The sequence below is a fragment of the Saccostrea cucullata genome, unplaced genomic scaffold (assembly GCF_032062105.1).
Source record: "Saccostrea cucullata isolate Sc308-1 unplaced genomic scaffold, CSIRO_AGI_Scuc_v1 ctg817, whole genome shotgun sequence".
Classification (NCBI taxonomy): Eukaryota; Metazoa; Mollusca; class Bivalvia; order Ostreida; family Ostreidae; genus Saccostrea; species Saccostrea cuccullata.
Window position 1 is genome coordinate 654 of NW_026918401.1, and position 144,179 is coordinate 144,832.

Here is a 144,179-nt window from a genome sequence, read left to right on the forward strand (position 1 = left end):
TGAGCCCTTAATTTGAGGGGTCAGCCCTTTTTTCATTATATCAAATGAAAGGTCTTATGATTTGGAAGATTTTTTGTTCAATACTTATTCAGAGATTTCTATTCGTTGTGGAGATATGCTAAATGGAAATATTTAGGGGTCACTCCTACAAGTCCTTAATGGGGCCGTTTTACAAAAATTCAAAGTATGCATATTGTTTAGAACATTATTCTGGCCATCTTTTGTTATATATTTCTTATCAAAATATTCTCCCTTTTCGATATATAAAGCGTCAAAGATTTGACATTTTGGCCCCTTGTGACCCCTAATTACGCAACATATGATCAAAATTGTATCATATATTGCTGCAAATCGTTAAGATAAATACTTTTGCTTCAGTAATGCATTACAAAATCTTGATCATTAGAGAGTTATAGATAAAAGATGTTTGGCCGCTCTGAGCCCTTAATTTGAGGGGTCAGCCCTTTTTTCTTGATATCAAATGAAAGGTCTTGTGATTTGGAAGATTTTTTGTTCAATACTTATTCAGAGATTTCTATTCGTTGTGGAGATATGCTAAATGGAAATATTTAGGGGTCACTCCTACAAGTCCTTAATGGGGCCGTTTTACAAAAATTCAAAGTATGCATATTGTTTAGAACATCATTCTGGCCATCTTTTGTTCAATATTGCTTATCAAAATATTCCCCCTTTTCGAGATATAAAGCGTCAAAGATTTGACATTTTGGCCCCTTCTGACCCCTACTTACGCAAGATATGCTTAAAAGTTTATAATATATTGTTCCAATTGGTTTAAAAGTTAAAAATATCGAAAAATCGAGCAGAAAAAATGATAAAATGTTTTGGTCACACGGGGGATCGAACCCGGGTCGCCCGCGTGACAATCCAACGCGCTAACCATTTAGCCATTGGGATCGCCGCTTCGCGTTTTCAAATGCAAATATCTCGAGATTGGCTTTTTCGATTTTCAAACAAATTACATATTTGGCTTCTACAAGAGGGTCTCTATTCACATCAAAAACAAAAATATTAAAAAATAAAAGTTGAAAAATTGCGTTTGTTAAATTCACTTCCAGTAGCGACCGGAAGTATTGATGACACACGGAAAGGTGATTCTGCAAAGCTAAAAGTCAAAAACTATCATCTCAAATAAGTCTCCAGTTCATATCTTAAGCAGTTTTCGCTACTAAGTTCAGACAAAATTGCATTTTAAAATCAGGAAATTGTAGATAACTCACGACCGGAAGTGACGTCATCAACAAAAAAATTTCCAATAAGGTTCAGATCAGTGCCTATCAGATGTGAAAGTCTCATGAGAATCGGCCCAGTAGTTTACGAGAAATCGCGTGCACAAAATTGGTAAGAATAATAATAATAATAATAGGTAAAAAGAAAAGAATAACAAGAAGGTCTTCCGTTGGAGACGGAAGACCTTAATAAAAGTGAAAAAGAAACAATACAATAATAGAAGTGTCTTCCGTTGGAGACGGAAGACCCTAATAATAATAAAGGTAAAAAAGAAACCGAAGAAATAATAGAAGGGTCTTCCGCTGAAGACCCTAAAAATAAGAAAAGTGAAAAAGAAACATAAGAATAGTAGAAGGGTCTTCCGCTGAAGCCGGAAGACCCTAATAACTAGATACGATCTCGTTGCGAGCAACGAGAGGTCTTCCGTCCGTTTTAGGAAAAGAAATCCACGTAAAATCGAGCTGAATTGATATTCAAAATTTTAGTCACAAGGAGGATTGAAACCATGTCGCCAACGTGAATGCCCTTTTTTTTTTTTTTTTTTTACTTTTATATCCCCCACGCGCTAACCCTTAAGCTATTTGGAGTACTGCTCTAAATATACTTGTGTATACCGGTACTTTTGCAACAGTTCACCTGTCTAAGAATTATAAAAAGCATTCATAATTTCGCGCCAAACGCCACGAGTAAATATTCGCGCCTTTTCTTGGGACTGATCTATTAAATAGGTATGATAGCTTCAGTTTAATTTTAAAATCAAAACATTCTTAGTGCCTTTATTTTATTTCTACGTTAAGAAAGTATATGTAACACATTATACACATTACATATCGTATCTAGCCCAGTTAACTAAAACAGTGAAATGGAAATTAAGTTTTAAGATTGACACTCAATTGCAACGTACTACTGTAACGTGTCGGACCTGAGCGGTCAGTAGGTCCGTGCTCGGATTACCTAGTTTTACAGGGGATATGATTGAATGCAATATATACAGATAATAATATGACACCTGCCTGGTGTCTTTAATCAAATGACCTATTAAGTGCTTTGTATAATTATATATCTTCAGTTAAAACCGGCACCTGCCTGGTGCCATATGATAATTGCCTCACTATACAATTGACTATATATGTCAACATTTACCTGCCTGGTGCCTCTTGATTTAGCCTTTAACACCTGCCTGGTGTCTTACTGCTTACCAAGTTGCCTATATAACTCTAGCTAAGTGGCTACAATATACTTACAAAGTATGATTTAACTTTGTAAGAGCTTCTCTGTCCTAATGACAAACCTAGAGCTAACGTCACTCACTACGGCAACTTTGCACAATCCGATTTGATCGATAAACCAATTGGTCTCTGTTCCAAAGTGAAGACACAAGCCAGTTGGCTGTACTGCCCCCTTGTATCTCATTTTAATCAATGATCATAAGTTATCAGATATCATATTGATAAAATACAACAGACTGCCTTTCTTTTGGCAACACTATTATCATTTTCTAACAGAACATCATTTATCTATATAATACTTGTATAATTCTTTTGTCAATTGACCAATTAATTACAATATTTACATTGATTATCTATTATAATATAAACAAGTAACGGGAGGTAACTCCTCCAACCATTTCACTACTACGTGAGAGTCGAAGTAGTTTTTAACATTTCATGTATCCTTATGTCAGAATCGTTTAATCAAACGCTCAGCTGCCTCCATAAACCCCTACTCGCGAAATGGAGGAGTCTACGGAGACAGCCGCCATTTTGGACCCGCTTCAGATTTTTGAATGTTAAAATCTAGACTTTGGATTTGTGAATAATCAGATTATATAGTAAGCATCACTGCAAAGGTCTCTATTATCCAAGCTTAAAATACTTCAAAAATATTGAAAAACAAAAAAGTTAGAAAAATCGATTTTTTAAATTCGCATCTGGTAACAACAGGAAGTACTGACGACGAACGAAAAGTTGCGTCCTAGATGGTAATTACGACGATCTATCATCCCTGAAAGTTTCATTTTGATATCTTTTGCCGTTCTTGAGAAAATCCGTGGACAAAATGTCATTTAAAAATCAGGAAATGTCCCGTAACTTGGCACCGGAAGCGTATCTTCAAAAAATCTCTCAGATAAAATAACTTCAGATAACAACACATTGTTTCCGTAAATTTCATGAAAATCCATCCAGTAGTCATTGAGAAATCGCGTGCACAAAATTAGATGGTCAGAAAAATAATAATAATAATAATAAGAAACAGTAGAATCACTATAAGGTCTTTAGTGAAGACGGAAGACCTTAATAATAAGAAAAGTGAAAAAGAAACATAAGAATAATAGAAGGGTCTTCCGCTGAAGACGGAAGACCCTAACTAGAAACGATCTCGTTGCGAGCAACGAGAGGTCTTCCGTCCGATTATGAAATAAAAAACGAAAAATCCAGCTGAAAAAGTCGTAAAAAAATATCGGTCACACAGGGGATCGAACCCGGGTCGCCCGCGTGAAAATCCAACGCATTCACCATTACGCCATCGGGAACGCCGCTTCAAATTTTTAAATTCGAATATCTCGAGAGTGGCTCTCTTAATTCTAAAACAAATTACACATTTCGAATTCAGTAAGGAGTCTCTATTAACCCTATGAAAATCACAGAAAAATAATGAAAAACAAAAAGTTGAAAATTTTGATTTTTTAATTCGCTTCCGGAAGCGACCGGAAGTACTGACAACACACGAAAAAGACATTCCGCATAGCTAGAAGTCATGCCCTATGCTCTCCAACAAGTCTCCAGTTAATATCTCTAGTAGTTCTTTAGATCTCGAACTCACAAAATTTCATTTTAAAATCAGAAAAATGGCCATAACTTGGCATCAGAAGCGACTTGTTCCAAAATTCTTCCAAATGTAACAATGGCATATAAGAGCACATCATCCCTGAAAGTTTGATGAAAAACCGATGAATAGTTCTCGAGATATCGCGTGCACAAGATTTGTCTAAAAAATAAGAATAATAATAAGAAACAGTAGAATCACTATAAGGTCTTCCGTTAAGACGGAAGACCTTAACTAGATGAGATCTCGTTGCGAGCAACGAGTAGGTCTTCCGTTGAATTTCTCGATAAGATGAGATGCGATTTTGACTGAGATATAATTTAAAAGAGAAAGACATTAAGTTTTTCTTCATCAAATTTAAAGTTTCTGATATTTATCACGATAGTCTGAACATCTTTTGTTCAATATGGCTCATAAAAATGTTTCCCACTTTTCGAGACGTAAAGCATAAAAAATATAGCATTTTGGCCCCTTGCAACCCTTATATCCATAAAATATGACCAAAATTTTTTAATATATTGTTGCAAATCATTAAGATGACTACTTTTGCTTCAGTGATGTATAACAAAATATTGATCATTAGAGAGTTATAGATTAAAGAGTTTTGGCCCTTCTGAGCCCCTTATTTAAGAGATATGCTAACAGAAATGTTATGAGGCCACCCCTACAAGTCCTTAAAGGGGTCGTTTTACAAAAATCCAAAGTATGTTTTGTTCGATATTGCTATTTAAAATATTCCCCCTGTTTGAGATATAAATAGTCAAAGATTTGACATTCTAGCCCCTTGCGACCCCTAATTACGTAACATATGATCAAATTGTTATCATATATTGTTGCAAATCGTAAAGATGAACACTTTTGCCAAAGTAATATATAACAAAATATTGATCATAAGAGAGTTATAGATAAAAGACTTTTGGCCCCTCTGAGCCCCTAATTTGAGGGGTCAGCCCCATTTTTTGGTAGCAAATGAAAGGTCTTGTGATTTTGAAGATTTCTTCTCGTTGTGGAGATAGGCTAAATGGAAATATTTAGGGGCCACCCCTACAAGTTTTTAATGGGGCCGTTTTACAAAAATTCAAAGTATGGATATTGTTTAGAACATTATTCTGACCATCTTTTGTTCGATATTGCTATTTAAAATATTCCCCCTGTTTGAGATATAAAATGTCAAAGATTTGACATTCTGGCCCCTTGTGACACTTAATTACGTAACATACGATCAAAATCTTATCATATATTGTTGCAAATTGTTAAGATGACTACTTTTGGTTCAGTAATATATAACAAAATATTGATGCAAATTGTTAAGATGACTACTTTTGCTTCAGTAATGTATAACAAAATATTGATCATTAGAGAGTTATAGATAAGACTTTTGGCCCCTCCGAGCCCCTAAATTGAGGGGTATGCCCCTTTCTTGGTATCAAATAAAAGGTCTTGTGATTTTAAAGATTTTTTATTCAGTATCTCTTCAGAGATTTCTTTTCGTTGTGGAGATATGCTAAATGGAAATATTTAGGGGCCACCCCTACAAGTCCTTAATGGGGCCGTTTTACAAAAATTCAAAGTATGCATATTGTTTAGAACATTATTCTGACCATCTTTTGTTCAATATTGCTTATTAAAATATTCCCCCTTTTTGAGATATAAAGCGTCAAAGATTTGACATTCTGGCCCCTTGTGACCCCTAATTAAGTAATATATGATCAAGATTTTGTCTTATATTGTTGCCAGCTGTTAAGATGACTACTTTTGCTTCAGTAATATATAACAAAATATCAATCATTAGAGGGTTATAGATTAAAGACTTTTGGCCCTCTGAGCCCCTAATTTCAGGGGTCAGGCCCATTTTATTGATATCAAATGAAAGGTCTTGTAATTTTGCACATTTTTTCTTCAATATGCTTTAACAAATTATAAACAGGTATGAAGATATGAAACAAAATGTGTCAAATTTTGTGAGATATTTCTGAGACATTTTTTCAGGCCCTATCGAGCTCCGGCGCCTTTGCGCTAGAAAAATTTGAAAACCCAATTACAACTTACGAAACCTTCCTTTATTTTCACTGAAAATCTTAAGTCGATATCTTAAGTCGTTTCGGAGGAGTTTCCTGGACAAGCCGACCCTCTGAAAATCAGAAAATCCTAACTATCTTAAGATAAGAAGTGACGTCATCAATCAAAAATTTTCCAATAAGGTTCAGATCAACACCTACCAGATCTAAAAGTTACGTGAAATTTGGACGAATCGTTTCTGAGAACATGCGTGCACAAAATCGGTTGGAATAATAAAAGGGAAAAAGAAACCGAACGAAAACAATAAGGTTTTCCGTTGGAGACGGAAGACCTTAATAACTAGAAAGTTTGCTATTGCAAGCAATAGCATATGTCGCCCCGTACTGGACGAGACTTTCATTTTTCATCATCACTAAAACAATGGTCCATTAGCTAAGCTTGGATCGAGTCGTATCAGTCCTTTCCGTTGGAAACGGAACACCTTAATTGGGTACATCCCACTAATTATTTTTAGAATCGGTAGGAGAAGAAAGAAGTTCAGGAAAAAATTACAAGTTCCTCAATTTGCAGACTTTCATAAAAGAAATTGGGCAGATGTACTGAACTGAGCCTCATACTTGTTAAATGGCAGTATCTTTCCTACCAAAAAAGCTTGGCAAATGTCATTTATTAAGAAGATCAGCCGAATTATTTTGTATATTATAACGCCAGTGAGAACTCTGAAATTTCCCTACTTTCACTTTCATTTTAAAGGTTCTGCCTGAAAACGAATCTGACATGCCACCTTCAATTCGAGCATTTTTGCATTGCACAGGGCTGATGTTTGTTATGAGATGATAAATCATGTGTAAACTTTCTCAGTTTAGCGGAATCATGAACATTTTCGGCGAGATGTATGTTTGTTTACAGTGATGATCAAGGCTTCGCGCACCTGCAGGAGTGGATCCAAGGATTTAAGAATGAATAATAACTATGGAAATGACGTACCAATTTTCTAATTGATACGTGCATTATCTAACGAAATTATTAATAAACAAGAAATGGAAATACAAGAAAACGCGAAATGCTAATAAATGCAGCTGACAATCGTTATTTTTTTTATAGATAAAATAAAATAATTATAAAATCTAGAGACAAGACAGAAGAAGAATGAATGTTGGCAAAATATCAAATCACATCAGGGGTACTGAATTTTATGAATGAAACTTTAAAAACGTTACTTGTAAGTTGTATATGTTATATCTGTGTATTCTACCTTTCTGTGCGCTTCCTTCGGGGGTGGGGGGTGGGGGTGGGTGGGGTGGGGGGTCGTCTTGAACATAGAACCTTAGCCATTACATTTGAACGGTAAGGGCTAGGGCTTTCCTATTTCAAATATGAATTCTTGTGAAAAGAACATTTATTGGATATGAAGAACTTTGATCTTGACCTTGAAGAACACGTGGACATCTAAACCTTTTTTTCTGTTTCGTTTCTATGGCAACTGTGAGCGACTCATTACAATTATTTTAAAAATAGAAATCACTTTGAAACATTGCAATGAATAAACATTGACAGTTTCAAAACGATTGCTTGAGTAGTTATTGAGAAAATTGAAATTAAAGAATTTTAACTTTCCCCCGGTTTCCATGGCAATAATTGATTATTTGAAAATTTTAAATGCAAATCGCAAAACTACAATTACTAATCACTAAAATAAAAAAAAGTTTCATCACGAATGTTCAAGGGACCAGAGAGAACACTCGCGGACAAAATTCGTCAAAATTCGTCGCTTTTTGCAGGTTTCCATGGCAACGGTAGCCATTTTGAAAGTGAATGACCACATGGCACAACAACAACCAGTGATCGTCCTTTGAGGAAAGTTTCAGGAAGATTGTCCAAGCCATCTCCAAGAAAACGCCTGGACAAAAAACATGCGTACAATAGCAATATGTCTCCCCGACTTCGTCTGGGGCGACATGAAAATAAGAAACAGAGTAAAGACAATATGTTCCCCAACTTCGTTTGGGGAACAAAATAATAAGAAACAGAGTAAAAACAATATGTTCCCCAACTTCGTTTGGGGAACATAATAAGTAATCCCTAGTACTTCCTGTTCAAAAGTTAATTGCTAAGGTTAATTTTTTTTAAGTGGTTCAAACTCTAGGGTCAAGGTTAAACATATTTATACCTGTTGATAGTTCACAATGACACATGTTAAGCATGAAAGCTCTAGCACCTACTAATCAAAATTTAGGCAAAGTTTAAAGTTTGGTATTTTTCTTGTAAAAATGTGTATCCTAGGTCAAGCGATCAGAGGTAAAAATTAATGGTACCCAAATAAAAGGTCTTAATTGTCACAAGAAATAAACCTATAAAATATGGAAGCCATTTGCATAGCCCTTCCCACTGAAAACTAATGGGCAAGGTTATAATTTCTGCAGACAAATAGACAGACATAATATAAACACAAGAAACAAAATACATGTATGTACATAATTAGTCAAATGGAAAAAAATATACTATTTAATTGGAATCACAAAATAGATTGTTATTTCAGGGACAGGGAGTGGGTAGGGAGATTGGACCCCCCCCCCCCTGGAATTTGCTTTGTTATTTAAACAAGACTATATACTGAAGCAAATAAAAAATGACTTTGGACATCCTCCCCCTAACTTAGAAAACATTGACCCCACTATCATTGTTTTTATTTTGTTTATTTGTTTTCAATTTATGAGTTTTTTTTCTCCTGCTTGTCAGGAAATTCTGGGCATGAATTTTTTGATTGAGATGTGAACCCCCCTCCCTACTTCCGAAAAAAAATTCTGGATACGCACCAGTGTTGGCAGTAACTGAATGTCACATCGACAACGGGAGATAACTTCACAATATGAAATTCGTCTAGTGTGGCATGCGATGATCTTTGACCCTTTTTTTGAATTTTAACCTAATCGTTTGGGTTTATTTTACCCCCCCCCCCCCCCACTATACTTAAACTTGTACTTACCGACCTCCATAGGTCTCGCAACTTCATGAAATATAAATCCAATTATAACACAAAAATTAATTAATCCAATGCACACCACACTGCAGCATTTTCTAATGCTATTCCATTCAAAAAACCTTCGTGCCGTCGATTCCGTCACCTTATCAGATGAAGTGGGAATCGCCGAGGTGTACCGAATGGAGTTTAATCTAAAAATATGATATGGGTGACGCAACGTGATGTGATGAAGAATTTACATGTCAAGAACAAATTTTAAATTAATTCATAACAAACAATGTTTTAACAAAACTGTTCCATCTAGCCTATTCCAAAAAGTATGTACTGTGTGATTGTGGTTGGGGGGGGGGGGCGGGGGGGATTAATAAATTTAAAAAGGTCCTATTATGAGCAAAACATTTATCAAAATCTAATTTACATCATTAATAGAATTCAAACTGGTATATAATGAATTAAGCATGTAAAATAAATATAAGAGGTTCTGAGTTATAGGTCACAGGGAGAATTTCATATTCAATTTGATGAATACATATTAATTACAGGCACGTAGCAACCGGGGGGGGCTGCCTGTACTATAAGAAAATGTCCATTGAAAAGATGGTTGCCCCCCCCCCCCCTTTTTACCACAGTATATACATAGCAAGGAAATATGGGGAAAAGAATTGGAAGTGAAAGTAATTTTGCCTTGAAAAAAAGGTGGCCACTACCCCACCCCCATTTCATTTTTTTTTTGCTTTTTACTTTTTTTAGGTAAGTAAAAAAAAATTTTCAGGATGCCCCCCCCCCCACTTTCAAAAACGATGCTACGTGCCTGAATTATATTTGACTTTTTCCTTGGTAAGCCGCCCGTAGGATTGTGTATTTAGAGGCAAACACCTTAGTGCGGGTATTACTGTCTCATGACAGCATCTAGTTTCTCTTGAATTTCTTGGAAAGCTTTCAAAACATCTCTCCAGAAATTATTTTGTACATTCTCTTGTAAATGTGACAAATATTCTGATCCTGTATTTAAAAGTTAATCAATCTCAACACTATTTTTCAATAATTTTCTCCACTTTGAGATATTGTTATAGATTATTTTTCTTATCCATGTAGATTTTAAAGCTGTTATGTAGGACACAATATTAACCATTTTTAATCCTCCCTGTGCATACTTTTGTGTAACAACTTTTCCTTTTATTTTGTCTACATTTAATTTCATAAAAAGTTAAAAATCTATTTGTATCTTTTCTACGTTTTTCTTTATCATGTTTTATAATAAACATAATTTCAATTTTATAATATACACATTACAATTTGAACGTATCTCCTAAACTATTTTAACATAGTTTACAAATTCAAAGCTACTTGTTTTATTTTTATGATTTTCCGAATCTTTTGTCTCAGAATTAGAGTATTGGACAAGTAAAATGATTGTCATTTGACATACTTGCAACTATAAAAATATAACACAATGTCTGAAGAGGGCGCTGATAATACCACTCCGCAAAATGATCTAGTGAAGAAGAAAAGAAAAATCTATATTGACCTTTTGATTATGGCCAGCTATTGAATATAATCGATAAAATAGTAATTATTGCAAATAATTTAATTTATGTGACATGTTCTTGTTTTATCATGTTATTATATAACAGTGTCTGTATTGTTCATAGCTTTATACTAGGCAGCTATTCGGTTCTTTTCATTGAACTAATTTTACCCGTTTTCCTACATCTAAATATGGGTTCAACCAATCAGCTTAGCTCTTATCCATCACGTGATCATTATTGATCCGTTTACCAAAAGAAAAAGCATGGTTTATTGAACTACTGAATTTTTCGAATTTATACCATATTTTCGGACGATGTAATCTGCTTGTTATTTACAGAAAAAAAAACGTCTGTAAAGTGAGTTTTTGTTACGAAATCGGCCTTGTAAAGTTTACATCCGGGCATTAAGCATGCTGAGGAGTTCACAACTCAGGACGACCAAAATAATTTACATGTGATTTTTACATGGATATTCTATTACTACGAGTCGTCTGGGGAATAATATGGTCAATTGAAGTAAATTTGGTAAACGATCGATAAACAGTGTCAGTGTATCTACAGTGGTGTAAAATATGTAGTAAATAATGTCGGGCTCGAGATCCCGAAAACTCTTACATGAACTATGTCAGCTGCAAACATAGACCATTCGCTGTAGGTCACTGCTGTAAACAATATTATTTAATTACATTATAGACCTGACAGTGTATAGACTTGTTCCTGGGGGGGGGGTTGCAACTGGCCGTCAGTGATTCACCTACATCGTTAATCCTATCACCAAGATCAAGCCTGGAAATTTTATCAAACACACCGGAAACTTCATTCCTTTAGGAACTTTTGCCTATTTACGATGATTTGCAATTTGCTGAGCTTTGAAAATGTGCATCTATGTGATAACATCATTTTTCTTAACTGTCCATCCAAAATATCACAAGACAGTTTTGCTTCTTACATTCACCTTGGCAGGTGTAACGTTGATTATTGACCCCAGTTGAAAATTGACCCGAGGTTCATTTTTCAACGGTGAATATTGAACCAGGGGTGATTTTTCAACGTTGAAAATTGAGACCAAAAGTCGTTGAATTTATACCCGGGGTCATTTTTCAACAGCTTGATATTTTTTTTCTTATCCCCGATGACTTCAACGAGTTGAAAATAGACCCTGTTGAATATTGACCCCACCTAAGAGTTTAAACATTTTTTGAACTTGGAAGTTGTTTTACGGGATGTATCAGTATCTCCATATTTATTTTTTGGTTTCATTTTTTTCCCTTTTCAAGAAAAATAGAAATAAACCTATCATTCGTGTATATATGTACATTTTGATACACGATTTCATTTATCTTCAAGCATGACAACTTTATTTTTGACAATATTTTTCAAAGTCCACATCCATAAATAATTACATGTACAAAACCATGAAAAGGGCATAAAACAAAAATCCTGTGAATCTGGTGTCTAGAAAGTGAGACGTATATAATATTAAAGTGATCAGGTGGGCAGAACATCCCATCTAGTCAAATTCAGTTTAAAAATTAACAAAATTAAAAGCCTAAAAATTAGAATGAAACACATCAGTCAGAATGAATCCAATGATAGGTTGGGTTTCTGATTGACAATATCTATGTGGTTTTTGGAGACCAAGTATTCCAACAATCTATTGGAATTCCCATGGGTACGAATTGCGCTCCGTTATTATAAACTTATTTTTATATTCATATGAAGCAGAATTTATGCAAAATCTTATGCGTGAAAAGAAGAAAACACTTGCTGTGGCCTTCAACTCGACATTTAGATATATCGACGACGTATTGTCAATTAATAATGATAATTTCCATTCCTACGTCGACACGATATATCCTGGTGAGCTTGAGATAAAAGATACCACAGAGTCCGACATTTCTGCTTCATACTTGGATATTTTACTTGAAAAAGACACTAATGGTAATCTAACAACCAAGCTATATGATAAACGTGATGACTTTAACTTTTCTATCGTCAACTTCCTTTACTTATGCAGCAATATACCTTCATCACCTGCATACGGAGTATATATATCTCAGTTGATTCGATACGCAAGAGGATGCTCTACGTATGAAATATTTCTTAAACGAGGTAAATTATTGACAAGCAAGTTGATGAAACAAGAATATCAACAGTCTCGTTTAAAGTCATCATTTCGTAAATTCTATGGTCGATACAATGTCCTTGTCAGCAAATACAATTTATCATTGAATGAAATGCTGACTGACGTTTTTCATACCAATTGTTAGTCCATTATTTATACACTGAATTGACGACGGATTTTTTCCGTTATTTCCTGATTATGACAACGAGCACACGGTGGGTGTGACCGGTCGGCAGGGGATGCTCACTCCTTTATGGCACCTGATCCCACCTCTGTTGTTTCGGAGGTCCGTGTTTGCTCTGCTCTTATTTTGTATATTGTTTAATGGACGTTGAGATTGAATACTATTCGTTATTTCCATACCCTTCTTGTGAAAAGATCAATATAGCGACCATAACATGTAAGTAATGCTGACTTTAAACAAGGTTGGTGAAATCCTTGTAACAAACTTATCTGTCAGTAGCCTGCCTCGGCATAAAAATATATCGTTTTCGGAGCATAACCTTGAGAATGAGAACTAGAGTTAGAATCTGGAATGGACTAGAAGCTGCACTTCCTACCATCTTTGATATCAACAATTAAAATAAACGCCGTCCCTGCAACTTCTTTTGATCTAAACAACTAAAAAGCGCATTCTTCTTCAAAGAAACAGAGAAAGAGAGAGAGAGACTAAAATTTTTCTCGGAGGCGGGGGTATAGTGTCAAACCCCCCTGAAATATTGTGACAAAAAAACATAAACAAAATATATAAATGAAATGCAATAAACAAACAAGCAAACAAAAAATGGAAAAGGAAACTAGCAAGTGTTGAAAACAAAACCATGTTTCTCTAATTGGACGGAAGGGCCGCTTCAAAAATTCCTCACAAACTATCCTGTACGTGTTTCCCCGATTTTTTTTTTTTTTGGGGGGGGGGGTTCAATATTTTATTTTGGCTACTTTATTACAAATATTAAATAACGATGAAAGTTAGAGTTGTGTATCTAAGGCAAAAATTTTTTTATTAAAAGAACTACAAAAATGAAGAAAATAGCCCAGGGTGGAATTAAAAATATCTTTGTTTCCCCTAACCCGACCCTATATTCTCAAGTTGGATCGGTAGGTAGGTAAACAATTTTATTTTTTGATAGCAGCTTTGAAAATTCATTCTAAAATTTACTGGAAAATTACGTTTATATATAAGAAAAGTACAAAATAAAGTGATTTGTGAAGAAAATGCTAAGTATCATACATATGCCGTTTAAAGGCAAAATTCATGATTAATTAATTCACAACTGTAATTAAGTTGAACTTGTGAAATATCTCACGCCAGAGTACATTTATATAAATCGAATTAAAAAAGACAAGATTCTCAAATATGCAAAGACTGGACGTCCGAGTATATTTTTACAAACCTTCAATCACCCTCCAGTGCTTATAGACAATCAATGAATTTTTTTCGAGAAATTTGCAGTGGTTCTAGAGCATTTTGCTTTGGAGTTAAGACGCAAGTGGCTAATTTAAAGTCGAACGTTGAAAACGGTCCTTCAAAGGGGACCATAAAAACTTGTGTCTAGTGTCGCAGAAGATGCTGGCTCAAAAAAGATCTCCACTGCTTAATGGCAAAAAAGTGCGCAGTACGTCTAAATTTCGAGCAATGGGAAAAGTTCAAATCTCGTCCCAACAAATCTCGAAGGGATTAAAAGCACAAAAAAAAAAAAAAAAAAAAAAATAACAACAAATCTCCAAGGGTCTAATTAAAGAAAACGACACTGGTCGTCTCAGGAAGCTGAATTATGATTTCAAAACTACATGTATTTGGAAAAAGTATTTCAACAATATTTAAATGAACTAAACCGAATCTACAAATGATAAAAATGATGTATATAACAATGTCATAATCACGAAGTTTAACCCGTAAATAAAGGCATAAAAAAGTTTAACTGAATTATATTTATCAGGATGAATATGCAGACATATTTACAACAACTCCTATGATTCCATAAGGGCATATAGTTAACATAGGAACATAGATGAATTGTTTATTAGATCAAAACTCAAAATAAAATGCAGTGAAATTGAATGATGTGTTCACTAGGTGGGCCCCTCATCTGCTCATGAACAATGTCTGCCGTTCTGATAAAAACTGATTTTGATGAAATTGTATTTTATAAAACTTGGTTGACAATAAAAAAAGATTTTTGAATCATCTTATTTAAAAAATCTTTTCAGTCGGCGCGTTTTAATTGGGTCGGTCGCGTTAGGGGAAACAAAGGTTTTTTTTTTTTTGGCCCCATTTACAAATACAAAAAAAAAAACAAAAAGAAAAGAAAAAAAACAAAAACAAACAAACAAACCAAATCTAAACAAAACAAACACATTCTATAAATATATAGTGGTATATGTACATATGCTGATCCCAAAAAGGGGAGATTACCCCCCCCCCCCTTTACATCCTCTACTTAAGGTATTCAATCCCTAATGGGATGAAATTGAATACATAACAGATATGTAGGCATTGAATACTCAGTTCATTTATACATTATTATTAGAAAATTAACATTTTTTGAAACATAAATTTCGAAAGTTGCCGATAAAAAAAATTGATAACAGACCTAGGTTTTCGACATTTTCAGTGCCGAAATATCATTTTTGTCCTCTGATCATTTAAATTACTTATGACATCCTTTTGGATACAATTTAAACTATCATATACCAATTTTTATGGTAATAGGCATAAGATTTATTATTTTAACAACTTTTTGATAAAGCACATGGACATTTTATGTAACGCTTAGACATCATAACAAGAGGCCCATGGGCCACATCGCTCATCTGAGCACTGTGGCTAGGAAAAAGGAGAAGTTTAAATCTAAAAGTACTCCCGTTACATGTACCAATCATGGATTTGCTATTCTTGAGATTAAGATTTCAAAAGAATTATCCTATATATTTCTATGTAGCCCCCCCCCCCCCCCCGGGAGTCATGATTTAAACAAACTTGAATTAACATTACCTGATGATGCTTCCATACGAGTTTCCTCTTTCTTAGACCAGAAGAAGTAGATTTTTTTTAAATACCATTCATTTCTCACTAATTCATAATTATTTCTCCTTGAAAGAGGGCGTGGCCCTACATTTGAACGAACTTGAATTCCCATCACCAAAGGATACTTTGTGCCAAGTTTGGTTGAAATTGGCCCATGCAATGGTTCATGAGAAGAAGACGAAAATGTGAAAAGTTTACAACGACAAGGACAACGACAGACATTGGACAAATTTTGATCAGAAATGCTTCGGCTTCGGCTCAGGTGAGCTAAAAATGACGATATCGCTATATACCTTGCTACATCTTTACGATTTAAAACGTCTATAATATATATTTTAAGTATGATATTGTCGTTATTCATATATTTTCCTTGCCATTGGTATATAATACTTGATATCTTTTAGAAAAACCATCTCTGTATAACAATACAAATGGATGTTCCAATGCTATGTGTGAAGTACATGTAACACCAATATCGTGCGCGACGTCATGTTTACATCGCGACGTCATGCCGTCAAGCACGACTTCTGCGAAATATCATGTCATTTTTAAGAGGCTCTTGACGAAAAAATAAAAATGGTATCGGAGAAATTTAAACTATTTTGGTCAATATGTATTGTAGACACCTTTTGAAAAATCCCTCAACAGATTCAATTACAGGGCCGATTTTAAACCATAACGACTCTTCTTCTTTTTGAATAATTAAGGATCTCGAGTCAAACTAATTAACACATTAACAAAGTTAAGTTAAGGTTAAGATCTAGTATATGTAAGGTGCCTACAGATTTTTCAAATTTAAAAAAAAATAATTCCTTTCATGATGCTTTATAATATAAGCTTGGTCAAAATATATGTTTCGGGGCATAATTTGTAGAAAAACAAGATGAAAAACCATATTTTAAACTGTCATTTTCAATGAAAAATTAGGAAAACCAGTATTGAAAATGGGAGTTTTTTCCATATCAGGCAAAGAAAATGTATCCAGATTGCCTACAGATTTTCAGAAAACGTTAATTTGTATGTTCTTAGTCTCTGCTTTAAAATAATGTCAAATTTAAGATAGGTATCGGGACTACTTTTCATGTGATTTCAAATTGAATTCCATGGAAATACTTTATTTTCTACATAATTCTATTAGAGCCGTAAAGTACGGGAAAAAGAAAGTTGAAAGTGATTATGACGTCATAATGGATTTAGCACTGAAAAGTTATTCTAAAGTCATTTACTAGACCTTACTTGACCTTAAATATGATTATCCAATTAGCTATTAAAATTTTTATGACTATTTAGAATATCATCTGATTTTATTTATTTTTTTCGTTTGCTTGATTAATAAAAGCTGGTTAAGTGTTGCGTGCATAAGAAATACATGTATATGTGAATACCTTTAATGAACGGGAAAATATTAAACGTATCAAAGCAGTATCAGGGTCTGTAAAAGATGCATCATCAAAATATAGTGCCAGTTGAACAGACACATGTAATTAGATAAATGTCTCAAGAAATTTGCTTTTCATATAATACTTAGACTAGTAAGTTATCATAAAAAAATAAATTCCTTCCACTAGAGCGAATGTAATAATCTCTTTGTTTCCCCCATAGCATCCGGTATGTTAAAGGCCACAGATGTTACACGAAAAGCTTTCAATTGTGTCTCTATCTAATTCAGACAATTTTTACAGACTTATATTAGATATAGTTTAAGTATTTTTATGTCATGGGTGAAGGACAACATTGAAAACATTTCGTCCCTTTCTTCAAGCACACTAACTACAATGGCAACATTATTTTCTCTGCTGTATGATTGCAAGGAAAATTAAACAGAATATGAATATGAGAGGATATGCCTATCATATAACTACAAATTTACTTCCAGTGGTAGAAATTGTATCTTTGTTAATCCAAATAATTCAAAATAATGTGAGCAAATTATGTTTTTAGATTTCCACCCTTTCATAAATTTTGATTTAAGCTTTAAAGAATATGCACAAAATTTATTCATATACAAAATCTTCAGTTAAGGCTGGAATTAAAAATATCTTTGTTTCCCCTAACCCGACCCCATATTCTCAAGTTGGATCGGTAGGTAGGTAAAAATTTTATTTTTTGATAGCAGCTTTGAAAATTCAATCTAAAATTTACTGGAAAATTACGTTTATATATAAGAAAAGTACAAAATAAAGTGATTTGTGAACAAAATGCTAAGTATCATACATATGCCGTTTAAAAGCAAAATTCATGATTAATTAATTCACAACTGAAATTTAGATGAACTTGTGATATATCTCACCAGAGTACATTTATATAAATCGAATAAAAAAAGACAAGATTCTCAAATACGCAAAGACTGGACGTCCGAGTATATTTTTTCAAACCTTCAATCACCCTCCAGTGCTTATAGACAATCAATGAATTTTTTTCGAGGGCCATGAAATTTGCAGTGGTTCTAGAGCATTTTGCTTTGGAGTTAAGACGCAAGTGGCTAATTTAAAGTCGAACGTTGAAAACGGTCCTTCAAAGGGGACCATAAAAACTTGTGTCTAGTGTCGCAGAAGATGCTGGCTCAAAAAAGATCTCCACTGCTTAATGGCAAAAAAGTGCGCAGTACGTCTAAATTTCGAGCAATTGGAAAAGTTCAAATGTCGTCCCAACAAATCTCGAAGGGATTAAAAGCAAAAAAAAAAATAACAACAAATCTCCAAGGGTCTAATTAAAGAAAACGACACTGATCGTCTCAGGAAGCTGAATTATGATTTCAAAACTACATGTATTTGGAAAAAGTATTTCAACAATATTTAAATGAACTAAACCGAATCTACAAATGATAAAAATGATGTATATAACAATGTCATAGTCACGAAGTTTAACCCGTAAATAAAGGCATAAAAAAGTACAACTGAATTATATTTATCAGGATGAATATGCAGACATAATTACAACAACTCCTATGATTCCATAAGGGCATATAGTTAACATAGGAACATAGATGAATTGTTTATTAGATCAAAACTCAAAATAAAATGCAGTGAAATTGAATGATGTGTTCACTAGGTGGGCCCCTCATCTGCTCATGAACAATGTCTGCCGTTCTGATAAAAGCTGGTTTTGATGAAATTGTATTTTATGAAACTTGGTTGACAATAAAAAAGATTTTTGAATCATCTTATTTAAAAAATCTTTTCAGTCGGCGCGTTTTAATTGGGTCGGTCGCGTTAGGGGAAACAAAGGTATTTTTTATTTTGGCTTAAGCTATATCCATTATAACAACCTTACAATTAGTATAATATTTTACGCACCTGCTTTAACTGCTTTCTGACGTCACATGCATCTCTGCGTGCTTGATAACTAGTAATTAATTATAAGCTTTTTAAGTGTCGAATGCATTTTAGATATATATAGACGCATGCAATTTATTATATTGAAATACAGTGAGTTCTGATAAATCAACTATACTTCAAAACATCATTAGGGTCTGTTAAAGCTGCTTTACCTAAAGTTTATCCCACTATGCATTTTGAATATGCCTTACAAAAGAAATGGATCATAAAGTTCCTGTAAATTGTCGTAGAAAAGTTCACTCCTTCTCAAAGTGTGTGCATAGAAGGGAAAGAATTATATTCTTCTTCTCACATCGTTTTGTATTTTAGAAGTTACTTACAACTTTACAGCTCTACACGAAAACCTTAGCGGTTGGGCTTGATGACTAATTAATTTACACAAATTTTACATACTTGTATAATATCTCATATTTTCTCATGCAAAACGTTGCAACCAACTACGAGAAAAGTTTACTACTGCTTGGTAATCATTGCCTTTCCAAACACATGCATATGACCTTCATAACTTTCATTGTTTTACAATACAATTTTTTTCTGGAGAGTAAACTTTATGAATACAAGTAAAAGAAAATTTTTGATGAATCACTGTGATGAAATTTAAATTAAAATTGATAAACGTAGATACATGTACGTTTTAAGTACATCAAGATAAAATTCAAAAAGCATTCATTTGAAAGTGTATTGAAACTATATTAAAACATCTTTCGTATACTAAATTGATAAGAAAATAACAATTTACAGAATTATCGTTTTTTTTCTCATGAATCTGTAATGACTTAGTTTGTAAAATCTCGATCAATAATTATCGCTCAGGTTACATAGATCTAGGAGGTGAAGTTCATTTAAAACCATGAAATACCTTCCTTCATTGACATTTCTCAAATACTTTTCTTTTATCTTATATGAAAATGGGAGTGTTAAAGCAACCATTTAAATTTTTATTTTAAGTCTATATTTCCTGAACTTACAAATAGTTAACAGATAAGTATTTCGTTTAAAGGTGTGTGATTTAAGGGGAAATAGAAAGGTTAGATATTTCATATCATTTATTGAGCTTAATTTCAATAAACAATTTTGTCGTATTTTCAAGCATTTAACATGATTGTACTTTATTTTTCACACGTTTGTATCTGTTTTTAACATACTAATTTAAAATTCAAGAGCAATTTCAACTAGGCATTGTAGTACTATAAAATATATTGAAATAACGAATAGTATTCAAACTCAAAAGTCCATAAACAATCTAAATGAGGAACAAAACAAACAGAAACCTCTAAAAGATCAGATGAAGGATCAGATGCCAAAGAGGAATTAACATCCCCTGCCTACTAATAATATTATAATATACGACGTGTGTTCCGTGTCTCAGTCTGGAACTATTTCCATTTCCATTTGTTTTCTCTGTGAACTCTTCAAAGGTTAGTGGATTCGATTTCTTGACCATTCTTTCTTCATGTAAATTTAGCCAAGCTATACCCCAGGAGCTAAGGAGGACTAATGTACAAGTAAATCTCGAGAGTCTGTCATTGTGATCCTCGATAAAACGGTCGACGTTGGACTGCCTTTTATACAAGTATAAATATAATAAGTTAATTATATTTAATAACAAGGCTTTTATAAATACCAGACAGTTTTTAAAATGCTGATTTAAAAGGAGCTTGTTGAAATCCTTGCAACATCAATTGATCGGATTCTTGCATGAATTGTTTTAAAAATTGATCATTCTCAGAGCGTTCTATTCTACAATGTAGCTAAAGTAGCGTGTTGTACATGGACTAAACTGTCGAAGCACCTATAAAAAGCGAATCATTTTTCCTTGCTTTACTAATGATTTTTTTTCATACTTGCCTTGACATCAAAGCCATTCTCAATAGTAAATAAATCTACCAAAGACATATATGTTGTTAAAGCTTAAGTAATAACTCTTTTTTTGATATTTTCAAGAGTCTCTCTGCACTATGATAATATGTTTTGTCGCCCGTGTGGTGCAGTAACGAAAAAATGTGCTAGATTCGTTGAGTAAGACGTGTCTCCTTGTCTCACAGGTTTGAATCTCAGTATGGGACGTGGAGATCTGTTCTTTTGATGAGACCGTATAAACCAAGGCCCCTTTTCGCAATTGATGCTGGGACGAAAAAGATCCCTCACTGCACAATGGCTGTAAATACCGAGTTTAAGAACAGTTTGCAGCTCTCTAGCGGCAAGTGATGGTGCCTCGAAAAAAGTGAAAAATTCTGTAGATGGATGTTAAACTTCATACAATCAATCAATAATTGTGTTTTGTACTCTGACTCTTAAGCTTAAGTACTGCTTATTTCTCACGTTTCACTGTCGCATTCTTTTGCTCTCTATATATCAAATATTGGAATATTATAGAAAAGGTATCAATAATTGTATTTATGTGCAACATAAAGTAATTTATACCATCTCTGTTAGTCTATTGTTATGAGAGAATTTTTCCGGAATTTTCAATGCCGCGATGAATTCTTGATCCAGACCACGCTTTCTGATGGAAATAATTTTTGATTTCTTCACTCGTGTGAGTATCTGAATTGATTCACATCTTCTTTCATCGCCCATGGCACACTCTCATAAGTTGTTACATGCCTTCTTCATTTTCAGGGCAGAAAAGGTTACATGTATATATAGAATTAGTCTAAAGCAACGGTATATTTTTTACCAACACAACAAGAAACACACAAAACACTTGATGCATGACAAGTTTTCAGAATTCTTTCAATATTTAAAAAAGTACACAAAAATAGGGAGTTTAGGGACCTATACTCGCTAGAGTTTTTTTTTGTATTCCTATTATCTGTTTAAAAATAACTAGTTAGAATAATCTTACTGTGTCTCGGTACAATCGTTAAACCGGGTCCGTAGGACAATATCATTTTAACGATATTACATTCTAGCTAAAAAATAACAAGGTTAGTAAAACAAATCTTAAAATTTTATATACTTACAATAGTACATGAGATATTTCACACGCGGAATCAAGACGAAGACAATAATGTTTCAAATCAAAATTCTTCTACAGAAAACACACAATGACACATGTACTGATTCAAATCTTGGTTGTTGTAATTATGGTATAACAAACCCGATCTATCATAATGTAATTTTGAACCCAACATAAATGTAGCGTGGGAAAATTTTCTAACAAGTCGGAGTGTTCAACTGGTGGTCAAATCTGGTTCTACATTAAATTTCAAAGTATTAGCATTCAACTAATGGTCAACTGGCCGTTTTATGCAAATCAGTTGATCGCTTTTTCCTAATATTTATTCATTTTTTTTTAAATATTATTTAGTTGACGGTCAACTACACAATTTCGTATGGGGGGTTACAGTTTTTTTTTTTATTTTACAATTTAATGTTTCTAATGTAAAGCTTAATGAAAGAGCAAGTACGAGATTTTAATCATGTTGTAAATTTTTTGTGACACATTCTTATTTTTTTTTTCTGTCTGATCCTCATATTTATTCATTTTTTTTAAATATTAATTTTCATTTCATAACCGCGTGTAAAATTGTTTAACACTTTTATTTTCTGTGAGCAGCTGTTATGATTATGTGCTTAAGGGTTTCCAAAATGACAAATTATTAATTATGAATATATTTTTACATAATTGTTCTATTACTTTTCGGTCTTGTTTGACATCTGTAGTTGAAAGTTGATTGTTTTTATTTGATGTTTAGGAAAGGCATTTTTGCACATGTTAGCAATTTCTAATTCTTGACATCTCTTTGCTGTCTCACAATATCAAATGAATGTCATTTACTCATACTTGTTATCAACTGTATGGTTAGATCTTAGGATTGTGTACTTTGAAATTTTATGCTAAGCTCTACCTAATTTCAGTGTTGTAAATTAATGACATACGGATTCCACCTGTTCATGCAATTTTCTATCCTTAATTTAATTGGCTGGTCAGTACGAAAGTGGGCAGAGTTGTCAAAGATTAGATGTGAGTTGGTTTCTAAGTGGGTCAATGAAGAAATATTCTTTGTTAAAGAAGTCGATTTACTTTATGCATAAAATGGCCCTATAGCTATACCAATTGATTGATTAACACTTAATTGTTCATTTGAAGCATTAAAATAAAATAGAGACTTCATGTTTTCATATCCTATTAAAAAATTTCTCCTAAACGTCCAGGTCTCGGAGAACTGACTTTATGAAATATCAATGTTCTTGAAAGTTTAGGAAAACAAGTGTAAAGGAGTACTTTCAGTTTAGAAAAATAATATGAGCGCACTCTCTGATCTAAAAAATAAAACATGTCTTTTAATCCTCAGAAACAGTTCTATCATTTACTAGTTGCATATTTTAGATCAGAGGTTGTGCTCTATATTAAATATCGAAAAATAGCTTGAAAAATTGGCCGATTTTGTAGAATTTTTAAGATATGAGGAAATTGACGCACTTCGTGACGTCATAATGCATTTACTAGGCAGAAAATTACGTCATTTTTGATAGATACGCAATCACCAAAGATCTAAGTGATATTCAATGCATTGTTAACAGAAACTATGTAGTTTCAGTTTTTCAGAAATTCACAGGGTCAAATAAAGCACAAGTGAACCTTGTTCTTTACGGAACTTCTGTGAAAAATTCAGTTTGTTCCATCCACGAAATTTATTCTAAATTTTATTTTGTGAAATTTAATTTTTGGATTAAAATTAAAAAAATAAACTTTAAAACTGAGTGATCAATTGACAATATTACAAGGTATGTTGCACTTTGTAACTAATGTGACTTGAATTATAGTCAATACTTGTAATAGTTATGTACAATGTAATAATTGGTCAAGGAATCTATAAAATTATCAATTGATTACTAATTTTCTGTATAATAAATGTACAACAGAATGAAATCGAATTATGAATATCGCTAATATGTACACATTGGTTACATTATATGTAACGTAATTGATTACATAATATCTAAAACCTTTGTGTGGTTTGAAACTGCCGCGTAATTGATTAAATTTATAAAATTATTTAAAATAAATGTAATCAGGTTCAGATCCTCAGAAAAGGGAATTCGAAGCAAAAAGGGGCAAAGTGCAGTTATACCTAAAATAAACATTGAATTGAGGTTTAGATTTTGTTCTTAAGAATGTTAAAACTAACAAAACCAGGAGGAATATAAACAAAATCACTTAAAAAAGTATTCTATATTGAAAAAATTAAATTTACAGATCAAAGACAGAAAGAAATATCCCAATCTTGTTTCAGTTTGTAATCATGCAATTTTAAAAGGGAAACAGCTAAATTTAACAACTAAAAATGAGAGGACAAGGAGAATTAGAAGAAAAATTCCATGCACATGTATTTGATTTTGTGTCTTCTAAGTTTACAGACAATCTTCCTAATAAATCTAAGGAATGTTTAAAAGTCTCAAGTGTATTTTGTCTCAAGATATGTACATGTACAAATTAATATTACAACTAAAGGGTGTTAAGAATTTTTTCTCCTAAGAATATGAAAAAAAGGCCAGGGAAATATAAGTAATATTTTAATAAAATTACAAATATGGACAAAACACACTCAGTAAAGATTCACAGGGAAAAACAAATTTCAGATGATGTTACCTGGTTCTTAAGGTGTAAAGGAAACTTTAGAAAAATATACCAAGCCAGGTGAATTTCATGATCAAGAAAAAATGACAAAAAATCAGCAATACATGTCACATAGGCTGATTTTTACCATTTTTGCTTGTCTTAACAAAATTAACCTGGCCTGGTATATTTTTCCAAAGTTTATATTACACTTTTAGCACAAAGGTAACATATTCTGAAATTTGTTTTCACCTGTTAGTTTTTACTGAGTGTAATTTTTTTTATTTTTGATTTTTATTGAAATATTTTCAAAAGTCTATTTCATTTCCCAGTTCTTAGGAGAAAAAATTCTAAGAATTATCCATTTTTCTAAACCAGTGACATGATTTTAAGTCTCCTCCTGAGATAAAAATATGTTCTATCATCTGTCTTTTAAGTTAAATAATTCTGCGTACATAATAGAGCTAATTTTACTTGTATTTTGACGGCTTGCACGGCCATCGTAAGAGGGAGATTATGTAGAAAACATTTAAGGATGGAATTTACTCAGGTTTCAGAAAACAGAGAGGATCTTTTATAAAGTATAATATGCTAAATCAAAAATTGTTCTAAATGGATAAAAAAAATACAAATTCTTCAATCAATATCAATTTAAAAATTTAATATTCTATTAATTAAAGAAAATATAAAGGAACAAAAGTCAATGTATGGTAATTTTTAATATTTCATTTTTGTCAATCTTTTTACTCCTTGCAATATTATTCACAAAGTAAAGATTACACGTATTTTAAACATAATTTTGCAAATATGATGTGTTAAAGCTCTTACATTATTTCAAATAATTGAATGCTGTGAAATTAAAAAGTTAAAAAAAAATACGTTCAAAAACCATTCAATGTCTCAAACATGTCTCAATAATTTGATCATTGACCCCATATAATATTAATACCATGAAAATAAGGGCAACAAAAGTAACCTGAGGCTATAAATAATTTAAGAGTTCTTATCAGTAAGATTTTTGTAATATTCGATTAAAAATGGGTAAACAAATAAATCTGAAAGAGGAAATTCGAACTGTTATAATTATCATATTTATGGCGCAAACTCTAATCATCTCTTTGTACACAGCAACGCTGTCCCATTCCTTTAATATTTCATTATTTATCAATATTTATGAGTTTTATTGTTTGTTATATTTTGTGAGTGAAAAAAAAATGGTCATAGTGTGAAACAATTTTTGAGAAATAATCAGTATTAGTAATATGGTAACTATGAAAAATTTTAATCATCATAGTGATTGCTATGAAAATTGTGATTTATTATGGTAAAAAGTTTTATACTCAATAGTGATAACTCTGAAAACTTTTATTTACTACAGTGAAAACAATGACGCTAAAATTTTCACTTAAAAAACTTTAATTTACTATAGCGATCATTAATGATTAAGTATATACTACAATAAACTATATTTACTAAAAGCATTTTTATTAAGGGTTGCTACAAGCGTAGGTCAGTGTAAAAATATATTAAAAGTAGATAAGTAATTATTTTGTCATCCCCATCTTTCAGATTTGCTCAAACTCTTTAAGGTAAGTACATATCTCATAGATAAAACATTTGTATTATGATACATAAAACTTATACTAGAACTTTACGCACACGCAACTTCTTCCTCACACACAGACACACACACCCTCACACACCCTAAGGCCCTCACACACATTAGAAATCAGATTTTTTTTGTTGTTTGCCATCATTTAAGCTAAAATGCAAATGCAACTGGGTGACAAAAATGTACCATTTTGTTTCATCATCTTTGTTCAACATATTCACAAGCGGCATCCAGGATATTTTTTATTACTTTTAGAGCCAGTATGTCGTGTGGAATCCTCTGAACAGACTCTTGAACGTAGTTTGAAATTGGAAATACCTGATTGGGCTGCATATTAAATGCTTTGGTGGCCATATCACCCCTTTCTTCTGCTTGTCTGCTTTTAAAAATCCAACGCAAATCTGGTTTGCACAAGTGAAGACGATCCATTTTTGTTAAAATCAGCCTTTGTGGGATTCCTACAATGATACATTGAAAAGATATCATGAAGAAAAGCAACGAATCCCAATGCAATACATGCAATATTATTATCAATATTCGATATAAAAAAATATTTTTAATAACAACAATCTGAATGTACAACATATGTATACATGCAACAAATACTGTTAAAGAATTAAAATCGAATGCTTTCAAACCACGCAGTACAGTTAAGATTACCGTAACAAATTGAAATATCGGTGATGTTTTAATACTGTAAAGCAAGACAATTTGGCGCATGCGTATTTTAGCGCAAACGCAAGTGGGAATGCATTTTAGCGCTAGCACTTGTCATTAAAATAAATTAAAGTGAATTTTTTTTTTTACTTTTTATCCACTTTTATCCACTTTTTATCCACTTTTTATCCATAATTATTTGACTTTTTGTTTAGTCAAGTACGAGAATTCCCACAGCATTCGGCAACTTTACAGTGGTGTTGGAATGACATGGACGTCGTTACACAATCTCGATGTTTTTTTCTTTTTTTTTTAATGCGCCCGAATTTTTTCGGGGCCATATTGTTTTTGTCCTGTCTGTTTGTCTGTTTTTCTGTTTTTCTGTTTATCTGTTTGTCTGTTGTCAACTTTAACCTTCGCCAAAACTTTTGAACCGTAAGAGATAGAGACTTCATATTTGGTATGCATACTCCTCTAATAAAGTTCTTTCAAATGACACCAAGGTCAATGAACTTATGACCTTTATTGTGACCTATATACTAAAAATAGCTTTTTCAAACTTTTGCCATAATTTTGAACCATAAGAGATAGAGACTTCATATTTGGTATGCATACACCACTAATAAGGTTCCTTCAAATGACATCAAGGTCAATGACCTTGTGACCTTGACTGTGACCTTTATGCTAAAAATAGCTTTTTCCACTTTTTGCCATAACTTTTGAACCATAGGAGATAGGGACTTCATATTTAGTATGCATACCCCACTAATTAAGTTCTTACAAACAACACCAAGGTCAATGACCTTGACTGTGACCTATATACAAAAAATAGCTTTTTAGAACTTTGTTGACGCCGGGCGCATAGTGTTTCACAAACACATCTTGTTTTTTAATAAAAGAAAACGTGGAGTATTTATGCATTTCATTCATATTAAAACAATGGATGCATCGAAAGAAAGTAACTTTTATAAACGATAATCATAATCAGGTATCGTCTGCAAGCTCGATCACCATGCTCGTTAACCTCGAGCCAAAAGATGACTTACATGGCAAGAAGCCAAACTTTGGAGGTGCAAATGATAAGTATTCTGTAATAACTACAAAAGTTTGATGCGATTATAGTTTGTGAGAACTTTCTCAATCGATCCTAGTGTGTATATAAAATCCGATGAAGCTTCAACATAACATAAACATGTATACAAAATACATATAAAATAGTAAAATAGTAATCGCATTCGAGTTAACACCATGTTATATAACTGCAAACAATATTTGAGAACAAAAGACATTTTTCATTGTACAAAATGTGACTTGATCAGCCTCTTACTCTCAAACTGCGTCAACTTTTGCGAGATGACGTCACATTGACAGGTGCAATGCGATCAATGCATCGTTAATATGATGTTGTATGGGATTTCGCAAAAAACAAAACTGCATGTATTAGTAAGTTTTTGTAATCTACAGCTATCCAGTAGTTCGAATAAGCAAATGATTTCCTTTTGTGGTATATTGAAAACTTTATTTTTGAGCGACGTCATAGTAAAGATGTGTTGTACGGAATAGGCCCCACCTCTTTACTGTACCTTAACTGTGCTGCATATTTTATTAGGAATTATATGGACAGGTTTATATTAAAAAAAGCATAGAATAGGGTGTTCCTGGTTAAAAACTTTTTTTGATAAAGATAGTTCATGCCATGTTTATGGTCCCTGCTCATCTTTAAAGTCACTTTGATCTGTGATATATTATTGATTGTTTTCAGAATCATTTGATCGTTGTTGAGCCCCCCCCCCCCCTTAGTTTTATACAATAAAATGTAAAGATAAAAAGAGTGATCAAAAATCTATCGAAACTTCTGGATTAGGTGCCTTGGACTAAACAACCACTGTACTGTCACGCCTACCGCTAGTATTGCATCGATACTCTGGTCTTAATTGATAAAGCACCTGTGGACATAATAGCAGGTTACATTTTCTATGAAGGGCAATATATATTAAGAAAGAAAATGAGGCGATTAATATAAGTAATACTTTATAAATCATAAAAGAGTCTAATCTTGTGTTCCACAACACTACATGTTGAAGACTACCTCTTGTATTTCCCATAAATATACATCGACTATTGCTTCAGGACTGTTTAATTACAAGAAAACATTACTGAACATAGATTCAGAATATCTGCTGAAACATTATCCTCTTTCCTCTCCAGGTACTCCCTTGCCTTATAAATAGTCCAGCTGGACTCGTTATTTCTGGTTAAGTAACATTATAGTTAATAATGAGGACCTCAAATCATGAAATTTAAAAGGGCCCATATTTATTTAACCCCGATCATTTAACTAGCGTCTTAAATACATAATTGGCCTCTGTAGAAGATCTTACCAGGCGATGAGTCAAACCGGAACAAGAAAATCTTGACATGTTTTTAGAATGAATAAAATTGATCAGATGCATAAAAAATGCATAACATTGATCAGATTCATGTAAAAATCTCGTATTTAGTGATTGAGGGTAGTAGACGTATTCTTCCATGTTTAATTATTTAGAAGTGAAAAAAGAATTATATATATATTATGCACTCGCTATGCACTGGTCCCTGCTGACAAAGCAGGTAACAACATTGACTTTCTTTGTTAGGCTCATTATTAGTCCCCTACCAGTGAAACTGTAGGAGACTATGGGTTTCTTCTAAATCTGTATGTCTATCTGTTCATCTAGCAGGCCCTCCCTCTGTCTGTCTGTCAGTCTGTTTCATTTGGTTTTTTCGCATTTTCTTTTTAAACTCTTGCAGATGACAGGCTGATTAACCGCACTTTTACGAATCTTGATAAGTTAAATATCAAATCAAAATTCCGTTTCGCTTCAATGATTTTAAAGGAAATATGGCCTTATATTTTTTAAATGGTTTTTATACTTTATTTCCTAACAGTTTACAGATACTGTAAACCAAGTGTTATTCAGGAGCGAGAAATATCCGCGAGTTTCGCTACCTTTTCTAACTCAGAAATATTAATCATCGCGAACCCTTCATTTTCCTTAAGTATTTGTAGATATAGCGTTTCCTCAGCCGCAAAAATTAATCGTCGCGGATTGCTTTCAACTTGACGTTTCGTGAATAAAAGATGACGCAAATAAAAGTTTGTTAACTGTATTGAGCTGATTTTTGGCTTGTGAATGTATCTTGATAAGTTACAGATTAATTATGTTGAATTTTACTCCTGATCAGTTATTGTTTAAGGGAATACGACCTTTTTGATCTTTATTGGGAGCCAGATTACACTTTACGGCCGGGAACTGGTATTGATAATGAGAAACTCTCAGAATACTTGATTTAATTGTATTTTTTTTAGAGGAAATTGGATTTAAGTCAACCACTGGTAGTCAACCTTGTACTCCTAGCCCTCTTTATGAGAAGAAAATTCTTCTAAATCATATGCCAGTTTTGAATATTTTGAATATTTTGATAGGCCAATCTATCAAGATGAATTTGAAGTACAATATTTATTCTGGATTCCGAAACTTTATAAAAATCTTTACGAACAATAAAACATAGCGTGTTCAAGTAAATCCTCTACCAAGCCATTTTTTACTCCTCACTGGAACATCACCATTAGCAAATGTAAACCTATAGGGGTTGAGGCAAAGATTTTTAGTAGTAAATTAAACGTCATCAATGGTTTGCAATGCACTTATTATAGAGTGCATTGACCTCTAATTCAAGAAGGATATGGAAGTGTAAGACTTTTCCGTAAAAATAGCAAAACTGTTAATCGGATTAAGGACTGTTACCTACTGGATGTTTATCTATCTTCGGACATCGATACAATAACACTAATTGAACATTATTTAAAATTATGTTAATATTATACTAACGTTTGCCTAATACACTGATTACCACTTTACAAAAACTTTATGTTTAGACTACATTTTTTTAATTCCAGGAGTTAGACCCAATTTATCGAATAACTTGTTTACTTTAAAAATCAAGACTTGTTTATTGTATATGCAAATTTTTATATTTGAGAATTTATATAAATCAGAACCTCTAGAAAATTTGATGTCACAAACTTTTACCAAAATATTCAACAACACAAAAACTTACGACTATTTTTCTGTATACATAACCATTCCCCAAAATAAATTAAGGTCTTTTCGATATCAAATACAGTTCTTTTTCCAAAAAAGATGAAAATCGTAAATTTACTTTCCTTGTCATTGGTCAATTGTAATTTGTTTTGTAAGAAAATAACAAAACATGCTGAAAGTTCACACAAGTACTCTCCAATTGATATTAAAATTTTTTTTGAGTTCTTGTGGTTTTGAATACAAGTATGAGGCCTTCCAACAATCTATTTGAATTCTCGCAGACCTTTTTTGTATTCATATGAAGCAGAATTTCCTAAAATATTTTACGTGAAAAGAAGATGAAAAGAACACTTGAATCACCCTCATCTCGACATTTAAATATATCTACGATGTATTATCGATTACTGTTGGTTTCCATTCTTCTGTAGTTAATATATGTCCCGGAGAGCTTGAAATAAAAGACAACATAAAGTCTGACACATATGTTTTGCATTTGAATATATTATGTTAATGGTAATTATATTTAACCACCACGCTTTACGATTACTTTGATTACTTTGACTTTCAAAGGAAAGAACAAGGCCTTTTAGCTAAAACTGAAAGTCGGCATTCAGTGACTTTTTAGTGGTCATTCAGTCACTTATATTAATGGCTGATTAACTTCAGTGATCTTTCAGCTGAATTTCAGGTACCTCTCAGGAAATTTTAAGCGGGCACATAAGTCATCTTTCAATGACCTTTCCTACATCTTTCAGTGACCTTTCCGTCACTTTAAGTGACATTGTAGTCTCAATTCAGCGATTTTTTTACAGGCTTATTCGTTTTTAATCAGCCTGTGAAAAAAATCGCCGAGTTGAGACTACAATGTACTGTTCAATATTTTGAATACATTTCTAATCCAATCTTAACTGTGTTTTTTACTTGTCGAGATATATAATTCAGGCACCCCAAACCGGTAATCACGGTTAGATGTTCATTAAATTTTCTTTAAAAGTGTTTACTAAATGGTTAAACTGTGATTATAGACTAAAGAAAGATGTCTAGATAATTATTTTATTTTTTGAAATAAATTATATTAATTTAATTGATTTTTAATTTTCTAATTAGATTCAGAAAACAAAATATTCTTCAATTATAAAAAATGATAATGATCCGATACTCAAATCAAAATTTGATTAAATGTAGTATAATTTTGTCTTTTTTATTTCTGTCAACCTCTAAATTGGTGATAAATATTTATATTACTGAGCTATATTTAAGCATACAGTCAATCAAAAAAGAATCGAGGATATCGGTCACCACATTCTTAATATAAACAAAAAAAAAAAAAAAAAAAAAATAGTATCTTACTTTATTAAATCTATGATATATATTTCATTATTCTCATATCAACATATTCTTTACTTATAATTTTTTTTATGGGAATATGAAGTGTTGAACGATGAGATAGAATTACTTTTATTCATACCATTTGTAGAAAATGTTTAATATTAGAAATACTGTTTCTTAATTGTCAAAAGAGCTGGATATTTTAGCTTTTGAAAGACATCATCTTAAAATAGTTTCAAATGAAAAGAATAAATTATTTAGGTATACCTCTTGTAGAAGAAACTTCATATTGTAGATTTTAGCTTTTTAAAAATCTGTTTAGTAATTTTCTAGATAGAGAATTTACAACGATCTCAGAGAAGATTTTTAGAACAAGCGCCTATTGCTGATAATTGGCATCATCCTGATAAGCGTTGTGTAATTAATCCGTCTGTCTCCAATATCTGCACGCCTAATATTGAATATACAAAATATGTACAAGATGTATACAAATCGCAGACTGAGACTTCCGGTTTAGTTTTTGAGAGAGTGAGCACGATGAAATTTCTCTTGCGGAAAATTACCTTTAGTGTTATCTGTATGTAGTAAATCCCTGCCATTCCAAGGTGGAGTGTATATATGCTCATGTTTAGTTTCTTCATGTATATACTTTGCAATTTCATTAATTGTTTTAACAATTTGAATTAACAAGTAAAGGATGGCCGCCGCATCCAGTGATTGGCCATATCTAACAATAAACTAATGTGGATCTAACAATATCTCTGTATCAAGAAAGTACATTTGTGAACATTTTTGGATTGTAAATGTCAAGGATAATTCGCAAATCAGATCAAATACGTTATCATAAAACAAGGTATGGTTTCTATTCAAATCTTGCCCTGTTAAAAAAAATGAAACTGGTGTAAAAGATGAATAATAATGCTCTCTGAATAAATGAAATTCTATGCAGTAAAATCATACAAATCATTTTTCTCACATTTGTTTTAAATGCTAATTGTGACGTCATAAACAGGTGCATTTTCCCGTATTTTCTTCAAAAGTTACAGAAAACAACTATTTTCAATGGAATTTTCGTTCAGAAAACGTTGTCCACGGGCATCGTCCACAAATATTTTTATATATATGTGATTTATTATTGTTTTTTCACAACATATCGAAAAATGAAAGTGGGTGACGGCTGTGGACAACGTTTTCTAAAGGAAAATTATCCTTGAAATTGGCTAATTTGAGGCTTTTTCTGTTAAAACTACAGAAATGCATCACATTAATGACATCATAATGACATATTTCCAGAATGGTAATCCTTTGTGCCATATTCTTTCCTGATTTATCACAGTCATATACTTGACTTATATCTTAGACAGTTTCAAGACTTTTTGAAGGCTTTACATTTTTAGGGCACAATAAAGCTAAAACTATACCTTTTTCTTTGTACATGACAATTGTGGAATATTGGAACTTGTTTGTTTCTTTACCCAAATCTGGAAATCGCTACAAAATCACAATAGATGGGTATGTGCCAACACAGTACCTCCTTTAAGGTGTCAAGGTGGGCGACAAACATTTGAATATTATTAGTTTGTTCAAAGTTTATTCTTGGTCAGTTTCATGCACATTTCAGCATTTATTGATGATGAAGAAATCGAACAAACATTGAAGTAAATGGACATTAATGAAATGTTATAATCAATTTATCGTATATATTTTCCAGGTAAAACAATAGCAAACTGAACATGTTATAAACGAATTAAATTGCCGCCACATATGACCTCATGGTCTCAAATAAGGCCCTTGAATGACCTTCTCGTCCGAAAATAAATTTCTATCTGCGTATCTTTTTTGTCCAGGTATGAAATTCTTGATAACCAATCTGTGAGGTTGCCCATTTATAAATCAAATTACGATCAATTAATGACTCTCGTATTGCCTAGTAATCATCCTTTTCCTTAATGTCCAGACCAAATCCATTTAACTTCCAGTTGACCTAGTTTTTCAATTTTCGCAATTTTTCAACTTAAAATATATGCTGCTAACGTAGTGACATGGCTATCTATTGTAAACATTTTATGTTTGTTAATCTATTTGCGACAAGTCTTCATGAGTGGAATTCATAACCTTTTTATTGTTTTTAATTTTATTTTTTACATATTTCTCTAAAGGAACCTCCTACAATCGGATATTTTAAGGAAGTATAAAAATCATATAAACCGTGCGATTATTCAATAAAAAAAAGATTTGACTGAATGATAACTGAAACGTCACTGAGATGTATCTGTCATTAAGTCGACTAAATGGTAACTGAATGATCACTGAAAATTCACTAGAAAGAATATCTTTGACAGTGACCTTTCAGTGACTATTCCGTGGGTATTCAGTTGCCATTTTGTCGATTGAATGGTGCAATTTTATCCTGTGTTTTTATCAACTTCCTTTTCTTACGTGGCAATTTATCTTCATCACCTGCATACGGAAGTTTTATATCTCAGTTGATTTGATATGCAAGAGCATGCTCTGTATAAGAACAATTTCTAAAACGAGGTAAGCTATTGACAAAAAAGCTTATGAAACAAGAAAATCAATACTCTCGTTTAGAGTCATAATTTCGTAAGTGAATCGGACATATCAGCAAATCTAATCTATCAATAAGATAAATGTTTACTTATTTTTTTCATACTTACTGCTAGGTCTTTATAGACACACTGAATTGTTGACTGATTTTCCAGTTTTTTTTCCGCTCACGACAAAGGACAATGCTGGTATGATCGGTTAGCAGTTGGTGCCTACTACTACATGACACCTTATCTCACATTCGATATTTTTGAGGTCTGTGTTTGCTCTACTTAAATTATCTATTGTTAAAAGAACTTTTGAGGTTGAATAAAAGTCAATATCTCCATACACTTCATGAAGATATGTCACCCCAGAGGAAGAGGATTATGATGATTAGGGCTCAACGAAGTGTTAAGTTTTGTTATCAACAATAAATAATACATGTACAAGGTATGTTGTCAGTACTAATACTAGAACATAAACATTTTATACACATGTTTCGGTGATTTTTTTTCCCAAAGTCATCCAATATGAGCAAGACATTACAGGTGCAATGGAATACCATCCTTCGATATAAAATATATATTTGAAAGGATGCAGTGTTGTGCTGGACTTTGGAATCTTTGTTTTCAAGAATTACAGAGGAAAGCCTGATAAGCATAAATCACGCTTACACAGCAGATGTTTAGGATGTAACGGACCGACAAGTCTTAATAACTTTAAGCGTCCTTCAATTATCATTCTGGGAGTTGAATTTTCCTAAATAGTTATTTATGATATAGTACATATCTGAACTATAATTTGTACATTATATATTATATACATTTCGTAAAAAGACGGTTGATAGAACTAAATATCCTATTCCATTAAAGCCAGTTTAATTGGAATGTTAGTCTTGTGTCTAAGACATCACACGTACCTTTTTCTATGAGAAACTGTCTTAGATCACGAAAAATTGCTATGTCTGCATTTTCAATTTCTTTGAACTTCTCAGCGTCAGCTACGAAAAGGACGCCGTGCATTTCATCCTCCAGGACTGGATTTTGTCTATATGATTCGTCGTTTTCGTCGATTTCGTTTTCTGGATTATACTGAAATAAGTTTATTACAAATTAATACACCTTTTTTCGACTTGATTGTCGGATATTGTCGAAAGTTTTTGTTTAAGTTCTTCACAAATAAGAAAATAAAACAGTGAAAAAGAATAAATTAATAATCATTGATAAATTATTTCAGACCCTGTAGTCATTTCTGACAAAACCATTTATTGTTTTTTCCAAGTCATGAGATTGAATGCCCCTGTCAGCACGAATTCCTCGGCAATCATAAATGCGAAGTCTTTTCCCGTCTTGAAATTCTTTTAAGACTACTTCATGGAGCTTTTGAAAAAGAATGCTACAATTTAATGTTGTTTATGCAAGGAAATGATAAAATGATTGAGAGAAGAAAAAAATAAAACAGAAAAAATTGAATAGATAAAAAGTAATTTTGGAACCCTTCTAATCATCGCTAAGAAAAAGACCTTCAAATTCATCGTTTACTATACATATTTTTTTCTTTGTACCAAATAGACTTTTGAATATATACTGAAAGGAAAAAGAAAAGCTTAAGAACATAATATGGGAAAATTTTTTGACTATGTGGCCGAAAAAAATGAAAATTGGTCATATGTGTATTTTGGTTACTTTGCACTAAAATCGCTAGTCAAAACTACTCAACCATCAAATGTATGGCGTCACGTAGGGGAAATGATTAAAAGTCAAAAACACGTGCATGTTGATGATGATAATTTTGTGATAAAATTTTTTAGTGCCATAGGATGCATTACAGTTATCGAAATCGTTTTTGCATATTTGCAGTCAGTATAAATTTCTTGCAATCGTGGTATGGCTGACGAAAGCTACAGTGGGTTTAGTAATTGAATTCAATATTGCATAAGTGAATAAAAAGGCAAAAAATGTGCTGCTTTACAGATTGTTTTCAACTTTTTAACCAAATAAAAGTTATTTTGGTTGTCAGAGAGTTAACTTTTAAAAAATGTTTCCAGCCAACCATGACGGCGACGTTGGCACGTAACAACGTCACAACAAGGGCTTTTCACCATGCCACCTCGGTTATTGTCAAGGCATTATCACTGAAACTGATATTTATACAGCAGACAATCATACTCATTTTTTTCATCCTAAATTGACAGAAACTCTCTTCTCTAATTTGGGCCGCGAGCTTGGGCACTTTACATCGATTTTACTCTCAAACGCACACGTACGCGTCGTTTGCGTGATTTTTTTTTGCATGTTTACACTTAAAAAATTTAGCTAGTGTTTGTCAATACTATTTTCTTTTTTACAAATATCCACGTGTACCAAACCTGCTGGCTTCTGTACATTTTATCCTAAATAGAAAATTCGTATTCGATTGGGCGGGGAGATGTGTTAGCTTCGCCATAATACAGGTTATCTCAGACACTAAGACTACTGTCGGAAGGGTTGAATAATAATGTTCTGAAAAAGATAACTGTTCTAGTGAACTCAATGCACAGGAAAATCAAGCTCATCACTGATGCGAAAGGGAGATTATGAGAATTTTTAGTTTTATCTTTGGGGGGTGTCGACATATTGATATCAATATCTCAGAAATTATCACTCAAAGTCAGACAAAATTTCTGTAACTTGTTGATTAAAGATGGATTAAAATGTATGATAACAATGGTGGAAAACATATTTGAAATAATTGTTTTAATTAACTCAAAAGTTTAATATGAGTTTCTTAATCCTTTCAGTATATGTAGAGTATTGAGAGTGAACATGTACTTGTATGTTAGATCGAGGAAGTCACGCCTTTACAAAATTTAATGAAATTGGCGTTAGAAGATTGCCAAACCAACTGGCTATCCGTGTGTTTGATTGTTTGTTGTTTAACATTACTTTCGAGGTTTTTTTTACACAAACAAGGGGTGATCAAAAAGTTCCTGAACTAATTGAATGACTTCCATAAAAGAAACAATATTTGGTTTCAGTGTTGATTATATTTTAAATAAGTTCTCTCTGATTTTAATGCACGTCTGTCATCATTCTGCTCATGCGAGAATCATGTGATATAGGCGGTCACGTGACCTCTTTCGAAGCGTTCTGTCATAAAAGCTGAAAGATTTTCCTAAGTTTCATATTTCTTTCCATGTGAGTTAATCTTTATAACAAGAATTGTTCATTTCAATTCTCGGCAACAGAATGTGTGGATAAGAATATCCTTTCCAAAAATAAGCATGACGACCATTAAAACACAATCCTTCTGTCTCAGGAGAGACGTTTATTCGAGGTGTATAGATAATGAGTGCCTCCTTTTTATCAAATCTATTATGTTTAAAATCTAAAATAAACAATATATTCGGAATTTAATAATTATACTTTTGTTGAAATGTAATATATTAAACAATTTTTTCAAAGTCTTTGATAGCAAATTGCTTAATAAAAAAAACATATCTTTTCAAAATTGCTTTCAGTGAGAAAACCATTTTACGTCTCAAGTGCCTATATAGTGACGTCATTTTCACATTGTGACCTCAAAAACAAGGAGCAAAACTTTATTCAGCATACACTGTTTACAGAACTAAATTATGATTACATATTATTCAATTTTTTAAATTGGAATTGTGGTTTTGTAGGTAGAGAGATAAATCGCAAACATTTAATCACCCGTCGTATGTGTACGTCACCATTTAATTGTTTCTGCTATGACAGAATTGTGCATTTAGACTTATAAGAGAGAGAGAGAGAGAGAGAGAGAGAGAGAGAGAGAGAGAGAGAGAGAGAGAGAGAGTTACAAAATGTCCATTTGTTCGACTGAGTTTTCTTCCTTTTCACCATTTTATATGTAAATAAGATGTAGTGTTTGGTAAAACTGATTGGTATGTGAGTGTGATATGCAGATTTTGACTTTTTTCTCGTCGCTTCGGGCGGCAATTGCGCAGTTGGGGATCTTTTCCCCTTGCCTGTTTCATTTCGTAGTCCTTTTTTCTAGCTTAAAATTAATGTCCATTGCCCTTCTATACACACTTAGATAATAAAGAAAATCATTTATTGAAATTTATTATTATACTTTTATTTGGAAATGATATTTCTAATACTCTTATTGCATTTCCATCAAGGATACAAGCAGTGAATATGCATAGTTAGGCAATTGTTTTTCCTTTCGGTAAAAATAGCTTTTGGAATAAATTTAACTTTTCCTCACCCCAAGTTTCACATCATCCTTCTTTAAATCGTTTATACCATAAGATTGATCTTGATACTTTTGACCAATCCCCGCATTCATCTAGCAATGATTTTGTTTCGAAAGGGGTCTTTCCTGCTACCATACGAAATTTTATCACTGCGCGCTGCTCTGTGACATCAAAGTCTGACGCCGTTTTCAACCGTGAATTGAGACTGTCCCCTTTCATTATAAATTGATACGTTGAGAAGCACTTGCTCAAAATAACTGAAACTTCTCCAATATGACGATTGCCTTTCATTGTGACATAATATTTAATATCGAGGATTTTCGAGCTCAAAATTAAAAAAAATTCTGTAATGCTAATATCGACTTAAAATATTCAAATTCACAGAAAACGATTATGCTCCACGAGCCATTGCTAAGGAAATTAGAACGGCTGTAAAAAAAAATTTTTAATGGACCAAAAAAATGAAAAGTTGTATTTTAACTGGAAACATGGTATTAAAAAGGTTTGGAAAGTTTCACTTCAAACATACAAATACAGCGGTCAGTACCGAAACCGTCCACGAACTTTTCGAACAACCCTCGTATTAGTACGGAGTACAAATTGAATTTCGGTTCTATGCTCTCGGGAATATACACATTTTATGGATCATATTTTTTTAAGGAAAAACTACTTAAAAGAGTTTTTTTTTAAATATAAAAATAAATTTATAACTTGTTGTTACCAATTATTTACAATTATTTCATAGACAATTCACACAAAAGCTTTCTTTTTTTAAAAGCAGCTATAACCAACTTTTTTTTTAAAAGATCAACAAGTCGTAAAAAGACATACACCATTTTCGAATTTTCATTTACTATTTACGACGGGGTAGATCCTTTATTCCGTAATTACGGTTTATAAACCCGACTGCTTTATTGTTAACACATTCCATACTAGTGGATTGATTGATAGGTACATGAAATTGTCAAAAAATTAAAACTTATGCATACCTTTAATTAAATCATTACAAACCAGAATAATTTCTAATTGACTTGTAAGATGTGTTTTAAATAAGGTAACATCAGTTTGAAAATTGACCAACTAATGCGAATTTATGAGTTATTGTTTATAGGAAAGACATATAGACTGCTTCAGTTGGTATTACATACACAGAAGGGTTTATGACATTTTTTGTACACAACCAGAAGTCTCTGTCGAGACTGAAGCTCTTCTGGTTTGTACTTATAGCAAAGGAAGGGAAAATACTTTAAAAAGCAGTTAGGAATTAAAACTTTACAACAGTAATAAATAGAATAATGATCTTTAATTGAGCCTCTTTATGTTCAAGTAATATTTAAATCAGACCAAAACTGTAGGTGGAGTAGCATTTTGAAAGAATTTCACAGAAATTTCTATTTTTAGTAACCACGGCAACACCGCTCATCGAAATCAAAAACCGATACACAGAATTATGTATCTTAGTGTAGTGTACTTGTGTGCCGAGTTATATTGAAATCAGACCAAAACTGTAGAGGAGTAGCATTTTGAAAGCATTTCACAGAAATTTCTATTTTTAGTAACCACGGTAACACTGTTCATTGAAATCAAAAACCGAAAATTGGAATTATGTGTCTTAATGTAGTCTACTTGTGTGCTAAGTTATATTGAAATCAGACCAAAACTGTAGAAGGAGTAGCATTTTGAAAGAATTTCACAGAAATTTTTATTTTTAGTAAACAGGGCAACACCGTTCATCGTAATAAAAAACCGATACACAGAATTATGTATCTTAGTGTAGTCTACTTGTGTGCCAAGTTATATTGAATTCAGACCAAAACTGTAGGAGGAGTAGCATTTTGAAAAATTGTTTACAAACAGACAGACGGACGGACGCCGGACGCATAACTATCGCATAAGCTCTTCTGGTCTCTGACCAGTAGAACTAAAAATGTGGACAAAAGAAGGAGAAATGTTTCATTCTTCTGAAATAACAGGATCAAATGAATGGGAAATGGACTACTGTCAAATCATTAATTTTTTTCAAGGATTGAATAAACCCTCCATTTTATGTCCACCATGAAATGCATTAATTTTGTTTTTTACATATATCATTACTGATCAATTCTTAAACTACGAAATCAAATACCCATAAACCAATTTATTTTTCTCTCACCACGAAAATTTGACCTCTCGAAAACATGTGATTTGACGGTATATTTAATTAGAAAATTTAATTGTATCTAATTTAACTCTCTAGATCTGCAACTACATGATAAATAGATTTACCATTAGTAATGCTAAATTTTGAAATCAAGGGATTCTACTGACAGCTAAGAAAAACTTGGGAAAAGGTAAAAACAGACTTGCTTAAATACAATTAAATAAATCTGACCTGCAGCACTATGCATGTTCTGAAAATGAGTTATTGTTCTTATCATGGAACACTAAAGGCAGCTGAAAGGCCTTTTGAGTATCCTTTACACAGATACCGTGAACAGTATAGCATACATCCGTCTAAACCACTGACGACTGCTTACATCGAAGTAACTATGTGAGTGGCTATAGCCAGAGACAAATAAAAAATGGCAGACAAAGTCTTTTTTTTTACGAATGCTATTTAACTATACCATGCCCTCCATTTAAAGAAAAAAAGCAAATTCCTTTAATTTCTTTGATTTAATTAACTGAAACTGTATTTACATTGTATGATACATAAACAAAGACATCTTATTTAATCTTGAAATGTTATTCCTACACTGAATAGTTTTTCCTCGTTACAATCAGTCAAATAATATTGATATTACCTGCTTATCTAATTAATATCATTTAGTAGGAAGAGGGGTAGAATAGGCTTAGCCTGCTACTCAATCCCACTTTTTTAAAAAAATAAATTATTGTATGAAGAAAAAAAAATCCTTCTTACGAAAATTAACACTTTCTGTCTTTTCAAAATATTAGCTACTATTTTCAGATGGTCAATAGAAAAAAAAACTCTAAAAATGTGGGAGATATGTGAATTTTTTTCCCTTAGCTGAGTTATTCCTGTTTTCCGAATTGCACAGGGACATTTACCATGAGGTCTTATCAACACTAGAGTTCAAATTATAACCAAAAGTAATTTTGTTTTACTGATATAATACAACATTTATGTTGCTGTGGCGTTCAACACGGCATTTAGATATACAGTGGATCCTGATTTATACGGACAAATTTGGTTCTCAGTTAGTTTGTCCTGATATGTGAAGCCTCCGGATACCTGAATTACAATATAATAACGTTGAAAATGAAAAAAAGTCTGTTCCAATGACAAGTCGTCTGGATACTCAAGCATCCGGATATCTGGCGTCCGGATATCTGATGGTACACTGCATCGACGACGTATTGTCATTTGACAATGTTATTTAATTTCAATTCTCGCGTCGATACGATATATCCTGGTGAGCTTGGTATCCTTGAGATAAAAGACACCAAAGAGTCTGACAAATCTGTTTCATACTTTGATATTTTACTTGAAAAAGACGTTAATGGTAATCTAACAACCAAGCTGATGACTTTAACTTTTCTATCGTCAATTTCCCGTACGTATGCAGCAATATTACCTGCATACGGAATGTAAATATCTCATTTGATTCAATGTGCAAGTTCTACGTATGAACAATTTCTAAAAGGAGATAAATTATTGACAAACAAGAATATTAGCAGTCTCGTTTTAACTCATCATTTCGTGAGTTCTATTGTCGATACAATGACGTTGTCAGCAAATGCAATTTATCATTGAGTCGAATGCTGACTGACGTTTTTCATACTAAATGTTAGTCCAACATTTACACACTAAATTGATGATGGATTTTCCCGTTATTTTCCGATCTTGACAAGGAACACATGGTGGGTGTGACGGTCAACTGGGGATGCTCATTTCTCAATGCCACCTGATCCCACCTCTGAAGTTTCGGAGGTCCGTGTTTGATCTGCTCCTATTTTGTATTGTTTTACGGAATTTGATATTGAATACTGTTCGTTATCTCCATACCCTTCCTTACATTCCATTGAGCAAATACATTACTGTGGACAGTTGCAGTTCACCTTTTCTCAAATAAAATCAAAATAATTGATACCATTGCAGGATACATGGACATGAATAATGTTGATATTTGTGAATATTTACTATTTGGTACAAATAATATTATGGAAGAATGCATCATTTCAATTTTTTTTCATTAAAACTAAAGAACTATTTAACCGTATTTTACATAAAAAGATAGGACTAAGCTGTACAGAGTAACGGTTATATAGCACATATCTGCTGTTTCTCTCATGCCTATTATAAAAAAAAAAAATAGATGAGCATAATGTGGGAAATGGGGATAGTGCATGGGCATCTGCTTGTTTTTGAAGATGTTTACTTTCACCACCCAAAAGTACCCAAAAAGCGCGTACATTAGCAAAAAAATTCGTCTTCGTTTAAATTTTGTTCTAAATAAATATAATGCAATGCAGACCAGAATCAACTTCCCGCGCTTTTCTAACTTTACACTATGTAAGCAGTTATTATTCCATATTTCAGCCCAAACAAACTGATCTATTCCCTTGTACTTTTGCTTATTTCTCTAAGGATACGTTATCCATTTCTTGTCCACGTGCAGCTTTATAACTGATAGATGAATTCAAATTTCATATAAACATGTAAGATAATTATATATATATTTTTTCAAGCATTTTGGTAATTATCAAACTAGTGTATCTAGTTTTCTAGATCACTAGCTTGTACTGCGTCACGTATTAGATGGGAGAAGTTCGTTCTTCAGTTATATCTGTGCTTGACATTATTGTTACATGTATCATGTAGTGTGATTATACAACATTTTGCAAATAATATATTAAATGAAGATACATTACGTTGTATATCATGTTTGATCTTTATTAAAAGTGAAATGAAACGTGTAGCAGCAAGTCAGATACTGAAGGGAGAATGTTTTCGTTTCTTTACGGCTTTTTGTGCACCCCTTTTTGGTTTTTATTGTTTTTTTTACCATTTATGCTAATGGCTTGTTTATTTTTGTCACACGATAAGAAGAAATTAAGTTATGTTCTTGTAGGTAATCAGCACATGTGTATGTTGGACTAGTAAATTTGTCATTTACTATCAACTTTGTTTGTGTTAACAAAGGCGCCTCATGTAATTAATATGCCTACGTGACAAGTTTGTGCAGTTTACACACCAGTAACTCCAACAGAACTTAAAAACACTCCTTGAATAATACTTGTTTATGTAATGAGAGATTTCGGTCATATTCTTACGTCCTGGTGTTGGGTGTCTTTTAGAATTATGCAACAATTTATCAATAGAAAACGTGTTGTCATCCTGTCACGAAAATGATTTGTATTTCTACCTTCTGTGGTTCATGTATATAGAGGACATATCAAGGTCAAAAATAATTCCATGTCCGATTTCTATCATTTTTATGCAAATATTCATAGATGTTTAGGTGCATTTTGCTATAGGAAACATGAAGCATATTTTCGTATGTACCAAAAATATGTATTCCATTCTGTGGATTCAAATGTAATTGTGTTCAGAAATTTCAGGTCAACACGTATGTGATCTATGATTTACGAAATTCCACCAGAATGAACGAAATTTGTGAAAATGCCCCTCTTCTGCACACTGTAAGGGCCTCAGTATCAGCTTTAAAATTAAATGAGTTAAGGATTGAAATAGGAATGAAATTATTCATCACAAACTAAACAATTTAAACTGTGTTTTGTATATAATATATGGAGATAACAAACAGTTTTCAAGATCAAAGATTAAGAAAAATAATACAAAATAGGATCAGAGCAAACACGGATCTCCGAAACATCAGAAGTGGGATCAGGTGCCACAGGGGAGTCAGCATCAGCTGCCGACTGGCTGGCCACACCCACCGTGAACTCCATGCTTTGATCGGAAAAAACGGAAAAATCCGTCGTCAATTCAGTGTATAAATAATGGACTAACAATTAGTATGAAAAAAGTCAGTCAGCATTAGTCAAGAATAAATTGTATTTGCTGACAACGTCATTGTATCGACCATAGAACATTACAAAATTATGACTTAAACGAGATTACTGAATTTTTTGTTCCATTAACTTGCTTGTCAAAAATTTATCTCCTTTTAGAAAGTGTCCATACGTAGAGCATACTCTTCAGTATTGAATCAACTGGGATATATACATGTACACTACATATTCAGATGGCAAAAGTATATTGCTGGATTAGTAAGGGAAGTTGACGATAGAAAAGTTAAAGTCATCACGTTCATCATAATGTCTGGCTTTTAGATTACCATTAATGTCTTTTTCAAGTAAAAGATCCAGGTATTAAAAATATGTATCAGACTCTGTGGTATCTTTTTTCTCAGCCTCACTAGGATATAACGTATCGACATAGAAATAGAGATTACCATTCTTAATTGAGAGTACATCGTCAATATATCTAAATGTTTGTTTTTCTTTTTACGCATACGATTTTGCACAAATTCTGGTTCATGAGAATACAAAAATAGGTCTGCTAATAAAAAAGCCCGATAAGTAACTCTGGGAATTTTTCTTTTTTATAAAACTTACATTCATTGTCACATACACAACGGTAACATTTTCCAGTATTTTTGCATAATGAATCTTTATTATAATCATGCCTATTATTTTCTTTCACCACACCACGATAGAATTTTAGACAAATTTTACGAACTTTTGGGTGAAACTTTGTATACTCTCTTAGAACTTTACACAATTCCACCTTCAAATAATTATGAATTACATTTAAACACGCTTATAACGAAGAGCCACGGACAAACTGGCTGACTTAGAGGCGGAACTCGTTTAATCCGTTAAGTTTTTTTAAAAATATTTTCTGAAGCCACGGAAAAGAAAATCACTTCATTGTGACGAGGTTCGCTCCTGAGCTTTTGATCAGATTTTTATCTTTCCCTTACTTCAAGAAATCTGCACAATGTTTTATTTCTTACAATAAAGGATGACTGCACTAAAGGATCTGCGAGATTTGCATGAAAATAAACTTTCAAAACAGAAATTTTTCTTTTAATTGCAGAAATGATCAACACCTAATCTACAACTTAACTTAATTACAATGAATAAAAGTATTTATTAATGATGTACGAATCTGTTTACTAAGGCAGGGGTCATTACAAGTTCTTCAATTTCCGTACGATAATGAGGACGCCAGCTTTTCTGCTTACTTAATACATAGTAAGCGCATGTTTGTCTATTGTTCTTCTTTCAACTGTACTTGTATATTTGTATCAATTATGTTGTGTTCAAAGGAGATTTATAGACAAACATGCGCTCATGGTTAAAAAGAGGAAAAAAAAAAACTTCATCTTACACTCGTTTTATCTGTTGTAACAAAGGCCTGTGACTTGTTGAATATTATAATTCACCACGTAATATTTTTCGTCAAGTAATTTTGTGAATACAATATTCCGTCACGTGACTTACAGGTAGCATGTTTTTACCGAGCTCGAACACGTTAAATAGTTTTCCATCGATTTAAAATATTCTTTACTTACATGGATTGGCTCATAAGTTTTAAACCTTTGTATATACTATACCTGTGCCGTATAGAACAAACAGGAAGATGAAAAATAGAGATCTCGTATTTTTTAATACATGACATTGTTATTCACCCATTCTTATTTTTGATTCATTCTTATCATATGTTAGCTCCGTCTCTCATACATACATAATGTTCAGTCAAAGGCAGGTAAGTGATATTTAAGTAATTTACATCAGCAGTATACAAGATATATTTCGTACAATGCGATTGGATATTGAAAGGTCATATCAAAGTTCATTATCCGACAATGCTTGACTCGCATTTGTCAATATTTTAATAAGCGACGAGAAATTCTCTTCTCATTCAATTAGGGCCAGAATGGGAGGGGATCGTACATTTTGGCCGTGATTTGCATCGATGATGATTTTTCTGCTTTTTTTTTTTTTTAATTCAAGAAGAATTAAACTACTTTGAGTGAAAAAAGTAAAAACATTAAACAAGTTTTTTTGTAATTTTGAATTTTTTTCATTGTCACATTGTCATTTCAATGTCCACTTAAAATGAAATAAGACTCTGTTTATTCCCATAATTTATTTGAACTAAAATATTGGAGGAAAAACTTTAAAAAATTGACTGATGTGAAAGACGTATTAACAGTGACAAAAGGTCATACATAATGCTCTGAGGCACCAGAAAGAAGCGCATTGACCCAAGTTTTGTTTTGATTTAAAAAAAAGGCTATGTGTGTAAATCCTAAAAATATACTCGGTAAAAAATTTGTTATACTTTTGATTTCAGAATCAAACCTTCTTAATCGTGGTCGCTATCACCGCGTTTTACTTATTTTGAAAGTTTGATTACAAAAAGTATGAATTGAAATCAAAGGGACAGGATAATGTTAAATTTTACAATTGGTCATAACCAGAGAATATTTGTAATAAGGTTGAGGTTGTTCTTGTGAGAGACTCAAAATAAAAATCAATCAAGATTAAATCAGGTTTTGGTTCAATTTGAGAAAAGAGAGAAATAAGGAAAAAACTGAACGAATCTTACTCAATTACAGCGCTCATTGAAATATATGATATATAATAATTTGAACCTGGTTGGATAGTTTTTCGATGATGACGTGACTTTAGCTGGTTCTGAGTTATAGACTTTTATGAAAATTACAGTGACTGTCTTCGCATTTAGGATAAGGCTGTCCAAAAATATGAAACGGTTCAAACTGTATAGTATCTTCTCTTAACTATCTACATATGAATTCAGACTCGTAATAGCATACATGTATGACGTCATGTCACTGAATACCGTATAAGTGGAAATTTTAGCGAGACGCAAATTTAGCGATTTTTTTCTTAAAACCTGGTAATTTAATTTTAGCGAGACGTTATTTTAGCGATTTTAAAATGCACATTCAAGGAGCTATTACAAATAAAACGCAATTAATTTTTAGCGATAATCAATTTTAGCGATCTCGGCAACCTCGCTAATCGGGAGGTCGTGAGTTCGTATCTCGGCCACGACTGACCTAGTCGTTAAAATTGGTAGCAACTGTTCCTTCGCCATACGCTCGGCACTTTGAAGTGAAAGTTGCGGGTCCTTCGGATGAGACCTTAAAAACCGAGGCCCCGTGTCAGCGGAAGGCGTTAGCACGATAAAGATCCCTCACTACTCAATGGCCCTGAGTGCCAAGTAAAGGTCAAAATTTGAAGCCCTTCACCGGCATACGGTGACGTCTCCATATGAGTGAAAAATTCTCGAGAGGGACGTTAAAAAAATATACAATTAATCAATCAATCCCATGGCATATCGATTTTTTTACGTTGTTGTTGAATTCTAGTTTTGGGAATGTTATAAAGTCTAATGTGCTGTTATGATTTTGAAGATTTGAAATCTAAATATTCCTATTCCTTTCTCTTTCCAATATGCACAAATCCATACAATAGCAAAAGATTGAATTTCAAACACTCCTCTCACACGTCCGTAAACAGGGTTATAATTAATGTATCGTTTTAATATTTGACTAGCACAGGTGATTGAGTAATCGAAGATATTCTGTGTGAATCTACAGTATGTCCTCTCACTGAATTTTGCTGGGGATTGTATGTAGTTTATCCATATTGTATAAATAGCGATGAAGAGTGGAACATATCCCTTCTAATGTTGGTAAGTTGAATTTCTCGTAAAATATTTTTCAAATAATTAAAAATCAGACTTGCCCCAGCACTTATGCACAAGAGATAATGATGAATTGATCTATATAACAAACCTTTAACAAAAATGTTGTTTTGCACTTGCAGATGCAGTTTTGTGCAACAGTCAGGAAAAGCATAAATGTCCGTGACGTGATCAACAAAGTCATGAGATATCACAAAAATGCTTTGTTGTATAATGTAATACCTATTTAACGTTCTTATCACAAGTTGGCTGCAAATTCAGGCAAGGATAAAATATTTAGGTTAAAAACTAGCTCAAAACAAAATGCATACTTCTAATACATTTTAAGCCTTCGGACAGCCTTATAACTGCCTTGTTCCAAATAGGTATTGCAAAATGTTATAAAAAGTAAAGTATTTTATTAGAAATAAAAAAAAGAACTATAGATGAATACCAAATATGTTTTACTTTTAAATTTTTTTAAGTCCCTAAAATGTACGTTTGATGTAGGGGTTGAAATATAGCCTATGAATGCCTTTTAAAAAATTATTTGATAAGTAGTAAGAAGTATTAAAAGTTCTTGAAAACGAACTATTACTCTGCTTGTAATTTTAAAAAGTTATTTTATTTGAATTAAAATGTATATATTTAAAAAAAAAAAATACATTTTCATTTTTTTTGTTGTATTGCACGCGTACGGTATGTGATATTGTATAGCTACGTTGGTCAAAGCATTAAAATCAATTTGCTACTTTTGCATAGATCAGCCAATGACCCTGAGTCTCTCATCTTTAGAAAAAGTTTGCGCGATTTTTGACCTACAAAAAACTTATTTCAATTCATTTTTTTTTTTTCATCTATATAACAATAACTCAAAGTTATTGAGAGAAAGTATAACTCCTTCTTACCAGTCATGTTAAAACATGTCCATAGATTGGTTTATGACAAAGCTGCCCGAAAACTTAAAATTCCCTAAAAATACTCGTTTTCTTGTGAGCTAGATTATTATTTCAATATGTGATTCTTGATTGAAATTGCAGTGAACATGAGATAATAATAACATCAGATATTAAAATAAAGCAGTTTTGTAATGCCACATGACTTTGTTCCGACACAAGTGTAAAACAAACTTATTGTGCAAGGTTTGTTGCATGGATCAATTCATCGTGATCTTTGGTGGCAGGTTTAATTTTTACTTCTTAAGAAAATAGTTTATAAGAAATTCAAATTTCAAACATAAGAATGGGTATTTTCCAATCTTTATGGCAATTCATACAAAACTTAATAAATTAAATACAATCCCCAAGCAAAATCCAGCTAAAGGGCATACTTTGTTTAAAGTCTCTCTCGAGAATTTCCACTCATATGCAGACACCATGACTTGCCGATGGAGTGCAGTAAATTTTGTTCTTTACTCGGCACTGAGGGCCATTAAGCAGGGAGGGATCTTTGTATTGCCAGCACCTACGTATACTATGATATGGGACCTCAGTTATACGGTCTCATCCCACATACCTGTCTAAACGTCCAAGAGTGGGATTCGAACCTGCCACGTGAGGATCAACTCCTAAAATGCTGTCTGTTACTAAAACATGAGTCCAGATTTTTTTTTATTTCTTCATTTTTTTCAAAATGCATTAAGTCTAATAATAGTAAAAATTGTTGATCTTCACTAATCCCGCACTTTAAAATAAATTAAATTAGTGCATTTTGATGTTGTTCTAGTTTAAACGCACTTTGAAATTGTTTTTAAGTGTGCGTACTTTGTTCTAAAAGCTTTGTCACAGTGCCTTCCTGTGCATATTATGTACATATCATCATTATACTTCTGATGACTTTTCCAATGCAAAATAAGGTAGAAAAATGTGTACATTTCCCTAGAAATCTTTGCTTTGTGAATAGACGAATCCCCGTGTGTAAGTCAAATGAAATAATCCCTGCTTCGGAAACTAATTCCCGTGTTATCCGTACATTTAATTCTCTAGATTTAACATATGATTCGGTCTAATATGTTAATTGACTTACACCCGTGCGATTGTCTGGGAGCTAATTCTCTGTCATTCGTAATCCTCTACTTTTTTAACTCTTGTATTGGTATACTGAAGCAGTTAAAAAGTATATCATTGAGGGATTAGCAAGATTCCAGTTTCCTTCCCCAAGACCATGACTTTTCCTCTCTGCTGAGCCTCAGGAAATATTCCTGGCCTTTGGGAACTAGAATCTTGATAATTCCCTCAATCATAGACTTTAACGGTGTATTAACTTGGTTTAGAATAATATATATTTCCTTATTCCAAAAGTTATGGCAAAATTATATAGCAACACAGTTTTCGACAGAAAAGAAGTAAAATACAGAATTGTATCTTATATTTAATCTTTAAAATTGAATACAAAAAGAAAGTAATACCTTTTCGGTTAATGGATCAAAATATTCACCATACACCGCAGCGATTGTTGATATTTCACCAGAATTTCTAAGGACAGTTTTTGCCGTGTTAATAAAAGAAGACTTTCCAGATCCAAATAGTCCAACTACCAGCAGATTGATGTAACGGCAGTTTGCTGGAAACTGTGTCGAATCTATGTTTCCCAATATTCCGTCTTTTGTCTTAAAAAATGTTAAAATGAAGTTTATATTTATACAGGAACAAACAATATAGTCTTAATTCTTTATATGCAACATAAAATTTTACCAGATTAATTCAGCTCTTATTAAAATACAGAACCAGAGTTAAAGATAAAACTTGTGAAAAACATTAGCTAAAGGAGTAAAAATCACATATAAAACATTAGAGTTCAAAATGAATCTAACCTAAAAGTTTTAGAGCATAACTTCAAAAACCATACATGAGGATATACACTCTCCCTTATATCTAAACATTGTCACAGAAAGATAAATTAATATTTAAGGTTAATTGATACTCTGATCAGAGAAATAACTCTTAATGACACAAATCCCTATAATTCCTTTATAAATTTGTCAAGTTGAAGTGCCTTTTTTTGCAAAATTTTGACCCGCAAGCCATGATGAGATTGTTTGTATTTTATTTAGCATAAACTTTACTTTTGGTAAATTATAAAAGTTAAAGAAACATTTTCTATGAGTAAGCAGAGGGTTTATGAACTTTGAGTTTTAACAGCTTGTACCTTAAAACTTTAAGGTTCAAAAATGTGTTTCATTGAGGAGTTTGTTTTAAATTAAATGAAAAGTAGATACGCTGATACGTTTTTGAAGTGGTGAAATATTCAAGACATACTATACCAAATACATGTAAACTCATTTTCCGCCAATCATGAAAAAATATTTGGGATTAAATCATCTGTGCATGCCAATCGAAGTTGGTATTGACTATATGATTCAAGAGAAATACTTCAAAGCACATTAATTTACCTTAAAAGACGTATAGTTATATGTACTTGTAAGTACAATAATCGTCTAATAAGATAATAACAGATATGTAAGTTTGGTCTTGCAAAAGATAAAAACAAATCAACTTTTGGAAGGTATCATGTCATTGATATAATTTAAATGTATCAAAATTTACACTTAAGTATTTTAAATTTAACAAGGATTTTACTTCAATTCATTGAGTAGTTCTCCTTAATTTTTTGGTATGGAATAAATGCATGAGGGATATTTACATATTCAGTTATATTTCAAAATAGATATTGATTGACGCATTGATATGACTCAGCATTTTCTATTTAAATGATTAAATGTTTTGATATATTATGAAAACTGATTTTGTTTAAAACTTTTTTTAAGTTCTGATCTTAATTGACAGTTACGTAAAATACAAGATAAAAAAAGAAAAAGAAAAAAAAACAATTTTTTTTTATAAACCTAGCCTACATCGACATCAACAATCTATAAAAATTTCTAGAAAGCTCAATAAAGTGCGAATAAAATCCATTTAGTAACTATATACTTACATCTTGAGAGAATAAATCATCTTCATGATTTTCATATTCATCATACCTCCAAGGTTTCTCCAGAGGTGCTAAAAAGTAGAGCATAACTGATTTATTTTCTTATCATTTTTTTTATTTTCTACTTCTTAAATTTGAAAATAAAAAACAGCAAATCAAACTTGATAAGGTATGATGAAAACTTACTTTCTTCCAGAAGCCACTTAAATTGATCTAAAATTACAAAAAACAAAAAGAAGTATGAAAAAGACTTTCATTGAAGGACGCATAATACTAAATGATAGTTAGATTGTAAATACACCGAGAGGAGGGTTTTCTTACATTTTTTTTCCAGATTTGGTGAAAGTAAAAAATATACATATTTCGCAGCACTATTAAGGCCTACTATGAGAAATCAACGGAAAATAAACGTGCAAAAAGGATTTTTTTTAAAACCGAAATTATTTAAACAAGCAGTTTTATTATCACAGTTCTTAAATACTTACGGAAATAGCATAGTATAACTCACTTTGTACTATTTCATGTTTGGTCCTATCGATGGACAGTCACGTGATGAATGCATAGTACATACACTGAATGTAGGTCATTAACAAATTTCAATATAACAAGGGCATATCCTAGTTGAAATTCAAAAATCAAGCTATTTATTGTTTCTGCATATTTTGAACTTTCTGAAAAGTGCTGCTATTTATATAGAATTCGCGTTTTAATAGTTAAAATTTCAAGTAAATAGGCTCATGTCGAAATATGTTTGACTTTTACCAATTTGAAATATTTTGTGTGCTTATAAAGTCACGCTCAAGTTAAGGAAAATATCCTTTATCTATCTTCAAAATATGGTTAAGATCTTTATAGTGTATACCCTTGCCAAAAAAAAAAAAAAAAAAAAACATTAAGGACCGATGATACAAATTAAATACATTCTGTCGATAGTTAAGTTATAATTGCACTAAACAAATTATAAACACTGGTATTTATAGCCTATTTAAAACCTGTAAATAATATTCTGTTTAATAATAAAACGATTTCCATTGTTAAATACCAGGGTTGATCCAAAAGTAATGTCACAGTGTCCATACCTTTTATATTTGGCGTCATATTATCAAATATAATATACCAAAAGATGCACAAATATAAATCTAATTAAAATTGAAATTTTAATTTAATAATGTTTATTTGAATTTATTTTATAAATGTTTAAAACATAGAACATAGGTGGTGTCACTGCGTCACAACGGAACGTCGCGTTTTAAAGTGTATATTTTTTATAATGAAAAAGACAAACGCATTAAAAGATTCTAAAAAAGCACCTAATCTCCTTTTTTTTTATAAGACACACTTCTCGCCATTTTCTAGTCTTTAATTGAAAATTAAATGACGGCATTGGTTATAACAAATATTGTTGTTTTACTCTGTTGAATTGAACAAAAAGATTGTCGAAAAGGGAAAAAATGGCTCGACGAGTTGTTATGCAATTTTGCTTCAAAATCATAAGCGACAGTAAAGTTAATTAATCAGACTTACAGTTAATACATGGTTTCAGCAATTTTGGGCGGGTAATTAGTCACTGCATGATCAGCAGAGGACAAAAATACCGAATGATAGGAGATCGGACGGAAACGTTCAATGGTGTCTGACGTCAAAAAAGACACATGTATAAAGTAACATGCATATGTGAATTTCTATGTTTGTTGTGCTACTGTTTGAAAAATGACAGAGGGGTTAATTATGAAACGAGTGAGTGAATAATTGTACCAATAACTCTTTAAAAAGTGGAACTGGTGAAAGCGTTTGCGAATCACAAACATCTTTTTAATGAAATAAAGGGGAAATGCATAAAAATATGACGGTGCGTATCCGTCATATGGCGTTATATTTAGGTGCAGCGACTACACTAAACGCACATTGTTTAAAATTCGATATTTTGGAAAGCATACATTATATTTCTTTGATTTTTTCAGGTCTGATTTGAAATAAATAAAACTTTTATCATGTGTAATTTTGTCACTTTAAGTTGATTTATAGCAATTTTATCAAAGTTGTGACCTTACTTTTGGATCAACCCTCATAATTCCTCGATCTGCCTCTCACAGCACATGAATTGCGCCATTTTTACCAAATTCTGGAATATAAGTTCTTAGCGATCGGTGATTTGTTTATAACCAGGCTGTATGGGATTTAACTAACAATTGTTTTTAATGCATTGATAAGTTTTATTGTTGTTTATTATGCTAATACGGTTTAAAGTTGCATTTTATTTCTTCATTTTCTGGTATAATGAGGAATACTTAAAAGTCATATTTTTGTGTGATATTAGGCCCCGCCCCCTTTTTCTAGCCTTAACAATGCTGCTTTATGTTTCTCTGTTATATATGCAAGACGAAGCCAAGTCAACTAAGCTTGTTTTTTGATGGATTAATAAGAAAATAACAACAGTAGTGAAAGTGAAAAAATGCCATTTATTGAAGGAAATGACGCAAAACAAAATTATAAAATTATAAGGGGGTCAGACAAGCCTAGAAAAAAACTTCGAAAGAATACAAAAATCTTTGCTATCTTATTTGCAATCTGACCTCCTAAAATTAAGTATAGCAAAAAGCAGGCGCTGATATGCCTTCCACACAAAAAAGGGTGGGATATAAGAATATAAACGCAAAACAAATAAGTATGAACACTAATACATGTACATATATAACAAATATGATATAAAACGGTGGAAGAAAGGGGAAAAGATTTTTTCGACAAAAATATCCCTTGCAAATTTGCGTGGCTTTCTCCTTTAGTAAATAAAAACAATGATCACATGATTGGGAGAAGCCACGCTGATTGGCTGTAAATTAAGACAATTGTGTAACAAATTATAAATAGGCAATTCACGACGATCTAAATAGTTTTTAAACACCAAACAACTTCACAACAATTACCAAACAAAAACATGTCAAATCAGAAATAAATTACACAAGTTTAAAGTCATCATTTCGTAAATTCTAAGTTCGATACAATGACCTTGTCAGCAAATACAATGTATCATTGAGTCAAATGCTGACTGACTTTTTTCATTCCAATTGTTAGTCCATTATTTATACACTGAATTGACGACGGATTTTTTTCGTTATTTCCTGATCAATACATCCAGCACACGGCGGAGTCTGCAGGTGATGCTCACTCCTCCATGGCACCTGATCCCACTTCTGATGTTTCGGAGGTCCGTGTTTGCTCTCCTTTTATTTTGTATATTGTTTAATGGACGGCGAGATCGAATACTGTTCATCATCTCCATATCCTTCTCATAAATCAATTACAGTTCCTTTGACTCTGTCACATAAAGGATATTATTATTGTTAATAATTATAACAACTTATTTATGTTCCAGTGTTATAAATGGAAGCCAAGTCAACTGAGCTAGTTTTTGATGGATTAAAAAGAAAATATTACATTTGCTATCTTTTTCTAGTAAGCCAACTGTGAAATTGATTTTAAAACCATTTTCGTTTATACTCACGCGTAGAAATAGGCCTATACATGGAAAAACATGCGTTAACGTGACTGACCTCACAATGAGGCTGCTGCGACGTTAGTAAAATGCAATGATATAGGGCAGCGAGAAATTCAAATATTGAGTATATTTTAGTTGCTTCCAAACATGTAAAATGTAAATATAAGGAATGTTTTAAGTTCAGTGTGAATCATTGGTGTGTGAATCACACAGACTTGCACGTAGGCATATTTTTCATGAAGCGCTATTCATGAAATATGCCTACGTGAAAAGTCTGGGTGGTTCACATACCAATAACCTACAAAAAACTTAAAAACATTACTTAAATAACAGAGAATTGAAAGTGAAAAAAAAATGTCATTTATAAAAGAAATGACGCAAAACAAAAATATAAACATATTATAAGGGGGGAGGAGGTGGGCGTAGACAAAACCTGAAAAAAAAAAAACTTCGAAAGAATACAAAAATCTTAGGTATCATATAATGCAATCTAACCCTCTAAAATTAAATATAACATAAAGCAGGCAATGATATGCCTGTCATAAAAAGGATGGGATACATATTTATAATATAAAATCAGCATGCAACACAAATTACCTATCAGGTTTCACGAGCTTTCTGAAAATGTAAAAGCCTGGGAAGGCTTCGACGTAGCGTCAAGTTAAGTATGGTACATACATGTTACAGGTGCGTCTCACCTTCACGTCCAATTCGACTAAGTAATCCTACAGAATCCTGCCTTTTCGCAATTTTAAAGAAAAGACAGTTTTTCTCGAACTGACATATTTTCATATCATTACACTTATATTTAAAAAAATACTCATAATGACAATATCTTTCAATATTGTGTTTCCACTTCAGAAGCACGCTCAATTTGTCTACGTAGGAAAAAAATGGTTCTCCAAAAAGCGGCCACACCTTTTATCACCCTCATAAAAGTTCTATTTGTCCTTATTTTTTCCACACCATTTGCTTAAAACATTTTTCTCCAGACTCTATAAGATGGATTCACGTTTAAGTCAGAGTGTTCCCAAAATTTTAACAAAACTTATAACTTTACCGAAACTTGACGATTTCTAATTAAAAATGTAAGGATAAACAATACATTATGAACTAAAAAATAAATTAATACACTTAAATCAGTAAAACTCTCACACAAAGGCTTATGAAAGGTCAATCAATTGTAATACTTGAATGTGAACTGTCATGGCTGCTGAGTAGAACAATTGCGAAACATGCAGAGATATCTTACATGTTGTTGACAGTGAATAAACATTTCGACTTATTAGAGGTAAGTTGAATGTAAAAACAATTTATTTTGCCTGCAGTCGCCCCTATTTAATTAAGGAATTTATCAATTCTTCAAAGATGCAGTCTCATAACTGCAATGGTGAGTGCAAACAAATTGAGTAACCCGCATTAGCGCGATACATGTATGGAAATTTGTTTGCACTCACCATTGCAGTTATGCGGCTGTATCTTTGAAAAAAAAAATATAATTCAATGATTATATTTTCATTTTTTTATCCCCAGTATTTTCCGCAACTTTGATTTTTCTGTTAAAAATTCCCGCCTTATCCTTCATGATAGAACAGCCTTTGGAACAGCTTGATCCGGAAACGAAAATTGTGCACGGTAAAACAGATTACAATAATTAAAATTTTATTTAATTTTTCATTCTATAATGATAGACTATATTTTTGTAACAAAGAAATACAAATGCATCGTACAACACATGAATTGTTTGCTTTGTTTAAACTGTAACGGCGTAGTCCCTGTATTCATACGCCAGACAGACTTTGGTGATTTGGTCTTGTGTGTTATATGTATTTATCACTCGTTTTTTTATTATTCTTTTCGTTAGGGTCAAAAAAAGTAAATGTAAATATAAAAAAAATAGATGCTACAGAATTGTAGCCCTCTAAATAAAACATAAAATAAGAAAAAATGGTGAGTGCTACAATATTGCAGCTAGTGTTTAATATTCTCATTTGTAATGTGCAATCCCTTCCATCAATAAATAAATAAAATATGAAGAATTTCCACGGATTTTAGATCAACCTTGTATTGTGAATATAAAAAAAAGTTTCTTTTGTACCATTAGATCTAAATGTATATAAATTGACTCAAAAATACATAATATCAAATGACAATAGCAGCAGTGGGTCGAGAAGAATTGTAGAATTTTTTTTTAGTATTTAAATACCTCTTTCTTGTGTCACGTTCTCCAGCTCGTCTGAAATATTTGTATAAAAATAATTAAATTATATAATTATCATGACAGTATAAAATACAGATTTTCATTTTGTTAACCTATAAATTAGGCCCCGAAACACCTTATTTGACCATGCTAAAGTTGTAAAGCATCAATAAAGGAATTTATTTCTCAAGATTGATAAATCTGTAGGCACCTTTCATTTACTAGATCTTGACCTTAATGCTTTCAGAGTAAGAGTATCTTGAAATAATTTATATACATGTAGAACATTGCAATTATTTTTTAAAGAACACGTGAACAATTTATTAATTTTTTTTTATTATTAAATCTGCGTGATATTTTGATCAAAAAGTAGTCAATGTTTCTTTTGCTTTTTGTTTTAACTTTACCCTTTTCAAAGTAAAAACAGTAAAATGCAAAATATGTGGAACAAAATATTATCCTTGCAAACTTTGCAATTAAGACTATTAAAAGATGGTCTGTGAAAAAATTAAAATTATCGTAAACATATCTCAATAAAACCAGTTCCTAAGAGGTATAATACAGGTGAACATTTGTTTTCTTTATCTCGATATTTATGTGGCTGTTTCTACCATGTATATCGTTTTTAATACGCAATAAAGAAAGAAAAATAAAACTGTGGAAATGACAACTTCCTTCAGATTTCGAATATTTTTTGGCAAGTGAATATTTTTGATTTGAAGTTTTATCATGCATTTGATGTGAATTGGTGCATAAATAAATAAAATATGATATCACACTTCTTTTTGTTTTATTTTTGCTATTGAATTTTTAGAAGTATGTACAATGTGACATGTTGTATAAATATTAACCTGCAAATGTATGTCTTTTATGGGCTTTTTACAATGTACATGTAGCTAGTTAATAACTTATTCCAGGTATTCAAATTTAAAATAAATATTAGTTTAAGAACAAAACTAAATTGCATCGGAAAATACAATTTAAGTTAATCAAGCTTTTTTTGATATTATTGCTGATTTTCCAATTAAATTAGTCTTGATTTTGTCAAAAATAGCATGAAAAAGGACAATGGATGCATAAAGAAATCATACCAAGATGGATTAAGAAAGGAAGTGTCGTATTATGTAGTACTTAAATAAGTTAATTTTTACTAATGAAAGGAACATATTTATATTTTATTTACAGTTTGAACTTTAAATCATGCAGTTCCAATTTCAGATGCTTTATTTCAGAAAGTACAAGCATTTAACACAGAAAGGAGTTGAACTGGTGAGAAATACTGATATCATTAGTTGTGTATTTAATGTACAGTAAATACAGTAGTTACAATGTTTCTGTGTTTTGTCAAGAAAAAAGACTTTTTTAAAAAGAATGGATGCAAAGACAGATAAATGTACATTTGAGAAGAAACAATAAAAACGTGTTGGAACTGTCAAAAGCTTTCAGCTACAAGCATATCAAAGAATTACCAATTGTTATGTATAAATTATGTTTTGAGATTTTGAGTTGAAATTAAATTTAGTTACACAATCAGTTTTCAAATATATATTGTTGCATCCTTAAGCAACGATGTATTGATACAAAGTGACATTGTGCGAGGACTACATGAGCTAATATGTGCATGGAACTGTATCGATAAATGAATACTAGTATATCTAGCAAGATTAACAGTGCAAATAATTTATATTTATATAGATGTTTAAAAATACCTAGTACTAATAACTACTGTCGAAAAAAAACTATACAATATATAAAATACAATGTTTATGTAAAATAATTTAGAAAAATAGTAAGTAATTACAACAACTTCAAAAACAGAAAAAATAAATTATACACAGTGAAATCAAATACAAAGCTTGTGGGGATTTAATTTCTTCTTGAAACCACGAAAATTTTACCTTTTGAAAATATTTGATTTCTGATGTAGATCTAAATTATATACAAATTGTGTAGTATATATATGGTTTGATAAGAAAGGAAATTAGATTAAAAAAAACATTAAAAAACATTAACGTTTAAAAAATCTACTAACCATCTAGGCGTGAAATCTTGTCTTTGAGTTCCTTTATTTGACCTTCTGGTTCGTCTGTATTGAGTCAAAATTATACAACATTATATTTGAAGCAAAGTATTTAACAATAAGATGTGTGTATTGTAATTTATTGTAAAGATCGGATACAATCTAATAAAAATAAAAACAAGGAATAACATAGCTCCAAACAGTGTTAGGCTATCTTAGTCCAGTTTTACCTTTCTTTCCAAATAAGCTCCTCAACCAATCCCAAAAGCCCATAATTCAAATATATTCACTTATATGCTAAGGAGGAAAAAATAAGTTGAAAGTATATAAAATAAATGCAAAAGGCAATATTTTACTTGAGTTACTATAATATAATGATAATAATAGTTAACTATTTAAAATACTAGTACTACACATACAAGGTGAGGTATATGTGAGAGATGATTTTAAAGCATATGTAAATATATATCTATAAAACAAATAACTCAGTATTACACAAATGTGTAAATAAAAATCATCTATTGTGTGTACGCCTGCATGGAAATGAGCAGCCATGGACTCATTTGTTTCTTTCCTTATTAAAGATAAATTAAAGACATGTCTTTGAAATATATTCCAGCCAGTTTCTCAGACATACACTATTTTTTCACACTTAAGCCAAAAAAAAACTACCATACACGACACGCATAGATTTAAAAATAATATTTTTTTTACTCGAAACTTGTTAATTTCCGTTGTTTGCCCCACAGAGAAAAACTATCAAAACCAAAGCGACAAAGTAAAAAGTAAACTTGAGAAAACACAGCCATAGAATGAAACATATTGAAATAAGGAATAAATTAAAAGATCAAAAGTTCATAAAACAATACAGAATAGGAGTAGAGGCCCTCCAAAATATATCAGAGATAGAACAAGTGCGATTGGTGAGTAAGTATCCCTCAACGACCGGTCGTACCCGCCGCATGCTCTCTGTCATGATCAGGAAATAAAGGACAATCCGCCGTCAATTCAGTTAATAAATAATGAACTAACATATAGTATCAAAAACGTCTGTCAGCATTATAAAAACAACTTATAAAAGTGTGGATATAACGGTTTATAGATTATTTTTGAAGCAGATAGTTGTAATGCGAATTTATTTTTTTTATGTCTGTGCCATTTCATTTCAAAAATATATATTCAACCGTATCTTCGAATGTTAATAAATCATATCTTATATGATTGCCACCACGACAAAAGGTCCTTATGGCAATTTTTCTAGAACAGAGAAATAACGTCATAAAGATATGACGTTGCAGACGGTGAGCGTCGTCGCAGATTTTTTTTTATATACACGTGTTTACGCTTTGACACGTCAGTTTTTTTTGTGGTTCTTGACCATTGTATATAACATGTATAACAAAAAAATAGTTTTTTTATTTTTAATTCTGAATTTTATACTCTATTCCGGGCCACTGGTATTAATTTAAATGAAGGCCTATTTACAATTTGAGACCCGTTTCTCTACATCGATCTTGCTATATCGCTATATATACATATATTTACATTTGCAAATGTTTTCCTTTATATAACACTACTGAAAGCAATGCGTATCTATAACTGTATAAATACAGGTAGGGGGTCAAGAGGTCATAGATGTGCGTATAGATAATCGTTCGACGTAATTTCTCAGTGACGTCATAAAGGGTCGATGCGCGTTCAGTGGATAACATACATGCCGTTGGGTTTGAAAAATAATGCATTTCACACGTTACAAGTCACAATCAGGTAAATATAAAATACGAATAAGTCACAAATGTAAATATTTAAGAAATAAGGTATCATTTTAAAACATCTATCGGGCTATAATACGGGTCGGTCACGAGATCAAATTCATCATAAAGCCCTTCAGGCTTTATGGAATTTAATCTCGTACACCCGTATTTATATCCCGATAGATGTTTAAAAATGATACCTTATTTCTGAAGTAAATGTCTCTGATTTATTGATTTCCTATGCATGCATGTATAGACGGCGCTTATATAGACAAGTTATTTTCTAAAAAAATTAATATGGGTAAAAAAATGCAAATATTTGATTTACTGGTATAGACAAAATTGAAGTAATGTATAAGGCACGGGTATTCTATCAAAATATTGGAAAGGAAATCGTTTCTGTATATGAGATCAGCCCTAGCATTCTCAGTATTTACATCAATCATGTAAACATTGAATAATCGGTGCATGTTCTCCCATATTTTTGTTGTAAAATACTTTAATGCTAAAAGAATTTGAAACCTAAACACATTTCCTCCTAGAGAGACGAAAAGTATCCTTATAAGTTTCCCAAATCTTGCAAAATAATGGAATTACAGAGGCGAAAATTTGTTAATAAAAACAGGAGCGGTAACTCTGACAATCGATCGAAATACTAAAGGGGTACCAGAGAGGGTCATTCATTTAAATTTAATTTTTTTTAGTTTTCAACTCACAATCTTAATTGAAATTTGCTCCCATAGTATAAAAAATATTTTTTAAACATGTTATTTATTAGCAGTTCAAACGTTTTACCATGTATTTGAAAAAAAAAAGTGTTTCACAATACGGAAACTACATACATGTATTTTAAAACAATATAGAACAGAAATAGATGCAAAATTGAATCAAACTTTCAATTTACGAAATATGTTATATTCATGCTTATCTACTTATTTTGACATGAATTTATCTGAATTTAATTTTAATTATTTTTTTCAATAATGATGCTCATAAATTAGATGAAAAAAGTTGAAAAATGTTGTTCAACCTTATTTTTGTTGTTGTTTCTTTCAATTAATATTAACAAGCAAAAACTACCTTTGGAAATAAAATTGTTTTAAACGAAAGATAGATCATTCTTATATTCATGTAGTTATTTGATAAGAGAGAGAGAGAGAGAGAGAGAGAGAGAGAGAGAGAGAGAGAGAGAGAGAGAGAGAGAGAGAGAGAGAGAGAGATTATATTTAATCGATTTTTTGGATAATGAAATGAAATTTCAATGAAAAATCGAATTTTCAAAGCAAGAGAATATCGGAAAATGAAAAAAAAAATCTCTATTGGTTTGACTATATATATTTATTTTAAGGAATGTTAAAAACTTTTGTTCAAAAAGTTTGGCTTAATCTGCAGATTTGCAAATACTTCTGACGGCAAATAATTATTATTTGGTCCAGCATACTTATTTAACCTATTTCGAGTATGCTGAATCCGAAAAAATATGCTGGCCTTCATGAAAATGGCGTAAAGAGGTCAAAATGGCAATTCAAAATGGCGGACATCCAATTTTTCTAATTTTCTCTTAATATCGTTCAAAAAGGAGAAATAATGTGTGAATATCTCACTGAGTGTAATACAAATTAAAAATGATAATAGAATGCTAACATTATTAGTTTAACTCAGAAAATTTAGTCGTTTCTACACTTAATTCGAATTTTCTCTGATTTTTTTGTCTATTGTTCTTTATTCTGCTTTGTTCAGGATATTACATTTGAAAATATCCATACACTGCAGATTTGTATTTTTTCTCTACATCTCACTATTCTACTAATGAATGATGGCGCACCTGTAAGTTAAAAGTCAAAATGGCGATTCAAAATGGCGGATATTTATCTTTTTAAAAAATTATTTCTAAATGCCGTTTACATAGGAGAAAGGATTTGTGATCATCTTACTGAGCGTAGTACAACTATGTAAAATGCCAACAGAACACTAATTTGATCACTTTAAATCGGAAAATTTAGTCACGTCTGATACACTTGAATTTCGTAGAAACTGCTTAATTCTGGTTCGTTTTGCAGAAAATAAATTACAGTTTGTTTTTTATATATATAGAATATATAGTATATTGTTAAGTCCATTAAGTATGAACAAAAAATACTTGAAACGATTCAATTTTTTCTGGAAATAGTTAAAACAAACTCGACCTAAGAGTTTTCAAATTTCCCCCCTTCGTATTTGACCGTGCGTGTTCCAAAGCCTTTGAGCCCCCGTCCACCTAAAATCACTCCCGAATCCTATCATTATCAACTCGCACTTCTACCTCAACATCCCTCGGGACACCATCAAATACAAATGAAGAAATTCTTGTCGATTTCATTGAACACTTTGTTCTAGCTTTTTAGCACCTATAAGAACTGTATACTATCCCCTAACATCTTCTATTCCAGCTTTATTTGGTATATGTTTCAGCCTGTCTTCGGTATTTTGGTATTTTCAACACTCAAGTAAAATGGTGACCCGTGTCAAGGATGACAACCCCCTTGGCATGTTAAAGATCGTTTCTCTGGAGTTCGAAAGAGAGTTAGCTCACTGGGGGCCGCCAGAGAAACCAAAATCCTTCAAAAACCGATTAATTAAACTGATAGTCCGCCGAAACATGGCCAAAAAATTGCCGACTCGGCATTAAACAATATACAATCAATCAACCAACACTCAAGGAACAACACATTTATGTTCAAATGTTAAAAGTCTATTTTTTTATTCAAAATCTTATGCAAAATGAACTAGAGGTACTGTGAGCAATTAGCTCACTAAATGATACCCCGGTCTCCCATGTGACCTCGTATAGATTTGTTGTCATTTAGGGTAAAAAGATTATTCTATTAGCAAGAAAATTCTAAAACTTGATCATCTGAAATCGCATTCTGTGCATATTTTGGTGAGAAAAGTTGTAACATTATGCAATTTAAGAGCGCCTGCAGATTCCTCGTGATTCCTATCACTTACAAGCTTTCGTACCAATAGGCCTAAGCCATTTCTGATTTCGATCTAGTCAACACTTCTCTTGAGAACAAAATTTTCTTGAACACTTCAAGAAGTTTACAAGGAAACTTGATCCACACTTCTTTGATAGTATAGTGTAAGGTTGTATCAAGAATCGGGGGGGGGGGGGGGAGAGATTGAACACAAACAATTTCTTCTTTCAGATTTTGTAAATTTCAAAATTTTTAAATTTACATACACTGTTCAGTACAAAATTATCCGTTCACAGCATGAAATGCAGTTGAATTTTTGACTGAGAATAACAAAACGCAAATGTAGGGACACAGAATCAGAGCTGGACAATCAGGAAAATTTATGGTTTATGTATATTTACTATATTATACTGATAATTCTTAATAAAAATATTTATATTTGGATATTATGGTATATTCAGATTTATATGATGTAACAATTACCAGCCCTATAATTGGTCGTGGTCAATCATTTTAAAAATCATACCAATTTATGTTACACTAGACCTTCCACATGAAAATAAAGATTTTTTTTCTACACTGGACTTAAAATATATCAAAAATTCCCAACAACTCGCCTTAATGCTCGGGGGATACTGCTCTTGGGGTAGCTTTATTTACATATTGTCCTCAAAACAGCAATTATTGTATGATATTATTAACTTTTTATATGAAGAATCATGGTGAGACAGGTAAAAGGTAAAATGTCTTCGGAATTGTCGTCAAAAATTTATCTTAACAATAGAAGTAATTAAACAAAAATCCGTATTATAAAAATCAATAGTCATTAGCAAAAATATCCTCCAACTTTCTTTGCATATTTGAACATTATTTCATGAACAGAAAAACAAACTGTAATTTATTCTCTGCAAAACGAACCAGAATTAAGCAGTTTGGGTATTTTACGAAATTCGAAAGTATAAGACGTCATTTTAATAGCCATTTTGAGCTATTTAACACATTTCAAATTCAAACTAAATTTTCCGATTTAAAGTGATCAAAATAGTGTTCTATTGTCATTTTTACATAGTAATACTACGCTCAGTAAGATATTAACAAATCTTTTCTCATATATAAACGACATTAAGAATTAAATAATTTGAAGATAAAGATGAGTATCCGCCATTTTAAATCGTCATTTAGACTTTTAACTTACAGCTGCACTATCATTCAATTGTAGAATAGTGAAATGTAGAGGGAAAAATACAAATCTGCAGTGTATGGATATTTGCAAATGTAAAATCCTGAACAAAGGATAATATAGAAACAACAGACAAAAAAAAAAAAAATCAGAAAAAAATCGAATTGAGTGTAGAAACGACTAAATTTTCTGAGTTAAACTAATAATGTTAGCATCCTATTATACTTTTTATAGTTTTATTACACTCAGTGAGATATTCATTTATTACTTCTCCATTTTGAACGACATTAAGAGAAAATTAGAAAAATTGGATATCCGCCATTTTGAATCGCCATTTTGACCTCTTTAACGCCATTTTTATGAAAGCCAGCATATTTTTTCGGATTCAGCATACTCGAAATAGGTTAAAAAAACTATGCTGGACCAAATAATAATTATTTGCCGTTAGAAGTTATTTCTAGCCTTCTTTTTAAAAATCAGGACCAGACTATAACTCGTTTTATTTTTGAAACTATATTCATCAGTTATTGGTTTGTATAATATAATTACCCAAATTGCCGTGAAAAAATGTAAGCGAAATAATATTTTATGAATTTAAATATAGGTAAAAAAAATCCTGTGATAAACATTACATTAGAAAACAATAACAATGGTTAGAATTCTACACACGCCATCACATAACACCATCTCGTAAAAAAAAAATCCAACTAGTAATTTCTTGACAAGCAAAAATAAAATTAAACGGATAAAGGAATAAATAAAATAAAAAAAATAAACTCATTTCGAAAAGAAAAAAACTAAATAGTATGTGTAAGGGTGGGTGTGTGCGTGTGTGTGGAGGGGGTGGGGTTAGTCGTCGGCTTCTTTTTACTTCATATCGGCCAGTGACTTTTTATACCAATATCACATAGATCCGTGCTTTCGAAGAGAGCTAAGCCTATTCTAATTAAGGGAGATTTTTATTTGGTTAAGTAAAAAAAAAATAATTCTGCACAATCTGTGCGCAGAAGCGCAGACCCCCCCCAAATCCCTCTAGATCCACGCATGGATGGTATGAATATCAAATTTCCAATTAATTTTTTGACCCCTCCCGGAAAAATTCTTTTAATTGACCTATATGATCTAGAACAACAAGGAATTCATAATTATTATACTCCCGCTTGAAAAAATGGAGGGTATATAGTGATCTGTCTTTTACGCTTCGGAATACCCTTCTTTTATCCGCAACTCCTCTTATACCAAGGTTTGAATTTTATTGAAACTTATAGTTCACAGATTCTTCGTTATATAGTGCCCTTATGCACCTCCTATTTTACTTTTTGAACGGTCATATATTTCGGATTTCGCATAACAAAAAAATGAACAATGCCATTCTTTCTAAAATATTGAAGGGTACCCCTCTCTCATCCGCAAGAAAAAATTAATGGTACTTTCACTGATTCTTTAATATACATAATGTCACTGTGCACCTCCTATTTTATTTTGTATTATGATACTGAAGCTTATTTCGTGTTTCCAAGAGATAAAAAAAACATGGATTTTGCCATTATAAAGGTATGGGAGGCGGGGGTTAATAAGCTCAGTGCTTACAGTATCCCTTGTTTATGATTTAATATTTACATTTTCAATGTCTTTGTTCGAGATAAAATTACAAATAGTAAAAATAATTCATTTCTACATAAATCCACTGGTTCATTGATAGGTGCGGTTTAAAAGAATATGTACGGAGTGGGACAAATAGTGACAGAAGCGGGACTTGTAGCACCTATCACGCAAACCACTCGATTGATCATATCATGAAAAAAAACAACAAAAATAATTAGACAGTTTTTCCTTAATTTAATGGAATACTGTTACATGTGTATTCTATTTGATATTACAATTAAAAAAAGTACAAATGGATTTCATTTTATATTAGGATAAAATGGTTTTATTAAATGAAATTATATAGGCAAAAATTGTTTTAAGAAATAATTAGATACTGAGTATTTGTATATGTACAATGTGTATATAGATTTGGAATATGTGTTCTTCTAAAACTATTGAGTCTTAAAAAATTAAAAAAAACTTAAATTGGTGTACAGTGTATACAATAATAAATTACATTTCACATTTTTTCCGTCTTTATATTTAGAGAAAAAAAAAACACACGAATAAACAAATTTTTACAACCCAGAAGCATCTTGTTCATTGTTGTTCCCGAGGACTTTTTTGAAATTTTTGTTTAACTTTCACATATTTAAAAAGCTTTATCTCGTTATACTGTATTCAAATAAAAAGTTGACACCTTGACCTGTCGAGGGTCATGATTTTCGAATGAATTCTGTAAGCTTCTCAAACAATTCTTTACATAAAATGAATATTTCAGTATTGTGAAAGTAAACAAAAGTTCTTTGCTTCTCACAGCACAGCGAAATGTAAAACAAACAGTTACTTTCATTGATGGATGATACATACATCTATTACTATTAAATTATTATTGGTATTATACAATTATTAAAATAGAAAATTTATCAAGTAAAAAAAAAAATTCTGGAAATACTCATTAATATACATCCTTATCATAGTAACGTTACCATGAAAATTCAAAATCGTGTTCACTCTGAAAACTTGACGTTTGACGTTGGGCGAAAGTAAAATGACGTCATTATTTATCTGTTAAAGTATCAACAATATAAATGAAGAAAAAACATTTTTAGAGTTGTCGTAGGGCCACAAAAATTCATATTCAGTAACTTCTAACCTTGCTTTATTAGAATCCATAAAAACCTCAAAACATGTAAAAATTGCAATAAGGACCTTTTCTCATGGGGCCAATCATATCTCTTTTTATACTGTAGAATCATAAATCGAATTTCTAACTTACCAATGCTATGGTTTATATCCTTAATTTAACTAATAAATCAACATCTATACTGAAAACAAAATTGTCCTAGAGACTGCGCAGAAAAAAAATCAAGGTTATTCTAATACTTGTCACTCATGTTAGTATTAGTGAACCATAGATTTAAACCGAAAGTTAAACCTGGTTTGGGTTTTTTTCTGATGAAAGAAGTTTCTTTCCTAAATTTGTACAGTCCTTCCTCTTAAGCTTTAAAGGGCAGTTTGGTGAGATGTATATATCTACCCATTCGTTTTTATTCCTAGTATGGCATTGGGACTGTATTTGTAGTGACTTATTACAAGAAAATCGTATCATGAGGTAAGTAGCTATATTCAATGCTCTAAAATTATGCCTATTTTGGAAAACATGTCTGAAAACAAAATTAAAACGTGTTACTTAAGGTAGGACAAAACACCTATGGATTCTATTTTAACCCATTTCTTTAAAAGTACTGAAGAAAAAAAGATTAATATTACTAGACTGACATTAAGGACTGATCCCTGGAATAAAAAAAATAAGTTTTGGTATGTTTGTGTCATATTTTGTGAAAAAATCAGAGAATCCTATATATTGGTCACTTGGGAGCTTACATTTTGGAATGTGTTTACGCTTTCTATGTGCAATAAACAAGCATATCATGTAACAGTCTGTTATAAAATGCAGTGTAACTTTTGTTTTATAAACTGTGGAGGGTTGATATATGTAATGAACATTTTCGGAATCACGTACACCTGACAGCGTACTACGGACTACGGACTTTACAGGGGAGGGAACGTGTCAAAAGCGTAATTAAACGAATATACCTCTACGTATTGCATATCTTTTTTAAAATTGATAATTGTAATTCTACTATTCCAGTAGAATATTATTATTAATTTTTTTCATGAAGATACAATCAACCTCTTGCAAACCTACATGTACAAAATTCTAAACTATTTAAGCCTTCTTAACAATATTACTTAGATAAACATGCATACTGCTTATTGTTTATCTAATCCAGAATATGTTGTTTATTTTCCAAACTTCTCAATAATTTAACTAAATAATTTGATTAATACTAATAAGTGATTTTACTCATTAAGTGTATTAAAGTAGACATTGAATATCTATCACTTGAGTAGGGTGTGTGTGCATGTGTGTTTTTTTTTTTTTTTTTTTTTTGAGGGGGGGGGGGGGGGGTTGTTAGACTAAGATGAATTTATAGATATTTATTTCAAGGAAAAACACGTATTAAAAAAATGCACCCTCTTTTATCTAACCAGTTGGACTTAAATGAATAAAAAGACGCATTTTAGAAAACGATTCGTATTTATCCAAAACTAACCAAGGGATCTTATTTTTATAAAAAGGTTCTATTTCTGTGCGTGTTCTAGGGTTTTATAAATATTTCCAATTCATAATCATTCAATTTTATGCTTTTAACTTAAACAAAAGTTTGAAAATTTGCGTACAGAAGTTGATATCAAGTGAATTTACCCCCCCCCCCCCCTTAATGTTTAATGCTTGATTTTTAGAGTTACGGGCCTTTTTATTTACGAAATCAGTAACTGAATTCGACATCATTTGGGAAATACTAAAATTATTCACTAGTTTACAAGGTTTGTGAAATATTTGACGGCGATTCTAGACTTTCATATTTCCTTATTCCACAAACGGTTTTTAACTTTGTCTGCCCATTGTTCTTGTGTTCCATACTATACAGTTATGGAATGGGTACGAGGGAAATAGCAAATTTGTGGTTCCCTTAGAAAGGAAACTATTTCCCGAGGCGGCGAAGCCGCAAAGGGAAATAGTTTCCTACCGAGGGAAACCATAAATTTGCTGTTTTTCGAGTTCACATTCCATAACTGTTTTATTATACCAAAATAATCATAGGTGATTTAATTTTTTTTACCAGATGTTCCGACATTTTAAAAAATAAACACTACAGAGGCATAATTACGAATGCAAGAGGTTAAACAGATTGTATGATAAATAATACATCGTGTCCTAAAACACTTGAATTATCTTTTAAAAGTAATTTCACTGACATTTCGAAGAATTAACGTTTTCTTTATTTTGCTAGAAATCAAGTATGATTTTGACATCACATATCGAATTGTTTTAAAGTCATAGTTACTGTACCTTGCTAATAACATCAAAGACTCGAGATTATTTGAACGCTCCTCAGATGAGGGATATTGTCTCTTCACGGGGAAATAGAGAGTTTGGTGATATTAGTTATATATAGTGTAATTACAGTAGAGGTATAACAAATATATTTATGTATATAAAATTATATATATTCCCCCCCCCCCCAAAAAAAAAAAAATAGGCTTAAGTTTAGAACTATAGAGTGCGAATAATTTAACAGTGCGAGTAACAGTAATTTATACGATCATTTAAATGATAATAAAACATTCGGTTTTAAGCAATGTTTTCTGCGATGTATTATCAATTATCAAAAGATGCCCTTACCTTGGGCCTTAATACTTAAGATAACAAAATACTTTTATTTAATTATTTATATCTATTTGGCGATATAGGCAACGGCTGCATTAAACAAATAAGGGAGCCAGGCATCAATTCTTGCCTTGATTTGGCATCCCCACTTATAAACAAATAAGGGAGCCAGGCATCAATTCTTGCCTTGATTTGGCATCTCCACAAATAAACAAGCATGAATGGTGAGCCCTGGGAACAGATGCTCGCCTGCTTAGACAATAATTGCAAAATGCAATCAATTGTGCGCCAGGTCATATATTAAGTATATAGTTAGGCACTACTGGTGAAACAAATATCCGCTTGGGCAATATGTTCCTCCAGGTAGGATGTGATTTCAGCGATGGCGATTTGGACAAGTCCTTGCTGTGGGTATGGATTAAGACTTTATATTATCTGAAAAAGAAAACAGAACAAATCACGACAAAGCAGCAGATAATTTTCGTTCACATATTACTTTTATTAAGGGGCTTGGTTAGGGGTTGGGGTTGAAATTTTGCAGAAATTTGATTTTTGCGCTCGACGTCACTGATTTTGGTGCCTGGGTTCTTCTAATAGCCCTAAATCACCGAGAAAAGGATGGCACTAATGCAAGGTCAGGACCGGAATGATACCTCAAAAGCTGAAGTACTAGAAAGCTTAAAGACACTTTGATAATCGAATTTAACCTTGAGTGGTTAAATCACATTATCAAAAGATGCCCTTACATTGGGCCTTTATACTAAAGATAACAAAATACTTTTATTTAATTATTTATATTTATTTGGCGATATAGGCCACTGCTGCATTAAACAAATAAAAGGCATCAACTCTTGCCTTGATTTGGCATCTCCACTAATAAACAAATAAGGGAGCCATGCCTCAATTCTTGCCTTGATTTGTCATCCCCACAAATAAACAAGCATGAACGGTGAGCCCTGGGAACATATGCTCGCCTGCTTGGACAATAATCACAAAATTCAATCAATTGTGCACCAAGTCATATAGTAAGTATATAGATAGGCACTACTGGTGAAACAAATATCCGCCACGAGCCTATGCTTTTAGCATTGGCTGCGCCGCCAGTAGGGCAGTCGGGAGGAAAAAAAAAGGATCGATATTAAAATTTATAATTACCTAACTCAAGTTAATGTCCTCCAATAGTGTAATTTATGACAATAATCGATACTTGGAAAAATGATATGATCAAGAACATAAAGACTTTATGTAAATGCAAGTACATAGACCATCGATAGTCTATGGGCAAAAAGGGGATCGATATCAAAATTGATAATTACCTAACTCACGTTTATGTCTTCCAATAGTGTAATTTTTGATAATAATAAATACTTTGTAAAATGAAATGACAAAGAAAATAAAGACTTTATGTCAATGCAAATTCATAGACCTTAACAGTCTATGGACAGAAAAGGGGGTCGATATTGAAATTGATAATTACCTATCTCATGTTTATGTCCCCCAATAGTGTAATTTATGACAATAATCAATACTTGGTAAAGTAAAATGACCAAGAAAATAAAGACTTTATGTCAATACAAATACATAGACCCTCAACAGTCTATGGGAAAGAGTAAAATTGACTTGGTGCACGTTGATCGATACAAATACATATGGTCTATGGACAGTAAATGAAATAGTAACCATGACTAAAATCTTAGTTATGGCGCAGCTATGGTCCATTATTCCCATCTCTTGGTGACACGTGAACTGAGTTGTTAATCAAGAAGACTTGCAAAGCCTATTACAATCGATACAAAAACAAGTTATTACCCATCTCAGAAAGGTGAACGTTATCTTTAGAAAATATGCCAGTGTTGACCCTATGTAAATCTGGATAACTGATGTACTTACCCCAAGACCTTAAAAAGTGGATAGCCACATGGCTATATTTCCTCTTACTCTTATTCTCCCCATAGCAGACCGGTTAATACCCCCTCCAATAAAAACGTGGCAGTATTTGTGACCATATTAATCACGTTGATGGTAGAAATTAACTAATTTTTTGTAATACTTCTTTTATTCTGAAAAGTAAATCAGTAGACTTACCTCTTACTATACTATGTTATTTCCCCCGCGATGAGTAACTAATATGTGAGGAGCATTTTCTACCTTGAGTTATGTTCTAATTTTGTTCTAATGTTCTAAGCTAGAATATGGCAGCATTGCGCCGGTTTAATTCTAAGTTGGTGCCAAATACTGATTTTCTGGCATAATATAATGCATGTTAAACAGTGGAAGACCCGATGATCCATATTCTCTTTACATCTACAAAGATTTGACAAGGGAAAAATAGGGAGATGTATGATGCTAGAGTTATTAACATGTTAACTCCTAATGTACTTGAACAAACACTGAGATTTCCCTCTACCCTTAATGGCAATGTCTTTATAGATGGCCGCATTGGCCCAGGCAGTTGAAGCTAAGCCTATGCGGAAGGTGTGAGTTTTGCAAGTTTGCTTGCTTAACCCCAAATTTTTCTGAGGCCAAATTGAAAACATATGACACCTGATACCTTGTCACTGGACTACCTGAGATGTGGCCAAAAAATGCTGAATAGATGCTAGGTCTTTAGTGCATAAATGGTAAATCTAGACGCACTGGGAATACTGCCTGAAAGGTGGCTGTTAGTGAAATTATTGCCCCCCTCGCCTCTTGATCAGTTTTGGAGTGTTTAAGGACAATGTTGACTTGATTGTTCTGTTTGTGATAAGTTACATCCCCGTCTTGAATAGCGTGACCAGGGTCATGTGCTGAATTTTGAACCAACTCCCCCATTCTAAAATTACCAGCAAATGCCCCCTTCCTTTTGTTCCATGCCCACTGCAGTCAACCTAAGGTTCGGTAGAGGGGGCTGATCAAATTGACCTGCAACTCTGCCTAAAATGATTTCATTAACGACTAATTTAATAGCTTAATACTGTAGTCCAGATATGGATTTAAAATTATTACAGTCACGCAGGGGTAATAAGGAAGCATACAAAATATTCTACCTTGGCTAAATCAGTGCTGCATTGTGACGTCACTGTAGGCAAGATGACGTCAATTTTAGAACACGGATTTTCGTAATATTTGTATTTAGGGATGTAATTTAACTCTAGGAAATGAATAAAAATGTGTGTAAACATTAAAAAAAATAAATGTTTTTATTTTATTATGCTGTAACTATCATTATGATTGAAATCTACCACCGATGACATCATATGTGTACATCAAGTAACATGGAAATTGATCATGTTGTGTAAGGAGAATTTGGCTAAGACGGCATGTTCAAAGATACTTAAAATGGAGCTTAAAAGGAAATATCGGAAATATTGTGATAAATTCATAAAGAGTTCAATTAATTAAACAAGTATGCTAATTTATTTTCATCGATTATATTCTCTTTCGAAGACAGTTACCTATATACGTATCCCGGTCGGCCTATCGTCTGTCATTATTGACCAAAACAGAACAACAATAAGCTTGATATTTCAAAACATACGATTTGTACAGATTGAAAGTTTGCGTTTTGACAAATTAGGAAAGTGCTGCTAGGATCCCGAGTTAAGCATGGTTGTACGAAATATTTCGATTCACATGTATAAAATTCAAAACATAGGGTGAGGTTTCGTGCGAATGTGTGGAATAAATATTTTATTGAAAAGATAATGGGATTCTAGCAGCACTTTTTTTTTTAGACAAATTAGATGTTTTTCAGCTATATTATATACTCAAAGAATTTATCAAACTCTGGGGTATTGTTGTTCTGTAAGCCTTTTTATTAAGGAAAATTTTGCTATTAATAGAAGTCACGTGATGCCATGGCGGTGATGCACGTCTTTGTGTTAGACACGCTTTTATCTGTATGCACTAGTAAATAACAGGTTACGTTTATCAGTGGTTTTGATAATTTATAAAACTAAATTTTCTTCAAAAAGTCTAAATTTCCAGAGAAATTACTGATATGCTTTTTTAACATACCCGCGCAGTGGCCACTCGAGGACCTTCGTAACACAACCTAAAACCATTTGTAAAACCCTGCAAAAGTTCTAAGGCTACCAAGATAAGTTGGCAATATGCTAATAATTTGCCTAATCTAGGTACAATGATAGGTCTTGTTGCAATATTACTGAGGTATTGCTGATTGGGTAAGAGGTGCTCAAATAGCTTAGCTCGGTGTTGTGGGTCTCCCGGGTACCTGAGGCCGCCATGATGCTTGCAGACCAGTTGACCTAAAATGTAAACTAGAGTCTGAAGGTGTCTTGTGTTTAATGTAGGGATGTTATGTGAACATACCATACTTTCATGCTTGTATTTACACATTTACACATATGTCATTGTAATTGAATTCACAACACTTAAGAAGGGAAAGGGGTTTTGAGGAAATCCGAGTGCTAAGGGAACTTTATATATACAAGAGCCAAAGCTCCTGATCGACAACAGCAAATGAGAGAGATGGCTTAGCCTCCTTTTTGAGCCTTAACTCATTGTCATTGTTGCTCCGCCCGAGTGTCTTTCCTCTACTTGCCCCTAACCTAATAGTATGAATAAATTTGAACAACTGAACTCTGCTCTCGGGATGGGCTGAGGCATATACTAGTATATGGATGCGTTTATAATGAGAAAAAACATCCGTCCATACTTGAATGTTGTCAATAACCTTTGCTTGTTTTTTGTTTACCTCTATTTGGAAAAATATCTTACCTCATTATCTGGATCGACCCCATGTTAATTTTCGGCTAACAAGTTCAAAAAAGTGTACTCGCCATTAAAAATTTTAAGTTTTAAAACATTTTACACTTCATGGCCTTAATCATTATCGTAGCTAGGTGTTAATGCAGGGTAACTGTCATTTATCAAAATGGGTTCTGTACCTTGACTCTGTTCCCATGTGGCCAATGGGGTTTCCAGTGGCTCTATGGCCATTAGGGGGTTAGTCTCACTCTGCTTGCTTAGGTTATTTGCTATAGCCTCTGAAATCTGTTGCAACTGCTCATTAGATAAACTAAAAGATGGTTGGCTCCTGCTTTCCCTGGTTCCAGGTTGACCTTGACTGGCCAGAGAGAGAGGGGGGGGGGGAGCCATTGTTGCGCTTGGCGAGCCTTCTTGGTAAAGACGTCGAATCACGCTTTCTTTTTGGCATTGTCGTTGACGCTAGGATACTCTTTGAAATTTTGCAGGAACTTGATTTTTTGCGCTCGACATCACTGGTTTTGGTGTTTGGGTTCCACTAATAACCCTAAATCCCCGAGAACAGGATGGCACTTATTCAAGGCCAGGACCGGAATGATACCTCCAAAAGCCGAAGTACTAAAAAGCTTAAAGGCACTTTGATAAACGGATTTCACCTTGAGTGGTTAAATCACATAAATTATGGGAAGGGAAATGTTGCTGAAAAATTTAGTGAGGCAGTTGCCTCATTGCCACAATGGAAGCTACGCGGCCTACGCCCCTGAGGATTCCAACACAATCACAATGTGATTTATTTACATTAATACTAAAAAGTATTGCAGATACTTGTACAATACCTACACGTTTGTGCATATAATCAAAATGCATATAGATACATTTTTTAAGTTACTCAATAAACACAGATTACGCTTGTAATTATGCTGATTCTTTTATCCGTTTCCATGTTTAAATTGTTTCACATACACTAAAGCTATTCTAATCGCGAAAAAATATATTCGTTTTTCTCCTTGAAAAATAATTGTCCATAAATTGTTTCAACTTTTGTCAAATTATATCTCCAAGGTCTTTTTCTTTTAAAAGATATCAAAATTCAAAAGTTAAAAAAATAATTTTTGTTATCGCGTGAAACCACCTTTGAAAAATTAAATCTATCGCTTATATCTCATGAAAAACAAATCTGAGCATTTTTTTCCACAACAAAGTACTTATACCTGTACACGGACAACATTTTACCCTTTGTTACTAAACTTCCATGAAAAAATATCTGATTTTCCTTAAATTAGGCTTAGTTCTTGAAATATGCATATTAATATAAAAATTACTATAGATTATATTCGAATACTTCCTTCAGTTTTAAAAAATATATTATGACTTCTATGGCTTCTACTAAAGGAAGAAAATACTCGTGTTTGAATTATCTTCATAATTAGATAAAATTTAATTTAATTTAATTTAATTTTTTTTTTCAAAGGTGACTTCACAACAGATCTTAACTTCCCGTCAGGAAGTTTTACATCTTTGTAAGGTGCAGTCATGCCACTCAGAATATCACTTGCTTCTATTCTGTAGTAAGAGACTGTCCTTTGCTTATTAGCCTCTTCTAAAAGCACTTAGATTAACATTATCTAAAGTACTGTCACGGAATCCACTGAACTCTAATCTTTGCTTTTTGACAGCTTTAAATATTTTTTTCCCATTATTCCTAAAATAATAATTACAATATACATGTACATGTATTTATCATTCATCAATTTAGAACTCTTTAGTTTAAGCTACATTATTATCAAGGTACTAAATGGTTTCGTTATAAGCGGCTTTAAGAAAGACCGAAGACGTATTTCTATACATTCCCTGAAAGTGTTCTTTTGTTCGAAAGTCCGCAGTCCGTAGTACGGTGTCAGGTGTATGAGATTCCGAAAATGTTCATTAGGTCACATTCATAAGGAGTTTCCATTCATTGTGTACTACAAAGATCAAAGTTATATCAAGAGGTCAAAGGTCAAATATTGTGACGTAATCTACTAAATCGTTTAGTGTTTTGCCATTGATTTTTTTTTAATTGCAAAGACATCTGAAACCACTGGTCAATTTTCTTTATTTTTACACATTTTATTCTAAGACCCATTTGATTTATTCTTTTTTTTTGTAAAAATTTAATAATACATTTTCCCCTAAGAAAACTTAAACTGTCGGATATTTTTTACATGTGAACTTTCCATTCCGATACTATGTGAGTTCTATTTTTACTTAATATTTTACTAAAATTTTCCAGTAGTAATATGACTTTCTGATTTAAAGTAACAAGAAGGTCATCTTTATTAAAAGTAATACACTAAATTGCAATAGATCAATACGTAATATCGCGACTACCAATGAGTACCTCGCAGTTATCTAACTTACTACCGCTCTTTTGCGGGGGAGTCGAGAATAGTGTACATTTCTGGGGGCAAATGACATTGTTTACAGTAGTTACAATCGAATGATTCGAACAATTTAATGCCGAAATCACGATGTTTTGCCAGATATTGAACTTCAAATAGTAGATCGTCAAGTAAGGCAAGCTAAGAATATTTTATCTGCTTAAAAATGTGACGATTTTCAATGAAAATTTAGGAGAAGAGTCCGCTTAATTAAAGATATCGTTAAAAATGTGACAATTTAGAATTGGCTCCTCTCAAAAATATATTAGGCTGGTTCAGGGATTGTTTAGCGAGGTATTCTACCAGGATTTTTTACTTATCTGTCCTTATGAATGCTACAATGATCGATCTTGCATTGTATTGAATAGCACATTGCCCCCACCCAACAGACGATTCCTACCTCCTTCGCGAAAGAGTTCCGCTAAGTTAAGTAATCGCGATATCAAGTATTGATAATTCTACAATAAAATCATTCTCAAGTTGAATGTCTGATTTTCTTCTTATATGGGTTTGATAGGCTATCTCAGACTATCGGGGCAAAAAATGTGTGGTTGATTTTTTTTTCATATCTTATATAAAGAGAGATATTGTATCCACGAACAAAATATCAGTTTTAGAAAAATTAAATTTGAGAAAAAAGAATGGGTGGACTTAACTGGCCAGGAAAAATCCCGTAAATTTAAGTTCCATAAAATGTTAATTTTTTTCCATCGTATAAACCTCCGGTATCTTAACTGTGTAGTTATGCGAATTTAAAAGGCTCTTTTCAAGGTAAACTAAATAAATATCGAAGGCATGGTGCCTGAAGATTTCTTGAATATCAATTGATAATCAGGGTCATGCATTTTTCATCGTCTGAATACATAGTCAGCGCATGTTTGTTGGCTGTTCTTAAGAAAAATGTAGTTGTATTTTGAACAAAATAATGTGATATTAAAAGGAGAAGAGCCGACAAACGTGCGCTCACACTTAATTTAACAAAAAAAAAAAATCTTCAAAACAAACTTCTCGCTTCCATTGTTACGACTTCGATTGACCTGTTAAATATAACAATTCATAACGTGATATCCACCTGCGAGGGTACTCGTGGAAACAGTTACATTGTATTCTTCAACCTGACCTAGATGTAAATCACTATGTCTGGTGCTGTTTACAGAATTTAACACATTAAATGTTGTTTAATTTTGCGTGTCCTCACGTTGTTTTTTAATAATCATAATGACATCGCTGTGCAATATGCCAAACACGTATTCGAATTTCTAGAGAGAGAGAGATGGAGAGAGAGAAATGTTAACAATGACACCGATCGATAGCCCCGCCTCCTATTAATATTGATAGCGTGACCTAAAAGCCACCCCGGGTACATGTCATATTCCGGAAGACGACACTAATGTATCGTTGTTTCAATTTTGATTCATGGCAACAAGGCATTGCTTTTGTACATATGGTCTAGTTAATATAACCAAGAATATGTCGTTCTTTCTAGTGTTTGTAATATATTTTGGATTCACTTTATTTTAAACTTGTTAGAGTAGTCGCAGAAAGATCCAAAAATAGGGCGTTAAGTCCACCCGTTCTTTGTCCTTTCGATCTATCTATTGTGTTCTACCTTATCTAAAATTAAGTAAAGTCTACAAATTTCTCCGAATCTTTCCATTAATCCATGGTATAAAATCAATTGCATCTAATTTTTAGGAATCAACCAATTTTCAAGTAATAACATTAAATAAGATGACAAGATATATTTTAACTACTTTAAACCGAAAAAAATAGTTGTGACAAAAATCATTGAGGGGAGGTATCTGTTCTGAAAAACTTCCTTTTTCATTTAAAACATTTCTGCCCCCATCCCTTCTTCCTAACAGAATTTATATTCATATACGCATGACAAAAACCGATATACCTAAAAGTCTACCGTAAAGCTGAAAATACCTGCCGTACGCACGTATATAAATCATTATAGCGTACTTACTGACGTACCTTAAGTTTATTGAAAATTTATTCAATTGTGCCCGTTCATTTTGTTGTTTTAGATTAATTTATTGATTGTATGAGATAGAAATAACATTAAATGCATGCAATCAAACTTGTCAGTTTACACTCCGCGTTCTCAGAATAACCCGCGACTGAAAAAAGTACATTTATAGTTCTTTCGAAATTTAACATCATGAATAAGTATTTTAGTAAGTCGAATAAAGTACAGAGAAAATTGAAATTTTTGATTTCAAAAAAATCAATAGTTACAATGTAACTGCTAAAATGACAAGATGAGTTATTTTCTTTCACTGAAAAATGTTACAGTAGATTCTAAAATAAAATAATAATGTGGGATATTCTATACAAGATACATTCAAACAAACAACTTTATATCTGTACGGTTCTCCTTGCACTTATTTCTTTCTGTCTTGTTTAATTATCAAATTCTTTTCAAGATTTGAAATTTTAACTTAATTTTATCCTTTTAATTTCACTTTTTATCGAAATTGGATGATATACTAAGGGTAAGAGCCATCTTTTGCATAAAATGGCCCTGTACTTATTTCAAATAATTAACTTTCACCCTCTTTCCCATTTTATGTGTAAAAATAAAGTAGACACTTGTTGCTTTCATTTTCTGTAATAACATTTCGTTTTGAGAATCCAGATAATGGAAAACAGGTTTGAGAAATTGCAATGTTCTTAAGATTTGCAAAAAACCTCCGTTTTTGACCTTCAGCAAAGAATTAAAATATGAGCACAGCCCACGATCCAAAAAATAAAGCATGTTTTTTTGATTTTCAGAAAGATCGTTTTCATTATGTATTTGCATATATTGGATCAGAGGTTGTGCTCTATATAAAATATTGAAAAATATGCTGCAACTTTAGGTCATTTTAAAGGAATTTACACGATAAGAGAAAAATGACGCATTTTATGACGTCATAATGCATTGACTAGATGGAAATTACGTCACGATTATTAGATACTTGGACACCAACACTCCAAGTGATAAATACTGCATTTGCAACCTAAACTGATCGGTTTTGATTTTTCGGAAATTCTCAGGGCCAAAAAAGACCCAACGTGGCTTTTGCTCTTTATGGGATTCTTGTTTGTTTTAACTTGATAAATTGTATCATTGAAATGATTCAGTAACCATTTAGACATTCTAGAACCACCGAAGAGTCATTGATTCTGAATACATGCCTTGATCCGTTACAGATTGCTTAACCGATACGCCTTTAAAAATTAAATGACTCATTTTGTTTACTGTGTTGTTGAATATGCATTTATTATGGAAAAACATGTGTTTTCAAAGGCAAACGGAAGAAATGGATCTGTTACTTCCAAACCTGAAACAAATTTTGACGGGAATACTTGTTACAGCCATTGCAGGAGGACTATGTAATTATATGCTTCTCTTCCCTACTCTCTAAAAGAAATTGTTTATATCTGAACATTCATAATGAGAAAATTATATGCAAGATAGTTAAGATTTGAATTCAGTTGCTCAAATATAGAATGTCTTTCTTGGTTTTTTTTTCTTTTTTGGTATAAGTATTTATATTACATTTTTTTGTATTTTGCAGTTTATATGTTATGTAGGAAATGCAAAACTGGATCCAAAGAAGGTACTTATGACAAATACAGTGAAATACTCTGTAATACTCTAGATAGACTCTAGACTCTAGACCACTCGAATTACAAATAGAAAAATGGATATCAAATCATTAAATTCATATAAATTTATTTTCAAATGCAGTTTATTGAGGGGTCGTTTGAGGTCTTTCATTTATAACACAGTATCACACAATTATAATAGACTACTATTTTCACACTGGATTGTCTACAAACTTTTTTATAATTACAATGAGGCCAAAAGGAACATAATAGGGACATGTAGTACCGTAATTTAAACAAAAGACTTTTCAGATTTAAACACAACAATTCATCACGATAAATTAAAATCCAGACTTTTTGATATTGACAGCTGCTTTTTTCCATAAAAATGATACTCGTAAATTAACCATTTTGTCATGTGACATTTATAAAAATTATTTGTTAAAAACATGCTGATTTTACACAAAAGTACCATGAAAATGACTTCAAAAAGATGCTTGATGTTCTGATTGACAATATCTGTGTGGTTTTTGGAGACCAGGTCCTCCAATGATCTATTTGAATTTCCATGGGTACAAATTGTCTCCCGTTGATAAGCAGAACTATTTTTGTACATGTATTTTATGAAGCAAAATTTCTTCAAAATTTATATGTGAGAAGAAAAAAAACTCATACAATGTATTGCTGCCTTTAACTCGACATTTACATATATCAGCGACGTATTTTCATTTAAAAGTGGTAATTCTTACGTCGATACAATATATATTAGGCTTGAGTTTAAAGATACGTCAGAGTCTGACTCATTTGTCTCATATTTGGATATTGTACTTGAAAAAATGTTAATATTAATCTTTCAACCAAGCTATATGAAAAAAAAATGATGACTATAGCTTCATAATTATCAACTTCCCGTTATTTTGCAGCAATATACCAATTTACCTGCCGAAGGAATTTGTATATCTTATTTGATTCGATACACGAAAGTATGTTCTACGTATGATCAATTTCCAAAACGACGTAAATTATTGACAAACTAGTTGATGTTAAAGAATATAAGCAGTCTCGTTTAATGTCTTTGAGTGAGTTTTATGGTCGATACAATGACATTGTCAGCAAATAAAATTAATCATTAAGTCAAATGCTGACTGACGTTTTTCATACGTATTTTTAGTCCATTATGACGGACTTTCTGATATTTCTGTATGATGAAAGGGAGCACAGGGCAGATTTGATCGGACTTTTTAGACTAAATAATGTTTATTATCTCCATATGTTTTACTCTCAGACTTGAATGACACAAAATCCGTTTGTTCGTTTGTTTTTCATTATTATTTGCTCTTTTTTGAGAATAAAATTGCTAACAGATTTTATTCATGTGTACGTTTTGTAACAGTTCTATTATGAGAAAAAAATTAATATATTAAGTAAAACTCAGTTATATAACTAATATAATGAAATTTGTTTTTCCTTAATTACTTGATAGAATAAAATGTTTCCTTTTGTAGTCAAAATATTGAGTATTCATGATGATGCAGACAAACTACCCGATCATCTGGAATGCCTTAAATCTCTTATCAAACGTGAAATAAAACGCAAAGTCGAATGGGAGAAAAAAATAAAAAAAGGACGGAAATACTTGCTACCTTGCAACATTTCAAGTCGGGTATCTCATGATGTTCACCATGCATTTAAACAACTAAATTTACAAGGTAAATCACAAATTATCCACTTTATTATATATACATCATAACAAACCTCACAAAAAAGTGAAGCCCAAGTTCACTTCCCGGGTTCGTGTTCAGAAATTGTATGAATGCATTGAGTGCGCTCCGGGTGGAACTTTGCCCCGTGTTCGCTCGGGATCAGCTCTGAGTCCGCTTGAGCTACATATAACCTGGCGTTTACTTTCGGGATGGCTAAACGAACTCAAGCATGAAGTGGATTCTGTTTTTCTTTGCTTTCTTTTACATTGTGTCCAGTCTGTACTGTACTCTGTAGATTAGTTGTGTGAAGGAGATTAAAGAAACTATATCTTAATTAAGTTTTTATGCTTTAATTTCTTTTATATATTTGTTTTATACCCATGCATTCTCGTACTCACTATTTTTGTCCCGAAATAATACATTAAATTTTTAATTACAAATTATCAGAAATATGTTACAAATTTACAAACGTTTTTTTTTTTCTTGTCGTCAATATCCAATCTATAAATTAAAGCTAGTTTTGTAAAATGAAATATTTAGTTACCATAATAGTGAAATAAACATATTTTGTACCAGATAAAAATAAACAAAGATGTCTGTGGTACCTTGAGAACTATTATATCTTACACAATACTGGTAACTATATAATTGTAACTTCAGTGAGGATAACTATAAAAGTATACAAAAACTACAAGGTCTTCAGTCTTTGTATTCAGGGTTAAGTCTCCTTGATTCGGTCCACTTAATTACAGTTAATTCTCGATAAACCGCCACGTTTTGTGATTTAGAAATCATGGCGGTATAACGAATTTGGCGATGAATTGAATTTCCCATCTTTTAGGAAACAAGAAGTAGAGTTACCGTTCTTAGAAATACCATAAAGCGTTTCTATTCTTATAATTGCATGTACATGTATATAAAATATATTTCTAAATTTTAAAATACTTCAAGTATTTTTTTATGTACATTTTTTTGAAAACAAAATGTGCAGTTATGAAATAAAGGCAAGTACATGTGTATCTATGTACATGTAAATCGGCACGTCTTATATTGAAAAAAAAAACGCTGGGTCGATCGTCGTGATATATTGCTGACAGTATGTAAAATGGTTTCTTGAAGAAATTTACTGTTTTTGACATCATTGTTAGTGAAACTTTCACAATTTATACCGTATAATTATTTTTAGGCAAACTTTGCATTGTTTAAAGCAGAGATCATCAAAATAATATTGTATTTGGCGTACTTTCACAACTACCCCTTTAGTGGCGAAGCCGTGACTAAATGATTTTTTAAACAAAACAACAGAACAACATCATTGTAACAGTTCATATTAAAATCATTTGTTCATTGAATTCTATCTAATTATTTAATTGCGTATACCTTGTCTGGCTTTGCATGCTTTACAACAGGGATAGCGTCAACCAATTAGCCGCGCTTCACTGACCGCATGCACCTGTGGCGGTATATCGAGATAATTGACACTTAAAAATGGACGTTTGTTTTGAAAACAGGGTGGCGGATGGCGGTATGCGAATTTGGCGTTACAAAGAGAATTTTATATAGCAGGAAAAACGTTCTTGGGAAATCATGGCGGTATTGCGAAAATGGCGATGAATCGAATGGCGATAATTCGTGAATTGACTGTACTTGTTCCTTATAGAGCAAACAAAGTACTAGTGTTATTTCTAAAGGATGAGAAAATGTACATTGAATTGACAAATGATACCAAAATTCGTAATTATATACATGTAGTACGAGTACAAAGATTAAGTTTGACCAGATAATTCTTAAGCGTTTATTATTCTTTCATAATAAAGTCCTAAATAGTAATAAAAAGTTGTGTAGATTTATAAAGTTTGCTTCATAAAAATTTGAGTTAAATTAAGAGAAACTCAAACATTCTTGGTATTTCAAAAATGTCTTTCTTTTTCACTTGGTGTCATTTGCATTGCTTAGAACCAATACAATCCCAAACTGTATATCAATCCTGGAATCTTTTTGCACATCCTATCAATTTATGTAGTTTTTGGTTTCCTTGTCTAGCTATGATATGTGTAGCAAAGATTAGATTTTTTTAATTTATAGGAGTTGCATATCTTTTAAAATTTTTCTTTTTTATCACATGGGAGTACTCAATAAATGGATATTCTAAATATCAAATACTGTTGAATCACCATTGTTCTTTTAAAACCGATGTTCGCGGTCTCATGGGTCACCCTTACTCACCAATGTTTATTTGTTAACATATTAATTCACGTAAGGACAGACAATACAAGCATTTTTTTTTCTTTGGAGGTGACTTGATATCATGTCATAAGTTTAAAAGAATGGATAATTCGTATTTTTCTCTTCTCCTGAGAACTGGAAAATGGAAATAGCCTTGGATAATATTAGAAATATTTCCTGATTATTACAAGGAGCACACGGCGGGTGTGACCGGTTGGCAGGGGATGCTCACTCCTCAATGGCACCTGATTCCACCTCTGATGTTTCGGGGGTCCGTGTTTGCTCTGCTCTTATTTTGTATTATTTTATGGACTTTGAGATTGTATACTGTTCGTTATCTCCATATCCATCTTCAATAAAATTACAAATATGGACAAAACATACTGGGTAAACGTTTACAGGTGAAAAGAAATTTCAGAATATGTTATCTTTGTGCTAGAAGTGTTATATAAACTTTAGAAAAAATATATGAAGTCAGGTAAATTTTATTAGGAAAAGCAAAATGGTAAAAATCAGCCCATATGATATTGCTGATTTTTGTCATTTTGCTTTTCCTTAAAAATTTGTTTGTCCTTAATCATCGGTATTTACGAGTAACTCTCGAAATACGTCCAAACGAACAGATAGAATGTTGCTTACCAACAAACACCCCCCCCCCCCGAATTAAAATGATTCCACAGTAATAGTTTAATTGTACCCCTGAGGTCATGATGTAAGAGGAAAGAACATTTCAAGCTCTAACAACTGAAGTTGTTCAAGTACTGAATATTTGTTTGACTGTTCAATGCTCTTTTTTTCTCTAAAGATACCGCATAAGTGGTAATTTTACCAAGACGCAAATTGAGCTAGAAGCAAACTTATCGACTGTTCTTTTAAAATGGATGTAATACACTGTATATTTAGCAAAATGCAATTTAAGCGTTTTTAAAATACTGAAAAAGCTATTACAAATTAAACACGATTAATTTTTTATTATTTTTGTGGTCGAGAATCAAGAACTTTTACCGTCAAAATATACTTTTAGATACTTTTAATAAAACTACCTCTGGTTCTCTTGCAAGAAGATTTAAGACTTATTTGGATAAACTTATCATTCCTGATCAAACAGGTTTTATTTCTAACATATATATGGGAAAAACACACGGCTAATCTATTATATAATGCAGTATACTGAAGAAAAAGGAATTCATGTTCTATTACTACGTATTAATTTTGAAAACACATTCGATACTGTTTATAAATTAAAGGCATTTTGATTTAATTGAAGGTGACCGATAAAGGTAGCATGTATAGTTGTACAAATAAAAGCAAAATAAAAAGTAAAATTATATTAATATTTTTATTTTAAGGGGGCATTTGAGACACTTATCATATGTTGTTCTTTGTAAAAAACCTTAACTTATTTTCAGTTTGGATCTGATATACACAAATAGATAGGATTATTCTTATTATTTATTTATAAAGAAAGAAAATCCTAATTGAAAAAAAAAGGGAACTGAAAATGCCCCTTTGTCAAGGATGCAATACAATATACATTTTTATAGAAAAAGAATAATAAGTAGAGCAAAGTTTGTTGCAAAGCAACGATTAGGTCTTCCGTCCTGTTTGACCGGAGGTAACGAAGTAACGTTTCCTATTTAAAAAAAAAGAGTAATGACGTCTCCTATGATTTCAATTTTCCATTTTTATCCATGTATATCCATGTTTATTTTTGAAGAAGTAAGCTATTTTCTGCTACTTCCGGAAGTGCTATATACATTTTTTACTACTTCCGGTTTGACCGGAAGTGACGTATTTTGACGATTTTAATAGATTTTACTTAACATTTTGAACAACTTTGTTTTTTTGATGTATTACACATCCTCAATACTTTTTAAGGATTCAAGAAAAGGAAATTTTGGCCCCTCTAGATTCCTTATTTTGAGGGTCAGTCCTTCTTTGGAGATTTCATTTTAAATTTCTCAAAATTCCTTACAATTTTTGTTCTATATGTTTTTACAAAATAATTCTAAATAAAAAGATATCGTAGAAAAGGTGTTAGAAATTTTAAAATTCACATTAGAACTATTTTCGGGCCATAGCGAGCGTCGGTGCTTCGTATTTTCGGTGACAATGATATACTCAATTCACTTTTCCAAAGGTTTCTCTGTCATCACTGAAAATTTTATACTTCTACAGTACCGACCAGACCAAACCTGACACCAAAATAGTCCCAGAAAGCAATCCCCGGGCCTGCTTTGGGACCGCTGTGGGACTGCTCTGGGACCGCTATGGGACTGCTATAGAAAGCAGACTCAGCAGTCCAAGCTGTCCCTGTGACTGCTTTCAGGGACTGTTTTGTTTACTCATGTGTAAAGAGGATCTGAGTGACATGATAGCTCCGCTCCCTTGTGTATTCTGAATATGCAGGCTCCCTGTTATTATGTTTACTTGCAGCAGAGAGGAGTTTAAACTACTATTGTATTAAAAAAAGCAGAGATCGCTTACAATATTTTTATAATTTGAGATTACATGTATTATAGTTATTTAATGATTTTAAGGACTGCTTATATTCAAAATGTATAGAATATTTAAAAAAAAAATAAAGTTGTTAAAGAAGGAAGTCAGGAAAAGATTTTTTTTCTAAAATAAACTACATGCTCATGAAAAAAAAAATCTACATGTAGGTTTATTTTGTTATTTAATCTAAAATTAAATGCTCAAAATTTGCAGATGAATTAGATTTTAATTTATAAACAAGTTATTAAAAGAGAATATTTATTTAAGGAAAAAATAGATAAATAAATAAATAAACTGTTACAGTTGAAAATATCGGGAATTGTAATTTATTTCTTTTTTTGCTTTGCTTGTGTTTACCTGGCCGATAAAGTGTACAAAAAATAATACAATGTATAAACATCTGCGGTTTCAATCGCCTTTTGGCAGAAAATAAATCATGCAATTTTTTTTTGCATTAGTTACACGTATCAGTGTTACAAATCATTGAGTATGCTGCTCAATTAACTTAATTTCAATCTGTAAAATAAAATGTAATTCAAAAAATAGAAAAAAAGATAAATGAAATGTGTATTAAATTTTTTTCAAGATAAATCAATTTTAAACATCCAAGAATTCTATCCTGGTCACTAATACAATTTACAAATTAAACACATAAAACTGACAATAATTTTAATTAAAACATGTCAGTAAAATAATCATGACTGAAAAATATTACTTGGCAAAATTAACAACAAATTTTTCAAAACCTAAATACTTAAGAAAATGCCTTTTCAAATGCCTTGATCTATAATGATAAGATATATTCAAAACTATATTCCGGTGGAATATAATCTTTTTAATTTTAATTTTCTGTATGAAAAATAAATATGGGAACCAGTATCAATCACCCCCCCCCAAGATAATTGTGATTAAATATTCATGTTTAGTGTAATTTATTTATGTAGGTGTGTAAGCTTTCTTCCTTCAATAAATATTATTTCGAATTGTTTTTATGCGCGTACTGCTCATGCATGTAAATGACCTTCGCATAGTAGGGAATCCTGGCATACTGCTCAGAAGAAATTCAGCTGCATTTTATAGTTCCATTGTTTATTGGAAATCTCATTTCTGACTGAGCTCCACACATTAAATTAATAAACCCTGCCCACTGGGACTGCTAGGACTGCTTTCTGAGACCGCTGGGACTGCTGGGACCGCTCTGGGACTGCTGTGGAACCGCTGAAGGACTGCTCTGGGACCGCCTCGGGACTGCTTTAGCAGTCCCAGAAAGCAGTCCCCGGGACTGCTCTGGGACTGCTTTGTGTTAGGTTGGGTCCGGTCGCTACTGTATATTCAAAGGATTTTGAGAACATTGCCGGACTAAAAATGACGCTCTAAAAATGTCAAAATCGCGAAAATATGCGAACCAGAAATGACGTCATAAAAAAACATGTTCTATCAGACCTGAAAGTTCCATGAAAATCCATCGAGCCGTTTCCGATTACTTGCATGATCAAAAACGGTAAGGAAAAAATAAGAAGAAAAATAGTAGAAAAGAAACCTAAGAAAAACAATAAGGTCTCCCACTGATGACGAAAGACCTTAATCACTTGTTTTACAATAGTGTTTTTTATTATCTTTTATTCGAATAAAAAATAATGAAAACACCATAGAAATCAAAGGTATATGTTGTTTGACGTGACATCAAGGTGTGCATAATTTTTCTGTAAACTGTTGTATATTATACGCATTATTAATTTTTAATAATCTGTCGCATTCTCTCAAGTTTTGTTAACTGAAATTCAAGTTAAATATATGTTGAAAGTAACCCCACGAAAACAAGATACTACACTTGTCTCATTTGATTAAACTAAGTACATGAATACGTGTCTTTGTAACCTCTTTGTTATACAATGTATTCTTTGAATGTGCCAATAATAAAATAAAATCATCATATAGTTACAGAAAAAGGATTGGAGAAGCAGATTTTACTTGTTCCCATGCACAGAACTGAAAGCGAGAAGCCCCATATCACGGAAACAAAAATTGGCGCTGATGATTCAGATCTGAATAAGTTTAAACGTGTTGATATAATGTATAAGGGACGCTATACTGTTGTTAATGGTACCAGACTTGTTGGAGAAGGCATTAAAAACTTCTTAGCTAACAGATAACTTTGTGGTGTTGCTGGTTAAGCCTATAATGCAGCTTGCATTTTTTGATGGAACCATAATATACTACAGACTTGAACAATAACATGGTGCAAAAAATGAGCTCTGTGAAGTATATATCCATAAATCATTAACAAATTATGAACGTATTTTTACATCATTGTTGCTTGATTTCATATACTCAATGTGTTAAAAAGTATTGTTTAACATATAAAAATATTTTTTATAGTGATCGTATATTTTGCTTGCAGTCATTTTTCATCTGTTCAGACTGTAGAAATTCTAATTATCATAATTAGAATAGAATATAATGAAGAAGGTACGGTTTGGGCTTATTTTTGCCCTTAAAAAACAATGCTCTTAAAAAGCTATAAAAATGCTTGTAACATAAGTTGAATAAATCTTAAAATGACTCATTTCTTTGCTTATTCTCTTTTAGATTACCACAGCCCTAGTCCATTTCATTTTTACATATATTTTTCAAAATGCGTTGGACATCACATGTCGTATTTTTTAAATACGTTAAATAATGACCAATCATCAGATGTGTTGAATACTATTTTAAGTTCTATATTGAAAGTTTTATACTTAAATGGGAAAAAAGTTTTGAATTTAATTTCGATCGTTTTAATTTATTTCAAATCATTGGATCCGCATTCCAAGCTGTACAAAATCTGCGATATTTTATCACTTAAATTTTACGTAAGTAAACAAAAGGGCCGCCTTGCCGTAATTTTCAATTTAATTTTAGTTGTTACACGTCATTTGATTGGATAAAATATTTGTTAGACTCCAAAGTGCGATGCGCAGCACAGTTAAATTACAAATGAAAATATCGTCGATTTTTTAAGATAAAAAATACATACTTCACTGGATGGGCGATTCTTTTTAGGACTTCACTGATATAAAAATTATGTAATGTGGTTTAAATGTACATGTCGAGGACATTTAGTTTTTTTTATTTAGACTTGTCACTTGATGTCGACGTCACATTATTTAATCAATTATACTTGCAGTTTAAAGGTCATCTATAAATTCCAATATTGTAAGGGCATAATCAAATTAAAAATCTCAGTTTAATTTATTTTCCTTTTCAAGACTATATGTAGTTTGTTAAAAGTGCTGCGAACCTAATATACGAGGGGCATTTCAAAAGTCCTGAGAACTGTTTAATACAAAATTAACCGTTTTACGGAAATTATTGAGTTTGATATCATTGGAAAGATATGAAAAATAAACACATATTGTGACGTCACTTTTTGATTTTTATGACGTAATATCTCCGAAAATGACGTCAGAATATAGAATGTTTAGCATACTGAAAACTCGCGCTTTTATGTACATGGCACAATTTTAAAAGTGCTGCCAAAATCTTATTTGAAAATATATTTCACAGAAAATTTTTATTTGCAAAGAAGTAGAGTAGGACTATGGTACTGTTTATCAACAATACAATATTTCATTGTTTGGTTTGTTTCCTAGCGCGGTTTCTGTCCGGTTGTGCTATCATCGACATTCATCCAAGATTTTAAGTTACATAATACGACTGGATTTTCGGTCTTTTATACACGTCTCTATTGTATGAAATAAAACAATTTCTGTATAAAACTAAAGTATATTAATGCAGTTTTCAACAAATATATTTTGAGTAACAGTACTCTTACCGTTTACAAATAAAATGCACAAAAGTCTTGCCCTTGACTTTTTTCTGTGCGTAATTGTTCTCATTAATTCAACTTCGGCGCCCCAAAACTCAGTACTGCTTTTGACTTTTGACTCCAAAAAAGGTTTATCAGTTACATAGACATAAAAAAAATCTTATTTAATTTCCATGAATTAATTTTTGCGAATATGTGGAGGTACGGCGGGGTTACAACCTCGCCCATGCTGAAGTATGACGTCATTTTCGGAGTTATTACGCCATAAAAATTATAAAGTAACGTCACAGTATGTGTGTATTTTTCTGTTCTTTCCAATGATATCAAACTCAAAAATTTCCGTTAAACGGTTAATTTTTTATTAAACAGTTCTCAGGACTTCAGAAATGCCCCTCGTATAGATTCCCTTTTTAATTGCTAAAATTTAATTTATTGGACGGCAGGTTAAATATTTTGCTGGTCAACTACATTAATTTATTAGTTTGATTTATTTATTCAATTTATTCATTTAAAATTATTTGCAAGATTTCATTTACATTGAGAGTATGCCCTTGCAATAAATCGATTTATTAGGGTTCTTCCTTTACTTTTTAGATGAATCTGTATACAAACACACAACAGTATCACTTGTCTGGAGAATGTACGGGAAATTTATTAATAAAATACCTTTTCATTGTAAAAGATGTGACTTGGTCAGCCCCTCATTGTGTACAAAATGCGTCATTGTTTGCGAGATGACGTCACATTGACAAGTGCATTGCGATCGACGCATCATTTATATACTGTTGTGTGGGATTTAACAAACGACAAACCTGCATATAATAGTAAAATTGTATATAGTGCACAGCTATCCAGCTGTTCGAATTAGCAAATAATTTCCTTTTGTGGTATTTTGAAGACCTTACACTGTAAAAAAATGTACTTAGGAAATAAACACTACCATTACATGTGTATATCTAAACATGTTAAATATTATGTTTAATATCTAAACAATTCGGTCTAAATATTTGATGCTTAAACACGTTTAGAATTAAACACGTGTTTCATTCTTCATCAATGAAATACGGAGTTGTCTTCCCGAAATGATCGAGATATACATGAAGTCAAACATGAATTAGCGCGGTTGTCGAACAAAGAAAATCACAACATTAAGAGAAAACAGTTTTTCCTATAAAAATGATAGAAATTCAAGATACAACTATTGCAGAAAAAGTGAAATACACGAGGGATGCCTCTTGAAAACTGTGATTAAGAAGGTTTGTATGCTTTTATTTACACAAATTGAGCTTGATGAAAGAGGTAAACAATGTCAGAAGTACTTGTTTATCGTACACGTAGGATCTTGCATTCTTTACTGAATTACTGAAAAGATTCAATATTCATGTACACCATTATTAAATATTTGCATATCCACTGCTCTCTCCCACTATGAATATGTAGTCATCAACTGCGTTCATAAGACTATAGACGCAACTGCTTCTACTGTGAGTGCAATTGCCCTATCAAATTCGTGTAGAACAAGCTCTTCTACACTGATAATACGTGTTGAGAAGTACATATATGAAATGTTTCATACAAGGAATAAATATAAGTGTTTAATAATATTCTTAAAAAAAAGAAATTCAGATATTTAAATTTCTGATTTATATATTCAAAAATTCAATTTTAGTCAATATCTTTAATTGTATACTAAAACTTTTTAAAATTATAGAGAACTGCCATATTTCTATTTTTTCGTATCATGCATATTTGTACAAAGAACGATAACTCTTCATACTTGGGTAATAAAACTCAAAACGAGAAAATTTCTTTAACTAGTATATCTACTTCAAGAATGATTTCAACTATTAAAAATAAATATAGAAAAACAAAAAAAATCATAGAAAAGCATTTTAGAGTAATAATCATTATAAAAGCATTCTCATTTTTCATGATAGTTTTAAATTATTGATTTTTGTCAGGGGGTTTCAATAACGTAGATCGATGACGTCACAACTGCATCAAAATGAAAATTAAGAGAATGTGATGACGGTGCTGCTTTTATCCAGATAACTGTGTTTGAGAGGGAAATACTTTATAAATTGTTTGTAATTTATTAGAGAAAAGGATCATTGATCAGGTGTACTGATTTTAAAGCCACATGTTTTTCATTACTAAAGACAAGAAGCCGCGTCCTTATGTTAGTCAGGATTTTCTCTGATATTCTTGAAAAAATCAAAGAATGCAAATATAAGTAATAAACAACGATTACTCAGTGAACATGGCATTATGAATAGCAATAGCTCTGCTGGCATATTTTCCATGATGCGCTAGGGCGCATCATGGAATATGCCAGCAGAGCAATTGCTATTCATAACGCCATGTTCACTGAAGAACGTTGTTTATTTCTTAATTGATACAGTTTTACTATTCATAATAAGGTTATAAACTAATGGATGTTATTGGACGATAAATTTTAACAAACAGCACATAATTGAACACGTATATCTTATATCATATTTGAGATAAAAGTAGTGTGTTGTACAATCAAATAAAGTACAAGTTACATTTTACCTTGTACCAATGATCAAACCCAGTGACTCTTTGGCCCCTAGCCTTTCTGCTTGAAGTTTATGTTTTCTCTGTGTGGTTAAAAGTCTTTTTTTCAACTTCTCCATCATTTTCTCTATCATAAATAAAAAAAAACTATTATTAACTGGGTTTCATGTAAAAGCATACTATCTATTGTATCCAAGCTTTCTTTGTGTGTTGAAGACACATACAACACGCTACTTGTATCTAAATAATAATATAAAAATATATGTACATATATATTACTGCTCCCATTAAGAAAGAGGATTTCCTATTCGTGTCCTCCGTTTTGAATTCAAAATGAAAAATGAAGACAATGTCAGAAATCAGCATTTTTTTTTTTATTCATTGTCTTTATTGACTACCCTATCAATTGGTGAGATCACCAATTTTTAGGTTAAAACAGACCAATTATGTATCGGTTTTGTAGATTAATAGTCAAAGAATTGTTGAATGCACCAATAATAATTATTTAATATTGATCTTGGTGGTTCCACCGAGAAAACAAGAGAGACTTTTACACACATGTAATATATTGAATAATTATATTTTTTAAAAAATTTATGCTAAAACTGTGAGACATTTGTCAAATCAATATGGAAACATTTCATTAAAGTGTATATTGATGCAGATTAAGCGGCATCAAAGTGACCTTAAAGTGGTCGCCAGCTGGTTCCTTATTAAACAAATTTTGTCGTTATTGCAATTTTAAGCGGCCAGGAATTTTTTTAGGCGGCAACTAAACAACTTATATGAAACAAAATTTAGAGACATGGTCACTGGTGACTCTAATTCTCTGCCTCTCAATAAAAAATGTTGAAATGTTTAGAGTCCAGTTATTAGATGATCACCGAGTCAACTTAAAAAAATCGGTCGCCAATTTTGCGACTCAAAAAGAAATTCCGTAGGAGCCTATCAGTTTTTCAAGGCCCCTTGTCAACTAAATCAGTCTTTTTTTCTTAAGGTACAACACTAGGATTCATCTAAAATTTCGTAAAATTATTCATATTTTTTTAAAATTTATTAGTGAAAATGTTTGAAAATTACAAATGGGAATAAAGACACTTGATGAAGTTTAAAAAAAATAGTTTAAATATCTATGTTAGAAACTTTATGACAGTTATCATAGATAGAAACTGATTTGAAATAAATTACGGATATTTGAAAATGCAGGGGAGACGTTTACTCGGTAATTATAATTTTAATTCTTAATACATGAAATAAGAAAAAAATGGGGCATATAATATATTAAACCAAAAGTATGTCATTTTTACGGTTGCTTGACCTCCAGGGTCCTCCATCATTTCAAATTTAACTGTGGCGTTAAAATTGCTAGAAATACTAATATCCGCAGTCATTTCGCGACCAATTCACGAAGCTTTAAGGAATCCCGAATGGAATGAAAAGCATATAACACCAGCTGTTAATCAATATTGAAATACAAATAGTAATATTTTTTTGGCAAAATGTTTGATAAATTTAAGATTAATAACAAAAAATCATATCGATTTTACATAGTGTATTATAAGAATTAAATTATTTCCATAATATACACTTTGAAAAAGACCCCCCTCCCCCCTTTTCTAAACACAAATAAGAACTAAATAAACAGATGTTTGCTTATAGAATCTGAAAAAAAGTATCAGTAATTTAACAGATTTTGAACATTTAACCCTAATCAAATAAAAGATTGTTTTCTCAAAAGGTAAAATATACGCATGCCGTGCCTGTAGTGTTCATTAAAGATCGTCAGAGGAAATTCTGGAAGGTCACATAAGACATGCAGCACTGTTAAGGCTTACTATGACTAAATCAACAGATTATACACGTGCAAAAAAATATAACTTTTAAAAACAGAATTCATTTTTCAAAAGTTATTTTTTTATTATCATATATAATTAAATACTTATTACATAACATAGTTTAACCTAATTTGTAATGAATTAAGTTTGGCCCCATCAATGGACAGTCACGTGATAAATGCATAGTACATGTATGTGTACTGAATGTAGGTCATAAACAAATTTCAATATCACAAGGGCATACCCTAGTTTAAATAAGAAATTAAAGTTATTAACTGTTTTTGTATACTTTGACTTCTCTGGAAAGTGCTGCTACTTAAATTCGATTTTGCATTTTATTAGTTGAAATTTCATGTAAATGTGCTCATGTCGAAATATGCTTGACCTTCACCAATTATTTAATGTCCTTATTAAGTTACGCTCTCGATTTAAAAAAAGCAGCAGCACTTTTCAGGTTAAGGAACATATCCTTTATTCATATTAAAAAAGGGATAAAATCTGCTAAGTGTATGCCCTTGCGAAAAAGCGTTTTAATTAAGCACTTCGATGTTAACTACATTATATGCCAAACATGTATACAAAAGCACGGTATAATTAACTAAATACTCTCTCTTGATAACTATCGAATAATCGTATTAAACAAAGGTATTACATTTGTATTGATAGACTATCTAAAATCTGTAAGTAACATTCTGTATTTTAATAAAACACATTTTTCACTGTAAAAAATTACTTGATCTGCCTGTAACTGCACATAAAATACGTCATTTTTACCAAGATGACGTCATGTTGACAATTTCGTTGCAATCAGTGATTTGTTTATAACCTGCTGTGTGGAATTTAACTCGCAACTATTTTTAATGCATTGAGAAGTTTATTTGTTTTTTATTATCATTTATGTTAATTTAGGAATGACTCTAATTCTTGGCCAAATTATTCGATTATAATCTGGTTTGGGTCAGTTTACGCTTTATAATCAGCGAAGCCGATTATAAAAAAGCGTAGACTGACCGAAACCAGGTTATAATCGAATAATTTGGCCAAAAATTAGAGTCATTCCTTATAATTTAATTTTTAAATAGTTAAACAACTGTGGGTGTAAAATTGTGCTGCTTTTTATGAGTTCAAATTTGCCGCTCAATAATACATCCCTAGTAACGGAAGTGATTTGAAACAAGGGGACGTAATATTAGTTACATAGTCTTTTAGTGACAGGGTATGGGGTGATACCTGTTTAGTAAATTTCATACCTGGGGAGGCGGAGCCGAGTCAGGTATGAAATTTACTAACCAGGTATCATCCCATACCCTGTCACTAAAAGACTATGTAACAAATTTACCCCACCGATGAAACATTTATGTTTTATCTGTAGTTTATAAATGGTTTTCTCTGCTAAATGCTGTATCGTGCTGATACTGTGCCTATTATGACGTCACGTTTGTGTTTGTGACGTTATACATCGACCGGGTATAGATCTACTGACCGGGTATGGATTAACAACTGACCGGGTATAAGTAATCCACCGCCTTCACGTGACAGACTTCAACCAATCGTAAGCCAGGATTTCACGGAAGAATCAACAGAGGTGGGGTAATAACTGATACAGAGATCTAGCAGCCATGGTGTTTGTTTACATGAGGTAAGATCGAGCTACTCTTTGAAGTTAAAGGTACATTTATTACATCTGGATTTTTTTATGAATCCCATGGACTGGAAATGAGAGAATTACATATTCAGCTGGATGTCAAGGGGGTGTGTCCCCATACCAAACCAGGTTATTAAGAATTAGCTTGCGTTCCTTTTTGGAAATCATCCAATGAGAGACTAGAATATAAGCAAAATTAAATTATTACAGTTTAAAGGTGCAAATTATTTAATTTTCTGGTATTACGAGGAAAAACTACATGTGTATTTTTGTGCGATGTCATAGTAGTCTTTTCCCATATAAATTAGGCCCCGCCTCCTTATTTCAGCCTTAACAATACTGCGCACATACGATGATTCGACTCGCAGTGCATGTGCAATATTAGAGAAATGGTTAACTGTCGAACTATAAAAGCATGGACTAATTGATATTCAAAATTTCTTTTTTTAATAATCGTGAAGTGTGAAAAAACGACTTTATGTGTTTAGCGAGATCTAGAAGATAATTGATTGTGCAAGCCAAACAATTGGCCATGATTAGAATAAAGTAACAGTTTAGCATTAGAAACTGAAAACGATACATAATTTTAAAGCAATATGAGCTGTATGTTTGACATCGGAAAAAAAAATGTTGCAAATTTGTAATAAACTATTTCAATGACAGAAAAAATAGAACATTTATAAACTTCTGTTGATCATATTTGTTATGAAAGAACTTTTTATACGCGTTGATTAAAGGAAAATTGAATTATTGTCGTCCTATACAATAATGATTTCTTATATAATACTGTTTGTACAAAAAAAATTTCTTCTGAAACATTTTAAAACTTTATTTTGGTTTTATTGATCAAAAGGGTTTAGATTACATACAGATTAATTATATTAACACATTTTACCAGCAAAATAAAATTCTCAAAAATGCAGTTCATATTGCTTTAAGGTTTAGAAGTTTATTCTTTTTTTTTAAATAATATTTATCGTACTGACAACAACGATCTAACTCTGCTGTGGCGCTAATATTTTAACTGTGGTGAAACTATGGCGCTGATTTTTTTTAAATGTGGCACTAAGGATTTAACTGTGGCGGGGCAGCCATGTTAAACGGCCTATGGAGAACCCTGAGCTCTCATAAATTTTAATGGGAGACTTTTACTGATTTAAACGGATGCTAAGTTTACTTAATTGCTGATTTATTGTTTATTTTTGTATTGTAAGATAACGTAAAATTTCAGTTGTTATAAGTTTGTGAAAACATAGGGAACACTCTCACTTAAACATTTGATAGACGCTGGAGAAAATACATTAAAACAGTCCGACCCTCATGTTTATAAAATAAGCAGTTAAAAAAATAAATCAAAAATACTCATAAAAGTATCTCTGAATCTACAAAGTAATGTACTAAATTTATCCACAAAATTTCTTTAAAGTTAAACAGGTCGAGACCACTACCTTATATGGAAGGCAATTTTCAACACGTGACGATGTCTTCGTCACACCCGTTCTCCAATCAAGTGAGTGAGTCCCAAAGCATGACATTCTACTACGTGTTTACGATTCAATGGCGACACGTGGTTATCGTCGGTTTAATGCACATTATTTTACTCGTCACCGGAAAAAATGTAGAGATTCTTTATCACTTTATAAGACCAAAATTAAAAGAGTACTATATTCTAAAGACATTGCTTCATGTTCACATTTAATATTGGAGTTGTTTTAGATGATGGATAGTTGCTTCGAATACCGTACAAACGCTTTGCCGTTTGCATGTACACAAAACATTTTCTGATATTATTAAGAGGTTAAATAATAATTGCACACCTTCTCCTGCTGTCTAAAACCAAGGACCTTTATACTACCTGCTAAAACGTATATCATGTGAAAAAACTCAATGTTATACCGACACGATACACAGGTTTACGTTTCTTTGAACAATGGTTTAGGCCGATGTATTATAAGTTGATATAGGGCTTCATAAAGCAAATTTTGTAAATGTGAGCATAGAAATGAAAGATTATATATCATTTCAAATATTATTTTCACAAGTCTCAAAACAGAATTGAAAATAAGTTTCCAAATGACAATTCGAATTTTCGACACAGCTGGGTAATTGTAGTAGCCCGCAATGCATTGCGTCTCATTCAGCAGTATGTAAAGTAAACGATAGCTAATTTACATGCAAATTTAATGCTGATGTCAGAAAATCTAGTGGTCTCGACTTAAAGTAAATCATATTATATAGGGAACATTGTCAAATCTCCAATATCCTTGCAGAAAATAGCAAATTGGAATATCAGCAATGCATTTCTGATTGCAAATTGATCAACAAATATATTTTATGTTAAAAACAATAGGTATCCAGGCATTTAGAGACATTGTCATGATTTTCATACTTATTTGGTATTTTTGTCTTCTATTTCCGCCATATATTCTATAAAACTAAGTGTAATAGACTTTTGCTTTCACTGAAAGACACCGTAATTCACTTCTTAATATTTAAGAGAGAATGTCACGAATCATCAAGCTTCATATGGAAACTTAAAATTTTAGCCTCCTGTTTTCTTATATTGGTTGTAAAAAGTGTTCATTGTACACAACTTTCACATATATGAAAATGATGTTTGACTAACAAAACTATTATTTATCTACCTTCTTATGTGTTGCCATGGAAACCACCGTAAGGAAAAAAAGCTTAAATTTTAACTTTTTGGAAGAATATTTTTACAGAAAGAATACTGATTTCACCAACAACAAACTTTATGCAAACTATTAAAGATATATAATGTGCAAAAAAGTTTCAAAGTAAATCTAAATACACATGCATCTGTTGCCATGGCAACACAAATACTATATAGCTTAACAATGTGAAAATTTAAATATTTACCTGTCAAGTTAAAAATAATATATATAAAATCTACAACACGTTAAGCATTCAAATGAATTTTATTCTTGCACAATACATGTTGATCTTCAAGACTGACATAAAAAATTGAGAAGCATTTTTACTACTTTTGTGGGAAAACTGTTCAATTTCATGTTTGAATTCTTTAAAGAATGCTTAAAATTCACCTCCAATATTTTAGGAAAACTTTCAATTTCTTCCAAATTGATACAATTGCATGTATAAAAGCTAGCATACTCTTGCATTATTAATAAATATAATGAAATTTTGGGATAAAAATCATGTAATGTGCCCATAGCAACCAAATTTACTGCATAGCAACAAAGACATTTTCGAAATATAATGTCAAAAAAAAATAAAGAAGAACATGTATTATAAGTATGAAAAATCTCTTTTTCTTAAAAAAAAAAAATATATATATACTGTAATTTATGCATTGATCATAATCTGTGCATAGCAACCAAATGAGGTCCATAGCAACAGAGCCTAATAGACATTTTATTATTCATGAATTATCAATGAAAACTATTGATGACACTCAAAAGGAATAGTTATGGGAATTGAAACGAATAATCTAATAGTGTGCATCCTTAGATGCAATATTTATGTAATTTTGGTCTGAGATTTTGATCTACCATAGTTATAAATAAAAATTAAGAAGCAAATTTAAAGACATTGTTCCACTAACTTTATGGAAAGGAATATGGATGGTGAAAGGTGGTGTAACAAATTAGTGAAATCTCTCTCTCTAATATTTTGCTAAAATTTAATTATTAGGAGAGTGGTTATCTTTAAAATTGATAGGTATCCAATAAAAAGAATTTGAAAACAAAAACAATACAGCATAAACAAATTGAAAGTGGTCTAGCAACCTTAATCAGATCATAGCAACAGTATAGTGTTAAGACAAAAATTGATCTATTTTTTCATTTAATAAACTTCATACTCTTTTAAAAATTGTTTATACAAATTTTCAATAGATAATTTGATTACATTTTACACCAATTTAATATTTTAAAAAAAAATTAACTTTTTCCTTAGCAATATATATCTGACCAAGGCAACACTGAGTATGAATGAGGTAATTTTTAAGTTTAAATTGTTTTGTTCATAATAAACTTAATTAAGTGTGCTTAAAAAGAATAAAGCAGGAATCGTAAATTAGATCAATGTATGTAGACACCAAAATCTACAAGAATTAAAAACATACCATAGCAACAGTTTCCTAATGTAGTAACATAACATTAAAAGTCAGGAATTTATGATTATCAAATTTAAACAAAATAGTGTTTAAAAAGTTTGGAAATTTTCTTGCTGCTGTATATCTGTATTTGGTAAGAGTTGGAATTCGAATGAAGGCAATCAACTGATTGTAAGTATAGGCATGAGCAAATAATGACAAAATTTGTCTCTGCGTTCCCCAGTCAGTAGATAGGTTATAGGCTTTTGAAAGAAATTGCAGAATGTTGGTGTCAGCAGAATCTGAAGCAGTTTTCAATAAAGCATCCAGCAGAAGAGAGCCTTGACCTGGTGCAAGGAGATTCACAACCTCTTGAAAAATTGATTTAGCTGATGATATATAATCACTTTTTGTACGGTCAGATGCTTCATTCCAATCTGTTCTGAGTTGCCCCTTTACTGGACTTAGGCCACAACTTTGCAGGAAAGTGTCTGGAGCTTTCCTCTTGTTATTCATGCTTTCTAGGTGATCACCTCCCTCCTCTTCTTCATATGTATCTTGACAGCTTGGCTGCCTTGTGAATTAATGGACACTTGCGCACTTGTCTACAAAGAAAATTTCCTTGTAAGACACCAACTTAACCAAAATCGAAAATTTTATACCCTCTTATCAATAGGACATGGTCCTTAAAATGGCACAAATTTGCTTGGATTGATACTCTACTTAAGGAATGACTAATTCTTGGCAAAATTATTCGATATAACCTGGTTTGGGTCAGTTTACACTTGGGTATTATAAAAAAAGTGTAAACTGACCCAAACCAGGTTATACCCGAATAAATTGGCCAAGAATTAGAGTCATTCCTTATAATTTAATTTTAGAATAAACAACTGTGGATGTAAAATTGTGCTGCTTTTTATGAGTTCAAATTTGCCACTCAATAATACAACCGTAGTAACGAAAGTGATGGGAAACAAGGGGAGGTAATAACTGATACACAGAACTAGCAGCAATGATGTTTATTTACATGAGGTAAGATCGAGCTACTGTTTGAAGTTAAAGGTACATTTATTAAATCTGGAATTTTCCATGAATCCCGAGGACTGAAATGAGGGGATTGCATGGATACAGATGATTCAGCTGGTCGTCAAGGGGGTGTGTCCCCATACCAAACCAGCTTACACAGAATAATTTGCGTTCCTTTTTGGAAATCAACCAATGAGAGGGAAGAATACAAACAAAATTAAATTATTTATGTATGGTGATAAAATAATGTGGAATTACTTCAGTACTTTTGGTAATAAGCTTGGACAGATATGTCATGTTATCTCACCTTCAATGATTATAAAATTCATTTTATTGTAATTGATGTGAAAAATTTGAATATACATGTACATTGTATGTATATATAACATTTGAAAAAGAATATTAAGTTGATAATTTTATAAGTAAAAATATCCTTGAAGAGACTTTTAACAAATACAGATAAATCATATCTTAAATTGCTACTTACAATCTGATCAAAATCATCTGTATTTGTGGTTGGATTTACACCATCAGATGTTTGTGAATAACTGCTGGTAGGTATCCTATAAACTGTGAGTTCTTGATTTACAGATGATCCTCCATCTTCTTTAACTGTGTCTTGTACAACAGTGTTTTCTTTTCCTGGTGTCTTAAAAAAAAGTTAAAATTAAAAATTAAATAAGTAAATTTATGAAACCAGAAATACGTCCATAGGACATGAATGTTCCAATTGCTTACATCAGTATGTATCAGCCTGTAGAGCGCTTGACAATGATTTAGGAAAAGTGAGGTCAAGGTAAAAAATGTTGATGCAGCTCTCATCAGTATGTATCAGCATATGAAGTTTAATAACACTATCTTGAATGGTATCTTTAAAACTGGGCAAAGCACTTTTTAATAAAAGTGAAGTTAAGGTCAAAAGAAAGGTCAAGGTCAAAAATGTTGATGCAGTTGGATAGCACTCATCAATATCTATCAGCATATGAAGTTTGATGAAAATATCTCAGATAGTTTCTTTGAAACTGAGCTTTGAACTCAGCTAAACACAAAGTGTGACGGAAGGACAGAAGGACGGAAGGAGGGAAGTGAGGAAGGATGGAAGACGGACACGACAAACACTATATGGCCCGGCCATATTCATAGAGAGGCCTAAAAATATAACCCCCCTCAATATTTAAAATTAGAAAGTATTAAAGTAAAGCAATGTCACTTAAAAGTCTTGGGTTAACAATTTATTAAAATTGATCAATGTCAGACCTCAATATCTTTGAGCTTAATTTACTTCTTAGACAGTACCAGTATGCTAAATTTGAAATTTGTTCTTGATATAATGAGCTAACAAGGGCTTCCAATATAGCTAGGGTCCATGTTTTATGACCCCCCATACCGAAAAAAGTTATAACTAAAGTATAACTTAGTTATACCTAGCCTGTGAGGTACAAAAAAGTTATAACTAAAATGTAACTTTTTTAGACTTTGTCATTTTCATGTATAACTAAAATGTAACTTTTTGGACTTAGCCATTTTCACGTGTAACTAAAACATAGCTTTTCTGGACTTTGTCATTTTCATGTATAACTAAAATGTAACTTTTTGGACTTAGCCATTTTCATGTATAACTAAAACATAAAGCAAACAAGATCATGAGTCTAGAGTAATTAAAAAGCTTTGACCTTGTGACCTCAAAATCAATAGAGGTAATCTGCCACTAAGTGCTAATTTTGATCACTGTTCAGAAAAGTATTCTCAATATATTGAGTGGACAACATTTAGTTTACAAACAAACTGTCAGGTGCAAACCTTTTTTTCAGGTGTGGGAGGCGGGCATATGTTACAATGTACATGTATTTAGAATTTTGTTACCCCCATCCCAGATGTTTGGTCTTGGTTTCCATGGTAACGGTTCACAAAGGCCACATATTTTATAGCAAAATGTTATCAGCGCATCCCAAATGTTTCACTATCAATGCCATTTAAAAAAGCAAATTTTTCAAGTTTCCATGATATATATAGAAGAAGCTTGACGGTTCGTGACATCCTCTCTTAATATCATGCTTATAAGCATTGGTATATAATACTGGATTCAAGAAAATCTCATTTCTCTAAAACTGAATTTTTTTTTCCTTTTATAGAGTCCAAATGTCAACTTTTGTGAGACCTTTTCTTAGACTTTTAGAAACCTTGAATCTTATAAAGGTGAATAAAATGAAAATTGTTGCATGAAAAAATTCATTTTCAAGCTTAATTTTGATGCATTTCAAATTAAATACTAGCATTATTTTTTTGAGTTATCCTTCCTGGTTGAGGATCGGATATCCTTAAGCAACTGGTTTTCCATAGACATGAGATAAATTATTTAAGTTTTTTTTCCATGGAGGTTGATAAAAGGAGTGGCCGCCTTTTGAAAGGTCTGTTTGAGAGTCTACTTTTCCTCATAGACAAAAAAAAAAAAAAACAAAACAAAAAACCCTTGATGGACGTTCACTTCTACATTTGTAACGTACTGTGCTTGACAATGCTACTGAAATGAAAACATGATATAGAAAGATATGGAGTATTTTTGAAATATGAGTGTTATATGAAGATAAGTCGGTGCGAAAGGATATACATACTTTTCTTGAGAAAAAAATGGAGAAAAACAGCATTTTGTTGAATAACGTCGAATTGGAAAGGAGGGCGAGGTTCACATATAATGTGACGTACCATACTTAACCTGACGTTACGTCGCATTCTCCCCCGCATTTTACAGGTATCCTCTTTTCAGATAGTTTCTGTAAACTTATTGGTAAGTGTCACTGGGTAAAATGTTCCATAAATACTCTATATTATAAATATGCCTTTTGTTTTCTTTTATTAAATCACGATAAAATTTTAGAAAGAAAGTCCACGAACTTTTGGATTCCTAGTATGTAGGGATCTTCTCTTGTTTGCAATTATCTCTTGTACATGTATATGTACATGTAGATGCAAGAGTTTTTACACCCCACATAACAATATATAAACGATGCATCGATTGCAAAGCACATGTCAATGTGACATCATCTCTAAAAAAAATGACGCAGTTTGTACACATTGAGAGGCTGATCAAGTCACATTTTGAACAATGTAAAATGTCTTTTGTTCTGTAACATTATTTGCAGTTAAAGAAAAGGTCCTACACTTGGATTCGATGTCTAGTTTACTATTTTATTTATAAACTGTCCGTATATTCTCCAGACAAGTGATATTGTCTTGTGTTTGTCTGCACTAAAGAAAGTAATAGAAGGGCCCTAATAAATCGATTTAGTGCAAGGGAATACCTTCAATTTATCTTGCCAAGTTTTTACACATAAACTTAAGAAGCATTAAGGTATTTGAAAAGTGCTGCAAACTTCATTAAATCTTGCAAATGAATTAACTATGGCTATACTTAATGTAATTGACCAGCAAAATATTCAACCTGCTGCCCAACAAATTAAATTTTAGGAATTAAATAAGGGAATCTATATAGCTTCGAAGCACTTTTCTCAAACTGCACATAGTGTTCAAAAAAATTATGAATTAAACTAAGATTTTTAACTTGGTCATGCTTTTGCAATATTGGAATTTATAAATGACCTAAGTAAAATTGCTAACATCACGTGACTTTGACATCACGTGACAAGTCTAAATAAAAAATCTAGATTATTTCAACATGTACATTTGACCCAAATTACATTTTTTAAAATATCAGTTAAGTCCTAAAAAGAATCGCCCATCCTTATAAAGTTTATGTTTTTTATCTTTAAAAAACGCCGATTTTTCTATTAGCAGCCTAAACTGTGCTGCGCAGTCATACAGGTAATTGTGATACTGTAGAAAATAAGGGGGTACAATTATTTTTAATGTATACCACTTTAACAATATAGCACGGTTGGATGGTTGTCGACCATTCCTGGTACGACTTAATTTTTGTATTCAAGAATCGGAGCCAATAAACGTCATTTGTTTTTACATTGTCTCCTCCTCCTTTTTCAGGTAATTATCAGATTATTTTATATTAGATGTGATTGATGTTGCACAAGATGATATTTTAGATACTTCGCTAATTGTGTACATGTTTATTTTTGATGCATTTGAGGTTTATCGTGCAAATTTAGTCGTTGAAGCGATCAGTGCAAAACCATGTGTTTTAGGTCACGTGATAAAGAGTATTACAGTGTATGGCTAAAATGCATACATTTATGTCAGTTCATGTTTAGTTTTATGATTTGTGGAAGTCATATAGGTATTATTTGTATTAGCATAATATTTAGTTGAGTTAGGTCATAGTTGATGTAAAAGTGAAATGTCAAGATTCCCGCACTTTGTACATCCGGGTATTTCCAAGATGGCTGCGCCCATACACATGTTATTGTTTACATCACCATCAGTATAATTATAGCAATGTACAAGTCAAGTTGATGTTGTAGGATATCTTAGTGTAATATTTCAGAGTTATGTTTATCAGTGCATCAGATCACAGTGACTATTAATAGTAATTCAGTTGATAATAAGTTTAAGGTAGCTACTCTGTGGTTGTGATACTTTGTGTCATAAGATGTCAGTATTATTTTGTCAGTCATATTGTGTCAGTCTAGTTCATTAGTTAAAGTCTCAGGATTACCAAAGATTAAGTCACATGTCTAGTCAATATTTTTGTTTACAGTGAAATTACAAGTTAACTGGTTACTTTCCACATGCATGTATCTGTATTATTATTTGATTATAACGCATTCCAAAATCAAAACAGAAAATCTTTTTTTCTGTTTTAAGCATTTTGCCCTTAGGTATTGACAAAACTCAACAAATAACACAGTTTACAAGATATTTATTGGTGAATATCAAAAGTTTAAAGAACGCAAACCATCGTTTACATAGCCAGATTTTACGGAGTAAATTTCCTCCCAAAAACTATCACTGAAACAGTTTTCACTACCACATTACAATTTGAAAAAGGCAAAAATCTACGGGGTAAATTTCCTCTCAAAAATGACACTGATACAGTTGACATACAGTAGTCAGTTCAAAAGCGACTATCCTTGATATAACAAGATTTTACGGAGTAAATTTCCTCCCAAAGAATATCTATGATACAGTATTCATTACAACAATTACAATTTGAAAATAGCACAAAATCTACAGAGTAAATTTCCTCTCTAAATTCACATTGGTGCATTGTACATTCAGTATTTCAAAGCCAAAGCAACCATCGTTTACATAGCTAGATTTTACGGAGTAAATTTCCTCCCAAAGAATATCACTGATACAGTGTTCACCACTACAGTTTCACTTTGAAAATAGCAAAAATCTACAGGGTAAATTTCCTCTCTAAATTAACATTGGTTCATTGCATATTCAGTATTTCAAACCAAAGAAACCATCATTTACATAGCTAGATTTTACGGAGTAAATTTCCTCCCAAAGAATATCACTGATGCAGTGTTCACCACTACATTTCAAAATAGAAAAAAAACTCTACAGAGTAAATTTCCTCCCTAAATTCACATGTATTGTACATTCAGTATTTCAAAACCAAAACAACCATCGTTAACATAGCTAGATTTTACGGAGTAAATTTCCTCCCAAAGAATATCACTGATACAGTGTTCACCACTACAAATACAATTTGAAAATAGCAAAAATCTACAGGGTAAATTTCCTCTCTAAATTCACATTGGTTAATTGCACATTCAGTATTTCAAAGCAAAAGAAACCATCGTTTACACAGCTAGATTTTACGGAGTAAATTTCCTCCCAAAGAATATCACTGATACGGTGTTCACCACTACATTTAAAAATAGAAAAAGAACTCTACAGAGTAAATTTCCTCTTAAAATGCACGTCGGTGCATTGTACATTCAGTATTTCAAAGCTAAAGCAACAATCGTTTACATAGCTCGATTTTACGGAGTAAATTTCCTCCAAAAACTATCACTAAAACAGTTTTCACTACCAAATTACAATTTGAAAAAGGCAAAAATCTACGGGGTAAATTTCCTCTCAAAAATGACACTGATACAGTTAACATACAGTAGTCAATTCAAAAGCGACTATCCTTGATATAACAAGATTTTACGGAGTAAATTTCCTTCCAAAGAAAATCACTGAAACAGTGTTCACTACAACAATTACAATTTGAAAATAGCACAAAATCTACAGAGTATATTTCCTCTCTAAATTCACATTGGTGCATTGTACATTCAGTATTTCAAAGCCAAAGCAACCATCGTTTACATAGCTAGATTTTACGGAGTAAATTTCCTCCCAAAGAATATCACTGTTACAGTGTTCACCACTACAATTACACTTTGAAAATAGCAAAAATCTACAGGGTAAATTTCCTCTCTAAATTAAAATTGGTTCATTGCACATTCAGTATTTCAAAGCCAAAGAAACCATCGTTTACATACCTCGATTTTACGGAGTAAATTTCCTCCCAAAGAATATCACTGATGCAGTGTTCACAACTACATTTCAAAATAGAAAATAAAACTCTACAGAGTAAATTTCCTCCCTAAATTCACATTAGTGCATTGTACATTCAGTATTTCAAAGCCAAAGCAATCATCGTTTACATAGCTAGATTTTACGGAGTAAATTTCCTCCCAAAGAATATCACTGATACAGTGTTCACCACTACAAATACAATTTGAAAATAGCAAAAATCTACAGGGTAAAATTTCCTCTCTAAATTCACATTGGTTAATTGCACATTCAGTATTTCAAAGCAAAAGAAACCATCGTTTACATAGCTAGATTTTACGGAGTAAATTTCCTCCCAAAGAATATCACTAATACGGTGTTCACCACTACATTTCGAAATAGAAAAAAAAGCTCTACAGAGTAAATTTCCTCTCAAAATGCACGTCGGCGCATTGTACATTCAGTATTTCAAAGCCAAAGCAACCATCGTTTACATAGCTCGATTTTACGGTGTAAATTTCCTCCCAAAGACTATCACTGATACAGTGTTCACAACTACATTACAATATGAAAATAGCAAAAATCTAGAGAGTAAATTTCCTCTCAAAATGACATTCATACAGTAAACATACAGTAGTCAATTCAAAAGCAAATAGCCTTTATATAACAAAACTTTACAGGGTAAATTTCCTCCCAAAGAATTTCACTGATACAGTGTTCACTACTAACATTACAGTTTGGTAATAAAAATCGACAGAGTAAATTTCCTCTCTAAATTCACATTGGTGCAATGTACATTCATTGAAAGCCAAGGTAACCATAGTTTACATAGCTTGTAGATTTTACGGAGTAAATTTCCTCCCAAAGAATATCACTCATACAGTGTTTAATACTACAATTAAAATTTTAAATTAGCAAAAGAGTAAGTGTCCTATCAAAAATGACATTGATACAGTGTATATTGGGTCTTTTAGACACCTTAATTTTCCGGAGTAAATCCCCCCCCCCCCCCGAAGTATAGCACTGATACACATGTACAGTTTTCAATATATCTATAAAACGTTAACATTTTCAAGTTAACAAAATCTACAGAGTAAATTTCCTCTCAAAAATGACATTGGTGCATTGTACATTCAGTATTTGAAACCGAACCGTATTTGATTTCACCATGTTTACGGAATAAATTTCCTCCCAAAATATATCAGTGATACAGTGTTACCTACTAACATTTACAGTTTGAAAATAGAGAAAAAAATCTACAGGGTAAATTTCCTCTCTAAATTCACATTGGTTCATTGCACATTCAGTATTTCAAAGCCAGAGCAACCATCATTAGCATACTAGATTTTACAGTCATTATTCGCAGTAAGAAAATAACATTATATATAGAAAACAGCAGAACACCAGAGGGTTAATTTCCTCTAAAAATAAATTGATACAATATACACTTTTTACAGAAAAGAAACATACATGTTACATCATATTGAAAAAAGACTTTCCAGGGACATTTTTATCTCAATATACTAATGATGTAATACATTATTATTTAATCTATAAATAAACAACATATAATCTATAAACACGGAAACAGTTTTTTGACTGATTTCAAGCCGTATTCAACGAGCGGAGGGGGTTCAATGCGCATGCAGTAGCATGTTGACGTCACAAACAATATCTGAAAGTACGTTGAAAATTGTATTGTCCAGTCTATATCCGAGAAGGAAAAAAAATGGAGAATGGGGCAAGTCTCTCTCTTGATTATTGTCAAACGATTTGATTTCAAACACATCCATCACATTTACATTCTTTGACCGAAGCTCCACTTCTATGCTTTCCTTATGGCTGATACCATTGAACACTAGCTGAATGCATTTCCAACATGTCCAAAGGAAATCTGGCCGCCATATTTTGAACAAATCCATAGTTGACCTATTGATAAAATTTTTAGACTCGTAAATCATCTCATATAATTTTTTTAAAACTTTCAATTATTCAAAACCCATGGGCATTTATTTCTTTAGGCATGCTGGATTACATGTTGCGCACCACAGTCGAGCAGTGGTGCTTGCACAATTTTTGTAAAATCGAAAAAGAGTCTTTCCGTTGGTTTTCGTATGAAAATTTCATATATATAAGTCTACACACACGTATATATACCCCCAGTCTACACACACATGTCAATTTTCTCATATAAATCCAGATCATATACTATTGCATTAAACACGATTTTGAATTCAGATTAGTTCAGACAGTACATTTGCAATTAAAACACTAATTACTAACGCCAAAAGGGGAGTTCAGAGAGGTAAATGATAACATGTACATGCAGGTAGTTTTACTGCAAATAAAATGATCGCTAAAGTGTTTAGCATTTCACACAATAAAGAGAGCAACCACCTAGATCAAGGATCGAAATCCTCATGTAACTGTAGATAGGGATAGAATTCATATGCCAGACACTATCTTAATTACACTTATCGTAACATATACATATATAATTGTAAATTTACCTTTATTATTCAATGTTTGGTCTTTGTTTCGTTATTTCTCCATTCATCAGAAAACAGTCACTTTTATATCCAGTCGTAACTTAAACCACTCCTGAAATAATTGCGATCACTTATTGAGGGGCTGTCTAACATGGTTTTCTTTCTCTAACTTGCTTCGTATTCTCTGCGACTTTGAAGTGGATAAGCCACTGGGCACAATGCAAATATCCGATGCCGCCAATTTCAAAACTGCCTTTCACACAAATCATCATGTGGGGTAAATAACGGGAAACGGAAAAATAAACTGTTTTCACACAGAACTTGAAAACAAATTCATTGTTTCCAAGATAAATGAATGAATTAGCGTCAATAGGTTGTTGTGAGAGAAAATTGAGATGGTCTGTTTCTTATTTCATCATTTTCTTTTCCGGTGCGTGAATCCCCGCTGTTACACTTGTAATCAACCCCTTGTATTGGATAGAGCTGCGGCCATGTCATAATATTCTGACCTAAATCAAGCTGTAAGTTCACATTTTTCACCATCAAAATCTAAGCCCGACAAAATCACAGGTCGCCCTATTTACATTTTGTTGATATGTAACATATACTCAGTACTCTGCTGCAATTGCATAAACATTATCTTCTCATGCAGCAGTAACCGAGATTGAGGTTTCAAAGATGTGATAAAAATCATGGACTATTATTCTTTTTAGTTGATCTATCGACACTAACACCATGAGGTCAAAAAAGAGAAAAATAGACTTTAGAAAAAGCTAACGCAAAAGCAATACTGATAAAACTTGTTTTAAACTTTTAATTTTAAAAACTCAAATAATGTAAATCATTTAAAATAGAAAAAATATATATCGCCTTCCTTTTTATATGCCTGTATTTTCTATTCCTAACTGTAATTTATTATTTACGACTTGTATTCGATAATGGTGTATTGGGTGTTATACATCTGATCTTAATTACTAAGACTGTTATTCTTAAATTTATTAAGCATCTAGATATATTATCTATCAAACTTGAAAGTGTAAGCTGACTTCTGAGAAATTGTCAATAATGTAAATCCATTGAAGTTTATCCATTTTACTATTTACATGTTTTACATATACTCTACTCTACATGTATCGCATATGCATGTATAATTATTTCATGTGACAGTAATAAATTAATACATTATTGAAAATGTTTATTTTTCAGGATGTTACAAAAATATGAATAGTTAACATTTACATGCAAGGAAATCTTGTCCGATTGACGCGCACCGATGAAGTCAATAAAAGTGTAATTGATGCAAATCACCCATATTCCCCAAACGCTGGCAAGACAGTTTACGGCAGTTTACTAAGGAAAATAAAATTATATGGAAATACGTAAATAAAAAATTGAAAGACAGCTTATTTCTACTAACGATTTAGTTTACTACAATTAATAATTATTATAACTTTCTTTTTCTTTAATTTACGTTTTTCAGTATTTGATTAATATGACCCCCCCCCCCCCTAAAAAAAGAATGGGTGCAAAGGCTTTTTAATAACTAGTTTTGTACTTTTGTACTTTTGTTTTAAACCCAATTAACTTAAGACATTAATTGCCTCGCCAAGATTTCTCGGGGAAGTTTCACAGATTAACGTTAATTCGGCTTTTATTGAGTTCGCTCTCCGGATAGAATGCTAAGGTTTTCTTTGCATGTTTCCTTTCTTAGAAAGGATATCTATCTATATTGCTAAAAACAACTTTTAAAAATATATAACAAAAATAAAATAATTAATAAGGAAAAAGCAATACTGATAAAATTTTGTTCTGGACTTATAAATTCAAATTTATATGTACATCATTTTTAGAATTAAAAAAAAAAATGCATTCTTTTATTTAAGCATAATTTTTCTTGATATATAGGCAATAAAGTATATTTTTTCATTTAACTGAGTGACTGAAAGTAATGGCGATCGACTTTTGCAGGATGGGCAATGTGATACCTCCATAGACATAAAGAATACATGCTGAGCACATATTGCTCCTAATCGAGAATTAATGGGTGGAAGATCTGATAACCATATGTACTTTACTATGTGGGATTGTTTTGCATAACATGGAATAAAGAAAGTAACTTTGTAGACACTATATTTTGAACTAAGATAGAATGTTTTTTTTTTATTTTGGCAACTTCTCCCGAACACTTTCGACAAGAGATGTAAGATCTGTTGTCGAAAAGTTTTGCTAAAAACAGTTTTATCTTTTAATTTCTCAAAAATAATTTAGTCTATCTGTGCATTTTTTAATTATTAAATATTTCGAAGAGAGTAATGCTAAAACACTCGGGAATTCAACTTAATGAAAAAATTCGATATCAGCCAGTGTAAAAGAAAAGACAATCTCGGCCTTATCCAAGTTCCCCTGTAGTTAAATTCTTTTTAATACATGTATATTCTTTAAATTTGTAAATATATAAATTATACAGTATAAGTGTTAAAAGTTAAAAAAAAAAGGCACGTTTAAATTAAAAAAGAAATAGACAGATTGTGTAACTGTAATTACGCTACATAAAATAATATATATTTCAAACTTTACTATCATTCTTCACAATTTTTGCAGTCTGACATCCAATAATCTGTAAATAATAAATTACAATAGGATCGAAAGACACTGGAATAAAGAAAGCAAATCATTTACAATATTGGAGTTCTATTGTCAAAAAAAGTTTTTTTTATAAAACTTTGTAGACACTATATTTTGAACTAAGATAGAATGTTTTTTTTTTTATTTTGGCAACTTCTCCCGAACACTTTCGACAAGAGATGTAAGATCTGTTGTCGAAAAGTTTTGCTAAAAACAGTTTTATCTTTTAATTTCTCAAAAATAATTTAGTCTATCTGTGCATTTTTTAATTATTAAATATTTCGAAGAGAGTAATGCTAAAACACTCGGGAATTCAACTTAATGAAAAAATTCGATATCAGCCAGTGTAAAAGAAAAGACAATCTCGGCCTTATCCAAGTTCCCCTGTAGTTAAATTGTTTTTAATACATGTATATTCTTTAAATTTGTAAATATATAAATTATTCAGCCAGTGTAAAAGAAAAGACAATCTCGGCCTTATCCAAGTTCCCCTGTAGTTAAATTCTTTTTAATACATGTATATTCTTTAAATTTGTAAATATATAAATTATACAGTATAAGTGTCAAAAATTAAAAAAAAAGGCACGTTTAAATTAAAAAAGAAATAGACAGATTGTGTAACTGTAATTACGCTACATAAAATAATATATATTTTAAACTTAACTATCATTCTTCACAATTTTTGCAGTCTGACATCCAATAATCTGTAAATAATAAATTACAATAGGATCGAAAGACACTGGAATAAAGAAAACAAATCATTTACAATACTGGAGTTCTATTGTCAAAAAAAGTTTTTTTTATAAAGCTTATTTTTCTCTTTTTTAATCTCATTGTGTTAGTGTAGATATATCATCGAAAAGGAATAATTATATTTTTTTCACATCTTCATGATCTTTGAAACCGCATATTTACAAAAAATAATAAATACTACGACACGAGTAGATAATGTTAATGCACTTGCAGCAGAGTATAATGTTAAATATAAACAAATTATAAATAATAGTATGGCAACTTGTGCTTTTGACGGGCTTAGATTTTGATGGTGAGAAAATGATGAAATTACAGCTTAATTTAGGTCAGATTATTATGACATGGCCGCAGCTCAATCCAATACAAAGGGTTGATAACAAGTGTAACAGCGGGGATTCATACAGCGGAAAAGAAAATGGTGAAATGATGAGAAGCAGACCATCTCAATTTTCTCTCACAACAATCTAATTCATTTATCTTGAAAACGATGGATTTGTTTTAAGTTCTGTGTTAAAACAGTTTATTTTTCCGTTTCCCGATTTATATACTACATAATGATTTGTGTGTATGGCAGTTTTGAAATTGGCGGCATCGGATATTTGCATTGTGCCCAGTGGTTCAACTACTTCAAAGTCACAGAGAAAACGTAGCAAGTTAGGGAAAGAAAACCAAGTTAGACTGCCCCACATTCTGTGAACGCAATTATTTCAGGAGTGGTTTAAGTGACGACTGGACATAAAAGTGACTGTTTTCTGATGAATGGAGAAATATTTAAACCAAGACCAAACATTGAACAATAAAGGTATATTTACAATTATATTATTATGTATATGTTACGATAAGTGTAATTAATTATAGGTAGTGTCTTCAAATGAATTCTACCCTTAACTACAGTTCATGAGGATTTCGATCCTTGGTCAAGGTAGTTGCTTTCATTTATCTCTCTGAACTCCCCTTTTAAAATTCAAAGCGTAGTAATTAGTGTCTTAATTGCATATGTCCTGTATGAACTAATCTGAATGCAAAATCGTGATTAATGCAATAGTATGTGATCTGGTTTGATATGAGAAAATTGACATCGTCCTCAAATAAAATTTATCTTGTTAGTTTGTCTAAATTTGTGTGTAGACTGGGGGTATATATACGTGTTCTTTAGATGAATGAAATTTCCATACGAAAAACCAACGGAAAGACTATTTTTCGATTTTACAAAAAATGTGCACAACATGTAATCCGGCATGCCTGAAGAAATAAATGCCCATGGGTTTTGAAAAATTGAAAGTTTAAAAACAATTATATGAGATGATTTACGAGTCTAAAAATTTTATCAATAGGTCAACTATGGATTTGTTCAAAATATGGTGGCCAGATTTCTTTTGGACATGTTGGAAATGCATTCAGCAAGTGTTCAATTGTATAAGCCATAAGGAAAGCATAGAAGTGGAGTTTCGGTCAAAGAAAGTAAATGTGATAGATGTGTTTGAAATCAAATTGTTCAACAATAATCAAGAGAGGGACTTGCCTTCTCCTTTTTCCTTCTCGGATATAGACTGGACAATACAGTTTTCAACGTACTTTGAATATTGATTGTGACATCAACATGCTACTGCATGCACATTGAACCCCCTCCGCTCGTTGAATACGACTTGAAATCAGTCAAAAAAACTGTATGCGTTTGTATGGATTATATGTTGTTGATTTATAGATCAAAAAATAATGTATTACATTATTAGTATATTGAGATGAAAATGTCCCTCGAAAATATTTTTTTCAAGTAGATGTAACATGTATGTTTTTTTTCCTGTAAAAAGTGTATATTGTATCAATTTATTTTTAGAGGAAATTAACCCTCTGATGTTCTGCTGTTTTCTATATATAATGTTTATTTTCTTACTGCAAATAATGACTGTAAAATCTAGTATATTAAAGATGGTTGCTCTGGCTTTGAAATATTGAATGTTCAATGAACCAATGTGAATTAAGAGAAAAAATTGACCCTGTAGACTTTTGCTATTTTCAAACTGTAAATGTTAGTAGGTAGCACTGTATCACTGATATTCTTTGGTAGGACATTTACTCCGTAAACATGGTCAAATCAAAAAGCTATGTAAACGATGGTTGCTTTGGCTTTCAAATACTGAATGTACAATGCATCAATGTCATTTTTGAGAGGAAATTTACTCTGTAGATTTTGTTAACTTGAAAATGTTAACGTTTTAAAGATATGTTGAAAACTGTACATGTGTATCAGTGCTATACTTTGCGGGGGGGGGGGGGACGGTATTTACTCCGTAAAGTTAAGCTGTCGAAAGGACCCAATATACAGTGTATCAATGTCATGTTTGATAGGACACTTACTCTGTAGATTTTTGCTAATTTCAAATTGTAACTGTAGTAGTAAACACTGTATGAGTGATATTCTTTGGGAGGAAATTTACTCCGTAAAATCTACAAGGTATGTAAACGATGGTTGCGTTGGCTTTCAAATACTGAATGTACATTGCATCAATGTGAATTTAGAGAGGAAATTTACCCTTATTATTTTTATTACCAAACTGTAATGTTAGTAGTGAACACTGTATCAGTGAAATTCTTTGGGAGGAAATTTACCCTGTAAAGTTTTGTTATATAAAGGCTATTTGCTTTTGAATTGAATACTGTATGTTTACTGTATGAATGTCATTTTGAGAGTAAATTTACTGTCTAGATTTTTGCTATTTTTAAATTGAAATGTAGTTGTGAACACTATACCAGTGATTCTCTTTGGGAGGAAATTTACTCCGTAAAATCTAGCTGTGTAAACGATGGTTGCTTTGGCTTTGAAATACTGAATGTACAATGCACCGACGTGAATTTAGAGAGGAAATTTACTCTGTAGATTTTTGTTATTACCAAACTGTTATGTTAGTAATGAACACTGTGTCAGTGATAGTCTTTGGGAGGAAATTTACTCCGTAAAATCTAGCTATGTAAACGATGGTTGCTTTGGCTTTGAAATACTGAATGTACAATGCACCAATGTGAATTTAGAGAGGAAATTTACTCTGTAGATATTTGCTATTTCTAAATTGTAATTGTTGTAATGAATACTGTATCAGTGATATTCTTTGGGAGGAAATTTACTCCGTAAAATCTTGTTATATAAAGGATAGTCGCTTCTGAATTGACTACTGTATGTAACTGTATGAATGTCATTTTGAGAGGAAATTTACTCTCTAGAAAATTGCTATTTACAAATTGTAATGTAGTTGTGAACACTATATCAGTGATAGTCTTTGGGAGGAAATTTACTCCGTAAAATCGAGCTGTGTAAACGATGGTTGCTTTGGCATTAAAATACTGAATGTGCTATGAACCAATGTGAATTTAGAGAGGAAGTTTACTCTGTAGATTTTTTTGTTATTATCAAACTTCAATGCTTGTAGTTAATACTGCATCAGTGTCATATTTTGGGAGGAAATTTACCCCCTAAAATGTAGCTGTCTATTACACTGTATCATTGTCATTTTGAGAGGAAATTTACCCTGAAGATTTTTGCTTTTTTCAAACTGTAATGTTAGAAGTGAACACTGTACATGTATCAATGATATTCTTTGGGAGGAAATTTACCCCCTAAAATGTAGCTGTCTATTACACTGTATCAATGTCATTTTTGAGAGGAAATTTACTCTGTAGATTTTTGCCTTCTTCCATTTGTAATGTGGTAGTGAAAACTGTTTCAGTGATAGTCTCTTGGAGGAAATTTACTCCGTAAAATCTAGCTATGTAAACGATGGTTGCTTTGGCTTTGAAATACTGAATGTACAATGCACCAATGTGAATTTAGAGAGGAAATTTACTCTGTAGATTTTTGCTATTTCTAAATTGTAATTGTTGTAGTGAATACTGAATCAGTGATATTCTTTGGGAGGAAATTTACTCCGTAAAATCGAGCTGTGTAAACGATGGTTGCTTTGGCTTTAAAATACTGAATGTGCTATGAACCAATGTGAATTTAGAGAGGAAGTTTACTCTGTAGATTTTTTTGTTATTATCAAACTTCAATGCTAGTAGTAAACACTGCATCAGTGTCATATTTTGGGAGGAAATTTACCCCCTAAAATGTAGCTGTCTATTACACTGTATCATTGTCATTTTGAGAGGAAATTTACCCTGAAGATTTTTGCTTTTTTCAAACTGTAATGTTAGAAGTGAACACTGTACATGTATCAATGATATTCTTTGGGAGGAAATTTACCCCCTAAAATGTAACTGTCTATTACACTGTATCATTGTCATTTTGAGAGGAAATTTACCCTGAAGATTTTTGCTTTTTCCAAACTGTAATGTTAGAAGTGAACACTGTACATGTATCAATGATATTCTTTGGGAGGAAATTTACCCCCTAAAATGTAGCTGTCTATTACTCTGTATCAATGTCATTTTTGAGAGGAAATTTACTCTGTAGATATTTGCCTTCTTCCATTTGTAATGTGGTAGTGAAAACTGTTTCAGTGATAGTCTCTTGGAGGAAATTTACTCCGTAAAATCTAGCTATGTAAACGATGGTTGCTTTGGCTTTGAAATACTGAATGTACAATGCACCAATGTGAATTTAGAGAGGAAATTTACTCTGTAGATTTTTGCTATTTCTAAATTGTAATTGTTGTAGTGAATACTGAATCAGTGATATTCTTTGGGAGGAAATTTACTCCGTAAAATCTTGTTATATCAAGGATAGTCGCTTTTGAATTGACTACTGTATGTTAACTGTATCAGTGTCATTTTTGAGAGGAAATTTACCCTGTAGATTTTTTCCTTTTTCAAATTGTAATGTGGTAGTGAACACTGTTTCAGTGATAGTTTTGGGAGGAAATTTACTCCGTAAAATCTAGCTATGTGAACGATGGTTTGCGTTCATTAAACTTTTGATATTTGCACCAATAAATATCTTGTAAACTGTGTTATTTGTTGAGTTTTGTCAATACCTAAGGGCAAAATGCTTAAAACAGAAAAAAAATTTTCTGTTTTGATTTTGGAATGCGTTTTATACATGTATCAGTCTCTAGTCATATATGAAATTAATGTGTTCAAGAATGTATTACTTATTGTTTTGTATTCAAGAATCGGAGCCAATAAACGTCATTTGTTTTTACATTGTCTCCTCCTCCTTTTTCAGAACTCACTCCATTTTGAAACCGGTTACACTTTTTGGGGGCTCGTCCGGGATGGAGACACCAGAGTTTGAAGATCGTCTGCTGCAGGGGAGGTCTGTGTTGTGTTTAGCGACCCTGGAGGCCATCTTACGGTTTTGTGAAGATGTTGGCATGAAGAAGGAAGGTCTAGACACAAGGAGCAAGGCCATCAAGGCAGTGGAGAACTGGCTAGGAGAGGAGTTCAAAGATAAGACTAAGGGACAAGTGGCCCTTCTGGCTCTGGAAGTGTTTGCAGAAGAAGTGAAATCGGGAAAGACTACGGTTAAAGCGGAAAAGTCTGAACCAAAAGACATTCCAAATCTTTTTCTGAAGACAGATGTGAAACCAACCGTGTCTGCAGTTACTTCTTTCAGAAAGGAGTTTAAGATTCATGGCCAGATAGATTTACAGAAGGGACTATCTTTCGTTTCTCTAGTGCGACAAATAGAGACAGGATTACAGAAGGGTTTTTCAACAGTGAAGATAACAGATGCTCTCATCAGAGCTGTTCCTGTGGGCACGGGGATGAGGTGCTACTTGGAGGGCAAGTCAGATCTAACCCTACCATCACTGCGACAGATTTCAAGAGCACACTATAAAGAAAAATCCGCTACTGAATTATACTCAGAACTGTGTCAGCTTGCTCAACATCGTAAGGAATCACCGAATGACTTTTTGTTGCGTGCTCTAAATTTAAGACAGAAAATTCTCTTCGCATCAAAGGAAGAAAAGGCGGAAGTGAAATATGAACAAAACTTAGTGGACAAGGTGTTTTACCGTACTCTGGACACCGGACTAACAAATGAAGTCATTAGGCAGGAAGTGACTGGATTCTTAGAAGGCATGCACAATCTGGAAGAAGAAGAACTTATCCAGTTCATGAGCAAAGTTACGATGAAGGAAGAAGAAAGATCCGCCAAACTGGTAAAGAAAAAGGGATATCAAATCGCCTGCATGCAAGAAGGCGAAACACCTGAGCTGCAAAAGAAAAAAGACTTTAAAGAAGGAAAATTGTCATTAGAAGTCAAGGAGTTGAGAACACAGATCCATGAGCTAAGGGAAGCAATCACCAAGTCGCCTCAACAAAGGTCACGAAAGTCACAGGCTAGGAAGTGTAGGACATGTTCAGACAACAATGCCCCTACCTGTAACCATTGTTGGCATTGTGGCAGCAGTGAACATTTTTCCAGAGGATGCCGCAATAAGATAAGATCCTGTCGTCAGGACCAGCCAACTTCGGAAAACGGACTCGGTTTGCTGCCACGGGACGGGCAGTAAAACCGGATGAAAAGTCCCAGAGTTCTCCATGTGTTCAAGTACAGAGTAATAGTTCAGTGACTGGCCATGTGTATAGGCTTTCACCTCGCTTCCGGTCTAAGATAACAAAAGTTGTTGGAAAAACGTGTCTGATTAACTGCAAATTGAATCACCGTAGCATGCAGGCTCTCTGGGACACAGGAGCCCAAGTGTCTCTGGTCCATGAAGAGTGGTGGAAGGATACATTCCCTGAGGACAGAGTGAGGCCATTAAAAGAACTTATGAGTGAGGACTTGACTGTACTTTCAGCTAATGGATCAAGCATTCACTTCAGTGGTTGGGTCGAGTGTGCAGTGACAATCGGAAACCAAGTCAGGGTTTAAAATTAACTGAAATTTCTACTAGCCATGTGGGCTCCTAACATTTCAAATTTAGGAGCCCACAGCTAAATTTGTTAGCCCACAGTCAGTTTCTGTGATTAAAAAAAAAATTGTACCTTTTTTTTGGACACTGGGACAAAAGTACCCGGTAGATACAAATAAAATATGATTGTGTATTAATATGAGCACATTCGTTTAAAATTGAAGTTCTTACTTTATAAAAATCAAATGTAATATGAATATTTAATCAAAGGAAATAAATTAAATTCAAGCATCACTTTTACTATCCTTTCTTTTACATGGTAGAATATGTATTTGCTCCTTCAAGTTTAACGATGAAGTGACAATGGTACATAAATAAGATTTTCAATGTTAAATATTTTAACTGTAACATATCAGAAATAGTAATAAGTAAAAACACTTATAATTTATATGAATAGGTAGTTCGGAGTTATATAAAATTGTATATCTATTACGTATCAACCATGTACAGAAGAATGGAGGAAATTCGGATTACGAAAAAAAGATCGTTTTGGGGCTTTCACAAATCATGTAGTACCGTTAAATGGAAAAGATGAAGGATATTTACGTAGAATAGGACCATGCTTCTGTGATTTATTTCATTGGTTGGGAGTTTTGAATAGAATAACATGTGGAAATGTCTGTTTTTCAGTAAGGGGACTAGTCAAATGATTTCGGCCTCTGCAGAATTTTCATTCGCCATGTGGGCGAGCAAGTTATAAATTTTATGAGCCCACACCAAATTTTACTCGCAATTTGCGAGTGGGCGAGCGTTAATTTTAAACCCTGCAAGTTATTACTACTCCATTTTTGGTTACGTCAGCTGCCGCAAAGGATTATCCCATTATTGGTTACAATGTGATTGAGGAATACATCCGTGATAGTGACTCTATCGTAGATACTGATCTCCGCACAGCGTTTCCTTCACTACCCTCTACTGCATCTGTCACCTTAGTACAGACAATCAAACAAAACCTTAGTGGAGAGAGGATTCCTGTTAAAACAAGAAACAGAACTGTCACAATTCCGGCGAGGAGTTGGAAACAAGTGCGTTTTCAAGTGAGAACCAATAATAACAGTGATCAAGCCGTTGGACATTTAGAACCGTTTGTAGAAAACTTACCTGAAGGACTTCATCTATGTGATTGTGTTGTCAAAATGGAGAAAGGAGTAAAGCTGATGTTTTATAACGAGACTAACAATGAACTTTCGATCCCGAAGCGAACAGTAGTGGGAACTGTCAATAGTGTTAGTTCCATCATAAAACTTGCTGTGTCACCTCATGTACCTGAAGTTACACATCAGTCACAGGAGAACTGGGATCCACCTGTTAGCTTAGAAGGACTAGGCCTTAGTACACAACAAGAAAGCAAGATCCGTCAGGTGCTTAGGGAGGAATGTGACGCCTTCTCAAGGGGAGACGACGACATTGGCCATGCTGCTGACCTGGAACTTAACATTCCTTTGAAAGATACTACGCCAGTACAGGCCTCATATAATTCGATCCCAAGCCCACTTTACCAAGAAGTGAAGGACTATCTAAGTGATCTTATTGGTAAGCATTTCATACGCAAGTCAAATTCACCATATTCGAGTCCAATGGTATGTGTGCGCAAGCGTGATGGTACCCTTTGCCTGTGTATAGACTATCGGAAGGTAAATAACAAGACAGTGAAGCAGGCAGAACCAATTCCAAGAATACAAGATACGTTAAACCAGCTGGCAGGAAGTCGATGGTTTACAGTCCTGGACCAAGGAAAAGCCTATCACCAAGGAAACATGTCTGAATCGAGCAAGCCAGTGACAGCGTTTGTGACTCCATGGGGATTATATGAATGGAATTGCATACCGTTCGGTCTTACTGGGGCCCCTGGAACTTTCCAGAGATACATGAATGAGATCCTTCATGACTATCGTGACAAATTCTGTATTCCATACCTAGATGACATCATTATCTACAGTCAGACTTTTGAACAGCATTTGGAACATCTCAGAGCAATTCTAAGGAGACTGAAGGATAAGGGTATTAAGTTGAAACCGAAGAAGTGCGAGTTATTTCGTAAGTCTGTCAGATACCTTGGATGCTTGGTTACAGAGGAAGGTTACATGATGGATCCTAAGGATAAGGACGCTGTACTGAAGCTGAAAGACAAAAGTCCAAAGACTATTGGTGAATTACAGCAACTACTTGGTTTCCTTGGTTACTACTGGAAGTACATACCTAACTTCTCACGTCGTGCCAAAACACTAATGACTTGCTACAATGTTCAGGGTCTAAACAATCAAGCGGAAAACAGAAGAAATCACCCCAGAAGAGTGGACAGGCGCCATCAAGTCAACATATTACTTGGACTGGACAACACCAATCCACATTAGACAGTCTCATTGAGACTCTGCTGGAACCAAGAGTCATGGCATATCCGAACTTCGCTGAACCCTTCACCCTGCATGTTGATGCATCAGGAGAAGGCCTTGGAGCAATTCTGTACCAGAAACAAGAGAATGGAAGACTAGCTCCTATCGCCTATGCATCGAGAACATTAACCCCAGCTGAGAAGAACTACCATTCTAGTAAGCTTGAATTCTTAGGCATGAAGTGGGCAGTATCAGAGCGGTTCCGCGACTACCTGTTTTATGCACCATTCTTCACTGTATATAGTGACAACAATCCGTTACAGTACGTCATGACCACAGCAAAGCTCGACGCGACTCGTCTGCGATGGGTATCAGAACTCGCTGAATTCAAGTTTGAGATTCGCTATAAGCCTGGCCAGAATAACAAGGATGCAGATGGTCTTAGCCGAATGCCTTTAGTTGAGGACCATATCATGGATTATACATGTCTCCTGGGACAATCCACTCCATTGTGAATTGTGCTACGTTCAAGGGCCATGGGGACTGGCCATTAGTTGCATCACTCTCTTGTACATCAGATGTGTTCCAGCTGATAAAGTCTGGTGAAGAGGATGTTAAGTCGATACCACTTGATGAACTGGTAAAAGCACAGAGGACAGATACAGATATCAGCCCAGTGATAGACCTGATAAAGGATAAGACGAGTATCTCAGGGAAAGTGATTTCTAGTCTTCCAGAAGGGTCAAAGAAACTACTACGTGAGAAGAACAAACTGCAGATAGACTCAACTGGTATCCTAAAGAGAGTGGTTCAAGGACCAGATAAGGAGCAAAGATTCCAGATTGTACTTCCAGAACAATACCATGGAATGGTGTTAGAGGAGTTACACTCTATGATGGGACATTTAGGTACTGATCGAGTAACTGCATTAATCCGTGAACGCTTCTTCTGGCCTGGTATGGCAGCTGAAATTGAACATTTCATTACCAAAGTGTGCTGTTGTATCAAGGATAAACCACCCACTCGTCGGAAGTTAGCGCCAATGCAGCCCATTACAACAACCTTCCCATTTGAGCTTGTCTCTATTGACTTTCTACATTTGGAGAAAAGCAAAGGGGGTTATGAGTATATACTGGTGGTGATGGACCACTTTACCAGGTTTGCACAGGCCTATCCAACTCGTAACAAATCTGGGAAAACAGCTGCAGACAAAATATTTCAGGATTTTATCATGAGGTTTGGATTCCCTCATAAACTTCATCATGATCAGGGCCGAGAATTTGAAAATGAACTTTTCCATGCTCTTCAGAAATTATGTGGCATGCGACGATCCAGGACTACCCCCTACCACCCTCAGGGGAATGGCCAGGTGGAACGGTTTAACCGTACCCTCCTCGGGATGTTGCGTACGTTACCTGCCGATGCAAAAGCCGATTGGAAGTCACATTTGAACAAGATTGTCCATGCATATAATTGCACACAGAACGATGTGACAGGATTCTCGCCTTTCTACCTGCTATTTGGACGACAGCCTAGACTAGCTATTGATGTCATTTTTCAGGAAGCACATGGGGACCAAAGCCTAAAGACCAAGTCACATACAGAGTATGTCAACAATTGGATTTCAGAAATGGAGAAAACATACAACGTTGTGTGTCAGAGGGCTGGGAATGCTGGACAAAAGGGGAAACAGCAGTATGATAAGAGAGCTACCAGTGCAGCACTAGCTCCAGGGGACCGAGTCCTTGTCAGAAACTTCAAAGAGAGGGGAGGCCCAGGGAAGTTGAGATCGTACTGGGAGGACACAGTGCACGTAGTTATTGGTCGGATGAACAGCACATCCCCTGTTTATGAAATCCAATCTGAAGACGGAAAGGGACCTATTCGTCGCCTCCACCGAAACCTACTTCTTCAGTGCAATGATTTACTTTCAACAATGAGTGCTAAGAGGATCACCGAGTCCAAGCAGAAGCAAGAGAAGAACAGAAAGTCTAAGAAATCATCACAAAACATTGCACAGTCAAGAACAAAACAGCCACAAGACCACAAGGATCCTGTGTCAGATTCCAGTAGCAATAGTGACTATATCGTCATTAATAGTGAATTGAATCCGCATGCTCAGACATTCATTCCAAGTTCACCTGGTGATGCACCACCTACATCTGGAGGGTCAACGAATGATGAAGACACTGAACCAATTATCATGGACGTGACTGACCCAGGGCATGTTACCATACAGGACTCGGAAGGGTCAAGTAGATCAAGATCATCATCCAAATTCATCAGTGCTGAGTCAAATGATGAAAAGGACTCTCAGAATTCACCAGAAGATGTAGGGAGAACTGAAGAGGCTAACAGTGACAACAGCAGTGACAGTAATGGTACGCGCAGAGGTAGGGGACAGCGAGTGTCAAGGCCGCCTTCACGGTTGACGTACGATCAGATGGGAAAACCCTGCTCCTATCCATGGACCAATGTTATATTATGCGGACAGGAAATAATGGTCTTTAGTGATGTGTATACGAGATATTAACATTGAATTAAAACTGTATATGTAGGGTTACTATGGTGTGCCATTAGGGTCATTATACCTTCAGTTTATACATGAACTTGTATTTTGTATTATGATCAGAAAGAATGTTTTTTTTTCATGGGTTGATATTTTTCAGAATTGTTTTATTTTGTATTCATGTCAGGTGGAGAGTGTAATACTGTAGAAAATAAGGGGGTACAATTATTTTTAATGTATACCACTTTAACAATATAGCACGGTTGGATGGTTGTCGAGGATTCCTGGTACGACTTAATTTTTGTATTCAAGAATCGGAGCCAATAAACGTCATTTGTTTTTACATTGTCTCCTCCTCCTTTTTCAGGTAATTATCAGATTATTTTATATTAGATGTGATTGATGTTGCACAAGATGATATTTTAGATACTTCGCTAATTGTGTACATGTTTATTTTTGATGCATTTGAGGTTTATCGTGCATATTTAGTCGTTGAAGCGATCAGTGCAAAACCATGTGTTTTAGGTCACGTGATAAAGAGTATTACAGTGTATGGCTAAAATGCATACATTTATGTCAGTTCCTGTTTAGTTTTATGATTTGTGGAAGTCATATAGGTATTATTAGTATTAGCATTATATTTAGTTGAGTTAGGTCATAGTTGATGTAAAAGTGAAATGTCAAGATTCCCGCACTTTCTACATCCGGGTATTTCCAAGATGGCTGCGCCCATACACATGTTATTGTTTACATCACCATCAGTATAATTATAGCAATGTACAAGTCAAGTTGATGTTGTAGGATATCTTAGTGTAATATTTCAGAGTTATGTTTATCAGTGCATCAGATCACAGTGACTATTAATAGTAATTCAGTTGATAATAAGTTTAAGGTAGCTACTCTGTGGTTGTGATACTTTGTGTCATGAGATGTCAGTATTATTTTGTCAGTCATATTGTGTCAGTCTAGTTCATTAGTTAAAGTCTCAGGATTACCAAAGATTAAGTCACATGTCTAGTCAATATTTTTGTTTACAGTGAAATTACAAGTTAACTGGTTACTTTCCACATACATGTATCTGTATTATTATTTGATTATACATGTATCAGTCTCTAGTCATATATGAAATTAATGTGTTCAAGAATGTATTACTTATTGTTTTGTATTCAAGAATCGGAGCCAATAAACGTCATTTGTTTTTACATTGTCTCCTCCTCCTTTTTCAGAACTCACTCCATTTTGAAACCGGTTACACAATACATTTACACATGACATAATAGAGGGACGTACATGTAGCATCAATTTTGAAAGGAAGAGCTGTAGCAAAAAATCCAACTTACATTGAAAAACACTTGACAAACGAGAAAAAAAAACCCAGAACATTTTCTAGCTCTAAAATCCTATTTTATGCTGTGGAGAAGGGGGGGGGGGGGGTGGGCTACATTCCAACTTCTTTCAGTGTCTTTTTTTCATACACTACTACACTACTTTTATTTTACTATACTACAAATAGAGGGGAAGGGGCTGTATTTTGATGAACATTTACAATGATAAAATGTAAAAAGTATGTTTGGACCCCCTTACCCTTTTTAAGTTCCGTTCCTTCATGCATCGACTTTCCAAGAATAATAATGGTTAGAATTCTTGTGAAATTAAGTGTTTGCACAAGATACATAATAAGATGAACCCTGTCAACAGAATAAAACTATTTAAGGTAAGTCACTCGTCAGCTTTTTAAAAAAGTTCACGCAGAAGCTTTTACTTCAAAACTACTTATTAAAATTCAATTTTTATAACATATTCAAATTAAACAATGTAAATCTTTTAACATTCAATGAAAGAACTGCTCAAAAATCTACAAAGAAGCAAGATTTATGAGGGACTATTTCTTTTGGCGGAAGGATATTTAGCAGAAAATTCTGCAAATCTGCACATTTATAAAATTTAATGTAATGGAAATTTAGCCTCACATACTTTTAATCGGAGAATATTTTCCGTTTTGATATTGCTAAAAATATTTAATATAGGTCTTAATTTATATTTTTAGACTAAGTTTTACACCTTCCCTCAACAAACATGTCCAAAAAATGAAAATATATTAAAGAAGTCAAGATCAAATTTACAATATTTTTTGCCTGAAAATCAAATATTTTGACAAATATTTCAAAATTAACATCACTGACCCCACCTTTTTCTTTCATTATTTTAAACTACTCGATACTTGTGACTGATCAGCAATAAAGTCGTAAAAAGTTTGATATAAGAAAATTTTTTATTGCCTATTAAGTTTTTTAATACCCCAAAAATGTTATTTTTAGTGCAGAAAGGTCACACAATAATTTACGCGCATTAATTTGCAAGATTTTTTTAATGATAAATATTATTCAAACTATTTTACATAAAATAAGATTATATTTATTGCCATGCTTACATTTGATAAAATATAATAAGGGTTAAAGTAATTAACTAAAGAGATGAAATTTAAGTGCAAAAAGGTCAACTTAAATGCAACGTAGATCAGTAGGATGCACACTGACCCTCTATTTTCTTTGCGATTTTGAGTTACACTTTTTGAGTACTTATCCAAAATACACTTCTCAAAAAATCCTTGATATAACAAATTTCAGGAGTGACTTACCTTAATCTCAATTAACCAGAGAGGGAGAGAGAGAGAGATTACATGGTTACTATAATGTTTTTTGGTTACCTCACAGATGTTGATACATGTACTGCCCTCTATGCCAGAAGTAAGAGTAGAAACAATCATTCCCGCAAATGGCGCCGTGTTTCTCAACCTCATCAAGCAGTACGAATATTTCGATTTCAATCTGAGAAAAATTAGGGATCCTCTTTCGACTCATCCTGCTGGGTGTTTTCTTGTCGAACAAGAATTTTCAATGAAGAAGGGCTCCACGGAGAAAATTGGCGCGCTTTTCGAATACTTCGTTCAAGAATTGGCAAAATAAAATTAATTTGATTTTAAATGCAACCGACATTGCAGTATATCGTCGAAAGAAGATGATAAATAATTAAAAGAATATTATTAATTTTATAAATAAAAAATCACTTTTTTTTAATTGTCACTTTTATAAATATTTTCATTGTGATGACATAACGTGTAGCCTTATATATAGCAACTACAGGTACAGTGAGCAATGAGCTCACTAAATGATATCCCCGCCTCCTATATGGTTATAGCTGATGACAAAATCCTTGTTTTGCTGTGGCTGGGAAGCCAAGAATATGTGTCCGATCAAAAAGTAAAATAGAAGGTGCACAATGGCAATGTGTAATAAAGATTCTTTAAAAGTTTCATCAAATTTCACTCAGTGGTGTAAGAGGAGTTGCGGATAAGAGATGGGTACCCTGAAGCATAACAGGCAGACGGACGGAGAGACAGACGGACATACCGATTACAGTATACCCTCCCACTTTTCAAGCGAGGGCTATAAAAAATGACAACTCTCTTATTCCTAGCAATGGTATAAAACTTTGCGTATGTCTATGTCATTTCAAACTAAACAACAATGTTAAAAAGTTCTCTGGGAAATGAACTTTTTGTTGGTCACGTTATTAAATCCTCTGAACCCCTTAGGGCTTCTCAGTAGATTCGAACACGTACCAACTAAAAGTTCATTTCCCAGTGAACTTATTCAAAATTGTTGTTTTTTACTTATATTTACATTAGAGACGAATACATGCATTTCGAGTTAAATTGCATTTATTGCAAGAACAAAATATCACCTCGCTCTGTGATTCGGTTGCGCTATGACCTCTGACACCCAAATAATATTCACACAGAATTGAACATATTTTTTCCTCAATAGGTTCATCTAAGAAAGATATTTGCAAATGTAAATATTTACATTTCCAATGTCTTTGTCCGAGACAAAATTACAAATTGTAAATGTACTTTATTTCCCCATCAATGTATTGGCTTGGTTCAAAAAAAAGAAATACGTGCAGGGCTGAACAAGCAGGGCTTGCAGCATGTGGATTGGCGGAATCAAAGCATGTAAATATAAGGAATAACTGTCAGATTTTTCAATTTCATGACGATGATCAATCGATTGCCTTCCGTGATAATTTTACTAAACTTCATGCAAACATATTCTAGCAAAAATCCATGTGAATTTAATGTATATGAATGTATATAATGATGTATGTACGTGTATATAATGTTGTATGTACGTATGTACGCCTTCGGCATGTATGCAAATAATCACGCAACTCAATCGATTGATCACATCATGAACGCGAAAATAAGACAGTTCGTCTTTAAATAATTGATCTAAGATGTCTTAGCTTAGGACCGGATAATCATAAGATGGCTTTAAAAAACAACTTACGATAATCTTACGATGATCATAAGATTTCCCTAAGAGATGTCTTAGGAAATTTCTTATGAACAATCTTAGGAAATTTTCGTGAACATGCCTGCTGGGCTGCGCAAGTGAGTTAAGGCTAAATATGGATATTTTTATGCAAATAAGGTAATGAAAATTCATAATTTGTATATTTTATGTACAGAGAAGGTTCAAATTGATTTTATGATACATACTCAATACCCACAGTTTAATAATGCAAGTGCACATTATGACGTCATATTATGACGTCATTGTTCTCTCCCATTCAAGGTATTAAATCATATAAACAAAATCACGTCGGCGCAAGGGCCTATCCTATCTGATTTAAAATAAACAATGTATAATATTGAGGTGAATATTCTTAAAATCAATAAAATTGCTGCACAAATCCTATGCACTTTCTCAATTGATAAAAATTTTAGGAAACTTACCATGGACAGTGAATTTTTACCCTGTTAAAACTTAAAACTGCACGAATATTAAGTAACCAATTGCACTGCCGACATTTGTGCAGCAATTTCTTAAATCCTTGGAATATCCTGCGTCTTTTGATACCTTGTTTCTGTTAAACAAAGTAAGGTATGCCCTTGCGCCGAAGCGATTTTGTTGATGTTTCTTATAAACTTGTGTAGTACAGGTCGATGACGTCATAATATGACGTCATAATGTGTACTGGCTATCGCATGTCGTGGGTACCACGAATGTATTAGAAAACAAGTCTTAGTAGTTTTTGTGCGTTAGGTAGAGCAATTATGGAATTTAATTAGATATTTTGTATAGAAATTTCCATATGTAGCCTTAACTCACATGCGTGGGTTTCACAAAACTTTCGTAAGATTTGTCCTAAGAGAGATCTTACGATCATCTTAAGATTAGACTTATGACAATCATAAGATTTGTCCCTCCTGTTTCACAAAACTATCTTAAGTATAAGAAATGTTACTAAAAATCTTAAGACGAATTTTACTCTTCAATTTTACAGGGATTTTTGTTAGAATATGTTTGCAGGAAGTTTAGTAAAAGTTGCTTTTCCCTAATTGTGCAGATATATATACTAGGACCTTTGGAAAAAAACAACATTTTATTACATCAACGTAAATGTAATTAGAGTGTGTTTGTGTGTGTTGGGGACTGGATCATCAAATTACATTTGAATTCATCACCTTAAAAAATTGAAGAATTTTTTTTAATGCCTTGCTCAGAAATTAGAAAATCCTGGCGACATTATGAGATGCATCTTTAAATTAAAGCTTAGAGTATCTGAACCTTTGCAATTACTGAATGATTATAGCAATGAATCCTTTTGAAACACCAAATCGTGTTCAAAGTTCATTCATAAAATTTGATGAAGGTGTCTTAAAAACGCTTCAACTATTGCAACAAAATAACAATGCTAAGAGATGAAAAAGAAACAAAAAAAATCAAATCAAATGTTTATAATTTCAAGACTATTAAGGTTAGCCACTCTTGAAATTTGTTAAATCAAGGATTTTTTGGGAAGTATATTTTGGATAAGTACTCATAAAGTGTAGGGGGTCAGTGTGCATCCTACTGATCTACGGTACATTCAAGTTTACCTTTTTGCACTTAAATTTCATCTCTTTAGTTAATTACTTTAACCCTTATTATATTTGATCAGATGTAAGCATGACAAAAAATATAATCTTATTTTACGTAAAAGAGTTTGAATAATATTTATCATTAAAAAAATCTTGCAAATTAATGCGCGTAAATTATTGTGTGACCTTTTTGCACTAAAAAATAACATTATTAAAAAACTTAATAGGCAATAAAAAATTTCTTATATCAAACTTTTTACGACTTAAGTGCCGATCAGTCACAAATATCGAGTAGTTTAAAATAATGAAAGAAAAAGGCGGGTCAGTGATGTTAATTTTGAAATATTTGTCAAAATATTTCATTTTCAGGCAAAAAATTATATAGATTTGATCTAGACTTTTTTAATATATTTTCATTTTTTGGAAAAGTTTGTTGAGGGAAGGTGTAAATATTAGTCTAAAAATATAAATTAAGACCTATATTAAATATTTTTAGCAATATCAAAACGGAAAATATTCTCCGACTAAAAGTATGTGAGGCTAAATTTCCATTACATTAAATTTTATAAATGTGCAGATTTGCAGAATTTTCTGCTAAATATCCTTCCACCAAAAGAAATAGTCCCTCATAAATCTAATCTTGCATCTTCGGAGATTTTTAATTAGTTTTTTCATTGAATGTTAAAAAATTTATATTGTTGAAAATAAGTATGTTATAAAAATTAAATTTAATAAGTAGTTTTGAAGTAAAAGCTTCTGCGTGAACTTTTCTAAAAAGCTGACGAGTGACTTACCTTAACTAAAGAAAAAAATGAAGAAAGCACGTACATACAGCATCAAATGTTACAGCATTGTTTTCATACACATTATACATCCTGGTAGGTTAATGACGGATCCCCCAACAATGAAATTGTTTGATTTTCATCTAATTTTGAACCCTTGAATGTACTGTTTGCTTCTTAATTTCTAAAAAAAAAAAAGAAAATAAATGTAACAAAAGAAATTAAAGTTAAACTTCAAAAATATTCTGTGTAGCTACATATAAGTTTTTTTTTTACTTTTATGGACCTAAGCCATAATTAAAAAGATATTAATGTAACCTATCAATAAAAAACTACATGTATCTCGAACACAGGATCTGGAATTACTAAAGCTATAAAAAAAAAATTAGCAATTTGAATCAAAAAAAGGTCAGCAATGCTTGCAATTGGTCATAGTTATTGTGATATTTTTACAGTGTATGAATTTCAAATTAAACAATTTTAAATAAAGTTATAATATGAAAATTATACATATATATCCATAAGCATTTAGGGGGTGGGGTGAATCAGTTTGGAGGGGAAAAAGCAAAGAAAAATGCATCGAAAATATAAAGTGGAAAACATATAGTAGGTACATTTTAGGTATTCTTTGTTTATTTACTGGCATTTTATTATTTGCCCCTGAGGGGGATATGGGGTTGTTGTTGTTGTTGTTCAATATTCCGTTTGGCATAATATAGTCCAAAGGGCTGTTCTATCACTTAAATCTGTTTATCCTGAAATATCCTTCGGTTTTTAATAAAAATATTTACCGTCGACAGTTTCACGTTAGACTTAAGACATGTTTTAGCTGTCTTAAGATTTTGATAGATCTTAAGATTATCATATGATCTGACAGTTTTGTGAAACAGCTATGTTTCGATCTTAAGATACTTTTCGGTCTTAAGACAGATCTTAGGTCTTAAAACATTGCTGTGACGTCATGCCTTTGTTCTTGCAGTCTAAAAATTTACCTGTAGCCGTCCGATAATAATAATTACCAGTCTGATAATATATTATCGGACGGCAATAATAGCAAAATCGGACGGTATTTAAAAAACAAAAAGAAGAGTGAAATTAAGGTTAAATATGTCAAGAAACCCCCAATAAAAATGTTAGGAAAATATTCAAGGAAAGCAAACACACGGAAATTAAGTTGCTACAAAATAGCATTCCATAAAAAAAATCCAAGTTTAAACCTTCAACAAAATTACTACTTTCCACTTTTTAAAAGAATTTTTGATACCGCATATTGAATAAGCGAATTTAAATCCATTTCTGCAAAAGAGTCTGCAAATCTCCTTATTTTATGTTTGTTCCCCGATGGCCACACTTTTAAAACCTGAGAATATTTCCATTATCTAAACTAAAACTTCAGGGTAAAAATCCGCATTTTTACTTTCCATGGTGATGGTTAGAATATCACCCAAAATTATGTCGATATTAATGTCAATATATGCACATCATAAATAAAATTGTTCCCCCAGAAAATCTTTCACCACCGGACCCCTGTCCTGCTAAACTAAACGACTGCAATTGAATGAATGAAATGAAACAAGAGTTCACTCACTTTTTTTTACTGTCTCATTCCTTTTTTTCTACTTATCAGACGAGTAGAAAACAATGGATGCCTAAACTCCCATTGTGTTATTATTGGACTCCTCCAGGTAACTTTTGGACTTTTAAATGGTAATGTTTTAAGTAAGATATATGCCGAATACTATTCTATATGTAAAATTATCAGACAGTTTTCGGCCCTAACGGGCCTCAAACAGTCTGATAATTTTACATATAGAACAGTATTCGGCATATATCCATTACATAAGTCAGCTTTGTGAAACTAGTCCCTGGTATTTAAAAAACATTTGACACAAAGATATATTAAAATTTTTTTTCATCTTAAAATTATTGAAACTTCAAATTTTTGGATGGGTTTCACTAACACATCGTTGCACTTTCACATGTTTTACTTTCATTCTTAATACTTAGTAAAAAAAGGCAACCGTGTTGTGTTATAATGAAACATATTATGGACATTGACAAGGTTCTTGGCTTTTGTATAGAATTTTTTAAAAAACACTTGAACAGGTGTAATTGTACTAAACACCAAGCCACCCTTCCTTATTAGATTTTGTTAAATCAATGTTTTTACAATTCTCAATACATTTCCTATGTAAAATGTTGATAAAAGGGACATACTTGATTTTTTACCGTTAAAAAATTTCTAAATGCAAGTAATTTCAGAAAGTTTTTATATTATAAACATTATTGTAGCCTCATTTCCAATGATATCTACCGGTCACGGTAGCCTAGTGGTAGAGCGTTTGCTTCGTGATCGGGAGGCCCGGGTTCGATTTTCGTTCGCTGTGCTGCGTCATACCTAAGACGTAAACAAAGGTAGTGACTGTTCCTTCGCCAAGCGCTCGGCACTAGAAGCGAAAGTCACGGTCTTTCGGATATGACCTTAAAAACGTAGGTCCCGTGGCACGGTAGGCGCTGGCACGATAAAGAACCCTCACTGCTCAATGGCCCTGAGTGCCGAGTATAGGTCGAAATTTGAAGCCCTTCACCGGCATACGGTGAAGTCTCCATATGAGTGAAAAATTCTCAATAGGGACGTTAAACAATATACATTTAATCAATCCAATGATATCTAGACATTATGACCGAAAACGCAAATTTAGAAACATGACACAGATCTACCAACACTGGTATGATTTTAGAGTTACTTCCCTTAGCATCTAATTCGTATTCATAATGGTGAAGACGGGTTGACTGTTTATTATAAATAATTTACCATATTGGAAATAAATTTCATAAATTAAAAAAATATTGGCATTGATCTCTTTTTATTTTTGTTTGCAGTTACTACATGTAAATGGTAATGTTCGTCATGAGAAATAAGGGACATATATTCAGTGGATGTAAATAACATGTATAATGCCGATTTTAAACGAGGTTGTTGAAATCCCTGCAGCCTCAGCTATGTTAAGGACCGATATGGAAAATGTTACCTTTGCACCGTTTTTATATGTATTACTTCTTTTAAAAATTGTAACAAAGCAACTAAATACCTGCAAAAAAGTAATATAAAGTAATGTAGCTAATGGATAGGACTGGGCCTTACATAGTACCAGTTATATCGCTGTTTGTCACGTGACTTGTATAAAAACGGAATTATTAAGCTGAATGTAGGATATGAGGATAGTGCAAGGGCATACCCTTGTTTTTCAAGAAAAAAATCGATACACATTTAAGGGTCCTCCACACACCCACTGCTAATGTTCTCATATTATTGAGCATTACTTTTAACAGGCATGTCAACCTTTAAAAACTGTCCAGGGATTAAAATGTAATTATACTGATTTAAAAAAAAATATTTCACAAGTTTCAAGAAATTCTTCCCAAGGCGTTTGCATACCTAGCACAAAAAATCTTGTCTTACCGTTTCGTATATTTTAAAGCTGACAGAATAACTATAAAACTTAATTTTATCGATCAACACATTTTTACAGAAATTATTTGTTTTATTTATAGAAAATACATATAACTCATTTTCTCTGAAATACGTCTCGAGAAAAATCAACAAGGACTCCATTTGTAGAGAAGAGACGTAAATTTAACGTAATTTAACATAAATTAATTAGATTACATCAAAAAATTGAATTAAAATTAAATGCACTGATGTAAAAAAAAAATCAAAATCTCTGGTATCAAAGTTCCTTTTTGGAGTTATCTTTCCTGTTGCTCGGGACTCAAAAACTTTGTCAAGTCTCCGCTTACGTCACCATACTATATAAGGTAATATACTGGCCACTGAACTGGACAAAAATAAAAGAGGAAAACTAGAAACGCACACTTTTTTATCAATATTTATAAACACACAATGAGATAAATAAATGTATTATTGAAACGTACAAATTAGTGTGCCCCACCAATACCTGTTGTCTAGGAATTATTATCTTTATTAAAATAATCCAAGACTTCTGTTGTTCTGTTATTAAAAAAAATACCGCACATCCTTTTCATCGGTCACTCCGTGATCATACAATGTGTTCATTGTTCACAAACGTTGGTAGGACATTTCGTTCATGTATATTCTCAATAAAACCGGAAGTAAAATATTTTTTCTCTATATACGTCACAGGTCACATGGTGTGGATGACCCTTAAAGATGTTTATTTTCTCTACCAAAAAAGTGCTGGGAGCTAATCTGTGCAGGTTGAGAAGTTCAGAAAACTTTTCCAAAAATGCTGATAATAGCTAAAAATTTCCACTTCGCTTAGATTCTGTTATAAATAAAAATAATGTTATGCAGACCACGATCAGCTCCCAGCACTTTTCAAAATATACACTTTATAAGCAATACATATTCCATGTTTAAAAAAAATAGTCAATGCCCTTGCACTTTTGACGTCAATCACGAATACGCTTATCGTTTAAGCGATATTTCCTTACATTAAGTTTTTAAAACTTAATTTAACAACTGGGGAGTACGGCCAAACCTGTCGAAGATACGAAGTGGTAAGTTCATATATAATATAACCTTTTTACAACTATAGGAAAAGATATTTTTAAAAATATATTTAGAAATTAACGATTTGGGGAAAAAGAGTTAAACATATTTGGGCTTTATCTTTATTTTCCTCTGCATTTTCATTAATTTATCAGGATAAAAGTGTGGATATGGTCGACATTATGACAAAATCCTCAAAGAGTGCAAGCCATTGTCTAAGTTTTGTTTACTTTGTTTGATCACACTTTTAATTTTTAAAGCAATTCATCTGCTTTATTATAGCTTGTCATATTGAAATAAATTCCATTGTGGTCTTTAAGTAAGATAAGAGAGAAAGATATATGACTGGTGTATAAAAGCAATTTTGACTCAGTTCAGTAAAGAATTATAAAAGCAACTCCCTTTTATCTATGTCAAGAAATTATAACATTGATAGATTTACTAAGTTGTATGCTTATGCGTTCGACTTTGATACTTGATATTTTTATTAAAGTACAGTTAAAGAGAACATATTCATTCCTTGAAAATCAAAAAAAGTATAACAAAATGACTAAAAGTCTCTTATTTTAAGCAATGAAAAGAAAGCAGGTCCATTTTCATAAATATATGAAATACACTGTATGGCCTCATGGAGTTTTGTTTCCTATATTTCTTGAATGTTTACACATAAAAATGGATTTTTCTATATAATAGCCTTATAAATAAATATCTTATGGAGTTTAATTCGTATTTGTTGATTATTGAAGATTTTTCATCAATATATAAGAACTTCGATTGTCTATCAAAATTGTATCTATTTCTAGATGTTTGCGACTTTGAGACAATCATAGAACCATCGTGTTTCTTAGAAGAAGCAAACAATGATAGATTTAACTGGAACAGATATTCGGGAACAATAACCCCTACACCTAAAAATGTATAAATGCACAAATTTATCGGAGAAATTCCTCTACCAGCATCTTCAAAATGCCCATTTTTTTTTATGATATCACAAAACTATTTTATTATGAAGATGGTACACAAGTTGTTCAGAGCGGAAATAGTCACTGCTGCTATCTGATTAAAAACATATTCCACATTACTCCTCATATAATATTCAAGCAAATTTCATATATTCTGTAGATATAAGTACAGGTATGCAAAATATGGCATTCATATTATTTAATTTTTTAGTGTGTTATTAAAGTACTCTTCATATATTCAATTAAATAGGATTAAAAATCTAGAAATAAGAAATATTTCAAACATTTCTCTTTCAAACAATTTTCTTACACTGTGCGTTGGAGGTATATGTATTTTCTAATAACAAATAAAACAAGAGGCCCAGGGGCCACAGCGCTCACCTGAGCACATTGGGCTTGAATTTACCCCCCCCCCCTTCCAGGCATTCATCATTTGAACAAACTAGAATCTACACTACCTGAGGATGATTCCATATTAGTATCACTAATCATAGCTTTGAAGTACTTGAAAAGAAGATTTTAAAATGTTTCCCTATATATCCCTATGTAAAACTTGGGTCGGCCATTTTGGCCCCACCCTTTCCCCAGGGCCGAGGGTCATGATTTGAACAAACTTGAATCTACACTACCTGAGGATGATTCCATATGAGTTTCATCTTTCCTGGCCCAGTGGTTCTGGAGAAGAAGATTTTTAAAGATTTTTCCTATATATTCCTATGAAAAACTTGGGTCGGCCATTTTGGCCCCACCCTTGCCCCAGGGGTCATGATTTGAACAAACTTGAATCTACACTACCTGAGGATGATTCCACATGAGTTTCACCTTTCCTGTCCTAGTGGTTCTTGAGAAGAAGATTTTTAAAGATTTTTCTTATATAGGAAAAAATTCCTATGTAAAACTAGGGTCGGCCATTTTGGCCCCATCCTTGCCCCGGGGGTCATGATTTGAACAAACTTGAATCTACACTACCTGAGGATGATTCCACATGAGTTTCATCTTTCCTGGCCCAGTGGTTCTGGAGAAGAAGATTTTTAAAGATTTTTCCTATGTATTCCTATGTAAAACTTGGGTCGGCCATTTTGGCCCCATCCTTGCCCCGGGGGTCATGATTTGAACAAACTTGAATCTACACTACCTAAGGATGATTCCACATGAGTTTCATTTTTCCTGGCCCAGTGGTTCTGGAGAAGAAGATTTTTAAAGATTTTTCCTATATATTCCTATGTAAAACTTGGGTCGGCCATTTTGGCCCCACCCTTGCCCCGGGGGTCATGATTTGAACAAACTTGAATCTACACTACCTGAGGATGATTCCACATGAGTTTCATCTTTCCTGGCCCAGTGGTTCTGGAGAAGAAGATTTTTTAAAGATTTTTCTTATATATTCCTATGTAAAACTTGGGTCGGCCATTTTGGCCCCACCCTTGCCCCGGGGGTCATGATTTGAACAAACTTGAATCTACACTACCTGAGGATGATTCCACATGAGTTTCATCTTTCCTGGCCCAGTGGTTCTGGAGAAGAAGATTTTTAAAGATTTTTCCTATATATTCCTATGTAAAACTTGGGTTGGCCATTTTGGCCCCACCCTTGCCCCGGGGGTCATGATTTGAACAAACTTGAATCTCCACTACCTGAGGATGATTCCACATGAGTTTCATCTTTCCTGGCCCAGTGGTTCTGGAGAAGAAGATTTTTTAAAAATGCCATTAATTTTTAACAAATTCATGATTATCTCCCCTTGGAAAAGGGCGTGGCCCTTCATTTGAACAAACTTGAATCCCCTTTACCACAGATACTTTGTAGCAAGATTGGTTGAAGTAGGCCCACTGGTTCTTTAGAAGAAGATGAAAATGTGAAAAGTTTACGATGACAAAAACGATGACTACAACATATACGACGACGACGACGACAGACAACGGACAAATTTTGATCAGAAAAGCTCGCTTGAGCCTTCGGCTCAGGTGAGCTAAAAACCGTCTACCTAAGATTTAGTTTTGAAAAAGCCCGACTAGTTTGATGTCAGGATAGGGGCAACACTAACAAACACGTTGATTTATCAAATACTGAGTATTTTTGGGACACAAGGGGGGGGGGGGGGGAGCATGGCAACTCTAAAATGCGCCAGTGATTATTGGAAGTAGCCATATACTAAAGATAAACAATGTCTTTTATTTTCGTCTTATTATCGAAATAAATCAGTCCTTAAATTCTCTAGGTGCACTGTAACATCATCCAGCGACATCTTTTCAGTCTTTTTGTGCTTACAGGTACATGTATTGCATTTTTATAACTCGGGAAGCTGTCTAAATTATGAAACTCAGACGACCGCTGAAGTCGATTTAAAAAAAAGAATATTGTAACCTGATTTTTTTTTAACATTTCGCTTCTGAAATAGATATAATTTTTATTGTGCAAAGAATACGTCCCTGCTCTCATGCAAACATAATTATGATATAAACTATTTGTGGTCCATATTCTGAGAAGAAAAAAGAATTAGACTAAAATATTAATGACGAATAAATGCAATTTTTTTTTAGTTCTTTACGCATTGTTTTAAAAAAAAAAAAAAACGATTTCGTTTCTATCTTTTTTTTCTCCAGAAAATATCTTCTGTACATGTATACAGCTCAACAAACGTTTTAAGCTCACATGGTTTTTCGCTCAAATTAAGGTCACATTGTTGTAATAAAAATTATCATTTTCGATCTGCAGTACATTGACATAACTCTTCTTTATATTACATATACAATGTCAAGCATAAATGTCTTTAAAAATTATTATCTTAAGTTTCCAAAATTGATTTTTTAAAGGAGAATTTATAAATAAATGGTAGGATGTTTCGACTATACGATTCTACAATAGTTTTTTTTTTTTTACAAATTGTATTAAATGAGCTTTTCTTGATACCAAAATTTGAAATTTTCATCTTCAAGGTGATTTTTTTTTTAATTCTTTGCTAATTTAGCATACTCCTTTTGTTTTGTCGAAATGTAGTGCCCAAATGGGATACATGTAACATTGCAGAAGGAAACCACATTAAAGGGTAGGATAATGAAGTATTGTTTATTTTTTCAATAGTAAATTCCTTCTATAAAAAGGAAAAATCTTCTGCATTTACGGTTTGAAACGTTTAAAAATTTTGCATTGGGATGAATATCTCATGATTCTAGATTTTAGAAGTTGACTCTGAAAAATCTCTCCTTATTAACACAGAAAGCAGTCTAAAAGATGTAAAATACTATTACCGCCCTGAGTTAAAGTGTCAAAATTAACAGAAAATACAGTTACAGTAGTTGTACTGTGCCCATGTCTACGTTTCTGCCAAGAGCTATTGCTTTCAAAAGAACGTATAAAAAAACCCAGCTGCAATTGGCAAGAAACCACAAAAATTCAAATGAGAATACTTGTTATTTTTCAGCCAGAAATATATATAAGTTCTACCAATTGATTTGTGTGAATTATGTTTTAGTTAATAAAATAAAACTTATTTATCTACAAATTATGTAAACAAATACTTTTAAAATGTATTTTGCTGCCTCGAGACACAATATTACATCATAGCAACGTAACCTTAATTTGTGCGAAAAACCATGTGAGCTTAAAAAGTTTGTTGAGCTGTATGTCACATAGAAGTAGTACAGGTCACTACTTGATAAATTGTTAAGTTTTAGCCCTTTCAGGACTTACATACTTATTTAAAAACTTTTCTGTATCTTTTGATTCATTTCAAATAAATAGGCAACGCTGTGCTATTCTCTCAATTTATTTGTTACAATGTAGTTGTGATTAGAAACGACAAGGCATATGATGCCATACATTTTCTTCGTTATTGTAATGTGGCATTAAATGAATAATAATGCCATAGCAAAGATTCCGATTGCAGTTGAACATTGGTATTACGAATACTGATACTGACCATGTCGAATTGAGCTGGAAGTCCCAGTGACCTATTCTTTATGCCTTTAACATAAATCTCTCGAACCTTTTGAGATTGACACATCGAGGTTTGAATAAACATGTTTTACTCAAACTATAGAAATGCATTGTACATAAATATAGCTGATATTTCCTTCAAATTCATAGGGAAGTACTGGTTCTACTAGTACTGGTTCTGCCGGCGCAAAGGTCGGTAGATACTACAAGTACATAGAAGCATCTTCACCACGGGTCATCAGGGACAACGCTAAATTGGTCAGCAATATATTTTTCAAAGGTAATTCAGATCTATAC

At 32.5% G+C, this 144,179-nt stretch overlaps 2 protein-coding genes across 2 annotated transcripts; one reads left to right on the forward strand and one right to left on the reverse strand.

Moving 5' to 3' along the window:
- Nucleotides 1-26,107: 26,107 nt before the first annotated feature.
- Nucleotides 26,108-69,272, reverse strand: LOC134264547 (interferon-induced protein 44-like). The gene is made up of 10 exons (XM_062746845.1): nucleotides 69,209-69,272; nucleotides 60,682-60,748; nucleotides 60,464-60,517; nucleotides 58,438-58,467; nucleotides 52,922-52,948; nucleotides 52,739-52,806; nucleotides 51,213-51,413; nucleotides 36,134-36,274; nucleotides 35,815-35,986; nucleotides 26,108-26,732 (listed from the first exon to the last, which is right to left on the reverse strand). Exons 2-10 carry the CDS (start codon nucleotides 60,722-60,724, stop codon nucleotides 26,473-26,475), a joined length of 996 nt encoding a protein of 331 aa, XP_062602829.1. The 5' UTR covers nucleotides 60,725-60,748; nucleotides 69,209-69,272; the 3' UTR covers nucleotides 26,108-26,472.
- A 122-nt stretch (nucleotides 69,273-69,394) lies between these two features.
- Nucleotides 69,395-91,389, forward strand: LOC134264555 (uncharacterized). Its single transcript, XM_062746851.1, has 5 exons — nucleotides 69,395-69,544; nucleotides 82,097-82,182; nucleotides 82,368-82,409; nucleotides 83,904-84,107; nucleotides 90,765-91,389. The coding sequence occupies exons 1-5, from the start codon at nucleotides 69,456-69,458 to the stop codon at nucleotides 90,977-90,979; spliced, it is 636 nt and encodes a 211-aa protein (XP_062602835.1). The 5' UTR covers nucleotides 69,395-69,455; the 3' UTR covers nucleotides 90,980-91,389.
- Nucleotides 91,390-144,179: the final 52,790 nt, after the last annotated feature.

Coding starts and splice junctions, on each gene's coding strand:
- LOC134264547 (XM_062746845.1), bottom strand. CDS start 60,724: ATGGGCTTTTGGGATTGGTTGAGGAGCTTATTTGGAAAGAAAG. Junction 52,949..58,437: donor GAACGTGACACAAGAAAGAG/GTATTTAAATAC, acceptor TTGTAATTTTAG/ATCAATTTAAGTGGCTTCTG. Junction 36,275..51,212: donor TTGATCCATTAACCGAAAAG/GTATTACTTTCT, acceptor CTTTTTCAAAAG/CTCCATGAAGTAGTCTTAAA.
- LOC134264555 (XM_062746851.1), top strand. CDS start 69,456: ATGTATATATCTACCCATTCGTTTTTATTCCTAGTATGGCATTGGGAC. Junction 69,545..82,096: donor CAAGAAAATCGTATCATGAG/GTAAGTAGCTAT, acceptor GTGTTTTCAAAG/GCAAACGGAAGAAATGGATC. Junction 84,108..90,764: donor TAAACAACTAAATTTACAAG/GTAAATCACAAA, acceptor ATCATCATATAG/TTACAGAAAAAGGATTGGAG.